General features: G+C 35.6%; 8 protein-coding genes and 3 long non-coding RNA genes across 12 annotated transcripts; 7 read left to right on the plus strand and 4 right to left on the minus strand.

Moving 5' to 3' along the window:
- Nucleotides 1-15,828: 15,828 nt before the first annotated feature.
- Nucleotides 15,829-17,207, plus strand: LOC125192793 (uncharacterized). Its single transcript, XM_048090446.2, has one exon. The coding sequence runs from the start codon at nt 15,889-15,891 to the stop codon at nt 17,029-17,031; it is 1,143 nt and encodes a 380-aa protein (XP_047946403.1). The 5' UTR covers nt 15,829-15,888; the 3' UTR covers nt 17,032-17,207.
- Nucleotides 17,208-22,031: 4,824 nt separating this feature from the next.
- LOC125194878 (uncharacterized) lies at nt 22,032-22,757 on the plus strand. Its single transcript, XM_048093097.2, has 2 exons — nt 22,032-22,307; nt 22,462-22,757. Exon 1 carries the CDS (start codon nt 22,118-22,120, stop codon nt 22,283-22,285), a length of 168 nt encoding a protein of 55 aa, XP_047949054.2. The 5' UTR covers nt 22,032-22,117; the 3' UTR covers nt 22,286-22,307; nt 22,462-22,757.
- Nucleotides 22,758-37,982: 15,225 nt separating this feature from the next.
- On the plus strand, nt 37,983-42,585 carry HSF4 (heat shock factor 4). The gene is made up of 2 exons (XM_048095870.2): nt 37,983-38,518; nt 41,803-42,585. Exons 1-2 carry the CDS (start codon nt 38,315-38,317, stop codon nt 42,421-42,423), a joined length of 825 nt encoding a protein of 274 aa, XP_047951827.1. The 5' UTR covers nt 37,983-38,314; the 3' UTR covers nt 42,424-42,585.
- A 1,872-nt stretch (nt 42,586-44,457) lies between these two features.
- LOC125194376 (Ran-binding protein in the microtubule-organising centre protein) lies at nt 44,458-51,122 on the minus strand. 2 transcript variants are annotated; one of them, XM_048092559.2, is made up of 12 exons: nt 50,694-51,122; nt 50,499-50,600; nt 50,328-50,408; nt 48,281-48,378; nt 47,984-48,119; nt 47,795-47,893; nt 46,679-46,787; nt 46,196-46,599; nt 45,940-46,116; nt 45,661-45,858; nt 44,897-45,223; nt 44,458-44,777 (listed from the first exon to the last, which is right to left on the minus strand). In XM_048092559.2, exons 1-12 carry the CDS (start codon nt 50,961-50,963, stop codon nt 44,685-44,687), a joined length of 2,094 nt encoding a protein of 697 aa, XP_047948516.2. In that variant the 5' UTR covers nt 50,964-51,122; the 3' UTR covers nt 44,458-44,684. The 2 variants fall into 2 exon arrangements, with proteins under 2 accessions (XP_047948516.2, XP_047948515.2); XM_048092558.2 differs by having other exon boundaries at nt 48,269-48,378; nt 50,694-51,121.
- Nucleotides 51,123-57,005: 5,883 nt separating this feature from the next.
- On the plus strand, nt 57,006-57,997 carry LOC125191847 (uncharacterized). The gene is made up of 2 exons (XR_016137639.1): nt 57,006-57,151; nt 57,841-57,997. It is a non-coding gene; the product is annotated as an uncharacterized LOC125191847 (long non-coding RNA).
- An 8,290-nt stretch (nt 57,998-66,287) lies between these two features.
- Nucleotides 66,288-67,596, plus strand: LOC125192614 (uncharacterized). Its single transcript, XR_007171436.2, has 3 exons — nt 66,288-66,508; nt 66,601-66,750; nt 67,440-67,596. It is a non-coding gene; the product is annotated as an uncharacterized LOC125192614 (long non-coding RNA).
- Nucleotides 67,597-70,824: 3,228 nt separating this feature from the next.
- Nucleotides 70,825-71,385, minus strand: LOC125194879 (uncharacterized). The gene has a single exon (XM_048093098.1). It carries the CDS (start codon nt 71,383-71,385, stop codon nt 70,825-70,827), a length of 561 nt encoding a protein of 186 aa, XP_047949055.1.
- Nucleotides 71,386-73,257: 1,872 nt separating this feature from the next.
- On the minus strand, nt 73,258-74,767 carry LOC125194880 (uncharacterized). The gene is made up of 4 exons (XM_089056621.1): nt 74,736-74,767; nt 74,587-74,691; nt 74,395-74,521; nt 73,258-73,728 (listed from the first exon to the last, which is right to left on the minus strand). Exons 1-4 carry the CDS (start codon nt 74,765-74,767, stop codon nt 73,297-73,299), a joined length of 696 nt encoding a protein of 231 aa, XP_088912747.1. The 3' UTR covers nt 73,258-73,296.
- A 44-nt stretch (nt 74,768-74,811) lies between these two features.
- Nucleotides 74,812-77,511, minus strand: LOC148927518 (uncharacterized). The gene is made up of 4 exons (XR_016129105.1): nt 77,079-77,511; nt 76,168-76,231; nt 75,269-75,331; nt 74,812-75,132 (listed from the first exon to the last, which is right to left on the minus strand). It is a non-coding gene; the product is annotated as an uncharacterized LOC148927518 (long non-coding RNA).
- An 8,922-nt stretch (nt 77,512-86,433) lies between these two features.
- Nucleotides 86,434-88,747, plus strand: LOC148927519 (uncharacterized). The gene is made up of 8 exons (XM_089056622.1): nt 86,434-86,586; nt 87,142-87,300; nt 87,391-87,540; nt 87,657-87,829; nt 87,946-87,982; nt 88,089-88,211; nt 88,307-88,450; nt 88,577-88,747. Exons 1-8 carry the CDS (start codon nt 86,434-86,436, stop codon nt 88,745-88,747), a joined length of 1,110 nt encoding a protein of 369 aa, XP_088912748.1.
- A 38,222-nt stretch (nt 88,748-126,969) lies between these two features.
- On the plus strand, nt 126,970-129,986 carry LOC125192708 (putative membrane protein At3g27390). The gene is made up of 9 exons (XM_048090335.2): nt 126,970-127,184; nt 127,262-127,370; nt 127,462-127,657; nt 127,732-127,865; nt 128,163-128,451; nt 128,529-128,635; nt 128,721-128,895; nt 128,960-129,408; nt 129,486-129,986. Exons 1-9 carry the CDS (start codon nt 127,100-127,102, stop codon nt 129,706-129,708), a joined length of 1,767 nt encoding a protein of 588 aa, XP_047946292.1. The 5' UTR covers nt 126,970-127,099; the 3' UTR covers nt 129,709-129,986.
- The last annotated feature ends 14,193 nt before the right edge of the window (nt 129,987-144,179 follow it).

A 144,179-nucleotide genomic window follows, 5' to 3' on the forward strand; every position in this document is an offset into this window, starting at 1 on the left:
AAGACACCAACGTCATCTTATTTCAGTAAGGCTTAGATCCATTCAGTGCTATACCACGCCTACGTTATCTTATTTCAGTAAGGCTTAGAAATAATCGGACTGACATTGCAACCTTTCACGATAGGTAGTCTAAGCCTATCTGGGTTGTGAAATTCTTCTTTTTCTTTTGCAAAGCATTGCATAGAACCGACTGTGTTACCTTAAAGTGGACGTCGCCCACAACCAGTCTAATAAGCAAAAGACTTAGACTTTGTTTGTTTCTTATACATTTAAATGTTTATAAAACATCTTATAAGTGCACAAGCAAACACAATGTAATAATATACTGATTCTATTCTTGCGAAACTACTCAAATAATACTGAATCGGGTTAAAAGTGGATTATAGAGTTTTACGTATACAAGCAAGATTCTATTCGAGAGAAACTTGCTCGGAACATGCTTTTCAGTATACCAAACCTAACAGGTTACACACCTCACGGTGTTATTAACTTATGGGGCAGTTGTACCGCAATTCTCTTCGCGGTCGGCTCTTCACCAACTTCGTTTCAATCGAACGGTGCTTCGAGTTTTAGTTCACTCACTCGCTCGCACCTACTGGATGGCGGCCGCTTGTTGAATATTGGCCCTCCTCGGTGTGCTTTGTGCGCTTCATCCCTAAGCTCATTATCGACTCTATGTGCCACATGTTAATGTGACGAACCACTTAACGTTGAAAATATGAACATTGAATCTGTCGTCGAAAAGTTGAATTTTGTCCAACAACTATGTAGTGATGTCGGACATGTGGGGATTATAGACACTTTGGAATGTGCAAGGGTAGGGAGTTGAAGATCTAAGAGAATCGGGAGTGCCCGCCACAAATGAGGTAGTGTAAGACTGTTGTCATTCGTCTTTGTAGACATAATCTAATTAAGATATACATTTAGAAAGAAAGTTCAAATAAAAAGATAATAGCGAAAGTTCATATAAAAAGAGAATATTTCGCTGTGAATAAAGTATGAAGTGAATGTGGTATTTATAGTATAGAATAGAATCTGTTGAAGGATTAGAAAATGAAAAGAATAGGCAAATTTTGTTGGATGAAAAATATTTTTAAAGGAAAACTCAATTTATTTGAATAAAAAATACTAACGATTACTTTAAAACAGTCCAAAATGAGTTTTATGTGCCTCGCGAGTGGTGCAGATGCATGTTGTGGCTGAGAGCGAAGAGCGCATGGCTGAACAGTATACCACCCTTTATTTCAAATTGTGAAGACCGTCACTGTAACGACCCGCCCTTCTAGGGTGTAATAAATACAGCGATCGCTACCTAGGCGGACTTAAATGCAACAAAGATCATAGGCTAGAGTTTCATTTAAAGGGATTTTACCAAAGTATTTAATGAACAATAAGTAAGAGAAGAATAATGCCTTAGCAATGAAATTCAATGATAAAAGGGCTATCACAATTAATATTCCCAAAATGACAAGGTTTCGAAATAATCCCAACTGTATCATGTCTCAACAATCCAACAAAATAAAATAGTTCAAATTCAACCAAACAATCATAAGTTTCATGTTTCAGCGGAAGCAACCAAGAGAAGGGAGAAGCTATGTATGAAGACACAACTACACTCGAAGTTTCAAACTGATCATATTATTATTATTTCCTTTGCTCAACACCGCCAACCGCTCCTCACCGCTCAACTGCACATAGGGAAAACACATGCAGGGCTGAGTACTATAAACATACTGTAACATCTCGATTTCCCGAACCCTAATTTTAGAGCCCTAGAATTTATTTTGATGACGTGGAGACGTGAAATATTTATGAATGCATTTATTGCATGAGATGCTATGGCCGAGTCGAGTCTAGGGTTTGCATTGGAAGTTTGAAAATTCAAACTTGTTAATTATATGATGTGGCATGTGATTAATTAATTTATGAGACGAATTATTTGTTTAAGGGTGAGTGAGAATATTAGAGAAAATTTCCATAAATACTTGCCACCCAATTCTTGTGATTTTCGACCCCCTTGGCCTTTTGGAGGAGGAATTATAATGTTTCCGGATTTAATTTAATTCTTGGGATATTTATCCAAATTAAATCCAAAACCCAATTATTCCTTTTTTTTTATGGAGAAAAATCGAGCCCCCTTATGTCTTGGTGATTTTCGAAAATCACCTATTGTGGGAAGGAAAGAATTATTTTATTTTAGTTAATCCCTTATTTGATTTCCTTCCATACCTAGAATTTAAATATTCTACCAAATCTTTCCATACCTCAAGAGATTTTGCCTTATCTTATTTTAGTTAATATTCAAAATATATTCCTTATGGGAGAACCCCAAAATACACGCCTACTACCCTATATACTTGGAGGATTTTATTTTTTTTTTGCTCCGTGATATTTTATTCTACTCCGTAAAATATTCAAAACGAAATCTTGGCTAATTAAGAGCCTAATTTTCGAAAATCATGGGATTTTGCCCTAGAGTCTATTTTTGTTAATTCTTCTTCCCTACTTCACAATATTTATTTATTTAATTGTGGAGAATAAGATCTTACCAAATATTCTATTTATTTACCTAGAGATTTTATTGAACTCTATAAATAAGGAGCCAAAAACCTAACCCTAGCCATCACAAATTTTCACCCCCTACCCCCTAATTTTCGCCCCCTCTCTTCTCCCCACACTCTCTCAATTTTCTTCTACTTTACTCCATTAATCCTTCATCCTTTGAGAAGAATTGAAGTTTGACCCAAGAATCTTGAAGAACCGAGTCTAATACTTAATTTCTACCGTTCGTTTTTCTCTTAAGGTATTTTTATATCCATCTTCTTCGTTCTACTCGATTCCTCTTCTTTCTAACCGATTAATCGGTATTCTTGAACCCTCATGCATCTTGTTTGAGTGAAAGTGGGATAAAAGGGATATGTAAATATGTATGTATGTGGTGTGTGTGTGTGGCGTGTGCGCGGTGTGTGTGCGTGTGTGTGTGCGTGTCGTGTGTGTTGTGTTGTGTTGTGTGGTGTGTGCTTGATGGCTAAATACTCTTGTGTAATTTATGTTGGTGTTAGATCTAGAGTTGAGATACGAAAGGAATTTATATGATGATCATGACTTAAGTTTGATTAGTGATAATAAGATGAATCGATGGGAAAAGGGAAAAAGCGTTAGGACATGAATGAATTAGGAGTTTGTTTAGAATCTGATTTGTGATATGTGCCTATGTGATTAAAAAGGTGAAACCTCAGTTGCGAAGCCGGATAACAAAGGAAAGAACATACTTGAAACCTAAGCAGTCGAGGTGGGCTTTACTCTTAAACTCTTTTATGTGCAAATATATGAATGTGGAGAAATAAGGGTGGTTTAACTGTTATGTCATGCCTATGTCTGTTTTGTTTGTGATATTGTGCGCCTGATGCCCAGTTTGAGAGTTCGCTCCATTGGGCTATAGGGCTATGGATATGTTTAACGAATTCGGGTCTAAGTATGGGCCGCAAACCCTACCAGGCTGTGTACACGAGGGGGTCGGGAGCCGTCCTTGCTAGTCGGCCGGTCTCGTGGGCGAAAAGTGTGGCCACACTTTCGTCGCACCATGGAATGATTGTGATTATTGAATTGTTGATGAAAAATGGGGAGTTATTTTGACAGGCCAGTCTATGGAAAATATATTTTGTGATACTCGTGATATTCTCTTATAACTGCTTAAAACTCGAGTTCACTTGGTAAGGGTGGCATAACTTATAAAACGTTTTGGCAATGAGCTCACTGAGTATTTCAAAATACTCAGCCCTGCAGTGTTTTCCTTATGTGCAGGTTGAACGATGACGAGCGATGGCGGGTGTTGAGCATGATAATTAATTAAGATGGTTGTTTTGAACTTCAAGCTTAGTTGTGTCTCCATACATAGCTACTCTTTCTCTTGGTCGCTTTCCGCTGAGTTTTGATACACTTACGATAACTTTGAATATTTTGCACTCTCCTTTCGGTTTAGAGGCCTTAGACTATCTTGTGGTTTTTATCTTGGAAACTATGTCGTACTCTTGAGATTCTTGATCGTAATTTATGATACCTTCCTTTTTCTTAATTAAGCTTCTAGGTTAAGTTGCTGCTTTAATGCTCTGATAGTTCTTTTTATACCTTTGGTCAAAGCTCTTTAAATGAAAACCCTAGCCTTTGTTCATTTCTTGAGTCTGTTTTGGTAGCAGTCGCCGCATTTATTGTACCCTAGGAAAGCGGGCTATTACACATACTCAGTGGACTCATGCCGAAAACAGTTTTATCACAAATATAGTTATCATGTCATTCTCAAGTGTCCATCGGGGTTTTATCTTTAGAAATGCCCGAGGCACCAAAATATTTCCTTTATCCAAAATCACGGTCGCGCAATCATTTTTCTCATCGACGTTTACCATATCCTCATTCTACATGACAAGGAATGCGGCCGCAATCCAGGTCACTAGACTGGCCAACCCGTACGCTGGCACACGGTCTAACATTGGTGTACACTAACCCAAGTAGAGTTTGCGGCTCTACAAGGAAAGCTAGTTGCGAATGGTCCTTTCGGCTCAAAGCATCTGCCACCACATTTGCTTTGCCGGGGTGGTAATTGATACCACAATCGTAGTCCTTCACTAGTTCGAGCCACCTTCATTGTCTCATGTTCAAGTCCTTCTGCTCGAAGAAATATTTCAAGCTCTTGTGGTCCGTAAAGATTTCACATCGAACTCCGTAGAGATGATGCCTCCAAATCTTTAGGGCATGTACCACTGCTGCTAACTCCAAATCGTGTGTTGGGTAATTCAACTCGTGTGGTCTCAACTGTCGTGACGCGTAGGCGATCACCTTATTGTTTTGCATCAACACGCATCCTAGTCCAACCTTCGAAGCATCGGTGTAGACTACGTAATTCACTCCAGTCTCTGGCACAGCTAGAACTGGCGCGGTAGTCAACTACTCCTTCAAGAGTTGAAAGCTTGCTTCACACTCTGGGGTCCAATTCACCTTGACTCCCTTCTTAAGTTGTTGCGTCATTGGTCTCGCTATCTTGGAGAACCCTTCTATAAACCTTCGGTAGTATCCTGCCAAGCCTAGGAAACTCCGAATCTCGTTTGGGGTTGATGGTGACTTCCATTGTTGTACCGCTTCAACTTTGGCGGGGTCCACTCTGATTCCTTCTGCCGATACAATGTGGCGTATAACTTGCTGAATTTGGCGTAAAACTTCTCGTTTCTCAAAGTCTCTAAAGCGATCCGTAGATGCTCAACGTGCTCCTTTTCGTTCCTCGAGTAGACTAAAACGTCATCGATAAATACTAAGATGAATTTATCCAAGTACGGGTGGAAAACCCGGTTCATCAAATCCATAAATACCGTTGGGGCATTCGTTAATCCAAATGGCATCACCACAAACTCGTAGTGGCCATATCTTGTGCGAAATGCAGCCTTCGGTATATCCTCCCTTCGAACTCGTAGCTGGTGATATCCGGACCTCAAGTCCATCTTCGAAAACACTCCGGCTCCTTGAAGCTGATCGAACAAGTCATCTATCCTTGGCAGTGGATACTTGTTCTTAAGAGTCAACTTGTTTAGCTCCCTATAGTCGATGCACATCCTCATCGATCCATCCTTCTTCTTTACGAAAAGTACTGGTGCGCCCCATGGCGAAACACTAGGTCTAACGAAACCTAGGTCCATGAGCTCTTGGAGTTGTATCTTGAGTTCTTCCAACTCCTTAGGCGCCATTCGATATGGTGCTTTGGATACGGGTGCAGCTCCCGGCTCGAGATCGATCGTGAACTCCAATTGTCGATCCGGCGGCGGTCCAGGTAACACTTCGGGAAAAACATCTGGAAATTCCCGCACAACAGCGACGTCTTCCACTCTTCTTTCATCATTCTCATCGCCGTGAAGATAGACGAGATAGGCAGGTCGCCCCTTTCTCATCATCGCGGTAGCTTGCAGTGCAGAGATTATCGCGGTTCGTCGGTTCCTCGAGATTCCATGATACACGATAGGTTCCTTTCCCGGAGCTTGTAGGGATATTTGCCTCTCCTTACAACGAATCGTTGCGTAATTCGCGGCCAACCAGTCCATTCCTAGGATCACGTCGGTATCTTTCATCGCCATAACTTGTAAATCGTGAGCGACTATCTTAAGTTCTCCTAGCACGATTTCTATGTTCGAGCACGTTCGAGATATTTCTATCGTTCCTCCTACTGGTGAGGACACCATAATCCTATGTTCAGATTCGCTAGCAGGCAACCCCAAAGTGTGCACACATAACTAAGATATAAACGAGTGCGACGCGCCCGTGTCAAACAACACAACAACAGGGGTGTTGAGAATTTCGCCCATACCTGTCCAGTTTCCTTTCTCGCGTTCATCTTGTTCTTTCTTCGGCTTCTTTTGCTCTAACGCGAACGCTCTAGCTTGTGGAGGAAGTCTTGGGCGGTGAGGTTGTTGCTGCCGCGACGATGGGTCGCGATTTCCTCTTGCTTCATTTTGCGGTGCCCTCAATTGTTGACGGGATCCTTGATCGTTCTGCCTTGATCCCGATCCTATCTTGTTATTCGCACACTCCCTAGAGTAGTGGCCGTTTCCTCCGCAGGTGTAGCACTTGACGACGTTCTGATATCGGCATTCTCCGAAATGGTACTTAGAGCACACATTGCACTGCGGTGCCTTGGGTCGATACTCTCCTCTCTGGCTAGACGTATGGTGCCCCCCTCCGTGCTGGGATCGATGCTGATTCGATTGATGTCGCTTCCCATCGTAGAAATTCCTAGAATCCTCCCACTTTCTCTTCTCTCGGGAGTGATGTGATGGGGGCAGGGACGGTGTAGAGTTCTCCTTTGATCTCTCTCTAGGCATTGCTGCCTCAATATCCAACGCGAGTGCCAAAGCTTTAGCGTAAGTGAGCCTCCCTCGACTGACCAAAGACATCTTTATCTCGGATCTCAGTCCCTCACGGAACTTGTCGGACAGCTTCTCGTCAGTGTCGACTTGATCGGGGGCGTATCGGGTCATGCTGTTGAGCGCTCGATCATACTCGGTCACGGTCATGCGTCCTTGAGTCGGATTATGGAACTCGGATGCCTTCGCTTTCCGGTAGCTCTTAGGCACATACTTGTTGTACAATTCAGTCTTGAAATCTTCCCACGTCATTGCTTCCACTTGATCTCGCGTCAAGGTCTTCGTTCTAGTATCCCACCAAAAGTCGGCTGCTTCGATTAGTTGGTGAGTAACACAACTCATCCGTTCCCTATCATTGCATCCCAAGATTGCGAAGATACGCTCTATCGCGCGGATCCATGCTTCGGCCTTGGCCGGTTCTCCAAGTCCATCGAAAACAGGTGGTTTCTGTTCCAAGAACAGCTTCACTATTTCCCGATCAACCGGGGGTGGGGGAGGCGGCGGTGTCTGAATTGACTGCGTCACACTTTCCTCGCTCGAAGGCGGAGGTGTCAGTTGACGGTTATGGCGTCTCGGCGGCATTCTGATTTATCAATACACGGATTATTCTCAAAATTCTATCAACATTTGCGTGGTATACAAGGTGCATAGGACAATTGTTTTGGTGTATATGGCCAAGCAAAAGTTCATCACATAGGTGGATTTCACAAGTAGTGCCAAAGCATCACAAAATCGGTTACACCATAGGGTATCAAAAGAATCATTGGTTCTTATCAACAAGGTAACTGTAATCAAGAGGCACTTATGCAATTCAAGTGGCAAGTATAAGGCGCAATAAGATAATCAAAGATAGCGGTGTAATGATATGACGGCATGATAACATAGTGATAGAAAATTTCCTCAATGGCATGGAAACAATATGGAAATCCATTGCATCATAAGGTAGCGAGATCGGAATGAAAAATAAAAATTCTCCCCATAGCATATTAATCAAAAACATTGCCTCAATGAGGTCTTAGTATCAGCGGAATTCAAAAGAGCAAAAGTAAAAAGGTACGGCAAAAGTTTAGCAAAAATATTCCAAAAATATGGGGGAAGCAAAACAATGTTTTCCACGACTATTACTCCTAGTCGATATCGTTCATGTCCTCTTCGGGGTCCTCATCCTCATCGACATTTCCCATGTCCAAGTCGTGCCCTTCCTCGTAAGGTTCCTCGTCTTCGCTTGATCCACCAACATCCGGGGGCGGAGGGGTTATCGCACGCATGTCCTCCACGTTCCCATTTATGACCAACGGGTTAGACGTACGAGTCCTAAGCCTTGGTTTAGTAGGGACACGATCAACGTGCGGCTCCTTATCACGACGATATCTCCATCGATGAGCCTGGCCCGGCAGGTACTTGTGTGCTGGGGGACTAAGCGGCGGTCCATCCCTTGCAGCTGCCATGGCTGGGAGTAGCACTCCAATCAAGCCGATTATGTCGCCTCGAGGCTTGTACTCGGGCGGACTGAACCACGTAAACGGTATCGCAGCTTGAGCAGTCCATTCGCTCCATGGAGAAGGCAGGCTGTGGATCAACCTCGAGATCCCCGCGTGATGGGTAACTCCTCCATACGCGTATGCATCCATCCAGCGATCGTAGAATTCAATGACGTAGGTTAGGAGAAAGGACTTTCCATCCCACTCAAACTCCTGGTAGGTTTCGACAGGGAAAACGTTGTTCTTCGCATAACGGTCGCGCATCGGTGCGTAATACTGATTAGGCATCTACAAAAGAAATCTCAGCATCAGAACAAGGATCGAAGAAAATATCAATAGTGTATTTCGAATGATGCTGAGAGTATACGAGGGATATATATATAGATATAGGTCGAACGATAGAGGTGTGAAGATAATATTATATCAAGAATAAACGGAATTTCATTTCCGAGACAAAGGCTCGTATATATATATATATATATTTTTCGCGTTTCGATAGTTCGCAATTTTGTTCTCGCAAGTTCGTTCGCCTTGCATTCGGCGTTTTTATGCCTCCAAGTTCGATATCGTCATACAAATTTTCCAATCACAACACGATTTTCAACTAAGTATAGCAATGCCCAAGTTCAACTCATAACGCTGTTCATCGAACAATCACGTAATCACAAATCATATAGAATTTCATTTATTCAATTCATAGCGATCTTGGTCGCAAATCACTTGCATAACAGCATTCATCTTTTTTTTTCTTTTTTTTTTTTTGCATAATCACAGTTAGCAATTTCAATTGCATGCATAATCATCATTTTATATTCCAACACAAATTTCCATATATCACAACAACTTCCATTCGTTTCAACCTCCAACATTTCATAATTCAAATCAATATTCAAAGATACGGGTTACCTCTTTCTTCGTGGTTGAGCGGAGACGAGTCGTGGTGTTGAGTCTTCAACAATTATTATTTAATCAATTCCCACAAATTTCAGATTTTAAGACAACAAGACTCTTGGGTCCAGAGCGGAAAGAACTGAGGCTCTGATACCAACTTTAACAGCCCGGCATTTCTAGGGTATAATAAATGCGGCGACTGCTACTTAGGCGAACTTAAATGCTACAAGAACAGAGACTAGGGTTTCAATTAAAGAGATTTACCGAATATTTAATGAAGATCAAGGCAACAAGTCAACGGCTAACTTACGAGAATCAGGACTTAATAGATTAGGCTCAAAAGTCAAAGGTTTAGCATAATTCTAATAAAACGCAATAATTCCCCTCATTCCAAAACAAAGAATTTAAGTTCACCACAACCAAAGATAATAAGTTTTTTAAAAAATTCAGCGGAAGCATTTCAAGAGAAAGCGGAGCCATGTATGAAGACACGACTACACTTATTGTTCCAAACATCCATTTTATTCGATTCAATCTTCTCAACACCACCGACCGCCCATCGCCGCTCAACCTGCAAATAGGGAAAACACATGCAGGGCTGAGTATTTTAAACATACTCAGTGGACTCATGCCAAAACATTTTATAGTTATGCCACCCTTACCATAGTGAACTCGAGGTTTTGCATTTATTTAAAGATAAGCATCGAGTATCACAAAAATATATCATGGACTGGCCAGTCAAACAATACCTCCATTTTCTCATCATTTCCACAATCACAATCACAATCATTTCATAGTGCGACGAAAGTGTGGCCACACTATTCGCCCACGAGACCGGCCGACTAGCAAGGACGGCTCCCGATCCCACCGTGTACACAGCCTGGTAGGGTTTGCGGCCCATACTCAGACCCGAATTCGTTTAATCATAGCCACTGTAGCCTAATGGAGCGTACTCACAATCTAGGCATCAGGCACACACAATATCCAAAATAATTTATAGGCATGGCATAACAGTTTAATCCACCCTTATTTCTCCAACATCATATATTTGCATATAGAAGAGAGTTTAGAATAAAGCCCACCTCGATTTCTTTCGAGTTCAACAAAAATGCACTTCTTCTTGATATCCCACCGGGAACGCGAACTATCACCTTTAGTTCATATTTTTCAAATAAGTCTCAAATCGTGGATTAAAATTATGCATGATCTCACGTTTCCCTTTTCCCTTCGATTATTTCCAAAATCAACAATCAGAATCAAAGTACGATTATCATATCGTTTTTATCACACAACAACTCCAGATTTATCATCAAATCGTGTCACGCATGAGTGCTTTTCTCCACACAACACACGCACACACACCACACACATGTGCACGCCTACCGAGGCATGCACATACACACACACACTCTCGGCCACACACACACACACACACACATGCTTCCAATTTCACCGATTAATTTTCCCCTTCACTCGTTCTAAATGCATGTGGACTCAAGAACACCGATTGATCGGTAGAGGAAGAAAAGATTAATAATAGAAGTACCTTTTCTTGCAAAAACAAACGGTAGAAACAAGTAGAATCTTGTTTCTTCAATGAATTCTTGAATTGCAGCTTCAATTCTTCTCCAAAAGATGAAGAATTAATGGAGAAAGTAGAAGAAAAATTTGAGAGAGTGGGAGAAAGAGAGATGTCGAGATTTTTGGGAGTGGGGGCGGTTTTCTGTAGTGCTAGGGTTAGGTTTCTCACATGTATTTATAGAGTGCCAAAATAATATCCAATAATTAAATAAATTAAGATTTGGAAGATTTGGTGAGATTTGATAGTAGAGAATGGCGTTGATTTAGTTGAGAAGTAAGGGGATTTTCGAAAATTATAGGTTATTTTAATAGCCCATAATTAATTCAAATATTTCACGAAGTAGAATAATATATCACGGAGCAAGAAAATAAATAATTAAATCCCCTCCAAATAAAAGGAAATAGGCGATTTTTGCCTCTTCTCACAAGGAATAAAAATCAAATCCTAATTTAATTAGGATATAGCAAGATCTTCTTAGATTTGGCAAGATATGCTAGGATATTTGAATTTAATTATGGAAGAGAGTCAATAAGGGATCTAATAATATAATAAAAATAATCCATTCTCCCATAATAAGGGAATTTCGAAAATCCCTCTAGACCAATCATAGGTTTCGAAATTTTCATCAATTAAATAGGAATAATCGGACTTTGGATTTAATTTGGATAATTATCCCAAGCAATAATTAAATCCAAGAAAATAGGATTTCTTCTTCAATAAATAGGAGGGTCGAAAATTCCACATGATTAAATAATGCTCCTATTAAATTCTCACTCATCCCTTAGGATAATAATTCACCACAAATATTATTTCCTCCCACGTCAAAATATCCACATTTTTCGAAATTCACCTCCACTTCACATTTTCAAACGACTTTGACCATTCCACGGCCATGTCATATTTTCCACAATGTTGACTATTCAATAGCCACGTCACATATTCAACAAGTTGACTATTCAACTCAATCTCAACTCAAAATCGCAATTAGGTCACATAGAATATTGCAATAAATCACTTATCATTTAATTCCACATATCATAGCATTAAAAGCATTTAATGCAAAAATTTCCACGTCACAAAAATTAGGGTTCGAAAAAGCGGGAAGTTACAATAGTAGTACTCCCTTCGTCCCTCATTAGGAGTCACACTTCCGTTTCTGCACCCGTTTTATAAATTTCTCCACATTATTCTCTCTCTTACTTTACCATTTCTCCACTTTAACTATTTATTATCATTTTTATAAAACGAGTGTAAAAACGGAAGTGTGAATCTTAATGGGGACGGAGGGAGTATTTCTTAAATTTAAGGGACCAAGGGATATTATAGGATTTCTTAAATTTAAGGGACGAAGGAAGTATATTGTTGAAATAGATGAAATTTACTGACAAAACAAACTGTTCATATACATTTCTTTCGTCATCTAAATTCATTGGGATTCTAAATACTTTATCACAAAAATATTAGCAAAAATTAATAAATTGAATGAAATATAGTTCCATTACCATACTCGTGCTCATCAGCCACTTGTATATTACTCACCTATCTCGGCTAAGTTTGATTCAAATTTTAAATTTTTTTTGCACAAAAGTTAAAAAATAGGGAGCATTAAATAAATTAAATAAAGGTAAATAAAAAAAGTAAGAAGGATATATTAATATGTAAATTAATTTTAAAGTGCTAATATACATCCAATCTCATGTTGTCACGTGGCATGAAACATACAATATTGCAAATACTAAAATGCAATATATATTTGTAGAAGTAATAGATGGATTTCAGCAAATTGTATTTTAGTTATAGGCAGACTGCATTTTTATTGTTGAGTTTTACATTTTAAATATAAAATGTTTAATTTGTAAATTTTAATACATAATTAGTAAAAGTTATATTAGTAAAAGTTAAAGAGAGAGAGAAAGTAATCAAATATATTTAGAACTCTAATACATAGTAAGTTAATTTCATTAATAGAAGAACTAACTTTGATTGGAAAGATCAAAATTAACTTTGATTGGTAAAATCAAAATTAAAAATATGATTATTTTTAGGTGTTGTAAAGAGTATTAATTTCTTAAACAATGATCTCAAAACAATATAGGTATGTCAAGATAATAATTATCTATGCTAATATATACTTCCATCGTTTCATGTTATTCGCAATTTTCATTTTAGATAAAAAATTAAGGTTTTTTTTTAGTGTAGTTAAATTAGTATTTTAAATTTTGTGAGTAATAAAAGTACAATATATAGAATATTCTTTTAGGTTTGAATTTAGTGTAAATGGTTATTAAAATCGCGATTTGACATGACATTTATATTAAAATGAGTTTGACTTCGGTGTAAATTGTTGTAGATGATCTCAAAAACAAAAAAGAGAAATGATTTTGGAGTATCATTAGAGCTAATTACCTACTCCATTTTAGATTTTAGAGTATCATTAGATATGGTCTCAGAGTAACTCCAAAGAGAGAAGGTAAATGAAAATGGTATATCATGTTTATACCTTCTCAAAAAGTGTAATATACCTTCTCAAAAAGCAATCAACTCCAAGGATGAAATGTATATTGAAAAGGTAAATAGGTAAAGTTGTTATTTTTTCAAATGTTAGTTGCTAGAGTGAATGCATCGGTACTATTCTAAATTCTATATTATACTACTATGCATCAAAGGAACTAGAATTCTCCAACGGTACTATTTTAACTAAAATGGGTATTTAAGAGTATATGGCAGCAACAAGATGAGTTAATGGATAATTCATTCTCTGCTCAAATGTTTCCTTTTTCAAATATTTTAGATTATATGAATAATAATTCGGATGATGAATTTGACGCCATTATAACGGCCGCGCAAGAGGAAGAGATGAGTCGTCGGCGGATGAGAGGCCATCGCGGCTCCATTTTGGGACATCGAGTGATTCATCGTGGTAGGCAAGAAGGTCATGAAAGCTTGTATTATAATGCATAATGAGAGGCGGATGAGAGGCCATCGTGGTAGAGACACTATCAAATATCATGAAAGCTTGTATTATAATGCATGATATGATAATTGAGGATAAAGGAGGGTCAGGTGATACTGACTTTGATGAAATCAACATAAACTCTCAAATACAAATCTCTTTCTCCTATCTACTTTTCTAGATTTATACCTTTGATTTTCTTTTGCCTGATATTGAAAAGGGATTTCTAGATTTGTACCTTCGATTTTCTTTTGCCTGATATTGAAAAGGGATTGCTTGGCTTTGGGAGTAGAAGTGAATGAGGTGAATGTCTATTCTTGATGTCTTTTTATTTCAAAAATTAGGGTTAGAATTTAATGGTTTTTTGTTGGTGGAATTAATATTGTTGAGATTTTGCTACTTCTATCTCCCGCCAGCATTTTATTGTTGAGATTTTGCCGCTTCTCTCTCCCGCTAATCTCAAAATCAGTTTTTTCTATTTTACCTTCTCTTCTATGGAGAGGTAAAGATACCTCCTCAATATGGGAAAAGGTATTTTACCTTCTCATTTACCTCCTCCCTTGGAGAGTGTTTTTCCATAAAAAGAAGGTAAATTTGGCGGTTATCATTATTTACCTTTTCATTTACCTCCTCCTTTGGAGTTGCTCTTACTAAAGTATACTTCACATGTAAATAAAAAATAGTTATATCTTTTCATTTAGTTTCAATTACAAAAAAATTTCATTAACCAATCACTTTTTTAATTTGAATCAAATAAGATTACACATTTCTACGTGAAATGATAAAGTAACTTTTTCTCTACAATTAATATATCAACTATTTTTTCTTTCTCCAATTAAAATATTCAAATTTATTTCTTTATTCATTTAATACTTACATTCACGTTTTGTCCTTCCAGTTAAATACATTAACCAACAACTCCTAAAATAACGTGTAAATTATAATCTATGTGGGATAAAGGAAGTACTTTATTTTCTCTTATTTAGTCTATGTTATTCTCTCTTCACTTAAATTAGAAAACATATACTCATTTAATCCAAACTTAATTTAGTCATATTTATATTTAGGTTATTCCAACTTAGTTAAGTGAGAAATTCACACAAAAAAGAGATAATTTGCAGAGGCATTTATGCTAGCGCTCAGTAGATCAATTCTAATACTTCATCGATTCCGTAGTAGTTGAGTTATTTCATTTTTTGTACTCGTTTTAAAAAAAATGATACTCTCTCCGTCCCCAAAGAGTATGGACTATTTCCTTTTTCGTCCGTCCCTATAGAGTATGAACTTTCTAAATTAGTAAAAGTCAAACAACATACTACGCATACCCATCATTTTATTTACAATTTATATCATTACCATTAACAACTTATATCATTATAATAATATGAACCTCATTCTCTACTAACATTATTTTCACTATCTTTTCTCTCTCTCTTACTATTCTACTTATTTATTAAAACTCGTGTTGAACTCATTGTTCATACTATTTGGAAGAAAAATTAAAGTACTCCCGCCGTCCCTGAAAATTTGTCATCTATTTCCTTTTTCGTCCGTCCCTAACAATTTGTCATCTTTCACTTTTACTATTTTTGACAGTGAACCACAATACTAACTCATTCTCACTCACATTTTATTATAAAATTAATATTTAAAAGTAGGACCCACGTACCACTAACTTTTTCAATCCACATTTTATTATATTTTTTAAAATCCGTGTCGGATCAAATGGTGACAAATTATGAGGGATGGATTGAATAATTATTTTCTTTTATTTTATTTTGTTTCTCTATTTTAATTATTTAAATATTATATTTTTTTAAAAATAAGTGCATAAAATGAAATTACTCATGGAATAAAAGGGTGGGAATAACATATAAACGTAATTAACAAGATTTATACGCGGGCAAGCCATGAATACTAAATCCCACTTTCCTTGGAAAAAGAAACCCCTCAAATTTAATAATCCCACGAAAATCCAGTTGTGGGCCCTTCCCTCCATCCTATAAATCCCTCCACCATCTCCTTCCCCACATTTCCACTTCTACTCTTCACTCCATTTAATCCCCAATTCCATTAACAATGGTCGACGTCGACTGTCGCATGTCCGGCCTCAACCCGGCCCATCTCGCCGGCCTTCGCCGCCTCTCCGCCCGCGCCTCCTCCTCCGCCCCCTCCACCCCCCTCCCCCCTCGCCACAGCCTCTTCTCCTTCCGCTCCCTCGCCGACAAGCTCATCTCCCACCTCAAATCCTCCGGCGTCCCCGTCCTCCCTGGCCTCACCGCCGCCGAATTCGCCGTCGCCGAGGCCGAATTCGGCTTCTCCTTCCCGCCCGACCTCAGAGCCGTCCTCTCCGCCGGCCTCCCCATCGCCCCCGGCTTCCCCGACTGGCGCTCCCCCTCCGCCCGCCCCAGCCTCCGCGCCTCCATCGACCTCCCCACCGCCTCCGCCTCCTTCCACGTCGCACGCAATTCCCTCTGGTCCAAATCGTGGGGCCCGCGCCCGCCCTCCCCCGAGAAGGCGCTCAAATTAGCCCGAGCCGCTCTCAAGCGGGCCCCGCTGCTCATCCCGATCTTCAACCGCTGCTACATCCCCTGCACTCCTTCCCTCGCCGGAAACCCCATCTTCTACGTCGACGAGAATCGGATCTTCTGCTGCGGATTCGACCTCTCCGATTTCTTCGATCGCGAATCCAGTTTATTTCGCGATCAAATCTCAATTAACCAATCCGTAGAGATCGAGAAATCGGCTGTGTTTTTGAATTTAAACAATCGGAGGAGCCTCGACGCCGGTGGTAGGACGGCGCGGTGGGTGGAGTTCTGGAGCGATGCGGCGGCGGATCGGCGGCGGAGGAGCTCGAATTCGTCGACTTCCTCGCCGGAGAGATCGAGATCGGAGGAGCCGGAGTGGGTGGGGGATTACGTGGCGCAGATCGGGGCGGTGCTGAGGGAGGGTGGGTGGGGGGAAGCGGAGGTGGCGGAGATCGTGGAAGTGTCGGCGGCGGGGTTCTTCGAGGAGGGGATGGTGATGCTGGACAATCAGGCGGTGCTGGATGCGTTGCTGGTGAAAGCGGATCGGTTCTCGGATACGCTCCGGAGAGCCGGATGGAGCTCCGAAGAGGTCTCCGATGCGTTGGGGTTTGATTTTAGGGCGGAGAAGGAGCCGAAGCCGCCGGTGAAGCTGTCGCCTGAGCTGGCCCACAAGATTGAGAAGTTGGTTGGGTGATTTCAGATTTTGGTTTAGGAAATCGGTTTCTTTTTTGTTTTATTTTTAAAATTAGTATATACTCATAAATACTTATTCAAATGGAGCGATGATATGATAGTACTCCCCTTTGTGAATTCTTATTATTTGTACGATTATTCATTTTTTTGGAGGTAAACATATCAATTCCACTCTAATTTCGCAATAAACCGACGAAAATTTCAAACTTTTGTCTTGATTATACAAGAATGTAAAAGGTTTGATTTAAATGGTCCTACTTCTAAAGGAGAAATTTTAATTTAGAGATTGCTAACTTTTAAATTATTCCTCGCCATTATTCTTAAATTAATTAAAGAACAAGTTTTGTAAAGGTGATGAATAATTATGGTGTGAAAGCATAATTGCTACGCTCTACATGTCTCTAAAAAATTTTATTTGGCATTCAGCTAATTTATGTTTAGTGTGCCTAATAAGTAAATTAATGCATAGATTTTCATTGCATATTGTATTCAAAGAATTTGAGAGCTGCAAGTTGTAGTGGTGTGTAATAATTACTTTGTAGTATATCAATGCTGTAACGTTTCTAAAACATAAAAAAAAAAAAAAAACATTATTTGACGGGTGACACAGCAATCGAGCCAGGGAGCGCACACGTGTGCGTACTTTGTGTGGGTCCCAATGCACCGTTGGAGGTGGGCCACTTTCACACTCACTGCCTATGGGGAAGTGATGGGAACGGCTTTTACGACGTCGTACTGGGCTGTGTCGCTATGCTTATGCGTAGAGACTTTAGATTGCAAGGAAAGATGTGGTGTTTTTGGGTAAAATACTATAAATGCTTTATTCCATATAAAAAAGAGAGGGATAGGATATTAGGATTAGAAGTTGTTTGTTGCTATCTAATGGATTCTTGGTATTTGGAAAAATCTGACACTCCAACCCCAAAGTTTATTCAAGCTAAGCTTTTTAGAGACAAAACAACTTGGTGCTCTCACTCGACTTTTTCCACTATTCAATTTGTGTTTGAAAGCGATTTTTCGTCTCTCTCTCTCAAATTATCCAATATTTTTATATTCTTATTTAAAAAAATAATTTTAAAACCCCACCTCCGAGGATTTCCACGTTCCGACTTAAAAGTACTATAGAGTATTAAATGAGGGACTGCCTACTAAGGGAGAAGGCTATTAACCCACTGTCCTATCAGAAGTCCACCCCCAAAGTCTCACACTGAGAGATGTTGCAACTACATGATAATAGTGAGAATTGATGCTTGCTCATTCTAGCAGCTTTGTCCTCCGAAATCAACTACGCTACATTTGCGAACTTCCAATATTTTTATATTGATTGAGAATGTTGTGGTTAAGTGTTTTATTAGCATCTTATTTTAATCATGAGGTCTTATATTTATTTTTGATTTAGAGTTTTATATTTAAAGTTAATTACTTATAAAAGTATGAATTTGGTTCAAATTCTAGTTCAATTATATTTTTCAAAATTTGAATGATAAATTAAGAAATTTTAGGAAATTTTAATTGTGTTAGGTGATTTTAAAGGAAATTTGATTCTAAATCAATTCACACGTGTACGATTTTGATTTTATCAATGAATAATGATGTAAATGTCATTAATGTGATTGACATGAATACATTGCTTCGAGCATAAGAAATTATAAATGTAAAATAAAATAAAATAAATTTGATCAAATGAGATGATTGAATTTTTTAAAACTTAGTGATTTCTTAATCAAACTTGACGTAAATAAGAATTTTGTCAAACTTTATGATTTTACAGAAAACTAGCCCTTTAATTTATTTGTTTAATTACTCTATGTATGCTTCTATAGCTGGACAAAAATAAATCCTGCAACTGAATTTCACTATTAAATACATTTGCTTTCATATATATGTATTCCAGAATATTACTACTAGGATTCTCCTATGTGATGCAGCCAATACCTTGTCTTCATTTTGCTATTTTACAAGCAAATTCTTAGTGTTCCTTTTTTGAGGTAAAATGAGTACATACTAGATTTTATAGAGGACGGGGATCCTCTGCTGTGCTATTTAGTATAGCAGCTCCTGTTGTTGCACACATGATAATAAAAAATTCAAGTAAATAATATAAAATAAATTAAGTATTTATACATTATTTTAATGTTGTATTAAAAACAGCAGGGGCTGCTGTGCTAAATAGCACGGCAGAGGATCCCACCCCTTTTATAGAACGGAAAAATAAGAGCACCTGAATAACGACAAATAAGTCACATAATTTAGAACACATACATTTCGATAATTAACTAATGTTCTAGTTGAGCGAATAATAACTTAAAATAGTACTTACAAAATAATATAAAATAAATTAAGTATTTATACATTATTTTAATATTGTATTAAGAACAGCAGGGGCTGCTGTGCTAAATAGCACAGCAGAAGATCCCACCCCTTTTATAGAACGGAAAAATAAGAGCACCTGAATAACGACAAATAAGTCACATAATTTAGAACACATACATTTCGATAATTAACTAATGTTCTAGTTGAGCAAATAATAACTTAAAATAGTACTTACAAAATTAAAATGCTTTAATCATAAAACGAACTTAAAATTAGAAGTCTCTTGGTATGGTAAAACTTGGAAATTAAGTATTATTGGCATAGATATAATCCAAAATGTAGTGGTAGCCTGGTAGGAATCTAATGTCCTTCTATTGTACTCCCTCCGTCCCGGAGTATTAGACTCACTTCTTTTGGGCACATGATTTAAGGAATTAATATTTAAATAGTTAAAGTGGAGAGAGTAAAGTATGAGAGAGTGAAAAGTAGAGGAGAGAAGAGAGAAAAAAGTAGGTGGAGAATAAAATAAGATAGATGCTTTTTGCTAAAAAAGGAAACGAGTCTAATATGTTGGGACATCCCAAAAAGGAAAGTTGGTCTAATACCTTGGGACGGAGGGAGTAGTATTTAAACAATCAAATTTATTTATTTTTTATAATTAATTTTTATCAATATAAACAATCAAAGATTCCATCGTCTTATGGTAGAACAACATTTTCTTGAAATTGAAGCCAGACGATTGCATCGGCTCCTCTTAATAGTAATCATTATTTCAATACACATTTTGAACTAAGTTTCTACTTTTGACTCATCATACTTTTTCTCTGCTACCAACTTACTTGTTTGATAACTTGAAATTTCAAGCCAAATTTTATTGACCCTCGATCCCAGTTTTCCAGCTTTTTTCATTGGCAATAGTAATTTTCCCCTAGTAAAGATTATAGTGATGTATGTAGTACTATCTGCTTATAACGATTAAATCTAATATTTATACATTACAATCAATGTCTGGTAATTTAAAAATTAAATTATTTGTAAAATCTATAATATGAAAATTGAGAATAGGGGTTTTAAGGAATGATTTTTTACTTTTTTTTGTTTAATGACGTGGAGTCCATGATATTATTTTAAAATATACATAATCCCACGTAAATTACATGTAGCATCAGACGAATCATGTCAACATTATGGGATAGTTCTTGATTTTAATAAATATTAGGGATAGTTTATGGTGTTTTACATAAAATGAAAATTTGTTTGTGATTTGGTGAAAAGTCGTACTGGAGAGGCTGATAATTGATATGGACGGTGGAATCGGCTGGTGCAACGTCTCGACATGGGACTGTGATAAACACGGATTTTACGAGTTTTTAGGGTTTATATTTGGCTCGTTTTAAATGTCAATAATGCAAACTATATTAAAAATTGTGAAATATGACATCAGAAAAATGAGACATCTTTTATGGGACGAAGATAGTAATAAAATATGAACGAATAAAACATTAAATTTACTTACTAGGAGTACAATAAAAATGAAATAAAATAAATAATGATGAATGAAAAAAGGAAACAAGTAGTAATGACTTCGATTCAACAACTTTTCACAGAGTACTTAACATCCTTTCCTTTCAAAGTAGTAAAGAAGTCTGTCAAAAAAATTTCTTTGAAAACATCAACATAATAATCTGTTCACTAAAAAACGATATCAAACATAATTTTATTTTTAACGCGGCTATAATTTTAAACTAAATTTTTGACCGAAAATTTAAGTGCATCACAAATTTACAATTAAAATTTTAAATTTAGCATAAAATTCTCAACCCAAATATTTAAAGCCCAAATATACAATTCTGGCCCATCAAACTATAAAATTAACCCAGCCCAAATAAATAATTCTGGCCCATCGAACTATAAATCAACCTAAGCATTCATACAAAGATTATTTATGCTCCTTTGAAAATTTTTGACAAATATATTACTCCAATTTGTCTCCTAAAAATAGAAATTCTTTTAAGTTTTAGTTCATCCCTTTAAAATAAAAAATTTCTATTTGATATAAGTTCTTTCTCTCTAGTTAGGTGGGATCTCTTTTCCACTAACACACTGTTTTTTCTATCTCTCTCTTACTTTACCAATTTTGGATTAACACCTGTGACGCTTCAAAAATTTTCTATTTTTGGAGGACGAAGGGAACAGCTTTAGCCTTTATGAACCACACTTTTACGAATATTACTTTAATTATTTTTTCTATTTGTTTAATTATATTCATTGTTATATATTAATACTCATGTTGCCCAATCACTATATAGATTATTGACGGTGGACGGAGGAATACAGTAAAGTATACTGCCTCCATACCATAAAATGGTAACTATTTCTATTTTGGTATGTCTCTTAAAAATAAAAATTTTATAAATCTTTTATTTTAAGAAATTTTTGAATTACAAGTTACCCGTAAGGATTAATATACTTTTAACTTATGTCATTAATAATGTGGACTTCATAATCAATTAACGCTGCGTTCAATAATTTTTTTTTTCTCTCATTTATTTTACATATTTCCTCAGTCTCATTCTAAGCAAATTAATTTTTTTTTTTTGGACGAGATTTTATGCAATATTATTTTATGAGTTAAATGGAGATAATAAAGTAAGAGATTAGGAAAAAATAGAAAAAAGTGATAGCTCCTATGTGAATATTTAATTCCGTGTTGCGTAAGGGGTTCGTCCATCCTCTAGAAGAAATCAAGAGAGAGGGAAAAAAAGGGAAGTGGAATGATCAAGAGCAGCTTGTCATTCATAATGGGCACAGCCTGTGGAATTTACATAGCCCAGAATTACAACCTTCCTAATCTTCGCAGCCTCTTCAACGCCGCCATTAACAAAGCTAAGCAAATCGAGCACAATTACCGCAAGCCCAAGCCACGCGATGACGATAAATAAATATGCCTACCAACTGTTTGTGGTATTGCCTTTCTACTCTATTTCCTTTTTTGTTTTGACTTGAATGATTTTATCACAAGTTAGTTACTCCTACTCCTTCGATGTTTCATGTTTATTTAGGAAAACTATAAATTGCTTATTTTATATTTTCTCTATGGCATTTCTTTATGGTTTAGGAGGAAATGAATGGGGAGGACGAAACGAGTAGGCAGCTGAGGCGAGGCACGGTGCTATAGAAACATGATTAGCCGTCTAAGAATTGATCACAGATAACACTTTATATCTTTCAATTCATTTGTTTTTCAGCATGTAAAGTATAAAGCATTTCATGTTTATATGATTTATGCCTAAGATATAGTAGGTATCAATTTGGGCTATTAAGGGAACAATGAAGATATATAGTATAATTGTACTAATACTTTTGAGTTTGAGTTTGAGTTTGAGTTTGAGTGTTACTCTTCTTTTATGAGAATGAGCTAGGGTGGGTGAAAACGCTCGTCTTTGTAACTTACTCCATATGAGAGGGCATTTTAGATGCAGGCATTCTTTTTTCATTGAGAATGTGAGGCGTAAAGGAAAACTCGTGGTTCTTCAACAAGGGAAGAGTCTCACCTGAGGTGACGACGTCGGTATAGTTATCGACACTTGTGGGAAGTTTGGATGTGATTCGCTCCTAAACCTTCCCTGATTGGCTGATTCTTCCTTCCGGGATGTGGCATTCAAAATTGCAAAACAGAGGCTATGTAGTTAAGCATGGCCTGTGAATGGCAAGCAACAGATATATTTGGTGGACAAAGTCTGATGACCCAAAATAGGATATTGATATTGATGTGGCTAATATTTAAGTGTCAATTATATATTTGGACAATTGGTTGCTAATATCACAAACTTTGGTATAATTTCTAATTTTCCCAAAAAATTTTAAACGTGATCGTAACTATCACGAACTTTGATGTTGTTATCAATTTTATTGTTTCAAAAAATAGAAATGTACCATATTATTTCAGACAAACAAAAAAGGAAAATGTGTCATACTAGCTGGGACGGAGGGAGTACATTAGAGGCGGATTGAGCGGGACTAATCCGCTACTAATAATTAGCAGATGATTAATTATGTTGCTAAAGTTTTAGATCCCTTTTCGATGTCAACAATTTAGGGGCGGATTGGGTGTGCTACTAATCTTCCACTTACATTTAGTAAATGACTAAGTTTATTGCTTAAGTTTTTTTTATCCATTTTCTATGCCAATAATTATCCGAGGACTCAATCCGTTGCTAATCTGTCACTAAACTATCAGTAGCGTAATTTATTATGTTGCTAAAGTTTAGCACCAAACAATTTCACAAAGGTGTAAATCTGTTGCTAATCCATTGTCAACTTAATTATTTTTACTAGCGGAATTATCTGTTGCCAATTGGTGGTACACATCGAAAGAAAAAAGTTCACTACTATTTTTGGTGAATTAATTTAGAGCTATTTTATAGATATGAATACTACTCCCTTCGTTCCGCAGTAGTGGAAGCGTTTCTTTTCGGCACGTGATTTAAGAAAAATCATGCTAAGTTGGTTAAGTAAAGGAAAAATAAAGTAGGAAATGAAAAAAGGAAGAGAGATGAAGAAAGAATGAAGTGAGAGAGAAGAAAGTAAATGAGAAGAAATGTGCAGACTTTTACTAAAAAGAGAAATGACTCACTACTATTGGATGTATCAAAATGACAAAATGACTCTACTACTATGGAATAGAGGTCCATAGAGGGAGTAGTAGAATTTACTATTGTGCATAGAAAATAGTGTTACTTAAACTATTAAAAAATATTTTAATATTGTTTAACATTTTCATTTGATTATATTCTTCTGCATATAAAATTTGGTGATTCTTAGTTAGAAACTAAAAATGGCTTGTAAGCATCATCTATTCTGGATAACAATTTTTACACTACACTTTGATTAGCAACGAACCTAGAAATGTACTCCATCCAATCCAATATATGTGATTGATATTTGTTGTCTCATTACAAGTAATAATTTCATTTTTAGCAAAAAACAGTAAATTCAATGGCGGATCCGGAATAAAAAATCGTGGAGTCGAACGAGATACTCCCTCCGTCCGTCATTAAGAGTCTCATTTCTTAGCGGCACAAGTTTTAAGAAAAATAAAAAAAAAATAGTGGAATAAGGGTCCCACTTGTATATAAATTTTAAATGAAATGTGAGTGAAATGAGTTAGTGGGAGTGTGAGAGGATGGGCGATACGATATATCGTATCGAAAAAGTTGTATCGTGTATTGTATCGAAATATCGATATGAAAGAATTCCATATCGTTATCGTATCGAAAGTTTCGATATATCGAACTTTCGATATGAATAATATCAATATCATTATCGTATCGATATTTCGATATATCGTTAAGAGCGATATATCAAAGATCGATACGATATATCGAAATATTGTTATCGTATCGAATACCTGTGTATCGAATAATATAATTTCAAAACTAAAAAATAACACAAAAATTTAATAAAACTTCAACACAATAAAATAAATAGTGTTCTGAGATATAATCATAATACAACACAACCAAGTACAAAAAAAACACAATAAAGTTAGAACAAACTCCATCACAATAATTAGCAAAATCTAGTAGTCTTGATCTTGATTCTTAAACACCAAACCCTTCTTCTTGTCGCCGGAGATGGACCGTGGAGGCATGGACGACATGAGAGTTAGAGTGAGACTGAGTGTAACGCCCTGATTTTCGAACCCTAAAATTTTGCATTAAATGCTTTTAAATGCTGTGAAGTCTGTGGATTAAAGGACGAGCGAAATTATTAAATGATTCTATTTGGTGACCTAAGTTTTATTTGGAGTTGTTGACTGAGTCAATATCATTGAATATGTGACGTGGCTGTTGAATAGTCAATATTGTTGAATATGTGATGTGGCTGCTGAATAGTCAATATCGTTGAATATGTGACGTGGTTGTTGAATAGTCAATTCCTTTGAATTGCTAACGTGATTGTTCGAATAATTGGTGCGAGGTGAAATTAATGGTGGTGATTTAATTTCCTAAGGGTGAGTGAGATTTAATAGGTCCATCAATAACTATGTTACCCATTTTTCTTTGGAAATTTCGACCATTATTATTATTTGGAGAAGAATTCTATTTTCTTGGATTTAATTAATTGCTTGGGATGATTATCCAAATTAAATCCAAACCCGATTATTTCTATTGAAAAATTCGACCCCTATGTTTGTTTCTAGGAGATTTTGAAAATCTCCTATTAATTTGGAGGAGGAATTATTTTGTAATTTTAATTGATTTCGTGTTCACTCCCTTCCGTGAAATTAAATTCAAATAATCCTAGCAAATCTTACCATATCTAGGTAAATCTTGCCATATCCTATTTAAATTAGGATTTAAAATTTAAATCCTTGGGGGAGAAGCATAGAAATCACCTACTTCCTATTTTAATAGTGGGGTTTATTATTTTATTACACTCCGTGATATTTTATTCTATTCCGTGATATTCCAAGTAAATTCCATATGCTGATTAATCAGCATAGAATTCGAAATCCCCTTATTTCTCCCCAGAATTTACGCCAACTCCTCCCCCATATCTTCAAAAATCTCTTATTTATTTAATTGTGGGATTTAATTCTTGATCTCTATAAATACAAGAGAGAAAACAAACCTTAGCCCCACTACTACACGTTTTCTCCCTCTCTCCCACTCGCCTACTTCCTCTTCTACTCTCCTTCAACTTGTTTTCTATTGATATTCAAGATCTCTTCATTCTATTTCATAGAATTGAAGTTGAAACTCAAGAATTGTTGAAGAATCAAAAGCTAATACTTTGTTCTACCATTTACTTGAGATCCATATTTTCTTATCTAACCGAGTAATCGGTATTCTTGAAACCCTCATGCATATAGATCGAGCGAAAAGGGAATTTGATTGGTGGAAAGCATGTGGATATGTGTGTGTGCGCGCGCGCATCAGTGTGTGTGGGTGTGTGGGTGTGTGTTGTGTGTTGTGTGATAATACTTGTGCGTAACTATGTTTTGATTATAGATCTGAAGTTCGAAGTATGACTAAAATTAATATGATGCGCATGCCTTGGTGGTGAGTGTTAAAATAAAACAAATAAGTGGTGAAAGGAATGCTTGGGGCATGCATGATTTTGGGTTAGTTGATTGAGACTGATTGATAATACATATTATCTAAAGGTGATAACTCGCACGCGAAGCGCGATCCAAAGGGGAAGAAAGTACTTGAGAATTAAGCAGTCAAGGTGAGCTTCCTTTTAAATAAGGACGAAGTCCTAAATATTTTATCGATGGAAGTGAAACTGTATTTATTATGCTATGATTTGGATTTTAACGTGCCTATCTGATGTGGCTTTTGCCATTATTATTTAAATCGATTTCGGGTCCTCGTAGGGCCGCAAACCCTACTTGGATTAGTGTACACCTATGGTAGACCGTGTGCTAGCGTACGGGTTGGCCGGTCTAGTGGCTTGGTTTGTGGCCACATTCCAAGTCATGTATGAGCATATATGGTAAACGTCTATGGGAAAAAGACTGATCAGTCGACTTTTGAAATGGAAACTATTTTGAGTATCTCGGGCCTTTCTAAAGTTAAACCCCGATGATTACAGGTTGATGGCATGAAAAATACTATTTTGAATAACTTGTTTTCGGCATAAGTCCACTGGGTATTTCAAAATACTCAGCCCTGCATGTGCTTTCACTATGTGCAGGTTGAGCGGCGACGAGCAGTTGGTGGTGTTGAGCAGTTTAATTAATGTCTGACATGGTTGTCTTGAACTTCGAGTGTCGTGTCTTCACACATGACGTCACTCTTTCTCTTGAACGTTTTCCGCTGGAATATTGTTTTTACTTGTTACTTGTTTGACTCTAAACCTATTTCCTTATTTGATTTAAGACCTTGGTGTATTTTGGGATGATGCTAAACCGTTGTCGTTTTCAAATATTAAATATTGGTCAAACTCTTCTATGAAACCCTAGATCTGGTCTTCATTTGCATATAAGTGATGGAACTGGTAGCAGAAGCGATCGTTAATTTAATCGAACAAATAAATCACATAATAATCAGATCTATTTAGCAGATTATTTAGACAAATTCTATTCGCATAATTCTCACATGTATCATGCTCATAACTTGAATTGATCATGCTTTAAGTATTAATTGAAACCTAAAACATGCTTTTCTACGGAGCAGAAATAATAAAGAATTGACGATAGCTAGCGACTTCTCCACGTGACGCTTTGATACTAAACCACGGATCTTCTCTCTGGTTCCCGAACTGTACTCCAATATCAGTGTGGGCTGATCTCACCATAATAGTAGGACTTAAATAAAAGAGACAGAAATTCAACTCTACGGAAGAGAGGAAAAATTCGACCAACACAGGGGAGGGCGAAATCTTTTAGGAAAACTAATAATTGTTGTTCTTTTTTCTGTCTCCTTTATTCTCCTATTTATATTAAGTTCCCTTTGGGCCCAAACAAGGATCTATGGAAGGTTTTGGATATGAGCTCAACCAATTTACTTTTTACTAATTAAATTGAACCCACAATTTAATACTCCCTCTGTCCCACGTTACCTGAGTCATTTCTTTTTTTTGCACACGTTTTGAAAAAATAATAATAAATAGTTAAAGTGAAGAGAAAGAAAAGTAAGATAGAGAGTGATGTAGAGAAGATTCTTAACTTAGTATTCTCTTTTTTACTTTATTTTTTCTCCACTTTAACTATTTATTATTATTTTTTCAAAACGAGTGCGAAAAAGAAGTGACTCAAATAACGTGGGACAGAGGGAGTATAAGCTTTAATTGGAATATTACGAGCAGCCACTACAGAAGTAATATTGAACTCTCCCCATCCAAATCTGAAAGTATAAGTAATCCGGGTTTCTGTTTTAACTTTCATTTCCCGCGCTTAAGATAAAAATATCCATTAATTAATTAATGTCTGATATGGACTTAATTAATTAACTTCTTATTAATTCCAAGAGTGGACTTAGCATGAAACGCTTATTTATTATTCTTAGAGTAATCAAACTCCAACTAGCTAGGTTCCGAATAATAAAACATTCTTTCGCGCTCCTCTTGAGGACATTATCAAACGAGACTCACCTCGCGCACGATTCAATATAATAGCAATCCTAGCACCGCTAGATATTAATCACCACTACCCAATATATCAGGATTATTGGGCTACGAAAAACCCGCACCATTTGATAAGTCAAAGTTATGCATAATTAATACCGTATGCTCAATGCTAACCTACATTGATTAAGAAACAAATATTTATCAAGACCTCGTCTTTCAATAGATAGCACAAAGACACGTCTTGCTGTTAGATCCGTTCAGTGCTTTACCACACCAATGTCATCTTATTTCAGTAAGGCTTAGAAATATGCGGGCTGACATTGCAACCTTTCACGATGGATAGTCTAATTCCATCTAGGTCGTGAAATTCTTCTTTTTCTTTGTTTAGGACTGACGTGTTACCTTAAAGTGGACGTTGCCCACAATCGGTCTACTAAAACAAAGACTTAGACTTTGTTAAGTTAACTTATACATTTAAATATGCAATTAACATCCATTAAATGTAAAACATAACAACATTATGAAAAAAATAATCTTTTTTATTCCTTGGAAAATAAAATAAGAGTTTTACAGTATTCAATCACTCGAAACGTGATTTCTAGTATACAAACTCTAACAATCTCCCACTTATACTCAAAACACTTTCGAATATACACAAAAAAATGTGCTAACGTCTAATTCTCCCACTTATACTGAAATCGGATTGAGGTCTTGTATTAGTCGAACTCCCATTCCTTCAACATGGCTCTCAAACGGCTTGACCGTTAATGCCTTCGTGAAAGGATCTGTCTGGTTGTTTTCTGACTCAATCTTGACCACTTGTATGTCTCTTCTCTGCATTATATCTCTAATGATATGATACTTACTCTCTATGTGTTTGCTCACTTTATGAGCCCGTGGTTCCCTTGAATTTGCCACAGCACAAGAATTGTCACAATAAATGGTGATGCTATTGGGAATATTCGTAACCACACCTAAGTCCAGAAGGAAGTTCTTAAGCCATACAACCTCTTTTGCAGCCTCTAAAGCGACCACATATTCGGCTTCCATGGTAGAGTCTGCAATGCATTTCTGCTTTACACTCTTCCAAATTACAGCTCCACCTCCTAAGGTAAACACATATCCGGAAGTAGATTTTATCGAATCTACATCAACTTGAAAATTTGAATCTGTATATCCTAAAGGACAGAGCTCGGCTGTATTGTAAACTAGAATCCGATTAAGGTACTTGAGTATGTTCTTTACGGTAGTCCAATGTCCTTGGCCCGGATTTGATTGATATCTTGCTACCATGCCAACATCAAAGCAAATATCGGGTCTAGTACAAAGCATAACATACATGAGACTACCAACAGCCGAGGCATATGGTATCCTTCTCATCTTTGCTATCTCAGATGATGTCTTAGGACACATCTCTTGAGAAAAATGGATGACATGTCTAAAAGGTAAGAAATCTTTCTTGTCATCTTGCATGCTAATGCGTCTAAGTACTGTATCGATGTAAGATTCTTGGGATAAGCACAATGTTCTCTTTGCTCGGTCACAAAGGACCTTGATACCGAGAATGTGTCCCGCATCACCCATATCTTTCATCTCGAACTGGCTTGACAATCAAGTTCATACTGATGACAACATCTTTTTATTGTTTCCAATTAGAAGAATGTCATCTACATATAAAACTAAGAACACAACATTTACTTTTTCAACCTTCTTATATACGCAACTTTCATTAGGGCATTTTTCGAATCCAAACTTTTGAACAGTTTGATCAAAACACTGGTTCCATGATCTAGATGCTTGCTTGAGGCTATAAATGGTCTTCTTAAGCTTCCAAACCATGTGTTCCTTGCCCTTTACCACATAGCCTTCGGGTTGTTCCATGTAGATGGTCTCCTCAAGACTCCCGTTTAAAAATGCAGGCTTAACGTCCATTTGCCATACTTCCCAATCCATGTAAGCTGCTATAGAAAAAAGGATACTGATCGATTTGAGCATGGCTACTGGGGAGAAGGTCTCATCGTAATCAATGCCTTCCCGTTGGGTATACCCCTTAGCCACTAGTGTTGCCTTAAAGACTTTAACTCGTCCATTGGGTCCACGTTTATGTTTGTATATCCACTAGCTCCCAATGGCAGTACAGCCTTCGGGTAGGATAGAAAAATCATAGACGTCTTTGTCTACTATTGATTGTAGTTCCGAATCTATTGCTACGCAATGATCGACATCTGACTGCGCCTCTGCAAGATTCCAGGGATCAAGTACATTGATGTCTGAGGAGTGATCCATACACTCTCCCAAACCAATGTATCTTTCGGGCTCATGTGAGACCCTCCCACTGCGATGCGGCACTACAACATTCGGAGTAATAATTGAAGTTTCTGGAATTGTTGTTACATTAGGTACTTGTTCTTGGTTAATGGAACTTGTGATTGAAGTTAGCTCTTCAAGAGCTACCTCACTGTTGGACTTATGATTCATTACAAAGTCTTCCTCTAAGAATGTGGCATGAGTGCTCACAATGACTTTCTTATCTCGTAGACTATAGAATTCATAAGCTTTCGATCCTCTAGGGTAACCTATAAACACACATATCCGTCCTAGATTCCAGCGTAGTTGGATCCTTTTCCAATATATGAGCCGGACACCCCCACACTCTGAGATGTTCCAGATTGGGCTTACGCCCAATCCACAACTCATATGGGGTAGTAGGAATCGATATATGACTTGCAGATAGCAAGGCATATTCCCAAAATGAAATTGGTAACCGTGCATAACTCATCATCGATCGAACCATGTTTAACAAGGTCCTATTCCTTCTTTCAGCTATGCAAATGCTGGGGTGTGCCCGGCGCAGTCAGTTGGATTGAATTCCAGACACTAATAAGTAGTCCAAAAACTCGGCACTTAGGTATTCGCCTCCTCAATCAGATCACAGGCATTTGATACTCTTGCCATGATGCGTTTCTATATAAGCCTTAAACTCCTTGAACTTGTCAAAAGTTTCAGACTTGTAGCGCATCAAATAGACGTATCCAATTTTCGAGAAGTCATCAATGAAGGTGATGAAGTATCGAAAACCGCCCCTTGACTCGGTTGACATTGGTCCACACACATCAGTATGAACGAGCTCAAGTACTTCCTTGGCCCTATTACCCTTTGACCTAAAAGGTCTCTTAGTCATCTTGCCTTCTAAACAGGATTCACATTTTGAAAACGGTTGCTTCTCAAGACCTTTAATAAGATCTTGGTCAACCATAGCATGGATCCTTCTTTCGTTGGCATGACCAAGTCTAAGGTGCCATAAGTACGTTTCGTTCATTGAAATTGAAGGTTCTTTTCTTTTCTTTGAAACTTTCGATATAGCATTGAGTTCTGATTTACATTGATTAAACTGTGTAGAAGTGATTGTGTACAGATTGTTTTCCATGATACCACGACAAATATAAGAACCATCTTTCTTAATAACGCAATTGTCATTAAAAGAAATCGAATATCCATCAAAAGACAATTTAGAAACTGAAATTAAATTTCTTCTAAAAGAATGTATCAACAAAACATTCTTCAAAATAAAAAATCTATCACTACTAAAACGTAAATAAACGTCTCTCACTGCAACGGCCGCCACTTTTGTAGCGTCGCCCAACTGGACTTCGATCTCACGATCATGTAACCATCTTGTCACCTACATTAAGTCAGGATAAAAACATATATGATCAGTAGCTCCAGTGACTCGACTACTAGACCATGGTGCATACCTGTAGCCTTGCCCTTTTTAGGACAATCTGGCTTTCAATGACCTTTCTCTCCACACTTGAAGAATTTTCAAGTAGGCTTCTTGTCGGCCTTCCTCTTCTTCTTTCCCTTAGCACTCTTAGCTGCAACTGGTTTGGCGCCTTCTTCTCTCCTGCGCGAGGCCTAGGGCTAGAGGAATTAGGTGCCAAACTCAGCATAGCTACCTTAGCCTGAACCATGAGGTCCTCCGCCGACTGAAGCACAGTCAGCAGCTCTGCCAAAGTGTAATCCCGCTTGTTCATCTCAAAGTTGAGCTTGAACTGCTGGAAGCTAGGGAGAAGGCTCTGAAGGATTATAGTAATCTGAGACTAGGGATCAATCGTCCCTCCCAAAACCTCAATCTGGTTGAGGTGGCTCATCATCTCGAGGACATGTTGCCTCACAGATGTGTCTTCCTTCATCGTCTTCGTCATGATACTCCGAAAAGCTTGAGACTTAGCCGTTCGATTCTAAGTACCAAAAAGATTTGCAAGATTTTGCATAATCTCGGCGGCAGTCGCCATGGTTGAATGCTGATTCTTGAGTACTAAAGACGTAGATGCCAACATGTAGCACTTAGCCATCTCATTCGCCTTATGCCACCGCTTATGCGCATTCTGAACTCCCACCGCTGCATTAGCTGCGGGAACTGGAGGCTGTGGAGTAGTGAGCACAAACTTGTACTCTTCTGCTGTGAGAACGATATCCAAATTTTGTGAGCACAAACTTGCACTTTTTATTAGCACTAAATATAGTTGCAAGTATACGGGGTAGATCTAGTATAGCTAAAGGTCAGTACCGGGTTGTCGAACACGGGGAATATAATTTACAGAATGTCTACCACATACTCAGTCTCATATACTATTTGGACACACAGTTGAGATTTAATTAATCTAAGAAAAACAGAAAATAAAAGCAAGTAAAGAAAGCAATTAAATGAAAACAGTGAAACAGTTTCGCAGTTTGCAGTTAACTTGGTTTGAGAAAGCAGATGAGACAAGGGAATCCTAGGGTAGTGATTTCATCAACTCATTAGTAATTCTAATTATTTAGTTCTATGTTCATCCGACTCAAGCTCTACTAGGAGTTATTCCTATCGTGTATCAACACTCATGTCACAAGTATTGCATTGACACATAAAATATAAACCACTCAAAGTCATCACCGATAAGAGATTACCAATCATCAAAGTAACAACCAAGCAGTTAAATATAAACCAAGGAATAATTAAAGTAAAACGAGTTCTGAACATTAAACAAAATAAAAAGAACTACATAGAGTCAATTACTTTCACCCCCTAAGATTCTATAAATTTAGCTATCCATAGACAGATAATCTAAATAAATATAAGCAAAATAAGACATGTTCAATCTAACAAAAATTAGATAAAACCCGGAAGAATTAATCTTGCTCTTGCTTGATCTCCCTTGAATTCTATGCTCCTTGTAGAAGATGGAGGAATTTATGTGTAAGGTAGGGGATGGAATTAAGGCTCTAAGATTGGTGAATAATATGAATTAGGTTACAGGGTATTTATAGGCATGTACAAGGTTTGGAGAAGGTAAATTTCGTTACCTATAGTGTAAGGAAAAGATTTGTCTTCAAGGTAATATCTTCTTTCCTTCCCTGAATTTTCGACTAAATTCCCGCCAGCATTTTGACAACTTTGCACGACTTTGGTAGAACGGCCATAACTCTCTCCACAGAACTCCGATTGAGGTGATTCTTGCACTGTCTTCAATTTCTTTTCAAGATGACGAGAATGGTGTGCAGAACGCCCTGATCAGACTTCAGGATCGCCGACAAATCAAGTTTGAAGACAGTTGTCGTGTGCCGCGTTTTCCCAGCGGTCGCTGGCAAGGTCCCAGTGACCGCTGGAGAGAGTCAGAGCCTTCTGGACTCTTTGCAGTGATCGATGCACATGTTGCAGCGGCCCGGGCGTCCTTCAGCTCCTGCTTCCGGAAATTCATCTTTTTATGCCCTTTTTTTGCTCTATTTTGCACATATCTCACAAAACACGTCAAAATACCAAAATGGATAAAATATGCGAATAATGGACATATAATGCAACTTTGACACTCAAAAAACAGACCAAATAATGGCCTTAAAACCGTGCAAAATCCGAGCATATCATAGACCACGGATCTTCTCTCTGGTTCCCGAACTGTACTCCAATATCAGTGTGGGCTGATCCACTGGAATACTAGGACTTAAATAAAAGAGACAGAAATTCGACTCCACGGAGGAGAGGAAAAATTCGACCAACACGGGGGGGGGGGGGGCAAAAATTTTTAGGGAAAATAATAATTGTTGTTATTTTTTCTGTCTCTTTTATTCTCCTATTTATAATAAGTTCCTTTTGGGCCCAGACACGGATCTATGGAAGGTTTTGGATATGGGCTCATCCAATTTACTTTTTACTAATTAAATTGAACCCACAATTTAATATAAGCTTTAATTGGAATATTACGAGCAGCCACTACAGAAGTAATATTGAACTCTCCCCGTCCAAATCCGAAATTATAAGTAATCCGGGTTTCCGTTTTAACTTTCATTTCCCGCACTTAAGATAAAAATGTCTATTAATTAATGTCTGCTATGGACTTAATTAATTAACTTCTTATTAATTCCAAGATGGACTTACAATGAAACGCTTATTTATTATTCTTAGAGTAATCAAACTCCAACTAGCTAGGTTCCGAATAATAAAACCTTGTTTCGCGCTCCTCTTGAGGACATTATCAAACGAGACTCACCTCGCGCATGATTCAATAAATAGTTTTATTCATTGGAAGATAAAATAAGAGTTTTATAGTATTCAATCACTCGAAACAGTTATTTTCTATTATCCAAACTCTAACAATAAGTCCTTTTAAATCGCGATCACCCGCATTTATTTACCCTAGAAGGGCGGTCCTGATACTGAGAGAGAGAGACAGCGTGAGGGGAGCGATAGGGTTCCAAATCCTCTTCCCCTTATTTTTAACGGAAGTCTAATCATATAAGTAGAGAACAAGGCCCAAGCCCAACTTTAGTCTTCTTCCCCAATTATCCCCATCTCATTCACGTATCACAGATTTACAGAGTCAAGGGCAAAATTCCGAACATTGTAGGGTCGGGAAACGATAAGAGGAATTTTCTGGCTATTCTCTAGGGACGATGGTGGGGTCGGCCGAGCCCACTCAACCCTACCTCCATCCGCCGCTGAGTACATTTATTTTTCATATTTTATTTTTTATTATTATTTTTCTATTTTATTCTCTCACCTACTTTATTTTTCTCCACTTAACTCAATAAATATCATTTTTTAAAATTGTTTTCATAAAGAAATCCATCACGTGCATGTATTTAAGCAGAGCAAAGGCAATAACATTTAAAATATGATCCCACTAATATACAACACTACATTCTATATTTGTATAATTATTCTCGTACATTACATCTATTTATAATCATTTGAAATTTATTCATTTAATATAATTTGATTTATCGCGTTTTAACAATTTCATATCAAAATTTTAAAAGTTATTAACGTCATTTTAATTTTTTTCCCTTGTCACCTAATAACACGTAGTATCAATTTTTTTGACCAACTAAAGTTGATATATATTATAGACAAAATTACATCATGAATGTTAATTTCAGTGTCACATCTAGGCAGAATATGTTAATTTGGGATGTGATCCAAAATTATCAAAACATTTGGTGTAATTCACCAATAGATTCACATTATAGATCATGAAAATATTCGAAACTGGTAAAAAAAAATTACTCCTACTTTGCAATTTTCACAAACCTTATTGCGTTCGTATCTATTTCGTCACATTTTGACATTGAGCAAAGGTAGTGATAGATTTTAAGTAAGTGAATGCATGTCATCCCATGATTTGAATATCCTTCACTAGGAAACTCTCCACTAAATTTCCATTTAAATTGCACCAATCTCTATATGCCATGTTTATAAAGTGCGGAAAAAAATCATCTAGGTCAATTATTTTTTTTCTAGTGTGGAAATTATTCCTCAGTGCAGGTGTTCAAAAAGTGCATTAAATTTCAACTTCATTTACCAAAATACTACTCCCTCCGTCCTATAAAAGATAAATACTACTCCCTCCGTCCTATAAAAGATGTCACGCTTGTGTGACGATACATGATTTTAGAAGGTTTTGTTTTGTGTATTAAATGAACAGAGAAAATATAATTTTTATATTAATGTGAAAGAGAATTTTTTCCAAAAATGGTAATATAACATTTTTTATGGGACAAACTAAAAGGGAAGTGTAATATTATTATAAGACGAATGGAGTATTTTAATTAAAATGGCATTGTTTAGTGTGGAGTTGGTTCAGCAATAAAGTGATAATGCATGTAATCAAAGATTTCAAATTTGAGTTGATTTTTAAATTTTTTATTCATTTATCCATAATAATAGAATGGCATTATTCAATTCTTGTGATGAAAATTTGAAATGAGATTCTTCAACTAGAAAATTAAATTGTTATGGATGCATAACCAAATTAATCAAGGGACAAACACAATACATGTGTGCTCTACCAGACACGATTCCATTTCTTGTCCATACACTTGACCAAACTTGTAGTATTAAAGAATGTATATTTAAAAGGTTATGTCATCTTTATCCATAAGACCATAACTTATCAACTCAGTTAACATAATTGCATAAGCTGACACTTACAATAAACACCAAACAACTCACAAAATTGCATGTGATATTTCGTGATTTTCAGTCTTTAGAAAATAACCGGGAGTTAGTGAAATTTGTGTCTCACTTATATATTTTAGTTTTGTAATAAAATATAAATAAAATAAGTTGATCGTATGTGAAACCAATTTTCTATTTATGATTAAAGTAAAATAAAACTCTTATTACGAGACTTAGGGAGTACAAAATAAATTGAATGCTTGCGGCGCAGTAGTAAAATTATAGAGGTGATCTATATTAAGTTAAAGATGAGTCCACTTTATTACTATTAACTAAAAAAATAGGAATATTGCTTCCTAATATCATGAAATTTTTTAAAATTTATTTTTTGCACAACTTTAAAGTTCCCATATAATATTACTAATTTTAACCGTTGTTAATTTTTTTTTTAAAGCGATAAAATCCAGCTACATTTCATTTGTTTTTATATCACATTAAATATGGTTACTACTTAAAAAAAATATACTAGTGATGTGATTACAAAGTCCCTAAAAGCGAAATGATTATCCATTTCATTTTAATTTAGTTGGATTTTGTAACCGATAGAAAAATTAAACAATTTAAGTTGTCATAGAAGTAATCAATTTTACATTTTGAGTTATTCCACCACAAGTGATCAATTTTCTTTTTTAGCTAAAAACAAAGCTTCAATCATTTCTTACGTTATTATCACTTTATCTCTTTTACTTTTTGATGCTTTACTCTCTCAATTTTAACCAATGTATATTATTTTTTTAATTCTCGTGTCCAAAAGATATCTATCACTTGTAATGGGCAGAGAGAGTACGCCATGTTTAAAATTCATTAAAATAAATAAATATTCAAAAAGTTTCATAATATTACTATATGTCAGTATCATCTTCATGAAAGTTTCTGTAGATGCAAGAAGCTATCTCATTATCTAAGAAAAGTATTTAGTCAAAACATCTAAAAATCACCGGCGACACACAGCGGGCCCCACGTTTCTAACACTTTCTAGAACTCTTCCTCACTTTCTATACCCCACCCCACCCCCACTAGTGTATCTATCTATATATATAATATATATATATATATATATATATGCGCCATGTTTTCTTTGCCTCCCACTATTTATTGATTTAAATTCCCCCAAGAAAATCCCCAAAATCGAATACAGTAATATTTACACGGCAGAGTGAAGGCATGATTATGAATGATCCATCTCCAATATGACTATCCAAATGGAATCGGCTGACGACGTCGTTCATTCTCGCGTTTTCCTCTTCGGATTCTACTGCTGGGGCTGGGAATTCCTCACCGCCTTGTTGCTCTTTAGTTGCTGATCTCATTCAATTTCTCTTCCCTTTCAATTCCAATTGTTATCAGTCCACCAGATTTAGATTTTGTTTTTCCAATTATTCTTTTCAATTTGGGGGAAATGGCGCAGCGGTCAGTTCCGGCGCCGTTTCTGACGAAGACGTATCATTTGGTGGACGATCCGGCGAGCGACGACGTCGTCTCGTGGAACGAAGCGGGGACGGCCTTCGTCGTCTGGAAAACTGCGGAATTCGCTAAGGATTTGTTGCCTAATTATTTCAAACACAACAATTTCTCCAGCTTCGTTCGGCAGCTTAACACCTATGTGAGTTTGTTTACCTTCTCAACTCTTCAATTGATTTTATTTTACATCAAATTAGATGCTCTGCATTTCTTTTTGGTGCGATTGAAGTTTTTAGGTGTTTTCAAAATTGTTGGAATTCAATTAGTTTAATAAGTCCAACTTCAGAGCATCGGGATTTCTAGGAATGGATTCTGTTTATTTTAGGAAAAAATATGGAGATGGAAGTGAGGGTTAAGCTTTTTAGGTGGAAAAGTAGGCTGAATATCAATCTCCAACGTGTTTCAACATGTTACGTTACCCAAAATTTCCCCCAATTTATTCACAATAACTTGTTGCTATAATCAAGCAATAGCAATAGTCTCCCTCAGTACTAATTAAATTGAGTCAAAAATTTTGGCACTAAGATTAAGAAATTTTGTTGAAAAATAGGAGATATGAATAAAGTTAGTAGGAAATATAATAGAAGAGTAAATTAGATGATCGAAATAAATTAAGAGTAATTGATATTTTTTTTTCTAATAAAATGAAATCACTCAACTTAAATAGGAGATATGAATAGAGTTAGTAGGAAATATAAAAACTTAAATAGGAGATATGAATAGAGTTAGTAGGAAATATAAAAGGAGAGTAAATTAGATGATCCAAATAAATTAAGAGTAATTGATATATTTTTTTTCTAATAAAATGAAATCACTCAACTTAATTTAGATAATTTAGATGGAAGGAATATTATTTTATTATTTTTGGATTCAACAATATTATTGCTTTAGTAAAGAGATCTACATGAGTTCAAATGGGTTGGTGGGATATCTAAAGTCTAAACGTGTTGCTCGAATTGTCCAACGAATTCTTCTGCTAATTAAAAAATATCAAGCAATTATTAAATACTCAATCTAAAGTCGGATCTGTTTATTTAGGCGGTTCGAATTCTTCTGCTAATTAAAAAATATCAAGCAATTATTAAATACTCAATCTAAAGTCGGATCTGTTTATTTAGGCGGTTGTCAAATTTTCTACCATAATTAAAGTCGTCAAAAGGGGTTGTTAAAAATTAAAATAGTGCAAGAGTCTTCAATTTATGCTAGGACTAGATAATCTCCACGGCGGGCTAGAATAATCTTGTAGTAGTTGTATTGAATAGATAAGTACTTTTTGTTCTGTAAAATAGACATATTTTGGTACTATTATAGTAGTACTGCATAATTGCATAATTGGTAAAGTGAAAAACAATTATAAAAAAATTAATTGGAGTATTAATAGCTTGTACAATTGATAAAGCAAGAAATAGATAGAAAGAAAAATAATTAAAATATTGTTAGCCGGGAATAAGATTCTTAAAAAAATTACTAAAAATAAAAGTGGATTATTAATATGGAACATACTGTAAGTAATGTATATTTTTACGAGGAAGTGGGAGCATTAAGTTTTAATCTATATTAGGTATTAAAGATTTTGCCTCCAAATGTATGTAAGTTGAATTTAGATGAATTAATGCCACCTTGAATAGCAAAAGTGGTGTAGACTATATTATTCTGTAATTTGTTTTTTAAGACATGTAGTATATATTTGAGATGTCCGCCTCACCATTAATTTGGAGCGGTTAATAATCTGCAAAAAATAGAATAAATTGAAAGTGTACACATAATGATTGGTTCATGTAGAAGAGCTGTATATTGATACAATCACGACCAATTATCTAAAACGCCTTATGATTGGTAATGAGAAACTAATTTAAATTGGAGGCTGCTAGTAATTTAGTGTTTGATTTTAAAATTATGTTGTGTTGATAATAAATAATGAAAAACGGGTCAATGGAAAATATGAGAAGATAAGAAGAAGAAAAACGGGTCAAATAGAATATTACTTGGCATAATTTTTTGATATTATTATTTGGCATAAAGTTGGTGTGGTCAAGTCTTGATACGATTAAGATAGCACAATCTATGACATGGTGATAGTATTCTAAAAACATTAATAGAAGCACATGCATGACTAGTTCTTGTTGTGATGGAAGTAGATGCTTTTCTAGAATTTGCATTTATTCCTTGGGTTGTTTTTGAAAAACGTTAAACCTAATGTTTATGAGGTTGTATGACCTAAACAAAAGTGGAATTTATTTGAATATTGAAAATACCAGTTATTGGATATTTTTCCAACTAGCATAATCTCATCAATGGTCATTCATATTTTGGAAATGATCATGTTTAATGGTTTTAGACAATGTTTTAAAAATCGGACCGGCCGGCGAACCGGCGTCGTTACTAGTTCACTGGTTCAACCGGTTCACTGGTCGAACCATTGGTTGAACCGGAATATATAATAAACACATATATAAATATTGTTAAGAAATTTAATATTTTTATGTATTAAAATAGATGATGTTTATTAATTTAAGAAAATTTATTTCGTAAAATAATATTAGAATTAAATACGAATTAGGTATTAAGTTTAGATAAAAATATTCATTGATGTCAATAGCTAGGGTATATAAATTAAGTATGTAATATAAAAAATTTATTTATAGTAAATAATGAATCTTATATGGTACTAATAATAATATAGATGGTAAGTAGAGCATCATTAAAATATAGAGGATGATAATTATTTATATTATAATTAACAATTATATTAAAGAATATAAAATTAAAATGAATTATTAGTTTTTGTAGATAAAAATTTAATGGTTAATGTATAAAAATATTTGATGTTCAAATTGTTCAATGAGCTCATGTGGTGGAGTGGTAGAGGTCTTCTTATGTAGAAGAGAGGTCATGAGTTCAACTCCTACCAACAACAAATTTTAAAAAATTTTAAACAAAACAATACTAAACCGGTTTCCGGTTCACGGTCCGACCGGCCGGTTCTGCCGGTTCAAAGCGGTTCAATGCATTGGTGGTTTAAAGGAGTGAACCGGACCGGACTACCTACCGGTTCGCGGTCCGACCGGTTGAACCGGCCGGTCCGGTCCGGTTTTTAAAACATTGGTTTTAGACTTTAGTTGTCATTGTCAAATTAAAAGTTTTTATGTAAAGAAAACTAAGTGGAATTTGAGCCAAATGAGCTGACTAATTGGTATCCTAAAGTGACGTTCGATTTCTTAGATAAAATAGTAAGTAGTAATATCTAAGATTAAGTTGTGAGATTATTTTAGTTGAAGGAGGCTGGCTATGACTAATAATCATATAATTATCCATCTTAAATTGAGTTATGAGATTCCATCTCATGAACCAAACACACTACGTATTTAATCCCGAGATACAATCTTGCAAACCGAATCGCCCCTAACTAGACGTGCATATGTTCAGGGTTTCCGAAAATCAGTTCCTGACAAATGGGAATTTGTCAACGAAAACTTCAAACGAGGGAAGAAGGAGCTCCTTGTCCAAATCCGCCGCCGGAAAACCGCTATCATCCAGAATCCGGCCAACGGGAAAGGTGCGGCCAGCGACAATCTGGCTTCCCCAGAATCCTCGGGCGAAGACCTAGGGTCTAGCTCAACCTCATCCCCGAACTCCAAGAACCTGGAGACTCAGGTGGCGACGGCCCAGCTCTCGGACTTATCTGGTGAGAACGAGAAGCTGCGGAAAGATAACCAATTGCTCAGCTCCGAACTCGCGCAGACCAAGAAACAATGCGACGAGCTGATCGCCTTCTTGAAGCAGAGCGTGAAGGTGGCGCCTGACCAGATCAACCGCATTATGAACCTCGGGGAAGATACCACTGGGGATGGGAACACTGAGTCTGATGATGACGACGACGATGATGATAATGATGATGATGATGATGAAAATGAGAATTGCCTGAAATTGTTCGGAGTTGTGGTGAAGGAGAAGAAGAAGCGGGGATGCGGCGGTAGCGCTGATTTGTGTGTGCCCCATAAGAAGCAGATGAGGCCATGGATGGAGAGCAATAAGGTGTGTAACTGATGTTGAGATCAAAATAAGAGGAGTTTTCAACAGAGCTACTCTTTTTTCATTGTTTGTTGTTAGTTAGATCAAAGGAAAATGGGGTTTCCTTAACATATAGTTTATGGTTGTGTAAATCTATTGTTGAAGACATGAACAATATCATGTATTCTTTCTGCTTAAGCTCTCGAATCGGTAGACTGCATATATGTTTTTGTACCATATATAATGTTGATAGAAATAAAAAACTAAAAAAGTTGGTACTGGTTTAAAAAATAATAAATATTAAAATAAGTAATTATTAGTATAGTTAAATTTGAAAAAAGACATGAGTGGAATTAGGTGAGCACTTAAGCAACTGTGTTTCCATTATTTAGATTTTGCAATTAACTAAATAATTAATGGCCTAAGCCCAATAAAATAGGAGTAACTGATATACTTTTTTATTCTAAGATATGATTATAAAATACTCTCTCTCATTAAATATGAAGCATTTTTCTCAGTACAAGATTTTATATAGTTTATTTTATGAGAAAATCAAATAAGAAAATACTACATACCCTTGGTTGTTTCGGGGTTAATTCATAAATTAAGTTGTTGGGCTGTTTTTTCCATGCTATATACCCTTTGTTTAGTCTATCTACAAATTTAACCTCTATTGAAGTTGGGGAACTATATTTAAAAAATTCTCAAAGTTAGATCTTATATGATGATTATTGAAAATTCATAAGTTAATTAACGAATTTTATATGTAATCTATAATGTAATCTCATAGACAGTAGATCAGATAAATAGACCCTAGGGCATACTCCTACGAATAAAGAATAATCTTTTATGTTGTTTTTTTTATGGACGATGGTCTGCTATTCTCGTCACCCCAAATTGATTCAACCTTAAATCTTCTTGTCAATTATCCAAACTCAAAAGTTTGAATATTGCATGAGCAATAACTCAAACTTCTAAACTCAAGGTAGAGAAAATATCACAAGAGAAAGAAGAAGAGAATTTCGAAAATTTCATTATTAAGGTTATGAAATTTTTTAAAATCTCAAGCACCGGGAATAGTCGCTTATGATTGAGTCTCCTCTCATTTTTATAGAGCATTTGTTGGACTTGGTTAGGGATTAGCCCTTAACATAATAGACTTCTATTTAATTAAATCAACCTAATTTAATTAAAGTTTTTAAGAAATTTAGTGTTATCATGATTACTATAGACTTACCATTCAAATTAAGATTGCATAATCATGACACCTTTATAATTAATTTCATATTTCGTATTTAATATATTCTGTAATTATTAATCCAGCGAAGTTACTGCTAGCTCAATTTAATGCTAAGAGTTTTGAAATAACCTTATCTATAGCTAGTTTCTATAAAATATAAACTTGATCAGAACATCTATTGTGGACAACACCCATCCGGCGTAGTTGAGACATGGTTTTAGAAAGTAACAATGTCAGTCATCATTTTATGTTGATCATTGCTATTAAAGATGACATAGTTATTGTATGGTGAAAAACTCGCACAATGATAAGCAAAGTTGCATATTGACCAACACTTTATGTTCGATGTTACTTAGTTCAGTGTGATTCATTAAATATGCCACACTCTAATATCATCAACCATCCAAAGAAAAGAAGTAAATATAGATCAACATAATACTGTCTGAAACAGATTTTCCACATCTATTTAAATTGCGAATGTCAATAACTTACTTCTCCAAGATATCGAATGAAAGATCTTCCATAACCACGAGTGTACCAATCAGTCTACAATGTAGAATAATGACAATTTCTTCAATTATTTACTTATTTTCTAAAAATATAATCAATAAAGAATAATAAATGAAAAACTTTAAATTACTTCACGATATACCAATGTTACTTGTCATTTCTTATTTTATAATCATATCTTAGGGATTAGAACATACTATAATACTTTAATAAACTAAAGCAAAAAAGAAATATATTTCATCTTAAATAAGAGAGTAAATACTTCTAATAGTGGTCTTCACAGAACTGGCAACATCTGTAGCCAAATACGTGATGCAGAGTACAGAATACCTGTTTATTCCCATAAATAAATAAATTAAATCCCAGAGGATAAACCAACATACAATTCTCCAACAACTCCAAGTCTATTTACAATATCAAACCAGGCACTTTCCCTATGTGTAGTTGCATAATTACACAATTGAGGTGCGATGAAATAGGTATAGAAATAGTCCAATTAAATAACAATGGACTATTTTCAGTTGTTAACATACATTTTTTTTTTACACTAAGCAAATATTTGTTGGATCACTGTTTCTGCATTTCCGTTATACTGGGCAAGTAGATGAATTGCGTCTCCTCGCGGCAGAGCAAGAAATTCCTGAAACAGTAACAGCATGTGTTAATAACTGTTTGAAACTGTATCACAAGTTCGCCTGATCTATCATGGATTTAAATCGTGGGTGAGGCCGTGCGTTGCATATGAAGGCGAGAACTCACCATCACTTTCAGTATTGCATTTTCATCACATCCAATATCGCTAGATGAGATCTGATTAGAACTACTACCATCTTCCTGCATCCTCGTGTTACTGGAGGATATTGTAGCTGGAGAGGAGCCTTGAGTGCACGTATCAATAGTCGACTTAGAAGCAGAATCTCCTAACAAAGGACCACCGTTTTCTTTAAGCGAATTGATCCACAAGAGCCCCTCAAATTGGTCTTTACACATTTGAAGCTTGAACCATTCATTGTGAGTGTGGAGGCTGGCCCTTATGATCTTCATAAGCTGGGGTTCTTCGATCCCAAACCTCTTGCCAATCGCAACCTTCACTCGAGGTGATTAAGTGTAAGTTTCACAAATAAGACAAGGCAACATAAGCCAAGGTATAAAGATATTTTCATACTAAAACAACAATTGTCCAATAATGCTCGATTACCTGATACAATCTGGGTGTAGTTCGAGAATAATAAAGAAGAATGAGATAGGAAAAACTATTATCTTGATGATTTCGTTTTATCGGTCCAGGGTTCTTTTTCCAACGGAGGGGAATGCTCAACCAAGAAACCAATCCAAATAGGTCATACAAATCTAACAAATAAGTACGCATCTTCCAGATCGTGATTCAATACAAAAGGCATGGACAGTATAGCGATGGCCAAGAAGAAAGGTGCAACAAGATATAACCACGAGTTGTACAGAAAATGGATGTAAAAAAACAAGAAACACACACGAGGGAATCCCATACTAAAAGCACACAATACCTGAAGGGAAGTTGCGAGAGCATCTAAGGGCAAATGTTTGCCGCTAGGTTCTTCACTTGACCGGAGCAAAGTGAACAAAGTTTCTTTCAGGGGCTTAAGCAAGGCTGAATAATTAGCAGCCAAAGGGCCCAAATGAGATGAGGCAACCTTCAATGCAGCGGAATGATCACCCGCTCGGACAAGCTTAAGGAATTCAATCTGCAACCAAGCACAGGCATGTAAACACCTCCCACTACATCTGATGTACCAAGTACCCAAAAACTGCACACAGGCACAAACCTGCTTCAGTTGGAAAAGCTGTGTTGGGTTCTGAGGGAAAAATTCTGGATCGAGAGCATTTATTTCTTCAACAACCTCTGCAGCCATTCCCTCACTAGCTAAATCCTTCATACCCAAAATAATCTCGTACTTGTCAGCCATGCTGCTTACATTTTTTATAATGGACTTTTCGAGATCCTGCACAATAACAGCAGTGACAAGAAGTTCCGACATAGTAATTTTTAATAGAAGCAGAAACCTAATCATGAGATCTTACCAGGTTAGTGCAACCTGGTAAGGCAGTAGCACCACCAACACCATATTTGCAGCAGCTTCCAGTGAAAGCTTCAGAAGCAACTTCAAAAGTTTCATCTCTCCCCCTCCATCTTTTACGTTTGCCCCTATCCACAGTTCCAGTGCTTCTGTTTCTTTGAAAAGCTCTGTTGTCTTCCAGCTGGCGTACTCTAGTGGTACTACAATCTTCACTAAGACTGTTTGGTTCACAGGGATATCGCACATCCATATCAGAATATTGTGAGCTCACTGGATCATTTTTAGTATGAGAACCTTCCATTTGAGCACTGCTCACCGACTTACTGTCGGTAATAATGGAACATTCAGATAAACTGCTGCCAGCTTCCCATTTATCCGCAGTTTCCATTTCAGTTGCAACATGCAATCCTGTTGTTGACAATGAAATTATTAAAACAGTTGCTAAAAGAATATTCAATATATTACTTCCAACTTCAAAGAAACTTACTTTCACCCAGGTTTGTTGGATCAGGGTCCACGATACCCCTATAAATGCAATATTCGTGAACAAGTTCATCAAGCACCGAGATGTCTACTTTCATCCGGCATAATTCATTCTGTGATAAACAACAAAATGTACATAAGCCTCAAATGCAATATTACAACAATAAAGAGTTATGAACTCAAAGCAAGAAAAATACTTCATTTCACATTGAGCATCCACTTTACATCGAGCAATTTAAAAACTGGAAAGATGTAAGATAACCTGGTAACCCACTGTGAGAGATACTATAAGCGAAGCACTTCTTTTGGGCACGAGATTTAAGGAATTGATATTTAAATAGTTAACGTAGAGAGAGTAAAGTATGAGAGTGGGAAAAGTAGAGAAATAAAGATGGAATAAAGTAGGTGGAGAATAAAGTAAGAGGGGATTTTTTGCTAAAAAGGGAAATGACTCACTTATAGTGGGACATCCCAAAAAGAAATATGCCTCGCTTATCTTGGGACGGAGGGAGTATCTCATATTCACTTACTAAGTGGAGGGATTTAGAAAAATAATTTAACATGTAATTTTTCATTTAAAACCAGGCGTTAAGACTTCACCATAAACTACTTCCGTGAATCGGGATAAAAAGGGTTGCACAACAAAATGGAAAAGCCACTTTTACTTGCAGATTTGCAATCATGAACTTCTAAAATTATCATTTGACAGCAATGAACTTCAGAAGTTCTCCATTTCATCTAATATCAGGCCCTTGACGCTGACAGGGGGGTCTGGGGAGGGGGGAGTTGGGGGGAAGATAGAGGCCTTCAATTATTTCCTCACTTCATTAATACTGACGCACACAAGAAGGAACACCCAAACACAGTGGTAAATCACATGGTTAAAAATCCTGTTCAAAAGTAACTGATAGCATCCATTTTATTTGTCACCACCATCAACTTGAGATAGTACTTTTTAATGTAAAGACTAAGGACGTATATCACAATATGTTTTATGCACAACAGGGTTTTCCCACAAAGAAAGTAGCTTTTCTTTTACTCAGACCTCAGGCCCTAAGCTAACCAAGCACTTTATAATAAAATAATCCATTAAACAGTACGTGGCTTAAATGACACTGACCTGAAATGCCTTGTATAGATCACCCTTGGCAAACCTCATGCTATCAATGGCACCCTGTCTGGTTAGCTCTACTGCATGAGCAAGGGCTTGAATGTCCACCTGGTGGGTAAACCAAATATAAGTAAATCCAAAACAATGTGGTACTTTGATTTTGGATTACTAAACCAAACTATCTCAGTGCAACAATACCTCATCAAATGGAGGCGCCTCAAACAAACTTTCTTGTGGAGTGGCAGGGGGGTCACGCTCCTCAAGGAGCAGCCTCTCTGTAAGATTGGCTACGGGTGATGAAACTCCTTGATGAAGGCAAAATCCTTTGTGTATACTGCATATCACCAAACATTCAACAAAGTGAAATTAATCTCAAAATAAGATGAGCAAGTACGAATTTGTGCAGTACACAACCAATTACAATATGTGTAATTAAGTCAAACTCCCTACATTACTATATAAACAAAAGACTAAAGGGCATACCTTATCAAATACCTCAATGTCATGGTAAATATAGGATCATATGCTTGTAAATGAGCCCGTAATATAGAAGATAAAAGCCCTGCAATCTCAAACCTTCTTCTCTCAGACCACTGAAACAATTACAAAAATCACATAAGCATTTATACAGAATATATTAATGTAATATATTTGCTCAATAAATAATACAGATAACTCTTATCTTTGGAATTTACTCAGGTTTAAAATCATGATCCAAACATCACTGGCTTTCCAAACAGCAACATCAGATGCTTGTGACAAAAGTGATTGTTTAACAAGCACGTGATATGACCTACACATGCTAACTAAGTACGATATGACCTACATATTACAACGTTTATCATCCAAATTCAATTTGGAGGCAATACATGAACATTGTTTGGATGCTTTTGCAGATATCATGTATTCAATTTCAAGCATCTAAGATGTATAATATGTAGGAACTTTGAACATATACAATATTATTGAGTTTAATACGCAATGAGGAACTTTACATTCAAAATTATTATTTAGATAAAAAAAGGTTTAAAGCTCATAAAACATATTGGATCATTCAAATTAGAATCTGTTTTGGACTTGAAACCACAATGAAAGTATATCAACTAGATATGCCAGGGTCAGGGTGTAGCAAGGACTAATTCTCTAACACTGAGCAGACAGAAACTAGTTTATAACTTATCAAAGTGCTGCTTAGGTAATGAATAATACTACTAATCAGAAAGTGAACTTCAAATAATGGATTTTTCTCAAGAGAATTGTTTATAAATTTTCTTATCAATTGCCTGACTTTCATCCAGCTACTTGTCTTTAGCTATAAGATCATCATAACAGAAATGAAATATGCAACCGAAAAGCAATATAAACACTCCCTCCGTCCCAAGGTAGTTGAGTCGTTTATTTTTTGCACTCATTTTGAAAAAATGATACTCCTCCGTTCCACAAGAATATGCATTCTTTCCTTTTTAGTCCGTCCGACAAGAATATGCACTTTCTAATTTTGGAAACTCTTCTCTCTCTAATGAGGTGGGACCCATTCCCCACTAACAATACTTTAATTACTCTTTCTCTCTACCTCTCTCTTACTTTACCAATTTTGCATTAAAATTCATGCCAAATCCAAAGGGCATATTCTTTTGGGACAGAGAGAGTAATAAATAGTTAAAGTGGAATAAGAGTAATGTAAGAGAGAGAATAATGTAGAGAAGAATCTTTTCTATATTATAATATTATCTCTCTTACTTTACTCTCTTTCCACTTTAACTATATATTATCATTTTTTCAAAACAGGTGCAAAAAAGAAACGACTCAACTACCTTGGGACGTAGGGAGTATTACTTTATTCAAGAAATTTTCCTAACTTCAGACCAATGATAACAAGGGAGCAGAAAACTCTATACTGCAATTATAACAAGGCTAGGCCACCTGAACAGCATTCTGCAATACTGTCTACATTTTCTTTTCTTTTTCATGGCTGAAAAAGTACTCCTAATCATTCTCCACACTTTTTAGAAGCCTAGTACACCAAGCATACATCTAAGTACATGTAGTATTCTTCCGTGTAATCCATTTTTTCACATTTTACACTGATTATCTTACTGATTAAATAAAATATGCAATCCAACGTAAGAGACATGCCACAAGCTCATAATATCTCATACAATTACACACCTTTTAATTCAAAAAAAAAAGAAAGTATGTCCCAAAATAAGATTGCTCTGGCTTCAGCCAATCAATAAAAACAAGTTTTAGAGCAACACTGTCTCGGTCATTAAATTTGAATCAAAATTCTAATGGGAGCCTAGCCCACCTTGCCCGCCTAGGCAGCTTGCCACATTTTAAGGCCGACTGGGCCATATTTGCTGAGGCTGAGGCTGCCTGGCCACATTCTGGAACACTGATTATGCAGAGTACTTGAAGATTTATACATAAAAACTCTTTAAATCAATCTGTCCTCCAACAACTATGAACATAAACTAAATAAATAGCATGTTCTGTCACATGAGAGGATGCAGTATTATCATAACGAAATATTTCAGGTTACCTCATTTGCCACAGGAGACATCTGATCATCTTTGTCATAAATAAAGGCGAGAAGAGCATGTTTAAATTCCTCATATGCTTCCTTCAATTAGAAACAAAATTGAATCAGCAACCGACTAACTCCTCACTACTCAACTTATTAGTATTCACTAGCACGGATAACCAAAGGTACCGGATAGGCATCCAATGCACACGGCGCGAGAGATTTCCGCGCACAGTCGATCGCAGAATCACGGTCACCGGAAGTTCCCTTCCTCAACAGCTCAATGAATTTCTAATTCCAAAATTTAAAAAAAAAAACCGAATTACAAAACGTAACAGCAAGCAAAAAGTCCGAAGTGAAGCGAAAGTGAGAGCGAGCGCGTGCCTGTTTCTGCATACGGAAGAGGAGGCGGTGATCGTCGAGCACGGTGGGGGCGTAGCTCCGGAGGAGGTCGATAGCGGAGTCGATGTCGCCGGACTCGACGGAGCGCCTGATCTGGAAAATCAGGAGGCGCCAGCGGTAGGAGGAGGAGGAGGACGAGATAGAAGACGGCGAGGGCGGCGGCGGCGGCGAGTCGTCGATCAATCGCTCCGATTTAGCGAAGTCGATGACGAGAGCATCGAGCGCTTCCCAATTTACAGGCGTGGAATCCATCGCATCTAGTAGAATTGAATTGAGTGTGTGTGCGGTATCATTGCCCTCTCTCTCTTTCTCTGGTGTGTGTGACTATTGAGAAAGGCGTGATCTTTATGTTGAATATAGATAGATAGAAATGAAATCTGCAAATAGGTTTTGGGATTTGGATTTGGGGGAAATTGGAAATTGGCTTCAGTGAGGCGGCGCCGACCGATGGATAAATTTGGCGATTGTTGTGCCACGTCGGCATTCAATAAAATGAATTAACCCACTCACAAATTACTACTTACGGAGTATTACATTTCGTCCTTTTTATTGTTAGTTTTCTTAGTGATAAATTACAAAATAGGACATTATAGGTATTTTATTTTGGGATAAATTTATAATGATTCATGAATTTATTACATTACATATTTACCTTTACATGACCATTTAGCCAAATATTAAGTTTCCAAACTGAATATGAACAAATTTAGGAAAAGATTAATTATATATTTATCATTGGAATGGTGTAAGCATTTTTCACTTTAAGTATAAACGGCCTTTGTTTTTATTAATTCATTATTCGATAATCTCATTTCTTATTGTTATATTTTATAAAACAAAACAAATATGTAATACACTAATAAAAAAAATTAACTATTTTATTATCAAATAATTATTATTTTTCACTTTAAGTATAAACGGCCTTTGTTTTTATTAATTCATTATTCGATAATCTCATTTCTTATTGTTATATTTTATAAAACAAAAACAAATATGTAATACAATAATAAAAAAATTAACTATTTTATTATCAAATAATTATTATGAGTATGAATTGTAAAAATACTACATGCATATATATATTTTTCTAAGTGCTATCCCAAGTGATTAATTATAATCATTAAATCAATTTACTTATATATTATATATATCTATTCAATCGTTTGAAACCAAACTAAACAGAGTGTATGTAATATTTTAAAGGGATATTGGCGACTAATATTGTGGAACTTTCAAAAAGTTAGGTTTTTTCCACGAATTTTAAAATTGGCAAATAATATCACGAATTTTATCCCGAGTTAGTTATTTTCCACCAATGAAAAAATTCCGGCAATTAATATATCATGATAATGATTTTTCTCGTGATTTCTCGACAACTAGTTTTTCTTGAAACACACCCTCCAAATTTGTTATTCAAACTATTAATATAGCCGGAATTTTTTCACTGATGGAAAATAACAAACCCAAAGGAAAAATTCATGATATTATTTGCCAATATCAAAGTTAATGAGAAAAATCCAACTTTTGAAAGTTCCATCGTATAAGGGGCCAATATTCCTATTTTAAAATGTGTTAAAATGAATAGTTATGCATGTCTAATTATTTTATTTTTAAATAAAATTTCAGATTGTAAATTATAAAAACGTATACATGTATGTATAGTATCACCTAATTAATCGATGATCATTAAGTCAATTTCATTGTATAAACTACATCTTCACATAATCATGAAACAAAACTAAACATGAAATAAAAATAGAGAAAAATAAATTAAATTGATAATAATCATTCGTGTCCAATTATTTTATTTTTAAGTAAATCTTAAGATTGTAAATTATAAAAATTACTATATATATGTATATTTAATTTCTCTGTAGGTATCACTCAACTAATTGATGATCATATTCGATTTCATCGTATACTCTACATCTTCTTCTTCACACGAAAACCATGAAACGAACTTAAATATGATATACTCCATTATAATGAAAAAAAACTAATTAAATTTATAATAGTAATCCGGATCCAATTATTTTATTTTTAAATAAATCTTAAAGTTGTAAATTATAAAAAAAATAACTACTTGTATATATACTTAATTTTCCATTGCTAGTATTCCCTCCGTCAGCCATTAGGAGTCTCGGTCACTTTTGCGCATTTGCTTTGTAAAAGTGATAATAAATAGTTAAAGTGAAGAAATGGTAAAGTAAGAGAGATAATAACCTAGATAAGACTCTTCTCAACATTATTCTCTCTCTTACTTTACCGTTTCTCCACTTTAACTATTTATTATCATTTTTACAAAGCGAGTGCGTAAAAGTGACCGGGACTCCTAATCACAGACGGAGGGAGTATCATCCAACCAATAGATGATTATTAAGTCGATTTCTTCGTATACTTTACATCTTTACGCAAAAATAATGAAACGAAATTAGATTTATATAGAGTAGTACTTAATTTCTCAGTGCCAATTCAATTGAGTAGATTGATGATCCAATCAATTGATTATCATTAAATCTATTTCATTTCATACTCATGCCAAAAACATGAAAAAAATTTTTAGATATGATAATATAATAGATAAAAACAAATTAAATTCATAATATTCATGCACGTGTAATTATTTTATTGTTAATTAGTAATTTTTAAGATTGTAAATTATAAAAACAATTACTCCTTCCGTCCCGACTAAGATGACACATTGCTTAGTCGGCACAAGATTTTAGGAGTTATTGGTTAAGGTATTTAATTGGAAAGAGAGAATGTGGGTGTATGTATTAAAGTAGAGAGATAAAAAAGATATTTTAATAGGAGTGAGAAAAAGTGGTTGAGTGTATTAATTGGAGAGAGAAAGTTACCAAAAAAAGAAATGTGTCATCTTAGTTGGAACAAATTAAAAAGGAAAACGTGTTATCTTAAGTGGGACGGGGGAAGTACATGTGTATAGTACTATTAAGGGTGCTTAAACGGTTCTCCGGTTCTCGGGTAACCGGAATCGGAACCGAAACCGGCCGGTTAATTAAGGAACGGTACAGGTTCCTACTTTTTAAATAAAACCGGTCCGGTTCCGTACCGGGAACCGGATTATAATTCAATTATTTTTAATAATTTAATATACTAATAATCTAATTCATTGAATTAATTTTGAATTAAAGTAAAATAATTTGAAACATTTAGTGATTTTTAAATTTAAACATTGTTAGATTTGCGAGCTCTATTTTCTGATGTATTTAAAATGTTTAAACCGTGATACTTTGAATCTACAATTATTTCCCTAATCCATTTTTTATAAACTAACTGCAATGAATATGACATCATAAGTTTGTTTTAAATTTTCAAAAGAACTTATACAAATACAAATTCATTTCATATGATAGAAATTTAACTTTATAACAAATTTATGTAACAATTCATTTAACATACGATTTTAACCTATTTGTGAATAATTTATTAACTGTTTCATTATAAACCAAAAAGTCACAACAAGATCAATTAGTATCAGAAATTCCAATGAATATTTGTTTAGCCAGAAAAGGGAAAATGAAATTCTCACTTTTAAAATTTTTTGCTAAAGTTTAGAACTCTTATTTTTGTATTAAAAAATTGCTAACATAAACTAATCCGACCTACTATACATCACCCTTATCCATATATGAAATTATTGTGTTGTTGGTTTGTATTTGTTGTGTATTTATTTAAATTTTTAGGTATTATTTGTTATATTTCTAGATGTTAGATTGTTATTTATTAAGTATTAAACTATTTAAAATTATAAATTAATTCGAATTAAAATTACACATCGGTTCCGGTTCGAAACCGGAATCGACCGGTTCTTAACCGCCTGGTTCCAAACCGGAACCGATCGGTTCCGGTTCCGGTTCTAGGATTTATGAATATTTAAAACCGGTTAACCGGTCAACCGGTCCTATTAAAACCGAAACCGGCCGAATAAGCAGGCCTATGTACTATCACTTAAATAATTTATGATTATTAAGTCAATTTCCATGTTTACTATACATCTTCACGCATAAATCTAAAAATAAATTAGATATGATGTATAATAAAATAAATTAAATTAAAATTAAAATTTTAATTCACATCCAATTATTTTATTTTAAATCATTATTAATTATAAATTAAATGACTATATAGATATATACTTACCTTCTTAAAATTAGATCAATTAACTGATTTCCTAGTATACTATACATTTCCATGTAAAAATCTTGAAACGAAATTATATATGATGTATAATATTAAAAAATAAATTAATTGATAATAGTTATTCTTGTTCAAATATTTTATTATTAAATAATTTTTATAAATATAAATTATAAAAACGACTACATGTATATATATTTAATTTTTCAATGTTATCAACCAACTAACTATTGATCATTACGTTGATTTTCTTGTATACTCTACAACTTTACACAAAATTCCTAAAAAGAAATTAGCTATGACATACAATAGTTATTTGAGTCCAATTTTGTCACGACCGCACCTTGCTAAGGATAGCATTGCTCGGTAAATCATGACCAGGGGAGGGAATTAAGAAGAGGGGATAGAAAGGGGACGAAAGAATTTACAATAAGACATGCAAGTACTTCTTCATAAGATAAAAGAGGTTCACAAGACAACGAAAGATCATGAGGATTTAAAAGAGTATTTAACATAGGTCACTCGTTACTAATCATTGTTCCTATGACCCATTAGTACAAAATACTACAACATAAGCACAGCGGAAGGAGTTGTAACCATATGGTCATGTGTATGAAGACACATGCCACGAAAATCCTACAAAAGAGATGAGACGACCACCAACTCCACTCAGCCACCAGTTCATCACTTGCTCAACCTGCACATTTAGAAATACATGCAGGGCTGAGTACGGGGTACTCAGTGAACACATTGCCGAAAGATACACATATAAGAAAAAGTTATTATCATGCCATCACAGTAACACGCGGGGGTTTTTCTTAAAGGCCCGAGCTTACTAAGTTCATTTTCATAAAGTTCGCTTGATCAAGCAAAGTTCATTCCATCAATCCGCCATATCTGATAGTTCATTGTGTGTCGGGAAGGTGGCCACCTTCCACGATCACATTGACCGGCCAACCCTTACGATGACTCACGGTCCATTCCTTTGTGTACACTAACTCGAATAGGATCTTGGTCCTATTGGAGCCGAATTCGTTTCATTCATTCATTCATTTGGCATCGCCAAGCGGATAGGCATCATAAAACAAATAATTTATGGCACGATAACATTTGAAAAAAAAGTAAGTGCGATTTTATCAAACAAAAATCATTTCATATATTTGATAATTTTATCCACACTTAATGTGTTGGATATAAAGCCCACCTCAAAGCTTCCAAGTAAAACTCTACAAAAGCTCGACCTTGGGTAATCAAACTCCGCGAACACGCCCTTCTTGAAAGAGTATAATGATTTAAATTAGTTTTTATGAACATACATAAGGTGCATGACATGAAATGATCCTACATGGAGTATGCGTCCTACGTTCGGGGTTCGATCAATATAACTTCATTCCACTTAAAAAGTGGATCTCTATTTCATAAGAGACCTTAAAATTTATTACTTGGGAGATGGTTCATTTAGCTTCTACATTCTTAACTTCAAGAAATTAATTAAGTAAGGAGGGTAAGATATTAATTAATCATAAGATTAATTATTTAAAAGCTTCAAACATTTCAAGAAATATTAATCCAAAATTAAGAGATAAGGTTCATTTTATTACTTATGCTTCAAAGCCCAAAATTCTCATTTCCTCTAAATTCTCGGCCCATAATAGAATAAATAAGAGACCATCTTGCTAAATTAATTACTTGGCCCAAAGGGGAGGCCCAAAAACTTGAATCAAATAAACCCTAAAACTCAAGATCAGATTTTGAACAAAAGGGGCGCCTCTTTCCTCCCCCCCTTCCCTTACGTTCTCACTCTCTCTCCCTACTGTCCAGCCGCCCACGGCGTCGCCGGCGAGCGACGCCGGCCGCCGCCTCGTCCCTCCATCTCTCTGCCTCAACACCTCTCGACTCTCTTTCTCTCTCTCGGTCTCTCTCTCCCCCTCGGCCACGAACCACCACCTCCGCCGGGCCGCTGCTGCCGTCGCTGGTGGGCCGCTGCCGCCGTCGCCGCTGGGTACACGGCGGTCTCATCGCCGTCGACCGAGAGAGGTAGGAATTCCCCCATTTCTCCTTCTTTCTCTTCTTCTTTATTTTCTTAAATTGAAGGCTTAGGACTAACAATTAAGTCTTGAAATGTGAAGATTTGGATAGATCGTGAAAAGGTGGTCAAAAGAGATTAATTTCGTCACGAATCGCCGGACAGCCGCCGGAATGCTGCCGGAAAGTCGCCGGACTACTGTCGCCGCTGCCGGGTAGAATCTCCGGAATCCGGCAGCTTCTTCACTCACGAGGTAAGCTTTCCAAGATCGCTATTATTGTACGATGTGGTTGTCTAAGAACTTGGACATTTCCTTAAATGATTTCATGTCTTGGCTTTCATTAGTTGATGCAAAAATCTATTCTAAAAAGATCATATGCATGATTGCTATGGAGAACCATTAAGGGGAAAAGCATACAAAAATAATATGGTGTTAATATGTAAATTTCCTAATGTTCATGCTTGGATGATTATGAAAATGGCTATGTAGCAAGAATAGTTATTAGTAGAATTACCTTGAGAAAAGGAAGAGAAGAATGATAGTGAGTAGGAAAATGGACTCCTCTTCTTCAAACACTTATATGCATCCTCATTTTGATAGAATTTTGTTTAGAGAATTTTTATGGTTGAACAAAAGGATCAAGAGGGGAGATGGAGTGGTATTTATAGAGAAAATGGGTGCATGGGAATGCTTGGTCATAAACTTGATTCAAGGAGGAAATGTATTGTCCAAAGGGTAGGGACTTTTTGCCAAATGAGGCAAGTTGTCTTGTCAAACATCTCTTTTTCCTAAAATGGCAAGAATATTATGTCTCGTCACTTAAAAAGACGTGAGCCGTCAATTGGAAAACGTGAGCCGCCGTTTGATTTGCGTGTTTGATGTGATTTGATTTCGTCGATCGTCTCGTCTTGATTTAACACGCTTCTTATCCATTCGTGTAGGTATCGGGATTCAAGACGTGACTATTGAGCAAGATCCGAAGGGCATGGAGAGTATTTTATTTTTAATTAATCTTTACTTAAACGTTGAACTCGTGTACGGACTTTTATTTGAAACTCGGTCTTCACAAACGGACTTTTATTAGAGCAAACATTTATATTGAATATTACAATTTTTGTTCACTACTCAAAATATACTTCACAACGATTAATCATAACAAGAAGTAATAAAAAAAAAATTTAGTCGCGAAACTTATATATATATATATATATATATATATATATATATATATAGGGGTGCACTAGGGTGCCACCATAGATAGGATAACATCATACCATCAATATAGTCCGTTAGATCTCATCTATGGACGCCTAGGATTAAGTTTCGTGAAAAAACACGGGTTTGCAGTCTACTGTATTAGATATTGCATTCGTGGTAAACTGCAATATTGTTGTAGTAAGACTGCAATATTCAATGAACAACACTGCAATCTGGTAACGTAAAATTAAAAATTTCCTATTTTACCCCTCCGTATTTTTACACGTGGCAGCATGACAAGCACACGATATATATATATATATATATATATATATATATATATATATATATATAGATTGTTGTTCTAAGCCTTAGGGTAAAAAGTCGGGGTGTTACATTCCTTCCCCTTTACAAAAAATTTCGTCCCGAAATTTGTAAGGGTCTATTCAAACAGTTCCGGGTATTTTTCTTTGATCTCGTCTTCCAGCTCCCATGTAGCTTCTTCGTATCCATGATGCTTCCACAAGACCTTCACCGAAGTGATAGATTTTGTCCTTAGTTGTTGCACCTTCCGGTCTAAGATTGCTTCTGGCTTCTCCTCGTAACTCAAGTCCGGGTTTAACATCATCTCTTCATGGTGGATCACATGTTTCGGGTCGTACACATATTTCCGCAGCTGCGAAACATGGAAGACGTTGTGCACGCTTCCGAAACTTGGTGGCAGCGCCAAACGATATGCGACGGGTCCAATTTCCTCCAGGATTTCGTAGGGGCCAATGAAACGAGGCCTAAGCTTCCCCTTCACCCCAAAACGTATTATCCATTTAGAAGGGGACACCTTCAAGAAGATTTTGTCTCCTACCTTGAACTGCAGGTCAGTCCGATGAGTATCTGCATATGACTTCTGTCTATCTTGTGCTTCCTTGATTCTACCTTTGATCTGGCGCACAATTTCGACCATCTCATCGACCACTTCAGGGCCCAACATCTTTCTTTCACCGACCTCATCCCAGTATAGGGGCGATCTGCACTTCCTCCCATATAGCGCCTCGTAAGGTGCCATATTAATGGTTGCCTGATAGCTGTTGTTGTAGGCAAATTCTATCAGGGGTAGGATTGTCTCCCAACTTCCTCCTCTATCAAGTATGACGGCTCGGAGCATATCTTCCAGCGTTTGAATTGTCCTTTCCGATTGCCCATCAGACTGTGGGTGGAACGCGGTACTGAAATTTAATTTCGTACCAAGTTCTGCTTGCAGGCTCTTCCAGAAATTTGAAGTGAATTTTGCATCTCGATCTGAAGTGATTGAGGCTGGGATACCATGTAAGCGTACGATTTCTCGCACATAAAGTTGAGACAGCTTTTCAGATCCATAAGTGATTGGAATTGGCAGGAAGTGGGCACTTTTAGTGAGGCGATCCACGATCACCCAGATGGCAGTGTTTCCTCGCTTGGTCTTTGGCAAGCCCGTCACAAAATCCATGGTTATGTGTTTCCATTTCCATTCAGGAATTTCTAAGGGTTGCAATTTTCTGTACGGTCGCTGATGTAGAGCCTTGACTTGTTGACAAGCCAAACATTTTTCCACGAATGATACTATACTTCTTTTCATGCCATTCCACCAAAATTTCCGCTTTAAGTCTTGATACATCTTGGTACTTCCAGGGTGTGCGGTGTAAGGTGTGTCATGAGCTTCGCTCAAGATCTCATCTCTCAGTTTCTCATCCTGGGGCACACACAGCCTCCCTCCGAAAGTGAGGGCGTTGTCCGCCTCCTCGTGATAGGTCTCATGTCCGTCAGTCCTCACCTTTGCTCGTATCTTTTCCAGACCTTCGTCCTGTCTCTGTGCAGCGATGATACGCTCCCTCAAATCTGGCTCCACCACTAGAGTAGCTATCCTTGCTTCTACCGTTTCTGGGGCACTTATCATTTCCATGTTGAGCTTGCCAAATTCTCGTAGTAGTTTCTCCTCGTGGGTGAACATGGCTGTCAAGCGCTGAGTCTTTCGGCTTAGAGCATCGGCCACCACATTGGCCTTGCCGGGATGGTAGTTGATGCCGCAATCATAATCTTTCACTAGCTCCAACCATCTCCTCTGTCTCATGTTCAAGTCCTTTTGTTCGAAGAAATACTTGAGGCATTTATGGTCCGTGAAAATCTCACACCGAACTCCGTAGAGATGGTGCCTCCAAATCTTTAGTGCGTGCACTACTACGGCTAACTCCAAATCATGGGTAGGATAATTAAGCTCGTGCGGTCTCAGCTGTCGTGATGCATAAGCTATCACCCTGCCATTTTGCATGAGGACGCAGCCCAAACCACTTTTTGATGCGTCAGTGTACACCACATAGTCTACCGTTGGATCTGGGACGGCCAGAACTGGCGCGGTGGTCAATTTCTTCTTTAGTAACTCAAAACTTTCTGCACATTCTGGGGTCCACGAAACTTTGGTGCCCTTCTTGAGTTGTTGCGTCATCGGTCTTGCAATCTTTGAGAAGCCCTCGATGAATCTCCTATAATAACCTGCCAATCCCAGGAAGCTTCGTATCTCGTTGGGTGTTCCAGGAGGTTTCCAATTTTGCACGGCCTCCACCTTTGCTGGATCTACTTGAATTCCTTCGGCAGTCACCACATGACCGAGGAAATTCACCTCGTTGAGCCAAAATTCACACTTGCTGAATTTGGCATATAGCTTCTCGGCCCTTAGCGTTTCCAGAGTGATCCGCATGTGTTCCTCGTGTTCCTTCTTGTCCTTTGAGTAGATGAGCACGTCGTCTATAAATACCAACACGAACTTGTCAAGATAGGGGTGGAAGACTCGATTCATGAGATCCATGAAAACCGCAGGTGCATTTGTCAAGCCGAAGGGCATCACTACAAACTCGTAGTGGCCATACCGCGTTCGAAAAGCCGTCTTTGGAATGTCATCTTGTCGAATCTTCAGTTGGTGGTAGCCTGACTTTAAATCCATCTTTGAGAAGACACTAGCTCCTCGGAGCTGGTCGAACAAGTCATCAATTCTTGGCAACGGATATTTGTTCCTTAAGGTCAATTGTTCGACTCTCAATAGTCAAGTCACATTATTAGTAACCCATGTTTCTTCTTCACCAAAAGTACTGGTGTTCCACATGGTGAGACGCTCGGTCTAGTGAAACCTAGATTCGTAAGTTCTTGAAGTTGCAGCTTTAGGTTCCTCCAATTCCTTAGAAGCCATCCGATACGGAGCTTTCGACACTGGTGCAGGTCCGGGATCAAGATCGATGGCGAACTCCAAAGACTAATCTAGGGCTAAGCCAAGTAGATTGGCGGGAAACACATCTGGAAACATACACTCCACTCATTTATCTTACGGTTTTTTTTTTTTTTTTTTTTTTGTGTTTAGGTAAACAGGGTAGCCCAAGTGAACTTATCCGCACGACTGTCGCGGTTATTAGGGATATTTGCTTATCCCTGGTGATTCCATGGGAGCGTGCTGGTTCTTTTCCTGGGATTTGGAAAGAAATTGGTCGTGGTTGCATAGTATAGCAGCGTAGTCCTCGGTTAGTCAAATCATGCACAGGATCATGTCGGTGCTCCACATTCACATGACACTCATGTTGTTGGTCATGATCTAAAGCTCTCCCATAAGACTTCTACACTCGGGCAAACACGTTTAATTTCTACAATTCCTCTTATTGGCAACGACATTCAAATTTTATGTTTAGCTTGCTTCATTTGGATGTTTAAAGTCTCTATGCAGGGTGCTGATACGAAAAAGTGGAATGCACCCGTACAAATAAGAGAATAATGGATACATCGAGGAGTATGGTCATTCTTGCTTCCATTGGCCCCATTTTGGCTTCTTTTGTTCTCATACCATGTGCGTGAGCCTTTAAGGGTAGTATCGGTCATCGGGGTTGTTGTTGCTGCGACAGTTAAGGTAGTTGCGGGGGAGGCTGCTAAGGTTGCATCTCCATTACTTGTGGTTGTGAGCATTGTGCCGGTTGTTTCGACCTTGTCGATTTCTTCCATTTGAACTTTATTTTGACATGATTTACATCCACATATCGATAAATTAACTACTTATGCATGTAGGGATCTACGAGATGTAAGGATCTATGAGGACTTTTACATTTTTTTTAAAGCGTACTATAACGTGCTTTCGCTCTTCTAGAGGGTCATCGAAAGTGGTACTTAATTATAAATCTTCATCTATCTATTGCAGGTCAAGGGCTCCTTGCCTCTCCTCTTCTTCAAACTCCGATTCAAAATTTTCATAAAGGAATCTTAGATTAAGGATAGAACAAGATCCGTTTTGCATCATATCTAAGGGATTCCTCGGTTCGGGCCGACGAAACAACTCGATCATTATCAAATGGACTAAATCAATTTTCTGTCCGTGAAGATCCCACCAGAGTGCCTTTTACTTCTAATAGGCCATGAATTGGAATATATATAAAACTTGATGTCCTACTTATGTCGATCCTTCTGGTCGGTGCATCACATTTGTGCATGTCTGCCTAAGGGAACTTCCTTCTTTTATGAATCTTAAAAGATTTAAAGCATTGTTTTTCGTGCATTCCTCATGTAGGAAACTCAGGGATTTACCAGTCTTAACTTGGATAAAGTGAATTGATACTGAAAGGGGATTGGAATTTTGAAATAATTTCAAGGTTATCTAGAAGAATAAAATGACTGTCACTAGTCTGATCAAGCGATCATGGGTTTTCGTAACAACCTCTTACATGTAGCTTGCAACTACTGATTTTCAATAACAGAGCAAAAACTAGGTTCAATTGGGCTCATCACATCTATTCAGCAAAGACAAATACTTTCACAAGGTCTAAGCTATATCCGTAAAGCTTAGTAGAAAATTCTTCTGGAAGATTGGTAGATGAAATAAGTTATGAAGGACTTCTCAAAGTTGACTGTCAATTCAGTTGACCAAACAGGTTTGAAAGAGTTGAGAGAACATTGGAGGATGTATCTATCAGAGTAAGCCCCGACATAACCAATTAATGGAAGAATTTGAAAAAAAAAAGACAATTGTTGTGAAGTTGTATCGACTATTGATTCTTCACATCATAATATGGAATAATGAAAATAAATTTGATGGCTTTCCAAGTCTTTCATAGGTAATCAAATCAACTCTCTTAGGGAGAAAGTAAAATTCAAAATTTAAACTTGGAGTTGCAGAAAAATTTGAACATGAGACGATACGTGTAAGAGTCTTGTGGAAAAAGTATGTCTTAAATTTGTAAGAAAAGTATTTAGGAATCATATATTGAGAAATAGTACGATCAATGAGATATTCAAGGGTAATAAGCTATTTTTGAAAGTTAATTGCCTGAGAAGCATAATTGTTTCAGAGATGATATTTGTTGGTAAAACTCATGAAAGTCACTACTCTTACAAGGAACGAGTCAAAGAATATTGACATCAATCAATGGTGTTTGAAAAGATGAGGGCAAGACTCAAACTTATGCTTACTAAAAGATGAACCACCACTTGGTGCATATAGAAATGAACAAAATGGTACAATACTCTCGAAATACGAGTCAATCAAATTCTTTGTCAGAAAGAGGAAAAAATTGGGGCTCCAAGTAAGTACTGGTGGTTAAAATCATCATCATGATCCATAAGACGATACTCCTCATTCGTCTACTCATGAGTGGGATGAATCTGGGTAAATCTTAGACTCCAAATTGAGATCTGGTAACTTTGGTTGATGATCACATATTCGTAGTAGTTTTGGTAGGCCACAACAGTCATTTCCGTGAAAAAAAATTGGAAGCCGGAATGTAGAAAAGATCTTTGGGATAGCGCGATGCTATTATCACAAATTCCAAGGAGTTTCGTATAGCTTATTCTCGTCGGTCTATCTTTACTGAGTATATAGACTCACCTCATTCTGATGACGTTCCTGCTGGAGATTTTATTATTATTATTTGTTTAAAACGACTTCCTACATCACTCTTAGACTCGTGGGCGCGATAGACCTGCCTCAAACTCGTTCTTGTCCGTCATCGTTCGACATTTGGTTTCTCATGACATTGTACATATAATTTGGATTCTAAGAGGACTTAGATCTAGAACAACTTTAGCTTAGTGTTGGCACCTCGTCGAGGCTGGTTTTATGATGATATTTCTAGTGAACTTATGTCACGGTCTAGCATTGGGAAAGAAGTTTAACAGATAATGGGTATCAGTTGGTTTCACTCACTCTCGAGAATTAAGACATTAGTCGACTCAAATGTCCTCAAGGTTTAGAACAATTGAGAGATAAGATCAGTCCATGCTTTTAAGTAATAACAACATTCTTCTTTAATCTCGTTCGTTTCTTCTGTGTACTAAAAGACTCCTTGTTACGTCATTCACTTTGTTTTCGTTGCTTAGGAAAGCAATGATAAAATCATACATATCATTCTAAATTCGAACTAAGTTCCCAAGGGACAGTTCTTTTAAAGCATTCTATGTTTTTTGATGATAAAATCCTAAAGGCCAACTTAACGAGTTATTCCTTCCCTGCAACCTCTTAAACTTTTCACATAAAAACTCACACTTTAAACTTTTTTTTAAAAAAAAAAAAGACGAAAGTTACCTTTTTCGTTGAGTGTGATGAATTGGTGCTGAGCTTTGGTCGAATCGATACATAGTTTAGTGAAACAAGTCCAGACCATTTAAGAAGGAAAACTCATGGGTTCAGAGCGGAAAGGAAACCTAGGCTTTGATACCACTCTGTCACGACCGCACCTTGCTAAGGATAGCATTGCTCGGTAAATCATGACCAGGGGAGGGAATTAAGAAGAGGGGATAGAAAGGGGACGAAAGAATTTACAATAAGACATGCAAGTACTTCTTCATAAGATAAAAGAGGTTCACAAGACAACGAAAGATCATGAGGATTTAAAAGAGTGTTTAACATAGGTCACTCGTTACTAATCATTGTTCCTATGACCCATTAGTACAAAATACTACAACATAAGCACAGCAGAAGGAGTTGTAACCATATGGTCATGTGTATGAAGACACATGCCACGAAAATCCTACAAAAGAGATGAGACGACCACCAACTCCACTCAGCCACCAGTTCATCACTTGCTCAACCTGCACATTTAAATATACATGCAGGGCTGAGTACGGGGTATTCAGTGAACACATTGCCGAAAGATACACATATAAGAAAAAGTTATTATCATGCCATCACAGTAACACGCGGGGGTTTTTCTTAAAGGCCCGAGCTTACTAAGTTCATTTTCATAAAGTTCGCTTGATCAAGTTAAGTTCATTCCATCAATCCGCCATATCTGATAGTTCATTGTGTGTCGGGAAGGTGGCCACCTTCCACGATCACATTGACCGGCCAACCCTTACGATGACTCACGGTTCATTCCTTTGTGTACACTAACTCGAATAGGATCTTGGTCCTATTGGAGCCGAATTCGTTTCATTCATTCATTCATTTGGCATCGCCAAGCAGATAGGCATCATAAAACAAATAATTTATGGCACGATAACATTTGAAAAAAAAGTAAGTGCGATTTTATCAAACAAAAATCATTTCATATATTTGATAATTTTATCCACACTTAATGTGTTGGATATAAAGCCCACCTCAAAGCTTCCAAGTAAAACTCTACAAAAGCTCGACCTTGGGTAATCAAACTCCGCGAACACGCCCTTCTTGAAAGAGTATAATGATTTAAATTAGTTTTTATGAACATACATAAGGTGCATGACATGAAATGATCCTACATGGAGTATGCGTCCTACGTTCGGGGTTCGATCAATATAACTTCATTCCACTTAAAAAGTGGATCTCTATTTCATAAGAGACCTTAAAATTTATTACTTGGGAGATGGTTCATTTAGCTTCTACATTCTTAACTTCAAGAAATTAATTAAGTAAGGAGGGTAAGATATTAATTAATCATAAGATTAATTATTTAAAAGCTTCAAACATTTCAAGAAATATTAATCCAAAATTAAGAGATAAGGTTCATTTTATTACTTATGCTTCAAAGCCCAAAATTCTCATTTCCTCTAAATTCTCGGCCCATAATAGAATAAATAAGAGACCATCTTGCTAAATTAATTACTTGGCCCAAAGGGGAGGCCCAAAAACTTGAATCAAATAAACCCTAAAACTCAAGATCAGATTTTGAACAAAAGGGGCGCCTCTTTCCTCCCCCCCTTCCCTTACGTTCTCACTCTCTCTCCCTACTGTCCAGCCGCCCACGGCGTCGCCGGCGAGCGACGCCGGCCGCCGCCTCGTCCCTCCATCTCTCTGCCTCAACACCTCTCGACTCTCTTTCTCTCTCTCGGTCTCTCTCTCTCCCTCGGCCACGAACCACCACCTCCGCCGTCGCTGGTGGGGCGCTGCCGCCGTCGCCGCTGGGTACACGGCGGTCTCATCGCCGTCGACCGAGAGAGGTAGGAATTCCCCCATTTCTCCTTCTTTCTCTTCTTCTTTATTTTCTTAAATTGAAGGCTTAGGACTAACAATTAAGTCTTGAAATGTGAAGATTTGGATAGATCGTGAAAAGATGGTCAAAAGAGATTAATTTCGTCACGAATCGCCGGACAGCCGCCGGAATGCTGCCGGAAAGTCGCCGGACTACTGTCGCCGCTGCCGGGTAGAATCTCCGGAATCCGGCAGCTTCTTCACTCACGAGGTAAGCTTTCCAAGATCGCTATTATTGTACGATGTGGTTGTCTAAGAACTTGGACATTTCCTTAAATGAGTTCATGTCTTGGCTTTCATTAGTTGATGCAAAAATCTATTCTAAAAAGATCATATGCATGATTGCTATGGAGAACCATTAAGGGGAAAAGCATACAAAAATAATATGGTGTTAATATGTAAATTTCCTAATGTTCATGCTTGGATGATTATGAAAATGGCTATGTAGCAAGAATAGTTATTAGTAGAATTACCTTGAGAAAAGGAAGAGAAGAATGATAGTGAGTAGGAAAATGGACTCCTCTTCTTCAAACACTTATATGCATCCTCATTTTGATAGAATTTTGTTTAGAGAATTTTTATGGTTGAACAAAAGGATCAAGAGGGGAGATGGAGTGGTATTTATAGAGAAAATGGGTGCATGGGAATGCTTGGTCATAAACTTGATTCAAGGAGGAAATGTATTGTCCAAAGGGTAGGGACTTTTTGCCAAATGAGGTAAGTTGTCTTGTCAAACATCTCTTTTTCCTAAAATGGCAAGAATATTATGTCTCGTCACTTAAAAAGACGTGAGCCGTCAATTGGAAAACATGAGCCGCCGTTTGATTTGCGTGTTTGATGTGATTTGATTTTGTTGATCGTCTCGTCTTGATTTAACACGCTTCTTATCCATTCGTGTAGGTATCAGGATTCAAGGCGTGACTATTGAGCAAGATCCGAAGGGAATGGAGAGTATTTTATTTTTAATTAATCTTTACTTAAACGTTGAACTCGTGTATGGACTTTTATTTGAAACTCGGTCTTCACAAACGGACTTTTATTAGAGCAAACATTTATATTGAATATTACTATTTTTGTTCACTACTCAAAATATACTTCACAACGATTAATCATAACAAGAAGTAAAAAAAAAAAAAAATTAGTCGCGAAACTTATATATATATATATATATAGATAGATAGATAGATCGATCGATGTTCTAAGCCTTAGGGTAAAAAGTCGGGGTGTTACAAATTTATTTAATTACTATTAAATCATTTTTGAGAGAGTAAATTATAAAAATTACTACATGTACATAAAATTAAATTTTCTTAGTGATATCACCCAATTAATTAATGATTATTAAGTTGATTTTCTTATATTCTACATCTCCATGCAAAAATACAAAACATAATTAGATATATGATAGTAATAAAATTATTAAAATGATTATAGTACGCCTACAACTATTTTATTTAAATAATTCTCAAATTTTAAATTAGAAAAATGACTACATGTATAGTATTACTACTTATTTTTAAGTGTTATCACCTATCCAATTGATGATAATTATTAAGTTGATTTCCTTGTATTTCTATATCATCACGCAAAAATCTTAAACTAGATTATTATTAGTGTAGAATAATTTATTGATGATTGTAAATCGATTTTCTTCTATATGCTAGTATATTTTCTCACGTAAATAATGAAATAAAATATGATATGCTATTACATAACTAAAAAAGCTAATTAAAATGATAATAGTTAAAATTTTTAGAAATTTAATGATATTACTTCCATATTTAAATGATAATATTAGTTAGAAAGAAATTTTAGAAGTCAAAATTAATGGAACTTTTTTATTGCTATATTAAAAAATTTAGTTTATGAAATTTGCTATATTAATGGAACGTTTTAATTGCATGATAGTTTGTAATTTCATACTATATTTCTTGTAATTTAGTAGTGATTTGACTTACAAAGTTATAATATAAGTAAGAAAAGGGTAATTCAGTACATAACTAATAGTTAATGACAAAATAAATTTGAACAAAATTGGTTTTAAAATTTGAGGGTATTTTGTATACACAAATTTTATTAATTTATCTTTTCTCTTTTAATAAAGAACTCTATATTTACTAATTTAATTTACTCATATTTATTATAAAAATAATAAACAAGAATCATATGTCACTAACTTAGTCTACCAGCTCTTTTATATAATTTCCTAATTTGTGCCAAATCCAAGTGTTTATATAAATTCCTAACTTGTGCCAAATCCAAGTGGGGTTTATTCATGAAAGAAAGGAATATTTCTTTTTCAATATCAGGTTTATTAATTTTTTAGTATGTTAAATAGATATAATAAAATATAAGAAAGAATAAAACACAAATTGATTGTTTTCATTTCTATAAAAGTGAACAAATTTGGTCTTTGGAAAATGAGTTTGTACATTTTAGGTCCCTGAATTTTAAAAAAAATATCACCACGAGTCTCTGAAAAGTTATTAATCACATTTTATATCCTTCTCCGCTTATTTTCTCCATTTTACCCTTAAATTCCATATAATGCTCAATTTATTGTAGTGTAAAAACAGGATAACAATTTAATACTAGAATGTTACTTTAATAGACTAAAAGTTGATGTATTTATTGGTTATTAACCAAAAAAATCTACGTACAATACTATTATTATATTTATTTATATGTTCAATTACTAATAAAATAATAGTAATAAACTTATAGTAGTTATGTATATACATTAAATATATTAGCATAACTAACAGTTATAATAACATTATTATTATTATTATTATATTATTATTATTATTATTATTATTAATATATTGTTATTATTTTTCGTGAATGTGATGTGTGTATATATAGTATTAATATTTACAATTATAGGAATAATATTTATTTTTTAAAGTTATTAATCTATATATATACATAAATTACTTATACTCCATAAATTTGAAAATTAAAAAGAAATATGTAATGTTAAATTTGGATTCCTAAAATATTAATGAATTTAGATTAAGTATGCTATCAAGGGGTTTACGGGTAAATGAGAAAAAAAATAAGTAGAGAAGGACCTGGAATGTGATTAATGGTTTTCCACATTCGAGGTTAGGGACCTAAAATGTGTGATCCTCATAAAACTAATATATATAAAAGTAGAACTCATATTGCACTAACGTTTTCAACCCATTTTTCATTATATTTCTGAAAAACCCGCATCGGGTCAAAGTGTTACATCTAAAGGCGGACCAAGGGTATACTAAAAGATTGCCTAAGGAAAATTGTATCTACATGAAATTAGAATGTCATTACCTGCAAGTGATTGTGTAAACATTAGATAGATCGCTAGCACATATGAATCATAATAACTTTTCAATTTACTAAATCAAAATATCTGATAGATATAGCACATATGAATCATCACAATTTTATAATTTACAAATTCATCTCTATTTCTAATTTCGACATCGCCTCACTCTCTCAGACTAAATGAAAAAGAAACATTAATTAAATTGAAATCTACAACCACGATTTCACCTTATAAGAATAGAGGGCTTAAGCCACTAACAAATAAATATTTTTCTCATTTTCTTTCCTTTAATTTTATGGAAAATTTCTGAGATCTTCTTTGCTTTTAACTAAATTGACATAAATGAAGAGCAATTGTTTAATTAGAAGGGACTGAAATTAAAGAAAGAAATGAAGAAAAAAACGCAATAAAATGATTGGAGAAAAAAAGAAGAAAATGTTTAAAAATGAGGAGTATTTCGTAAAAGAAAATGCCAAAAATATATAATTGAACTATTGTACTAGTCTTAATCTAATAATAATAATTATAGTAATAAATATAATTGTTATATGATATATACCTACCTACCTATTTATTTAACTATAAAGTAACCTCAATGAAACTCATATCAACATTTTTTGGTCCGCTAATGTATCTTTTTCTTTGTTTAATTTGTTTCAACTTTCTATGTACTACTAATGTAGAGTACATGGATTAACCGATGATATATGTTTTATCTTAAATCAAATGTTTACATAATTTAAATTCAGATGCTTATCATTTAAGAAATTAAAAAAGTAGAAAATTAAAATTTTGACTAATTAATGAGATACAAGTTAGACTTGGATCTACGTAATGATGAAAGACAAAATAAAATATTTGTAGTTTATTCTATTAATTTCAAAACATCTTAACTTTAGTTACGACAAGTAAAGTACTAAACGCAAGAATATATAGAAATGTTAATTGAAGCACAAGAAATGATGAAGTAAGTCATCACAATTTCAGAGACAAATCCAAGCCTGATTCATCGTACTGGTTTCTCGGAACATTCCTCGTATTAGGGTAGCCGGGCTGGATGAGGTATTCTGCGAAGCCTTGGGGTGGGGCCTGATTAAATACGGGCCTGAAGGCACTCAATGGTCCAGGCCCAAAGTTCTGGGCGTGGGCCATGGGATTGGGGCGGACATGGAAAGGAGGGAGGCATGGGGCCACAGCCAACATTCCAGAGGGACGGTGGTTGTAAGCGAAGAGGGACCTTTGCAGGAGATCGTTGCGGTGGTGGTAGGAACTGAAGAAAGGGGTGGGCACAGTCATCTGGGATCCCGGGCCCTCATCATAGTAGTTGTTGTCCAGCATTTTCTTCTCCAATGCCCGCTCCACTTTGTGCGCATTTTGGTGGCCACCCAGTGCCTGCTTGTTGCTGAATTTCTTGTGGCAGTACCAGCATCCGTACTCCCGATCTATATCGTCCACCGCCGCCTGATCTGCAACGGCCATCTTGCTCTGCTCCTCTGAGGGGCTGCCTTGCTCCTGCTTGTTGCCATCGGATTCCATTGCGACTTGCTAGAGAGAAGGTTGTGGTTGTGGTTGTGGAACATACATAAAAATGGTGGGGTTTTATAGTTGGGAGAAATGAGAAAGAAGAGTTTGAATGAGACTGAGATTGCATGCACAATGCCGAAGTGGAAAATATTTAAGATAACCTAAGCCAGAGTTGAAGCACTATAAAGAGAATGTGTTTAATATTATGCCTAATTTGGAAGTTTACAACTGGGCATATGTGAGAAAATAGTTGACTCTAAAATTGTTGGGATGATGAAGAAGAAGTAATAAAGCTAGATTGCTAGTACACACTAATATATTCTCATCTCTTTACTTCAATTCTGCTTAATCACTTACTTTTCAATATCGCATTAATTATTTGATTCCACTTCAACTACAGATTAAACCTATCATATCTGCAAATCTTACTAATATCTCTCAATTATCACACAAATACAAATGAATGATTCTAAGTTGAGTGTGGCATAAATTAATAATGACATTAATGAGATTTTTTCAATTTATGCGCACACAATTTTTCAAGATGTTCTTAATCACACTCATTCTACATATGCAATCTTTTCATATGATTTTGTTTTAGACTAGTACATTGGTTTGATTTTATATTCCTAATATTTTATAAATATTTGTTTCTAGATCACATAGTGAACGAATTTTGAGCAATTATTTATTATTTACGTACATGTTCCCACATATTTAGGATCACATTTGGTCGGGTAGTAAATAAGACAAAACATGATAAGAACCGTACATATTTATGAGTCAACTAAATTCTTTGAAAATATTTTGTGTGGCTCTAATTAACATTATGGTTATATATAGTTATTATAAAAGCTAAAGATATCAAGTACAAGCTTATATGTGTAATTTATTTTGTTTTCAAGTATATTTTTCCTTTTTCTTTTACGGCTAAAACATTTACTAGTATGAATCTTTATAAGAATGAGAACTGAGTGTTTAAAACCTTCACCCACTCCTCAATCGATATGTCAATTTTCTAAGTTCTAATACTGGAAATCAAGTACCACTATATTAACAATAACTGTAAAATGATTGAAATATTAAACAATATCTTCTTTATATTTTTATTTAGCATTTGAGTAATAATGTTGTTCTAACAACCGTAAAAATTAATGTAATCTCAAATGTATTTAAATACCACGTATAGGAAATTGAAATTAGTAATCAATCTTGTGATAAGTGAATTAAATTACATATCTAATATCGATGTTTCAATTTTGATTTCTACTATTATTTCATACATCCAAAAATAAGAGTCAAGATACTTTAATAATATTGCAATTTTACTTTTCTTGTGAAATGGATGATTTAATCTATGCATCCTTATTTTCATTCTGTTAATATTTCACAATTTGATTTCCCTGTACAAACCAAGGGAAAAACTCTGCAAATGACAATAGTCATAATCAAATATACCATGTACACTATAATCCTACTATCACTACAAAAAAAGCGCTCATTTGTGAGCACAATAGTGCTAGCAAAAACTGTATTAAAGTGCTCGCAAACATAAGTTTTGCTAGCAGATTGCGAGCACCAACTCTGCTAGCTATAGCGCTTGTAGCAAATTTGTGAGTAGTTTTGCAAGCAGAAGTTCATTTGCGACCACCTTTTTGCTCGCTAATGGTGGATGTCGACCAAACTATGTATGTGCTCGCAATATTCCTAGCACCTCCATTTTGCTAGCACCTCTTGTGCTCATTATCGACAGCTCTTTCTGCTACCAACATTGTGCTAGCAGAAGTGCTAGTAGAAAGAACAAAATTTTAATATTTTTTTACTAATAATCTGGATAATTCATAAAGAACAAAATTGAAATTGACAATTAATAAAGAACAAAATTCAAAACTTACATAAAATTAATAAGATTGTTTTACACTTTCAGTTTTTACTAATTCGGTTAACCTTTTTAGTAAGATCCAACAATAGTTCTAACATCCTCTCATTTTCTTTCTCAAATTCGGCGCGTAACTCAATTTTTTGATGCGCTAAAGCAGCATCGCGCTCTGCACTTTGACTATCCAACTCCGCTTTCAACGCTGCATTTTGCATCTCCAGCTCCACATATCGCTGCCCCTGCTCCGCGCGCATCTCAATAGTGATTTGCTCTCGCATTGCTTGTAACTCTTCCGTGCTAACGCCTGAGCCCCCAGTGGACGAACTGCTAGCATCAGGGAAATAAATGCCTGTGGCCTGTCCAGCTCCGGGTTTGCTTTCTCTTTTCTTCACAAAAAGGTCAAGGAAAATGCGATCAAAATCTGGATCTACTTCCCCTGCAGCCCGCAACTCATCGGCTCTTGCCTTAACTTGCTCCTATAAACATGCATAATAAGACTTCAAACCAATGCAGTAACTAAAAGATAACAGTAAGCAAGTAAGCATTAGAACTAAAAGAAGAAAACAGTAAGCATCGATGCCCCTTGTTTGCAGAACTAAAAGATAACAGTAAGCAAGTAAGCATCAGAACTAAAAGAAGAAAACAGTAAGCATCGATGCCCCTTGTTTGCAGAACTAAAAGATACAGATATTAATCAATCAAGATATGGTCTACTCCAACCAATGCATGCACATGCTATATACGGTCTATTCCAACCTGTGTATGACCCTAAAACTCGATAGAAAGCAATAAATTGCTGCCAAATTCAATCTGAAATGCTCTCATAAATCAAAAGAGCCAAGAAAACAGTTTAATACATGAAATGAGAAGATGGTGAGGTTTCCAAACTACAACACCTCTTATTTCAAGAGTAATCAAGAATCAGATTTGTATAGCACACTCACATATATGCTCATCACCATCAGTTCACTCCTTCATAACTAACCCTTTTATTTCAACAGTAATGATATCAGCAAATGGTAAACTCAAATGTTAATAAAGAAAAGAATTAAGTTAGATCAAGAAATTCTAAGCTACAATTAGAAGATCAAGTAAAACATTGACCATTCTTTACTCTAATGGATTATAGTTTATACAATTACCTTAAATTCTTGCCAATAGGATTCAATGCATGAATCATCAAGAGTTGCTTGTGAGAATGCAGTTGGGTGCACTATATTTTGGAAAACATCTTTCAATATGTTCGCCACAGCTCTGGAAGGGTACAATCTGCATATCAATATATAGTTATAAACTTTATAAAAAAAAATGTATAAAATTATCTATCCACTTACAATCCATCATTCCTGAGATGAATGAATATATGGCCTTCTTGATCATATGTAGGATGGTCCTTCACTGTACCATTTCCTCCACTTCTTTCTCTTCTAAATGAATTTCTTCCTCATGAGCATTTTCTTCATCATCATCGAGAAGAGCAAACCTGCGTCCTCGTCTTGTAAATCCTCCTCGCATTTTTCTGTCCAACCTACTACCGATGATAAGAATAATAGTAAGTATTATCCAATTTGCGAGCCTATTGCTGCATGTCAAGCCTAAAAATACAATTTCCTCAGATTTCTATTCAGAGTATCATACTATAGAATATTGTAAGGAGGCAATGCTATAGGAGCAGATTGAATGAGCAAATTTTTGGTTTACAGAAACTATGCGTGCATACAGTCAAAATGTGCTCTAAATGAAACTGTTCAGTATCAACAAATTTAAAATAGAGCCGCAAAACACCTCTCTATTTCAGCATAACTACATCAGATTATAGGTAGCAGAATTAAATTATTTACCTCTGAAACTCTTAGGTAGCAGAAAACCTTGAACGAACTCTAAAGACCCACATGTAACCAAACATAGAAAGATTTAAGTGCATAAGCTATATGTTAATGCATACCATTTTAAACAATATTCTATGAACTTATCAGTAACATCATGCTAGATTAATATAAACTAAGCTATACTCACCAATAAGATGAAGCTTCAGTTAGGCCTTTCAGTCTAGGGTTAGTAGCAGCAGATCAACATAAACTACAAAAGAATAACCAGATTAATAGAATGTCAGGCAGTTTAGTTCAACCTTCATTTCACACAGCCACTAAATGAGGTTAATTAATTAGGTACTGAGAGAAAAACGATGTTATCAAATTCTGAGGTCCCCCATTTGAATTTAGTCAATTTAATAACACATACACATAGATAATGTGCATTATTGGTGCCAGATGTACCATATAAACATAGAAAAATTTCATATCTTATTCTGAAAGGATGTTATTGTCTACTTTTGAAAATAAAGCATATAAAGTAGGGCAACAGAACCATCAACAAATAGAGCAGCCAATGTAGAATTTTCTTTTTTTATTATTACAAGATGGGTGCAAAACATCAAGCTAGAGCATAAGACACTGTACGTTTCACTGTAGAGGAATATATGTTTGTTAGTAACTTAGCATGGTAATCTCATTTAGTTAACCTTTATTCAGTTCAACCTTCATTTCAATCAACATGATTAATTAGACACTGTACGTTTCACTCTAGAACATGATTTAGTCATGAATTTCATCTTTACTTAAATAGTCACGGTTTGTTTTCAAGAGGCTTTTCGAAATTCCAATCTTCTGGAAGACTAAGGACGGAACTTAATCTAATAAGACTGTACTAGAGATCAAAAGTACATTGAATAACCTGAAATTAAACAACAAGAATGAATCCACTCTACTAAATATCAGTAACTAGATAGCATATACGCAATCCATCAGAAGTAAACCACTGTTGCCTATAATAAATACAAAATCATTAACACTATTTGCCTAGAATAAATACAAAATCAGGCAAATTGATTCATTAATTTGAAAGAGATATTATACCTCCAGCAGCTCCCTTCAATTTAGCAGCCATGGTATCTAGATACTCTGAAATCTCTTCCAAGACCTTTGCCCATACGAGCACAAGATGCAAATTCACCAGATAAAATAGCAAAAGACAGAGAAGAGGAAGATGAGGTTAGTCATTACAATGTTTCTATTGAATCCTCACTCAAATTGCTCAACTCAAACACACATTGAATTAACTCCATATAAAAAACTTGAAGAAACACAAACATTAGAACAAAACTCTGATGATAACCACAATGGCTTCATCAACAAACAAAGGCAGACTTTGGAGGGATACACCTGCTAAAACTAGAAACAAGTTGGCAGCTCTTTCTACAAATGCAATTACTCATAGTAAAGAAAACTACTGAGGAACATGACACTATCAATCAACTAAACTATTTATAAAATTCCTTCTTTATTAAAAAACACACACTCACACTCACATACACATACCTATAGATCCCTTCATATTATAGTTATCATAACGAAAGGCAGCCAGAGCAATGAATTCTCCCTGCCTGAACAGCCCCCCTCTTGTGCAAAACAGTAGTAAGTACAATAATAATTTTTGACATGCAATTCAGAATAAATTTCCAGCTGCATTTTAGTTTTTTATTTATAGGCTAATGGCTTTCAAGCTAAATCGGTAGCCTAACTAAAAATATCACACAGAACTATGAATGTTTGATTAAGATATGTAAAATCAAATTTAGCAACTATTATGTATTGGTGAGGATCAGTGAATCCGTGAGAGAATCAATAACCTCTTTCAAGTTAAACAGTTGCAAATAGAAAATAAGCAAGCAAATGCCGACCAACACTTTTCCGAAAATTGTAACAATTAAAGCAGAAAAATGAGGAGAATTCCGTAAGCAAGCCGTGAAAAGGAAGAGAGGAATCACCTATTGCAGATGATCGAGCATGCAAACGAAGTCAGAGAGAGGAAAAATTGCTGGAAATTTAGTCTTCTGCTGGAAAAACCACATCGTCGTCGAGCATAGAGGAATCGCCTATTGCAGACGATCGAGCAGGGAAACGAGGTCAGTGAAATCTGCAGGAAAATATCCTGGTAAATTGTAGAGAATCGGTGAGAATTGGGGGAGGCGGTGAGAATTGGGGGAGGAGAATCGGTGAGAATTATATCGAGAGATTTATGAGAATACAACTTCAAGGAATTTAAGTCTTTTTCATTTCCAATACAATTAAAATTGTGAAATTGGACGGCAAATTGTAACTCCATACAATTATGAAACTGATTAACAAGGAATTTATGAAAGAATTTAACTCTAATCCATTTTCAATACATTGGACTTCACAATTGCATTTTCGATATATTCGACTTCACAATTGCTTTCTCCCAATACAATTAAGTCTATATTTTATATTTTATAATATTATTAACATTAATTAAAGTTTGCTATCACTTATGTCTGCTCACTAATTTGCTAGCAGCTATTATTGCTCACTAATTTGCGAGCACATGTATATTTTGTGAGAAATTGGTAAGAATATAATTTCGAGCACACTCACGTGCTCACAAAACGGAAGAAATTCGACTTAGTTGTCACGTTGCAAGCACCCTTTGCTCGCAAACTTTCGAGCACTATAGGTGTGCTCGCAAAATCCCTCATTTTATTCATCCTGGCAAGATATGGGTGCAAATGCTCGTTATTCTGCTCGCAAATTTGCGAGCACCGACGTGTGCTTGCAAAATAGTGGTCACAAACAGGCGCTTTTTTTTAGTGTATGTCTAACAAATTAAATTAACTTTCATACCAATTTATATGATTTGAAATCCAATAGAATGAGTTTATTAGGCATCTCATTCAAAGAAAAATACTTATACATCAATCATTAAAGCATTTTATGATTATTCATTTTGGGATATCCACCATTAATGTCTCATTTCACTTTAACTATTTTTAATAAAAATAGTGATAAACTAAAAAAAATTGTATATACAAAATAGGACATTATAGGCATTTTACATTGGCATAAATTTATAATGATTCATGATTTATTACATTACCAATTCACCCTTACATGACCATTTAGCAAAATATTAACTTTCCAAACTGAATATGAACAAATTTAGAAAAAGATTAATTATATCTTCTCATTGTCTCTATGGATTAATATAATTATTTAATCTATATGAATGGTGTAGGCATTTTTCACTATAAACGGCCTTTTTAATTTTTATTAATTCATTATTCGATAATTTCATTTTTTTATTGTTATATTCCCTCGTCCTAAAAGTTGGTTTGACACGAGTTCTAATGCAAAATTGGTAAAGTAAGAGAGAGATAGAGAGAAAAAATAAATAAGTATTGTTAGTGGGAATGGTTGTCACCTCATTAAAGAGAAGAGATTTTTCAAAATTGGAAAGTACATATTTTTGTGGGACGGACTAAAAAGGAAAGAATGCATATTCTTGTGGGACGGATAGAGTATTTTATAAAACAAAAATAAATACGTAACACATTAATAAAAAAAGTAACTATTTTATTATCAAATAATTATTATGATTATGATTTATAAAAATGAATATATATATATAGGGGCATGTTAGGGTGCCACCACCCCTTAAAATAACACCATACCACCATTCCTAGCCAATCATTTGTACATGTGGACGAATAATAAGCTGACACGTGGCAAAAAAAAAAACGGCAAAAAAGACGGGCAGCAATATGCTGGCCTTTAAACAGCAATTTTTCTTGAACAGCAATATCCAACACGTTAGACAGCAATCTATAAATTGCTGTCTAACGTGTTGGATATTGCTGTGTAACGTTTATAATATTGCTGTATAAGCGTTGTCACGTTGTCATTTTAAGAGGAGTTGTCATTTTAACACAAACCTATATATATATATATATATATATATGATTGTGATCAAATGAGATTATTTTGCCTAATTGAGAAATGAGATGCAATCTGAGCCACTCATTTTTATTAAATGAGTGGTCCAGATTTTGCCACACAATAAATATTATTAGATTAATTAATTATGAGAGGACACAATGGTAATTTTCCAATCAGCAATAGCGAAGCGTTTCTAGCTCAGAATTTGCAGAGACATCGCCACCACTCTGCAATCCTGCCGCCGGAAAAGATCCGCCGCCGCTCGAAGAAGAAGAAACGATACATCCCCAGCCGCCTCCGCCTCAGCACTTCCTCCGCCGACAGCGGCTGGTTCAGCACCGAGGAAATCGAAACCCTCTAGTTCCCTCATCTCCGCGATCCTCCTCCCCAATCGGAGAATTGCACGCCGCGAACCCTAGAAATCTCCACTGTCGGAGCAGGAGATCATCTCGATTATTGAATCTAGCGGCGGTGGAGGGGAATTCGCCTTCTCCAGCGTGAATTGCGAGCGTAAGCGAGGTCAGATCTGTGATCATCATGGAGTTGCTGATTCTTTGCTATATGAAAATAAGTTTAGAATTTTGTAGCGGGTTGCTGTAACCGACTTCGCCCATTTCTGATTTTTCAGATTTTTTTTATGGTGGTGTTGGTATATAAATCAATTCTCAATTTCTGTTATGCTTTGTGTTTCTGGAAAGTGTATTTGGTGTTAATTGTGATAAATGCATTATATATTGCATCAAATTGTGTTTGCTTATTCAGTTATTTGCTTGTTTGAGGTTGGATTTGTTCCTATTTCTGCAAACTTGAACTTAGGTAGTTGAATCTCCAAAAAAACTTCATATCAACTATATGTACAATCATGTCAACTACATATACAATTCATGTCAACTACACATATAATGTCAACTACATATACAATTCATATCAACTATACACATATAATGTCAACTATAAGTTGTTGACATTTGATATTCTCGGTATTGATATGTGAATTGTAAGTGTTATTTTTTAGTTGTTGACATTTTAATACGAGTTGTTGACATTCGATATTCCCAGTATTGATATGTGAATTGTAAGTGTTATTTGTTAGTTGTTGACATTTTAATACGAGTTGTTGACATTCGATATTCTCGATATTGATATGTGAATTATAAGTATTATTTGTTAGTTGTTGACATTTTAATACGAGTTGTTGACATTCGATATTCTCGGTATTGATATGTGAATTGTAAGTGTTATTTGTTAGTTGTTGACATTTTAATACGAGTTGTTGACATTCGATATTCTCGGTATTGATATGTGAATTATAAATGTTATTTGTTAGTTGTTGACATTTTAATACGAGTTGTTGACATTCGATATTCTCGATATTGATATGTGAATAGTAAGTATTATTTGTTAGTTGTTGACATTTTAATATGAGTCGTTGACATTCGATATTCTCGGTATTGATATGTGAATTGTAAGTGTTATTTGTCAGTTGTTGACATTTTTATACGAGTTGTTGACATTCAATATTCTCGGTATTGATATGTGAATTGTAAGTGTTATTTTTTAGTTGTTGACATTTTAATACGAGTTGTTGACATTCGATATTATCGGTATTGATATGTGAATTGTAAGTGTTATTTTTTTAGTTGTTGACATTTTAATACGAGTTGTTGACATTCGATATTCTCGGTATTGATATGTGAATTATAAGTGTTATTTTTTATTTATTGACATTTTAATAAGTGTTATTTTATTGAATGTTGAAGATTTGAAGATTTGAAGATATGAATGTTGAAGATTTAAATATTGAAGATTTGAAGATTTGAATGTTGAAGAGATTTGAAGATTTGAATGTTGAAAATTTGAAGATTTGAATGTTGAAGATTTGAAGATTTGAAGACTTTGCAGCTAGAGTTTTAGAGAGGATTTTAGAAAATGATTTCAAATACAATTTAATGAAAAGACAATTATACCCCCGTATTGACATATATATATATATATATATATATATATATATATATACCTATATAGGAGGATGATCAAAATAAGAATGCATTTAAATCCAGAAATGCAGCCAAAATCTTTGCCCTAGGATTAGATGATCTAATGGTCAATATTTAACCAAAAACACGGAAGGTCATAATTAAGTAGTTTTAGGTCATATTATAAGATTTTGATCTTATATATATATATATAGGTAGGGTTTTGATCTATAAAGACCAGATTTAAATACAGAAACGCAGAACAAAGTCATAAGTAGGGCATTTGTAGGTCATAGTTAGTTTATTTTTAGGTCATGCTAACAAAACATGACCTAAAATGATCTTAACATGACATAAACCAAAATCTTATAATATGACCTAAAACTACTTAATTATGACCTTCCGTGTTTTTGGTTAAATATTGACCATTAGGTCATCTAATCCTAGGGCCAAGATTTGGGCTGCATTTCATATATATATATAGGGTTTTAATCTACCAAAGTAAGCCCCTAAGTAAAGAAATAAAGACCATATATGGTCCGTTAGATCTGGAGATGAATCGCCACGAGCTGGATTGGTTTTTTAATTTTCGTGGGTCATAATAGGATCGTTCTGTATCATGCAAGGGTAAAATAGGAACTAGAAATATAATGAAACGCCCTTCCGTTTTTTAAGAGCTGATTTATTGGGATAATAATTACTCCCCACAATATTAAGTTGATCATTCGGTTCCCGCGCCATTCAATTCCCTCTCTCTCTCTCCCAAAATCACCACAAAAACCCAAAAACCCCAACAATTCCCCACGATTCATCACCTAAATCGAGTCGGAATCAAAATCACCTAACCATACAAAACATTATCGGCGAAGAGGGTCACGGCTGGGCATCGAAATCGACTTCAAATCTCAACTTGTGAAGCACGATTTGTGTACCGTCTTCTCCAACCATGGTGGAAACAAGATCTTCAGGAAACTCACCTCATGACGGAAAAGGTTTGTATGTTTTTTTACAATATGAGCGAAACTCGACTCAAATCTGACCAAAAATCAAATTCATTATTTTGATGTAACCTAGTCTATAAACGGAATACTGGGAAGCAGAAGGCATCCCCATAACCTAAGGAACGGAAAGGTATGACGAATTCCTTTTTTACTGGATTATTATTTGAAGGAATGAAGTTTTAATTCTTTTTGATGGAAAATCAAGCTACCTGTACTAACTATTTGAATACTGGTGTATCAGTAGTACATAATTTGTAATGGTGCAATGACGATGTGGGACTAGAGATGCCCACGGTTCGTAAACCGGCGGTTCCGGTTTCGCGAAATGTGGAACCGGAACTGAACCGTGAGGCTTTTTGACGGTTCCGGTTCCGGTTCGAAAACCGGCGGTTACGGTTCCGGTTCCGAACCACCGGTTTTTGTACGGTTCCTCACGGTTCCGGTTCGGTTTGGCGGTTCTGGCGGTTTTTTTTTTTTGCTATATAATTTGGAATTTTGGATTTATACAATAAATTGGAACAAGGCAATGGATAATTTAAATTGAAATAAGACGAATAAGGTGAAAATCATATTAGTTTTATTGAATTTGAGTTGTAACTTGTAACGGACAACAATACATTACAATAATACAATTGTCAATACATTACAATAATACAACAATGTGATATAATTTACAAGTGTCGTCGGAACATAAATAAAAAAAACCATGAAATGGGGGGAAAAGGGAAAAAAATTGAAAAGGGCTTGAGCTCAACTTAAACTTTCGAAGTTAAACTTTTCAAATTTAAGTTGAGTTGCCTACGTATCCACAATTTTATTGAGGAATCAAAGCCCACGTAGTTCTCTTACCTTGCTTACCTTTTTGGCCGGCCGTGCTCGCCGTTCACCGCCCCCCCTTCATTGATATTGTTGAGCGCCTTCGCTTCCGACCTCGTCATCGGTGGAAAACTCTTCACCATCACTCTCTACACGGAAGTCGAAATCTGGCTCTTGTGCTCTCATGTCCGCCTTTGCCCAATCATCAAGTAACATAGTGGCTTCCATGTTTTTGGCGGAGAGATTGCTCCTTTTGTCGTCTAGGACACAACCGCCGACACTAAAAGCTTGCTCCACGGCGACGGTGGAAGCGGGAACGGCGAAAATCTCCTTAGCCATTATCGAGAGTATCGGAAACTCTTTGTCATGTGTTCCCCACCAATCAAGGACGTCAATTTGTTGAGTAGGGGGACCTGCATCTTGAAAAATAGAGCGCGATTCCAAATATATATCTAACTCACTAGTAGCTCTAGTCCTATTGGTTGTAGCACCGTATAGATCTTGCAATTGTGATACTACGTCGGGATCAATCATGACATTGCTATAATTCCCGCCACCAAAATCAAATGTCGAAGGACTAGGAGGAGCACGTACCTGGTGAATGGTGTTATATCTCATTTCATATTCCCCGTAGAGAGCACGAAGTGCACTATCTAACCTTAGTTTGATTTCTTCAACATTCAGAAGATTTAGTTCGAAGCCTTCTCCTCTTGTCAAGCCCATTTCGCGAAGTTGAGAAAAATCCAAATCGTGCAAACAACCATAGTACATGTCTAAAATTTTATGCACATCATGCAACTTCCACTTTGGATCCAAACATTTTGCAATCAAAAACACATTTGGAATACGCGCAAAATATTTCAACCATTTTTCAACCATATAAAACAAAATAGCCTTCAATTCAATGAATTGAGTATTTTTCGCACATGTCTTAAAACCAATTGCCACATACATGCAATGCTCCAAAACGCGGACAGAAGTAGGATAATAAACACCGGGTAACTCAACAGTGGCATTTTTGAAAGCTTGGAATAATCGAAACAAATCCATGCTGTGGTCCCAACAAGAGGGTATCAAAAGCAAATCAGAAGGAAGATGCGGACAAGTTCTAAAAAAATCACATAAATACTCAATGTGGTTCAAAGTCGACTCCAACATATCGTACGTCAAGTTCCAACGAGTTGAAACATCCAAACGAAAATTGGTGTACCTGCACTGCTTGCTATGACAATATTTCTTCCAAGCTCTACTAATAGGAGCTTTGTTATGAATCAATTTAACAGCAGTTCTAATAGGATCAACATACTTTTGCCACAAATCGATCGCATCTTGAACACACAAATTCAAAATATGAGCAATACATCGCACATGAAAATATTTGCCATCAATAACAGGAGAACATGCACTGATGAGATCATCTATACTAGCACTTGCATTATCAAAACCAACAGAAAAATTTTTATTGATCAATTGAAATTCATTCAAAACTTGAATGATCAATTGAGCAATTGCTTGTGCAGTGTGTGGTGTGGGAAATTCCCGAAATGCAATCAAATGTTTGTTCAAAGTCCAACTGTGATCAACGAAATGCATAGTAATGCCCATATATGAATTTTTGCAAAAACAATCAGTCCACACATCAGAGCAAATCGAAACTTTATGACCCAAGTTAACAATAAATGTACCTAATTGCACCTTCTTTTCCATGCATTGTCTAACAACAGCTCGAGTCATAGAAGTTCGACTCAGTTTTCTTGCAGCGGCATTATAAACTTGTCGCATACTCGACTCAAAAGCATCGTTATCAAAAGCATTGAATGGAAAATGTTTCATCACAACAAATCTAGACATCACATTAAGAGCATTTTTATGATTATATTTTAAAAGAGTATTGCTACACATACCTGATGTTTGGGATGAACCCGTCCCACTCCCGGTCCCGCCTCCATGTTGAAAGTTGAGTTGAGTTTGGGTTGGAGAGATACCAAACTCGACCGGATGCGCTTTCTCCATGTGACGGGTAAATGTACCATATCCTCCACTCTTTTCGTAATGTGTATACGTTTTCACAATAGTTGCAATACACATTAAAAGTGTTCGGATCGGTACTATCTCGTACCTTCTTGAAATGTTTGACCATGATATCTGAGGTTAAAGTCCTTTCAACTGGTTTAGGAGGTTGAGGAGGGTGTCCACGACCACGACGACTCCTTGGTGGTGGTGGGGGTGGCATTTCTTGTTGTTGTTCCTCTTCCGCCTCCTCCTCCTCCTCTTCCTCCTCGTCATCATCATCATCGTCGTCATCAAGATTCACCGGGGTTGGAATTTGTTGAGAATAGGCACCGGGACCGGGAGAACCACTACCACTACCAACATAAGCATCGCCACCATATCCACGTCCGCCTTGGGATTGAGAGCGGGAGAGAGCAATAGCATTGACCATATCTTGCTCTTCTCGATTCTACAAAATAATATTTGTAGTGTAAATATCAAATAACATTATGAACAATAATGTAATTCATAATTAATAATATTAGTAGATAATAAATATTAACTTGCCACATATCCACGTTCCTTTGAGAAATCTCATCAATAACGGATTTTCGACTTGGCCTCTTGGACTTTCCTTTTCTCTTATCAATACGACCTTCTCGGGATGAAGACATCTTGATAGTTTATGGAATTATAGTAGAAATATGGATTTATAATTTTTTTTTTTGTTTTAGCAATTGAGAAAGACAACTTATAGAACTATAGATCAAGTATAACAATGCGTAATATAAGAGTAGCACTTGAATAATTCAAATGTAAGCACAAATAGCACAATGAGAAATGGGAGACAAAGAGAGAGAATTGGGAGATTGAAGAGAAAAACTCTTATTAACACAAGAGTGGGGGATAGAGGGGGGTATTTATAGATAAAAATTGGGGGGAAATCTGAAATTGAATTCAAAATTCAAATTTTAAAAAAAAATAATAATTTGAAAAATGGTCAAAAACCGCCGGAAACCACCGGTTTTACACCCGAAACCGCCGGTTTGGTCAACAAACCGTCTGACCACCTGCACTCAACCATCCCATCGAAGCTGCAACGTGTCAGCCTTGTGTTCCGCACCAAAACCGAAAACCGCCGGTTTTCACGGTTAACCGCCGGTTTTGGTCAAAAACCGCCTTAAAAAGCCGACCCATGCCTGCCAAAAGCTGACCGCCTCAAAAACCTCACCGAAACTAACCGGCGGTTCGGTGACGGTTTCGGTTCATTAAATTTGGAACCGGAACCGGCCCGCGGTTCAAATTATGACGGTTCCGGTTCAAGATTTTTGTCACGGTTCCGGTTCTGAACTGGAACCGGCGGTTCCGGTTTCACGGTTAAACCGAAAATCTTGGGCATCTCTATGTGGGACCCACGAACCGCTTGCTATGACCAACTAATCACTTATTTTTCCATGACTCGGATATGCGTTTAGCATGACCCAAACTCAGATATGCGTTTAGTATGATGTTTTTGGATATTGTTAATGTATTCTTCGGGCGTAGTAATTTTTTGTACCCATGACAAGCTTATCTGATATATGTGAACTTGCTCTTTTAGTCTGATGGATGATACTCTTTTCCAAAGAATTCTGTTACACAAACATAGTGAATCGCAGGGTGGTATCGCCAGAAGAATCGCCATGAAAGAAAGAAACAGAACTAACATAAATGAATTACAGAGTTGTTTTGGTACACCATATATTGGAGTCAACAAGGTATATCTTGTATAATAATTCTTTACGTTTATTGATTATTAATGATCTAAATAGGGTTCTACAATGGCTTCATTGTACGATATCTAGATTACATTTGTTTGCATATGAATGTCATACTTAAACCTTCATTAATATTATTGTTTTATTTAGTCTGTTTCACAGATCAGTAGTTTCATGGCTACAGGAAGAAATCAATGCTCGGACACAGAAAAATCTGTTATGAGTGTTGGTTCCGGAGCAGCACGTTTATGTGCATCGAAGGTAAATGATTATGTTATAATGTAATTCAAAAACTATATGTACTGAAATGTTTGTTGAGTTAGTGTATAGTACTTATTATCTATGACTGTTGCAGAGTGAGTATCAGGAGCGCAACCCAAATACTGGTACATCATTACATAGTGGTGGCAGTGCATCACATACGACAGGTTCAGAAAATGTACATTACGCGTTGATAAATATCGTTGTTTGCATCTATTATGACCCAAAGGATCATACAGATTGACGTTAGCCAAATATATTTTCACAGCTTATTCTGAACTGTCTTATAAATAGGGAGGATCTATGAATGTGGATGAGATTATAAAATCAGCCATGGCTGACTACATGGAAGACGGTGGTAATGATGCTGCAAACGAATTTTTCTTGGAAGCGTCAGGAACAGAATTAATAACAAATTTGGATAATAAGCTTGGTAGCATTGATGAAACTAAGGTATGTGTGTATCCTTAGTTACATTATTAAAGAAATACTCCAATGTTGTATGCCCGTCTTTTGTTACATTATGTTAAAATTAACGTGTAGGTTAAGGAACACGATGTTGAAGGAATTATAAAGTCATCAGTGGAAGCGTACATGGAATGTGATGAAGTTGATGAGGATTTTGTCACGCTTTTCTCTAATAAGTCAGAAACAAAAGTGGGCAAAGATTTGGTCATCTATGAAAACGAACAAGTAAGTTTTGTTGTACTGATCTATTTGGTTCCAAGTAGAAGGGGCATATACTGCCTAAACTGAAGTTAGAGAGTATTTATACATCATACCAAATGACCTATAATATCTACTTGTAGTTACATGACAACCATCACAACTTGAAAATGAACGTTCGCTCTAAGGCAGAAATGAGATTTTCTAATGCATTGCGTTCGCCATTTCTTGAGAGAGCAATAACCGTGTCATGCAAGCTTACTCCGGAGGAACGGGTTATGTATTACTGGATGATGACCACTTACCACGGAAATGAGTAAGTATTATGAAATAAACCGACCTAATAAATCTTTGGACTAATAACTAATAACTAATAACTAATTTGTTGGAATGTCAGAGAAAATATTATATATATTGATCGAGTTGTTGAAGTCACACTAAAAGGCTGTTTTTCACAACCTACCCTGCTGTGAGTTCACCTAATCCACCTATATTGACACGAATATCTAGTTATGATGACATGTTTTTATATGATTTAAAGTTATGACCTAACTCAGCTGCTATAACTTGTGCAGCTGTACACGGTTGTGGAAGCAAATGGAAAAACTGATGATGCAGACAAACTAAATGAATTTGCCACAAACATTGACAAAGAGGTCAGCGAAATACCACACTTCAGATGGGGAGACATAGATATGGTATGTTGTTGTTGCATCCATGATACAAATTCAAAATTTGTTAGAGAAAACTCCACTCTTTTTTGGCAGCATGCCTAACATGTTACAAAATATAGGTTTTCTTTGCATTCTGTCTTTCAAAAAGGTACTACACTATGTGCTTCTGTTTCCATCACAAAGCAGTGGTGATAATAGACACTTCTAAAGATAGAGAAGAGCATGACTTCCGGTATACCTACGGTTCTGTTCCAGAGACGTTGGTATGTGTGACACATTAGTCCTCACAGTAATACTTAAATGTTATTTATACTGGCGCATTGCATGTTTTGCAGAGGACGTTCTTCTGTAAGTATTTAACCATGATTGGTTGCCACAATTAATGCAAGACAGTGATCAACACACCTATTCAGAGGTTGAAGATGAGCTGGAGAACGACGGATAATATTGAGGACAGTGGTGTTTATTTGGCCAGACACCTTGAAGTCTACATGGGGAAAGAGAGGGTCGATGGAGTTGTGGACTATCGACTAAAAAAAAAGGTGTGCTTCAGTATCTAAGAGCTAAATACAATCGTGTGTTGTTGTTAGCAAGAAATAACCATAAGCATTACTGAATAAAGAGGCGGCATCCAAACACTATGCGAAGGAGAGCAAGAATACAAAGATCAACGTAGAAAAGATGATAGCAAACTATGGATCATGATCACTAGTTATGTCATAACTAAAAGTAGTGAAAATGATTGTCCATTTCTTTATAGATTACCACTATTTTAATTAAACGATGTTTAGACATTGTGATTCTGGTTTTGAGGACCATGTTATATATATCTCAGCTTGCTGTTATGTACTAGTACTAGTACTCCAGCTGATGTTGCATTGTACCAATTGATTTAAAAACAGAGATACCAACACGTCGTCTGTCCAATTTTGCTGCTGATATTTACAAATTTAAAGAGATTCACCGTATGATGATATGACCCAACAATAACATAACAATGACCCAAACTACACCTACGCCTTTTTTCATCCAATTTTCAGTCGTTTGACTTCAAATTGCACATATAATGACATGAAATTGGACTTCTGTACCCCAAAATTAGTCGGTGAGTAAAACTGTACACCGAAACACCTTGTAATGCTTCCTTCTACGAAATACTGTGTGATAATAAAACACAACACAATGAGTCATAATAAATGAATATATGAGTCATAGTATTTTATGGACAACTAGTGTCATAATAAACCAACATTTGAGTCGTGACATCACATTACTAGTACCCTTATGTCGTATAAAATTTTGATCGAAATGTTCATATCATACAAATTGAAGCAAAATAAACAGTTCTTGTTATTGGGTCATAATAAACGAATATTTGAGTCATGGTAACATATGGATTAATTAGGTAATAATAATCCACTATTCGAGTCATGACATAAAACTATTGAATATCATAATGCCTTATACAAAACAGACTTCAGAATTTCTTCTCGAGTGCCGTTTTTCTTTCTCGAGCTAACATTGAGCTGATGTTACTTCAAAAAAAAATATACATAGTATCAAACTTCAGAATTTCTTCTCGAGCGCCGTTTTTCTTTCTCTTTGTATTTGATGCAATTCCTTAAATCGTTGTGACCCCACTCCTGACATTTCTTGCATTGACGCAAAGGCTTGCTCTTAAGCTTCAAATCCTTATCCACTCTTGAGGGAACTCTACTACCAGATCCCTTCGTGCTGACGACTTCAGGTGGTTGAACATCTACTTCCTGGGGTTCCTCTGCCCCATAAAATTCTTCAATTAGCTTCTTCTTCTGTGTTGTAGATTTTACTATCCGCCGGAGAAAATTTGTTGTCTTGCTTCACGAACTATAGATGTCAGCTCATGAATTTGATCAATACTGACTGATACAACCTGATACAAACCCAACATCTCTCCCAATAAAATTGCTTGGGCCTTTTTCTTGTGATCAACAAAAACATGCGTTGCTACATCTTCGAATTGGACAGCATGCACAACCTTAACTAGAGGAGATTTCAACCATCGACCTCCAATCAGATTCTCCGGAATCAAGCGCATCTTTTTGTTCTTCAACACATGAAAGATGTGGCAGCATACAAGACCGATCCTAGAAAACATCTTACATCCACATTGGAACAAAGAATCCTCCACGGAGAATGTTACATCCCATGTGTTTGAAAAATGATCTAATACCTTGTAAAGCTCGGGACTTGATTCATTTGATATAGATATAAGGCTGCAGTGGTTATACGCCTCAAGTATGTGTTCCTGAATTTCCTTGAATGCATAGTCTGTGAATATTGTTGATGTGTGCTTCTCAACAGACCACACTGTTTTCATCTTTGCGGTAGTATTCGCGTCCATATAATCCAGCTTTGCGGACTGGTTGCGTTGGGCATCAACAGCATTGTTGAAGTTCATTAAAAACATAATAAGGTTAGCCCTGGACTGAGTGTACCTCTTAAAAAATCTGTTCTGAGGTTCAGAAACAAATGTCGTCTTTATCAGAGAACTGTTAGGGAAGTCCCTAAAGTATGCCAGAACCCAGAACTCTCTAGATTCGAACATAGAAACAAACCAGTCAGCGTCTTCAAGTTCATATGTCTCCATGACAGTCTTCCACTTGTCTTCAAACTCGGTAGGTTCAATCAACTCTGACCAAACACATGAATACAAATCCTTTTTGAAATCAGAATTACCAAGTAGTGATTTAGGTACCTTTTCAGCGACTTTAGCCATGCTGTGCCACATGCACCATCTATTACGTATATTTACAAGAACATTTTCAACAGCTACTTTCATTCCCAAGTCTTGATCAGTAATTATCAACTTAGGAGCTAGTCACATGCACTTGACAAACTGTTAGAAAATCCATAAAAAAGAGTCTGCACTCTCACTACAAAGCAAACCAGCTCCAAAGGACACCGCGCGCCCATGGTTGTCCTTCCCAGTGAATGGAGAAAATATCATAGAGTACCTTTATAGCAAAATAACAAAGAATTAAATCATGAACACGTGGATATCGATGTAGTATGCTAATATGTCATAATAAACTCAAAACATAACATAACAGAAAAAGGTAGGATTTTTAAGTGGACAACATTTACCTATTAGTTGAGTACGTAGTGTCAAACAAGACAATGTCACCAAATTGCATGAAATTCTTCTTAGCAATAGGATCGCACCAGAATAAATGCATCAGCCGACTACGAGAATCAACCTTATACTCGTACGTGAAGGCATCACAACTTTTCTTCTTCTTCTTCTTCTTCTTCTTCTTCTTCTTCTTCTTCTTCTTCTTCTTCTTCTTCTTCTTCTTCTTCTTCTTCTTCTTCATATCGTCTATTATTATTTGAGCATCATATCCTTCAGCGTATCTTCTGATATCCCGTGTAATAGCCCGACATTTTAGGGTATAATAAATACATCGACTGCTACCTAGGCGGACTTAAATGCACCAAGAACGTAGGCTAGAGTTTCATTTAAAGAGATTTGACCCGAGTAATTAATGAACTATTAAAGCAATAAGACAACGGCTTAATCAAGAAAAACCAATGATGAATAGATATAATAAATCATGCTCAAAATCCAAGGGTATAATATAATCCAAAACGCATTTTGTCTCAATATTCTAAACAAACGGAAAGAGTTCATGTTTTCAGCGGAAGCAACCAAGAGAAAAGTGAAGTCATGTATGAAGACACAACCCCACTCAATGTTTCAAAACGATCATATTATCATTCAATATATTTGCTCAACACCGCCAACCGCTCGTCGCTGCTCAACCTGCAAATAGGGAAAACACATGCAGGGCTAAGTATTTTAAACATACTCAGTGAACTCAGAACTCATGCCAAAAATATTTTAGTAGATATGCCATCCTTACCATAGTGAACTTGAGTTTGCATTTATAAAAGAATATCATCGAGTATCAATTTCATAGACTGGCCAGTCAAACAATTCTCTCATTTTCTCAACAACCAACAATTCCATAGTGCAACGAAAGTGTGGCCACACTTTTCAGAAAATTAACACGATCAAACCCGTTAACGAAGAAGAGAACATCATAGCCTCAACTTGGTGTAGCCGAAAGAAAAATCACTGTGCTAAAATGAAATTCACTTCTGCAATAAAGAACTGGCGAAATGAAGAGGTGAACAAAAATTCCAAAAAGAATATTATCATTTGAAGAAAACAGGTCTGGAGATGTGATCATACTGAAGGTCATAACTGTAAACAACTTTAGGATCAAAGTTCAATGACGGAAGCTCATAAAATCAAAATATCGTCCTTATGTTGAATCAAAGGAGACTACTCAATCAAGATATCCAAAGTTACCAAGGCAAACACCACTTTCGAGACAAGTGACTCATGACTCGATATAAGAAAAGAAATAATGGGTATTACATGCAAATTGTGAGTCCAACAAGGTCTTAGATAAACAAGGGCTCACTGTTAATCGAGAGGTTCCGAAAAATTTTCTAAGGATCCAAGTAAGTACTGTTGACTAAAAAGAATCGTTCATTCCAGCTACGAAGGTCGCACTCCCTCGCACAGTTTTCCCAAGCCTGAACATAGCAACATCGTTCTATGATACCGTGGATTCGAAGTTGAGATTCATCATATCATCGAAATTAATAACTATTTTTGATGGTCGCATCTTCAAAGTCTTCTTCTTACCATGTCACATAGTCATTTTCGATTGCCATTATACACGTGGTCTTAATGTGTCATAAACGTCGTCGTATTTGTGTCGCGTCGCCACTTTGGCATGGTATGCAAGACTGCATAGTTTTATTAGATCTTAGGAATGATCTCACCATTGTAAGGATACACCAAGTTCAACATATATATATTTTTTTTGTTGGTTCTATCACTCAGGAAAGTGATATTGCGGTTGTCCTCTTATAACTAAGTTCTAGCCTACTTCTTAGGCATTTGATAATTTCAAGCATAGCTTATACTTCAACATATATTCGATCATTACTTAAATGCTATTCAAGCTTCATAGGGCTTCTACGTTCACAACAAAGTTCACAAATTTCACATTTCACTCTCATAGTGATTCTATACGATACCTTGTACTTCATTGGTCATAGATTATCACCACATGAAACTTCATTCATTCATAGCACAATCAAGCATGTTTATCCCCATAAGTCATATGACGTTCCATAGCATAACATCCATCGTATATTAATATATGTAAAGATTAACACTTAGTCAATGCATCATCCACAAAATCGCATTTCCAACTTCATGCAGTTCATGTCCATCTATTTCACAATCACATAATTGCAACTACACATGCGTCATACTTTGCCTTCACATTTTCAAAATCATATAATTTCAACCAAATATGCATTAAAATTTTCGCCTTCCAAGTAATCAACATGTACGTCCTTCAAGTTAAATTTGCAGTTCGAACATGTAATAACAAACCTCAACATCAAGCAACACGTGTTCACAATCATACTTCAATATGTGATACATCATGCCTCATTATTAAACAAAAGCAATTACACATTTGCATAGTGTCTCATGTTTCATAACTTCACCACATTTTCCAAAAGCCATAGTATTTACTTCATATTTCCCATAGGAGTTGCTTCGTAGCAGCCAAGTAATCACAATCATATAGGATTTCATTCATCCAAGCACATAAAGTCTAACACATATTTGCCTATTTTCTTTAACGAGTAAAATACAAGTTCACTTGCACAACATCATTCATCATTCTTGGCATAGTCGCATTTAGCAATTTCATATCCATGCATATTCGTCATTTCATACTCCAAGAAAATCTCAAATGTCACAACAATTTCCATTCATTTCAATTTCCAACATTTCATAATTCAAATCAGTATTCATCAAGATACTTGTTACCTCATTCATCGTGGTTGAGCGGAGACGAGTCGTGGTGTTGAGCCTTCGATGATTATCACTTAATCAATTTACACATTTTTAGACTTTACTTCAAAAAGACTCTTGGGTCCAGAGCGGAAAGAACGTAACAGTCCGACATTTTAGGGTATAATAAATACGGCGACTGCTACCTAGGCGGACTTAAATGCAACAAGAACGTAGGCTAGGGTTTCATTTAAAGAGATTTGACCCGAGTAATTAATGAATTATTAAAGCAATAAGACAACGGCTTAATCAAGAAAAACCAATGATGAATAGATATCATAAATCATGCTCAAAAGCCAAGGGTATAATATAATCCAAAACGCATTTTGTCTCAATATTCTAAACAATAATGAAATAGTTCAATTCAAACAAACGGAAAGAGTTCATGTTTTCAGCGGAAGCAACTAAGTGAAAAGTGAAGTCATGTATGAAGACACAACCCCACTCAATGTTTCAAAACGATCATATTATCATTCAATTTATTTGCTCAACACCGCCAACCGCTCGTCGCTGCTCAACCTGCACATAGGGAAAACACATGCAGGGCTGAGTATTTTAAAAATACTTAGTGAACTCATGCCAAAACATTTTTAGTAGATATTCCATCCTTACCATAGTGAACTCGAGTTTGCATTTATAAAAGAATATCATCGAGTATCACAAAATAATTTCATAGACTGACCAGTCAAACAATTCCTCCCATTTTCTCAACAACCAACAATTCCATAGTGCGACGAAAGTGTGGCCACACTATTCGCCCACGAGACCGGCCGACTAGCACGGACGGCTCCCGGTCCCAACTGTGTACACTAGCCTGATAGGGTTTGCGGCCCTACTCAGACCCGAATTCGTTTTTATAGCCCTATAGCCTAATGGAGCGGACTCACAAACTAGACATCAGACACACAACATAATCAAAACAATCACAGGCATGGCATAACATTTTAATCCACCCTTATAACACCATAATCAATATTTTGGTAATAAAAGAGTTTAGTGAATAAAGCCCACCTCGATTCCTTAGATCACAAGTATGTTCTTCCTCTTGCTATCACACCGAGAGCGCGAATTATCACCTTTAATTTATGTGTATCACAAGTAAGTCTCAATCATCTACTCAAATTCATGCATGTTCCTAACGTTTCCCTTTTTCCCCTCAATTCGTTTTATATTACCACTCGAAAATCAAGATATTATTATCATATCACTTTCTATTCACACCACAACAACTCCATATCTATCAACAAAACGTGCCACACATGAGTGTTTTTCAACACACATCACACGCACACACACAACACACATGCACGCACATCGAGGCATGCACATACACACACACACGATTCACACACACACACATGCATCCCATATTCATCAATTGTTTCCCCTTTCACTCAATCTATATGCATGAGGGTTCAAGAACACCGATTAATCGGTTAGATGAAGAAAGATTAATATATAAAAATACCTTTTTCTTGATAGAACGAACGGTAGAAACAAAGTAATAGCCTTGATTCTTCAAAGATTCTTGAGTTTCGACTTCAATTCTTCTCAAAAGATGAAGAAATATTGGAGAATAGTAGAAGAAAAATTGAGAGAGAGTGGGAGAGAGGGGAGACGTGATTTTGGGGGAGTGGGGCGGTTTTTCTTTGATTTAGGTATAGGGTTTTCACTCTTATTTATAGAGTTCAAGAATATAATCCCACAATTAAATAAATAAAGATTTGGAAAGATGGGGGGGGGGGGGGGATTGGCGTTAATATTGGTGAGAAATAAGGGGATTTCGAATTCTTAGGCTATTTAATTAGCCTATGATTTAATTTAGATATTTCACAGAGTATAATAAAATATCACGAAGCAGAATAAAATAATAAATCTCCCAATAAAAGTAGGAAAGTGGCGTGATTTTTGAATCTCTCCACAAGGATTCAAATTAAAATCCTAATTAAAATAGGATATGGCAAGATCTTCTTAGATATGGTAAGATATGCTAGAATATTTATATTTATTCATGGAAGAGAATAAATAAGGGATCAAATAATATAATAAAATAATTTCTTCTCCCATAAATAGGATATTTTTGAAAATCTCCATATTATAAAGTGGGTTTCGAAAATTTCATAAAGGAAATAAGGAATAATCGGACTTTGGATTTAATTTGGATAAATATCCCAAGAGAATAATCAAATCCACGAAAAATAGAATTCCTCTCCAATAAATCATGAGAGTCGAAAATTCCTATAATATGTGTAGGATATTTATGAAAATCCTATTTAATCTCACTCATCCCTTAGGAAATAATTCGCCACGATATATTCTACCCCGCATCAAAATATTCACATAATCGCATCACAAAATCCACCATTTTTAATTCCACTCCATCTTCACAACACATTGACCTTTCAACGGTCACGTCATATTTTCCACACTATTGACTATTCAATAGCCACGTCATATAATCAACAAGTTTGACTATTCAACACAAACTCAACTCCATATCGCAACTAGGTCACAAAGAATCATGCAATAAATCACTTATCATTTAATCCACATACTTCATAGCATTAAAAGCATTTAATGCAAAAATTTTATGTCTCGAAAATTAGGGTTCGAAAAAGTTGGGTGTTACATTCTACCACTCTTAAAAGAAATTTCGTCCCAAAATTTGGTAGCTTCATGGAAAGAGTTCCGAGTACAGTTCCATCATCTTATCCTCGAGCTCCCACGTGGCTTCCTCGCATTCGTGGTTTCTCCAAAGTACTTTTACGCTGGCAATAGATTTGTTCCTCAATATTTGAACTTTACGGTCCAAGATCATCTGGGGTCGCTCCTCGTAACTCAAATCTGGATTCAAGGCAACTTCCTCGTGGTGAATCACGTGCTTCGGGTCGAACACGTATTTCCGCAACTGCGACACATGAAAGAAGTTGTGCACGTTCCCAAGGCTCGGCAGTAGCGCCAATCGATTAGGCTACGGGTCCTACTTCTTCAAGAATTTCATAAGGTCAGATAAAATGCGGTTTCAACTTTCGTTTAACCCCAAAACGCGTTATCCCTTTCGACGGGGATACCTTGAGAAAAACCTTATCGCCGGCTTGAAATTGTAAGTCGGTCCATTGGACGTCAGCGTAAGACTTTTGTCTGTCCTGGGCTTCCTTCATTCTCACACGAATTCGTCGAACAATTTCAATCATCTCCTCGACTGCATCGGGTCCGAGTACCATTCAGTCGCCAACTTCATCCCAGTAGAGCGGTGATATACACTTTCTTCCATATAGTGCTTCATGCGGCGCCATGTTGATCGTTGCTTGGAAACTGTTATTGTAAGCGAATTCGATTAGCGGTAGTGCGGTCTCTCAACTTTCGCCTCGGTCGAGCACCACGGCTCTTAGCATATCCTCGAGAGTTTGTATCGTCCTCTTGGATTGCCCATCGGACTACGAGTGAAACGTCATGCTAAAGTTCAATCGTGTTCCAAGTTCGCGCTGTAGACTAATCCCAAATTTTGAAGTGAACTTCGGGTCACGATTAGACGTAATCGTCACTGGGACTCCATGCAATCGCGCGATTTCCTTTATGTAAATCCGAGCCAGTCTGTCCGATCCATGGGTTATAGGAATTGGTATGAAGTGCGCACACTTGGTAAGTCGATCTACAGTCACCCAAATGGCAGTGTTTCCTTTTAGGGTCTTTGGCAAGGCCATCACGAAATACTTGGTGATGTGCTCTCATTTCCACTCAGATATCTCTAGTGGTTGTAACATTCCATGTGGTCGTTGATGTAAGGCCTGTTAGGTCGTTGATGTAAGGCCTGTTAGAATCAGTATATTATTACATTGTGTTTGCTTGTGCATTTATAAGATGTTTTATAAACATTTAAATGTATAAGAAGCAAACAAAGTCTAAGTCTTTTGTTTAGTAGACTGGTTGTGGGCGTCGTCCACTTTAAGGTAACACAGTCGGTTCTATGCAATGCTTTGCAAAAGAAAAAGAAGAATTTCACAACCCAGATAGGCTTAGACTACCTATCGTGAAAGGTTGCAATGTCAGTCTGATTATTTCTAAGCCTTACTGAAATAAGATGACGTTGGTGCGGTATAGCACTGAATGGATCTAACAGCAAGACGTGTCTTTATGCTATCTACTGAAAGACTAGGTCTTGATAAATAACTATTTCTTAATCTACATACGTTAGCATTGAGCATACGGTATTGATTATGCACTACTTTGACTTATCAAATGGTGCGGGTTTTTCGCAACCCAATAATCTTGATATATTGGGTAGTGGTGATTAATATCTAGCGGTGCTAGGATTGCTATTATGTTGAAACGTGCACGAGGTGAGTCTCGTTTGATAATGTCCTCAAGAGGAGCTTGGACAAGGTTTTATTATTCAGAAACTGACCAGTTGGAGTTTTATTACTCTATGAATAATAAATAAGTGTTTCTTGCTAAGTCCACTCTTGGAATTAATAAGATGTTAATTAATTAAGTCCATAGCAGACTTCAATTAATTAATGGACATTTATATCTTAAGCACGGAAAATAAATAATATAAATAATGGAAACCCGGATTACTTGTAATTTCGGATTTGGATGGGGAGTCGAAATATTACTTCTGTAGTGGCTGCTCGTAATATTCCAATATAAGCTTGTATTAAATTGTGGGTTCAATTTAATTAGTAAAAAGCTAATTGGGCGAGCCCATATCCAAAACCTTCCATAGATCCCTGTCTGGGCCCAAAAGGAACTTAATATAAATAGGAGAATAAAGGAGACAGAATCATCACAATTTTTATTCTCAAAATTTTCGAAAATTTCGAACTCTCCAGCTGTGGAGGATTTCGAATTCTTCACCTATTCCCAAAAGAATTTCTTCTGTCTTCTTTATTCGAGTCCTAGTATTTTGATAAAATCAGTCCACCCTGATATCGAGATACAGTTCGGGAACCAGTCAGAAGATCCGTGGTCTAGTATTGAAGATCATCACGTGGAGAAGGCGCGAGCAATCGATGATTCTTTGGAGAATCAAATCAGTAACTCTAAACCGTAGTATTCATGTTTATGATTTACTTTCTATAAGCATGAATTATTTGCGTTCTAGCATGCAATTTTCTGTTTAACATGTGAATTGATTAATCGCATAATTGGTCAAATAGATCCGTATCTGATTTATTTGTTTTGTACAAGTCTTCCGCTGTGCAAAGGGGCACAAAACCCCATCAAGGCCTTCACCTGTTGGCAGGCTAAGCAACGCTCCACAAATGCCGCGATATCCCTCTTCATGCCATTCCACCAAAAGGACTTCTTCAAGTGTTGGTACATCTTTGTGCTTCCAAGGTGAGCAGTGTATGGAGTCTCATGAGCTTCACTCATGATCTCGTTCTTGAGTTCCTCGTCATTTGGCACGCACAGTCTTCCTTCAAAGATGAGGGCATTGTCTGACTCCTCACTAAAACTTCCCGATTTGCCAGTTCTCACTTCCATTCGAATATCTTCGAGTTTCACATCCATCCGTTGTGCTACAACGATTCTCATTTTCAGATCTGGTTCAACTACCAAGGTGGCAATTCGTCCTTCCACTGTTTTGGGTGCCCTTACCACTTTCAATCGCAATTTACTAAACTCTCGTATCAAACTTTCCTCTTATGTCAGAAAAGTATCTAGATGCGAATGGTCCCTCCGGCTCAAAACATCTGCCACTATATTTGCTTTGTCGGGGTGGTAATTGATGCCACAATTGTAGTCCTTCACTAGTTCGAGCCATCTTCGTTGTCGTATGTTCAAGTCCTTCTGCTCGAAGAAATATTTCAAGTTCTTGTGGTCCGTAAAGATTTCGCATCGAACTCCGTAGAGATGATGCCTCCAAATCGTTAGGGCATGTACCACTGCCACTAACTCCAAATCGTGTGTTGGGTAGTTCAACTCGTGGGGTCTCAATTGTCGTGATGCGTATGCGATCACCTTGTTGTTTTGCATAAACACGCATCCTAGCCCAACCTTCGAAGCATCGGTGTAGACTACGTAGTTTACTCCAGGCTCTGGCACAGCTAACACTGGTGCGGTGGTCAATTTCTCCTTTAAGAGTTGAAAACTTGCTTCACACTCAGAGGTCCAATTCACTTTGATTCCCTTCTTAAGTTGTTGGTGTTGGGGTTTGTATACTAAAAGATGCTTCGAGCGTACATGCTATTGTACAGTCAGCTTGTGCATGTATACGAGAAACGCCACGTCCACTTGTTTACCTAATTATGAGAATAAATAATATAATATAATGGTTTATTATTGAAATATGATAAACAAGTCTAAGGCTTTTTACTAAGAAGGTCAAGTAGGGAAATTCGATGAATCTCCTCATGAGTTTTCCAGTAGGGGACTTGGCCAGATCTAGTAAGAAGAAAAACGTATTCACAACCTAGATAGGCTTTGGCTACCTATTGGTACGGTTGCGGTGTTTGTGATAATTCTCTCTTACCTAAGAAGAGATTAGTAACACCGGTGTGGTAAAGCACTGAAAGGATCTAATCCGAAATGTATTCTTTATTGCTATCTACTGAAAGAATATATTTCAGAAAATTTAGTATTTTCTAGTCTATGATATTAATATCAATATTGTTTATTCAATCAAACGCCACTTTCACTTATCAATATGTGAGAGTTTGTACGTAACTCAAGTTCATGATATCTTGGGTGGTAGTAATTGAATAACATGAAGGTATTGGAATATTATTTCATAGAATTCGCGTGCCCAGTGTGGTATGATTAAATCCCTAAGGGGTGATCCCCAAGAGGTGTTTGAAAAAGGAATTTATTATTCAGAAAACTGCGCAGTTGGAATTTATTCCACGAATAATAAATAAAGTTTCAAACTAGAAAAACTCTTTGGAGAATTAATTTAATTCTAGTCACATAGCAGACAAAAGAATTAAATTGACGGATCAAGATAATCTTAAACGCGGGAAATATTATAAAATAAAATGGACCCAAGTTATTTGTAATTTGGTGATTTAAGTGGGAGTGCAATATTATTCTTTAGTGGAACAAAATAATATTCCATTGATAATATATTAAATCATGGGTCATTTGATTTAATTAGTAATTTATCTAATGGGTGAGCCCAACACTTAAGTCATTCCATGGATCCCCATCCTAGCCCAACAAGTCCATGCTTATAAATAGTGTAGAGATGGGAAACCCTAGTAAGCACTCCACACATCACAAACCCTAACCCTAGCCGCCATAACCGGCGCTCTCTCTCTCTCCTCTTGCCTCGGTTTTCGTGCCTTTGCACGAGGGAGATTAGGGTTTTGGTTTTTGTTCTTGTTCTATCCTAATTCATAGGATTAGATCAAGACGATTTCGTGTTTGTGTTGGTTTTCCCTAGATCTCATATCACTTTTATTTGGTTCTTCGAGATCCGCCCACACGGATGGAGAATCAAGGACAAGGGAATAGTACGGAAGATTCGTGGTCGATAAACCAAGGATCTCCGGGTGGTGCAGCTAGCAACGTTAATCCAATGATGGATTATGAGGTAACAATCGAATCTACATCGAATATGCATGATTATGTGTTTATTTGATGTTGTATCTATAGATCTATGTTTGTTGCATGAAATTGGAGTCGAATGCATAATCACCTAAACAGATCCGGTCAAGGACCTGTTTGGTTTCCGTGTCTTCCGCTGCGGTAGTCCCAACAACTGGTATCAGAGCCATTTTTTAGGCTCTGATTATGTATTTGACTAATTGAATTTTTCAAAAATTATAGTGTGGAAACTTGGGATTTTCGAAAATAATGCAATATGTGTTGGATTTATGTTTTTCTTGATTTTATTTTTGGATCTATGATATGATATTCTAGATCGATGAAAGAATATTATGAATCTGAATTTTATTCAAGTTTTTCACAAAAATATTCTAGATCTATGATGAACATCATTAGATCTATATATTCTAAGTAATATGTACTAGATTATATGTTTGTTGATTACATATATGTATGTGTTTAAGTGAATATATGTTTTTGAATCAAGAAATAAAGTGGTCCATGATTGAATACTTGGATCGATGAAAGAATATTATGAATCTCGAATTTTATTTGAGTTTTTCACAAGAATATTCTAGATCTAAGCAAGTATTCATTAGATCTATAGTTTTATGTTCTTAATATGCTAGATCTATTTAAATTGCTAAATGCTTGATATTTAAATGTGCATATGTGTTGAACATAAAAGATTGTTACAAACTAAGAAACGATTAATTAAGATTTAAGATCGCGGTCAAGCGAAGCGACCGCGATAAATCAAGTTAATTAGATCGGAAAACGAAAAAGGAATACAAGGGTTAAAAACCCTAGTTGTGTTTGAAACCGGGCTGTGGATCTTGCCTTGTCGGGGATCACCGATCCAGATCCGGCTGGGCGAGGCAGCCACGGTGGCTGAGGAGTCGCCGTCTTCACCGGGCAGCAGCCGTCGTCTTCGGACAAGGGCAGCTTGCTTTCCGGGCAGCCAAGGCAGCGACGAATCGCTGGAAGTGGAGTCTCCAACGCGCAGCAGCAGCAGCGGCGTTGTCTTCGGGCGGCGGCGGGCAGTGGCAGCAGCAGCGCCGTCTTCGGGCGGCAGCGGGCAGCGGCAGCAGCGGCTGCACAGTCCAGTGACAGCAGCGACTCCAGGCAGCAGCAGCAGCAGCTGCGTCGCCTTCTGCCGCCGGCGGAGGAGTTGTCCTCGTCGGACAGCAGCTTCTTCTCCGGGCAGCAGTGACGCTGCAATGGCAGCGGCGTCTGCGACGCCGGATTCTTCTTCGCTGGACTTTGGTGGCTGCTCCAGTGGGAGCGGCAGAGGAGTAGGCGGTCAGAAGCGGCGACGCTGCAGTGGGAGCAGCACCGGCAGCCGCGAGAGGCGGCGGTGGCTAGACGCGGCAGCAGCGGCTGCTGCGTGGCCCGTGGTGGCCCAAACCCTAATTAGGGTTTTGGGTTGCATCGTCTCGTCGTCTCGTCTTTGTTTTTCGTTTTCGTGTTTTCGTTTCTTAAAGCACAAGTTATTTATAATTGTGGTTTAAAATCCTAAACCTAGAATAATTAAAATATCTTGTGGGAATTAGAATGATTTTGCAATTAAGTCAAGATTTTAATTTAAAGAGAATAATTGTCTTCTTTAATTTTGCCAATTGGAATAATTAGTCAAATAATTGATTAAGTTTGTTAATTAGTTGATTTTGGTGGATTATTTCCATCTAGATAATATCATGATAATTAACATAAGGAAATTCAATATTTATTTGATCTAAAATTTTGGCTTTTCCATAATAGAGTGGAATTTTAAAGAATATTCTCACTATATGCTTTCATGTTTTATTTTAAGGTTTAATTGAAATAGTCTTTTTTTTAATTGGTGTGTTATGGAATTATTTCCTAGATATATACCTAAGGAAAAGACATGAGTTTTTCAATTGTTTTAAACCTTCAAAATTTTCGAAAATTACATATATAATAATTGGATGGATTTTAATTGGAATCCTATTCCAAGTTTGAATTTTGTCTTTAATATGATGTAGGTGAATTTTATTTTATCTAGATAACATCGGTTTAATTAAAGAAGTGAAAAATTCATTTGGCATTAACATGCTACTTAAATCCTAAATTATTAAAGTGTTAAATGATTAATTGGATTTTAATTGGAATTCAATTCCTAGTTTAATTTGAATTTTATCTTTAATTTTGATGAAGGTGAATTTGTTTCATCTAGATAACATCAAATGTGATTTAAAGGTATGAAAATTCATAGAGCATTAATTTTGCTATTAAAATCCTTAATTATTTATTAAGTTGAATTTTGTCTTTAATTTTGATGAAGGTGGATTTTATTTCATTTAGAAAACATCATTTTGAATTAAAGATGTAATAAGATTCTTCTTGTCATGTGATTTATTTGAAAGCTATGAGAATTTTAATTCTCGAATTTAATTGGTGTGTTTTAAATGGATTTAGTCTTGATTGGATAAATGCGGATTTATATATCCAAGTGGGCATTTAAAATTAAGACTTAGCTAATCTTTTATGATATACACCTAGACATTAATTTTAGGATAAAGATGAATTAATTCTATCTAAGTACATCCTAATAGTTTTAAAAGGTAATTCTAATAATCAAGATATGTTATTTTAACTAATAATGTATGATTGTTTAAGATTGGACTTAATGTCTAGATAATCTTGTTTATGTGAAGATAGAATTTTAATTCTATCTATTTATTTTAGATGCTTAATTAAATGATCAAGTTTCGTCATTATGTTTATGTGAACCTTTTGTAAATGTGTTTACATGTTTTATTAATGAAAGATGGATATTTAATTTGAGTTATGATTTTATTTGTTAAAATCTAGTTTAACTCGTGCATCGCCTATGTACTTATTGTCTTGCATGCATAGCTAGTACATGTTTAATTAATCTTTGAATGTGGATATCTTCCTTATCTGCTTAAGTGATAATTAAACTATTAAAACCACCAACAAGAAAATATGAAGCGATAATTACAACACATTTGTATATGGCCTCCATAAAATTGGTCTTAGTGCGAAGTAGTGACCGGCCTGTCTTTACGGGAGGAACATTACCAGTTCGTAAGTTTGGACTTCTCTAGATAAAGGTTATTAAAATCGTAAAATTAGTTTTTCAGTAATATCGCGACTGGTCTTTACCGGAGCAATATTGCTGCGAAATTATAAGGATTGTATTTTAATAATGCTTAGGGGGAGCTATAGGAGGAGGTGCTTGTCCGGTTCGACCTTTCTTTAGAGGAGTTCAAGCACAAGTAAAGAATCCTTAGTGCTTAATTTTATGGTTATGCGCTTTAGCATTGTTAGTCAGCCATGCCATTCTTATGGTCTCTGGACTATCTGTCGACATTGTGGCCAGTAAAAATAATGGATTTCTTGCATGAATATGACACGGCTTCCTAGTAGAAGAACGTTTGTGCTTGATTTTTGTGGATGTAAAATTGATGAATTGTTTTGTGGTTATTTGCAATTCTTTGAAATTTTACATGTTTATATTGGTATTTGTTCTCAGCTTGAACGAAAGATTATTGATACTTGGGATATTTACTATGCCATACTTAGTTCAAGGAAGCGTGACTCTGAATTGTTTAAGGAATGGAAAAGTAAGCTTGATGTTGATCGTTTGATCAATGACTTGAGGTTGATTCTCAGCAAGAATCGTCCGCCCACATACCATCTACAAGGAGAGGACAAGGAGTTTCGTGATCAGTGGCATACCGCGGAATGTCATCTCAAGGGCTTCCTTTTAGCCGGTGTTGGCAATGCCCTTGAGAGGTTTGACAAACCCAAGAGGCCGTTGGTCAACAAGCCCACATGGTTTGAAGAAAAGTCCTCCAAGGTAAGAGCTGGTATCGCTGTGAAGCATTTAAGGCATGATGTATTTGAAGAGGGCCAAGACGTGGGGGTATATGCCCTAGTCATGCTTGGCTACTTCAATAAACTTCACTTGTTGGGGGGGAAAGTTGACCCAGAAACCCAACAGATAATGATCCTTGATGGGCTTCCAGATAGCTTTAATGAAGACAGAAATGAAATTTTGTTTAGCGACAAAAAGTTTTCGTTTTTGGAGCTTTATAATAAGCTTGTGATTGCTCAAACAAAGATGAAAAGAAGGGGTGGACTTTCGAGATGACCATGTTCAAGTCAGAAGAGTTTATTTTTGCTTTTATGTTTACATTGTTGAATTTTGAGAGTTTTTGATATTGTTTGGTTTTGATATCATATGGATTATTGATATGGAATTTTATTCCTAGTTTATCAATTGTGTTTTTAGATTATCGATGTCATTTTATAATGCTTGCATTATTAGATAAATGAAGTTTTGATTATCCAATTATTTATGACATCAAATGTAACATGGTTAATATCAAAATGTTTACTTGTGATTAAATTTGTTGATTCAATTATTATGAAGTTTTCTTCTAGAAATATTGATTATTAAGTTTCTTTAATCCTTAAGTCTTTTGAACCATTATTTTGTTGAAGAGTCAATAGAACATTAATGTTCGACATGGATTCAATACAAAATAAAATGATCTTATGATCTTATGATCACAAATTATATAGCATGGATAATACCAAGATTGGTATTGTATAATTAAAGTTTTGGGAATCATATTCGACATGATTAAAACTTTATATATTGCTATAAGTATTCTACTTTAATTAGTAGAAATTCAGAAGGATCAAAATAATGGATTTTGATAGAGGAATATGTATAAGTGCACTTGAGAAAGGCACATAAAATTATTCCACTGGATCAAATGGCCTAGAAATATTTTGATCAAATAATCGTGCTCCTTAGCAAGAATTAAGGTTATAAATTACAAGTATATTTTCGTTTTATGTACTCTAGCAAACTATGTTGGTAGATTCTTTTAAAGAATTATAGTTTTGAGTACATAGTGGCCAAAGCCTGCTTTGAGTATAAGTGGGAGAAAATATGTGTGAATGTGTAGCACAAGGCCAATAAAGCGGTTGGTATACTCGAAAGCATTCTTTGAGTATAAATGGGAGATTGTTGGGGTTTGTATACTAAAAGATGCTTCGAGCGTACATGCCATTGTACAGTCAGCTTGTGCATGTATCCGAGAAACGCCACGTCCACTTGTTTACCTAATTATGAGAATAAATAATATAATATAATGGTTTATTATTGAAATATGATAAACAAGTCTAAGGATTTTTACTAAGAAGGTCAAGTAGGGAAATTCGATGAATCTCCTCATGAGTTTTCCAGTAGGGGACTTGACCAGATCTAGTAAGAAGAAAAACGTATTCACAACCTAGATAGGCTTTGGCTACCTATTGGTACGGTTGCGGTGTTTGTGATAATTCTCTCTTACCTAAGAAGAGATTAGTAACACCGGTGTGGTAAAGCACTGAAAGGATCTAATCCGAAATGTATTCTTTATTGCTATCTACTGAAAAAATATATATTTCAGAAAATTTAGTATTTTCTAGTCTATGATATTAATATCAATATTGTTTATTCAATCAAACGCCACTTTCACTTATCAATATGTGAGAGTTTGTACGTAACTCAAGTTCATGATATCTTGGGTGGTAGGAATTGAATAACATGAAGGTATTGGAATATTATTTCATAGAATTCGCGTGCCCAGTGTGGTATGATTAAATCCCTAAGGGGTGATCCCCAAGAGGTGTTTGAGAAAGGAATTTATTATTCAGAAAACTGCGCAGTTGGAATTTATTCCACGAATAATAAATAAAGTTTCAAACTAGAAAAACTCTTTGGAGAATTAATTTAATTCTAGTCACATAGCAGACAAAAGAATTAAATTGACGGATCAAGATAATCTTAAACGCGGGAAATATTATAAAATAAAATGGACCCAAGTTATTTGTAATTTGGTGATTTAAGTGTGAGTGCAATATTATTCTTTAGTGGAACAAAATAATATTCCATTGATAATATATTAAATCATGGGTCATTTGATTTAATTAGTAATTTATCTAATGGGTGAGCCCAACACTTAAGTCATTCCATGGATCCCCATCCTAGCCCAACAAGTCCATGCTTATAAATAGTGTAGAGATGGGAAACCCTAGTAAGCACTCCACACATCACAAACCCTAACCCTAGCCGCCATAACCGGCGCTCTCTCTCTCCCCTCTTGCCTCGGTTTTCGTGCCTTTGCACGAGGGAGATTAGGGTTTTGGTTTTTGTTCTTGTTCTATCCTAATTCATAGGATTAGATCAAGACGATTTCGTGTTTGTGTTGGTTTTCCCTAGATCTCATATCACTTTTATTTGGTTCTTCGAGATCCGCCCACACGGATGGAGAATCAAGGACAAGGGAATAGTACGGAAGATTCGTGGTCGATAAACCAAGGATCTCCGGGTGGTGCAGCTAGCAACGTCAATCCAATGATGGATTATGAGGTAACAATCGAATCTACATCGAATATGCATGATTATGTGCTAATTTGATGTTGTATCTATAGATCTATGTTTGTTGCATGAAATTGGGGTCGAATGCATAATCACCTAAACAGATCCGGTCAAGGACCTGTTTGGTTTCCGTGTCTTCCGCTGCGGTAGTCCCAACAGTTGGGTCATTGGTCTCGCTATCTTGGAGAACCCTTCTATGAACCTTCGGTAGTATCCTGCCAAACCTAGGAAACTCTGAATCTCGTTTGGTGTCGATGGTGACTTCCATTGTTGCACGGCTTCAACTTTGGCAGGGTCCACTCTGATTCCTTCTGTCGATACAATGTGTCCAAGAAAGTTTACTTCTTTCAGCCAAAATTCACACTTGCTGAATTTGGCGTATAGCTTCTCGGTCCTCAAGGTCTCCAAAGCAATTCGTAGATGCTCCTCGTGCTCCTTTTCGTTCCTCGAGTAGACTAGAACGTCATTAATGAATACTAAGACGGATTTATCCAAGTATGGGTGAAAAACCCGGTTCATCAAGTCCATGAATACCGCTGGGGCATTCGTTAGACCGAACGGCATTACAACGAACTCGTAGTGTTCATATCTCGTGCGGAACGCAGTCTTCGGTATGTCCTCCCTTCGAACTCTTAGTTGGTGATATCCGGACCTCAAGTCTATCTTTGAAAACACGCCGGCTCCTCGAAGTTGATCGAACATGTCATCTATCCTCGGCAGCGGGTACTTGTTCTTGAGGGTCAATTTATTCAACTCTCTATAGTCGATACACATTCTCATCGACTCATCCTTCTTCTTCACGAAAAGTACCGGTGTGCCCCACGGCGAGACACTAGGCCTAACGAAACCTAGGTCCATGAGCTCCTGGAGTTGTATCTTGAGTTCCTCCAACTCTTTAGGCGCCATTCGATATGGTGCTTTGGATACGGGTGAGGCTCCCGGCTCGAGGTCGATCGTGAACTCCAATTATCGATCTGGCGGCGGTCCAGGTAACACTTCGGGAAATACGTCTGGAAATTCCCGCACGATAGCGACGTCTTCCATCTTCTTTTCCTCCTTCTCCTCTCCATGGAGATAGACGTGATATGCGGGACGCCCCTTCCTCATCATCGTGGTAGCCTGGAGCGCGGAGATTATGGTGGTTCGCCGGTTCCTCGAGATTCCATGGTACACGGCGGGTTCCTTTCCCAGAGCTTGTAGGTATATTTGTCTCTCCTTACAACGAATCGTCGCAGAGTTCGCGGTCAACCAATCCATTCCTAGGATTACATCGATATCTCCCATCGCCATTACTTGCAGGTCGTGAGCGACTAATTTAAGATCTCGTAATAGAATTTCTACGTTCGAGCATACTCGAGAGATTTCTATCGTCCCACCCACTGGTGAAGACACCATCATCTTATCGATAACCAATTATCACATTAATAGTCATGCCTTGATCATCAGCTATTCGTACACATATTTCCTTTCTCAAGAGATTATTGTTTAAGTTCGATCTTCTAGCATCTTGTGACAGGTAGTTCGTTGTTGCAGAATATCTAACGTCTCGTTTATTGGTTATGTCGACGCTTTTAGTTGGTGTAAAAATTTCCGCGCGTGATTGGCCATAGGAACTTATTCCTCGTGTGTATCCGAAAGCACAACTCTAACATTTCCTTGAGTCTAGTATCAATAATTCGAAAATTGATCAAACAGTCTTACTTGGATAGAAACTGATTTTAACTCGAAAAAAAACACCACAAAATGTCTTTCATCGGAAGGCTCCAAACTTAATCAAGGAAACAAGAATAATATTTCTAGCTCGACACTTTCAAATCTCATCATTGACAATTGGTTTGAAACAAAGCAAGGACTAAGTTCCATTGAACTTAACTCGTCCATTCTGAGAATTTAAATGGTTTTAGAGGGATCAAGTAAAACCCATAGAGCTTGAGAATTTACTTCTGACGAGAGTTTGAAAGAACATGAGGTAGGTCATGGAAACAGGATGAAACTGCAATAAATCTCAAATTCCATAGCAGACTGCCCGATTCGGACAGCAATGAATGATATCGTTCAAACATGTCAAAGCCTAAAACAATCAGTCGCGGCAGAATTTAGAAACATAGACAAATGTCATGAAGTAGCACTAACAATGGTTCAATGACATCATGTTATTGAAAAATGAAATCACATCAATGGATTCACGGGTTTGTTGAGGGCAACTCAAAGTGATTGGAACCTTTCAGAAAATTAACACGATCAAACCCGTTAACGAAGAAGTGAACATCATAGCCTCAACTTGGTGTAGCCAAAAGAAATATCACTGTGCTAAAATGAATTTCACTTCTGCAATAAAGAACTGGCGAAATGAAGAGGTGAACAAAAATTCCAAGAAGAATATTCCTTCATTTGAAGAAAACAGGTCTGGAGATGTGATCATACTGAAGGTCATAACTGTAAACAACTTTAGGATCAAAGTTCAATGACGGAAGCTCATAAAATCAAAATATCGTCCTTATGTTGAATCAAAGGAGACTACTCAATCAAGATATCCAAAGTTACCAAGGCAAACACCACTTTCGAGACAAGTGACTCATGACTCGATATAAGAAAAGAAATAATGGGTATTACATGCAAATTGTGAGTCCAATAAGGTCTTAGATAAACAAGAGCAATGTGATACACATAAAACAGCAACTACTACAAACTATACTAAACAGAATCAGAATCAGCAGAAATAGAGTATTGCCATGAAATCATAGGTTAATACTCTGCATTACGCTTTATGAAAACGAACATTACTCCTCTATCAATATTGAACAGAAGTAGAAACATACTCTACTAAACAAGTATTCATCGAAAACTACTCTTCAACCAGTATTGAACATAAATAGAAGCATAATTCGTCAAACAAAAGATCAATAATCGTCAAAACAGTAAACAAATTCGTCATCACAATCGTCCAATAATTGACAATTATTTTCCAGCTAAACATGTCGATACTCACCTTCAGGAAAAACATCCAAATCAAAATTGATGATCGAGTCGCTCATAATCTCATGAATTTCAGAAACCTATGAAGAGAGACAACGATTTGGAGATTTCTCGGTTCTCAAATTAGGACTGAAATTGAAGATTCGGAATCCAATTGCAGAAAAGATTGTGGAGAAATTGAATTGCTGAATATGGATCAGAATCAAATTGGATTTAGGATTGAAAAATGATTTCCAGCGTGAAATTGAAAATTGAAAATATGGAGAATTCATCGATCAATTATGGAGAATTCATCGATCAATTCAGCGTAAAATTGAAAATTTCCATTGTCAGATCATAATTCAGCCGTGACATTGTTAAGGAATAGAGAATTCCTATTTTACCCTTCAGAGTTTTTAATGGGTTCAACATAATTAAAATAAGCTGCCACGTGGCAGCTTAATAAGCCTAGGATTTCCAGATCCAAGGGACTAGAATTGTTGTATGATGTCATTATAATAAGTGTTGTCATCTTAACACAACCCTATATATATATATATATATATATATATATATATATATTACTTTTCTGAGTGCTATCCCAAGTGATTAGTTATAATCATTGAATCAATTTACTTATATACTCTATATATCTACTCAAATATTTGAAACAAAACTAAACAGAGTGTTTGTAATATTTTATAATATGTTAAAATGAATACTTATGTATATCTGATTATTTTATTTTTAATTTAATTTTCAGATTGTAAATTATAAAATCGTATACATGTATGTATAGTATCACCTAATTAATTGATGATCATTAAATCTATTTCATTATATACACTACATCTTCACGTAAAAATCATGAAACAAAATTAAACATGAAATAAAAATAGTGAAAAGTAAATTAAATTCATAATAGTTCGTGTCCAATTATTTTATTTTTAAGTAAATCTTAAGATTGTAAATTATAAAAATTACTATATGTATGTATATTTATTTTCTCAGTAGGTATCACTCAACTAATTGATGATAATTAATTCGATTTCATCTCATACTCTACATCTTCTTCACGCAAAAACCATAAAAGAAATTAAATTGATAATAGTAATTCGCGTCCAATTATTTTATTTTTAAATAAATTTTAAGGTTGTAAATTATAAAAATGACTATTGTATATAGGATTGTATTAAAATGACAATCATATTTAAAATGACAACATACCACCAATTAAGACCTTTAGATTTAGAAGCAAATTAAATCTTAGTCTGCCATATATAGAGTTGTTTGCCTGTGTATCATAGATTGATTGCCTATGTATATCAGATTGTTTGTCTAGATTGTCATTTTAAGTCATTTCTTTATATACTCTATATCTTTCCGCAAAAATCATGAAACTGAATTAGATAGATACGGTGTAGTGCTTAATTTCTCAGGGCCAATTCAATTAAGTCATTAATGATCACCCAATTAATTGATTATCATTAAATCTATTCATTCCATACTCATGCCAAAAGCATGAAAAAAAAATTAGATATGATAATATAATAGTTAAAAATAAATTAAATTCATAATATTCATGTACGTATAATTATTTTATTATTAATGAGTAATTCTTAAAATTGTAAATTATAAAAACGGTTACACGTATATAGTACTATCACTCAAACAATTGATGATTATTAATTCGATTTCTTTATATACTCTATACCTTCGCGCATAAGTCTAAAAATAAATTAGAAAAGATGTAAAATAAATAAAATAAATTAAAATTAAAATTTTTATTCACGTCTAATTATTTTATTTTTAAATTATGATTGATTATAAATATAATGACTACATAGATATATACTTACTTCCTTAATATAAGATCATTTAACTAACTAATGATCATTAAGTCAATTTCTAGTATACTATACATTTCCATTTCCATGTAACAATCTTGAAACGATATTATATATGATGTATAATATTAAAAAATAAATGAATTGATAATAGTCATTCTTGTTTAAATATTTTATTATTAAATCATTTTTAAGTTTATAAATTAAAAAAATGACTACATGCATATATACTTTATTTCTCAATGTTATTACCCAACTAACGGTTGATCATTATGTCAATTTTTCTTGTATATACTCTACAACTTTACACAAAATTCGTAAAAAGAAATTAGCTATTATATATATAGTTATTTGAGTCCAATTTATTTAACTATTAAATAATTTTTATGTTATTTAATTATTAAATAATTTTTATATGAATAAATTATAAAAATGACTACATGTATATAAAGTAGATTTTCTTATATTCTACATCTTCATGCAAAAAAGTACGAAACAAAATTAGATACTATGATAACAATAGTACTCCCTCCGTCCCAGAAAGATTGTCCCAGTTTATTTTTTGCACTCATTTTGCAAAAATAATAATAAATAGTTAAAGTAGAGAGAAAATAAAGTAAAAGAGAGAATAATGTAGAGAATAGTCTTACCTACATTATTCTTTCTCTTATTTTACTCTCCTTCAACTTTACCTATTTATTATTATTTTTATAAAACGAGTGTAAAAAATGAACTGGGATAATCTTTTTGGGACGGAGAGAGTAATAAATATATTAAAATGATTATAGTACGCCTACAACTATTTTATTTTAAATGATTCTCAAATTGTAAATTAGAAAAATGACTACATGTACATATAGTACTACTTATTCTTTTAGTGTTATCACTTAATCAATAGATGATAATTAAGTTGATTTTCTTGTATAGAATAATTTATCTTCACGCTAAAATCTTTAAAGGAGATTAGTATTAGTATAGAATAATTTATTGATGATTGTTAAATCGTATTTTCTTCTGTACGCTATATTTTCTCGCGTAAATAATGAAATAAAATTTATATGATATAGTATAAATGAAAAAGTAAATTAAAATGATAGTAGTTAGAAATTTAAGAAATTTAATGATATTACTTCCATTTTTAAATGATAATATTAGTTAGATAGAAATTTTAGAAGTCAAAACATATGGAACGTTTTTATTGCCATATAAAAAATTTAGTTTATGAAACTTGCTATATTAATGTTACGTTTTAATTGCCATGATTGTTTATAATTTCATATTACCATATATATTTCTTGTAATTTAGTAGTGATTTGACTTACAATATAATAATAAAAGGATAATATAGTACATAAATACTACTAATAGTTAATGAAAAAATCAGTTTAGATAAAAACCGATTTAAAATTTGTGGGTATTTTATATACAAAAATTTTGTTAATTTATATTTTCTCTGTCTTAATTATGTTTCATCCGATTGAATAACAGAAAAGAATTAGTGTTTTATTTCAATCTATCTCTGCGATATTGAAGCCAACTTCCATCTAAATTGACTTCAATTCTGTGTTACATGTTATGCTCTGTAAAAAAATATACATTCAAAAAGAATATGTTGACAAAATGTAAATAAAAAGCAAACAAGAAACAAAATTTAAGCACAATGTTGAAAAAATTCCACCAACTTCTTCTCTCTGCTCTCACCATGATAATACACTATACTATACATATGCATTGTGTTGGAATACATTAAAAATAAATTTCAAAATAAGTTTAGCAAAACTAACTACGAATCAAAATTTTAAGTTTAAATACTCTCAAATCAAAACTATGAATCAAAAATTTGAGTTGCAAGTCTCAAATCAAAACTACGAATTGAAATCCCTCTTAAATTTTGTGTGCTGAAACATAATATATTCAAATCCCACCAATATATTTAGACAAAAATCAAAGTTTACCTGTTAATTAGAGAAAAAAGTGATCCAGAATTTTTGGAGCGGCTAAAAGCTAATGGCAGTTCATCTTCTTGAGGTAAAATTCTAGCATTTCTTTTATTACTCTCCTGATATGTTGGATGAATTATTGAATAGTTAAGAAAACTAACGGTGTTAAAGTTATTTAGACTGAATGTATTAATTTGGAAAATTAATGAAATATTTTGTACAGTACGATATATGTGAATTTAATATTTTGTACAGTACGATATATGTGAATTTAATATTTTGTACAGTACGATTGGATAATCAATTGTTAAGACGGATGGTTAGGTTCGATGACCCCCAAGATGAATGACGAGTGTGATCCGAAAAATGGAAATAAAAAGATGGCACGGTCTGGAAAGAAGCTGCACCAGCCCTCCCTAGAAAAGATAAATGGCGAAGAGTTATTCTTGGAATACATGACAGGGATTGGGTTTGAATGGCTCCCGGAATTGGATATGCCACACGTTCTGGTGGAGTTGGCAAAAGAATTTTTCACTTCATTCCGCTTTAAGGGTACGACCGATCTAGAGGAACAGTCAGTAAGCTTCAGAATGTTCACGAGGGAGATGATGATGAGCATTCGAGAGTGGTGTGTGAGGCTTGGCCTATAAACTGCAGATCATGAAGGTGAGTGGTTTGGGAGAGATATTGGTCAACCCAGGATTCGAGCAGCAGGCGGCCTGGAAGTTGCTCGTTCCAAAGCACACTTCAGATTTTCAACCAACAATATCTAGAGCAGACTGCATCCAGGACCCCATTCTCCGCTTGGCCCAGGTATTCTTAGGCTACACTCTATTGCGCCAAGCCAATACCTCCAGCACCGTTACAGAAGCGGAACTGTACTTCATGTGGTGCATGAAGGAACAGAGGAAAGTGCACTTGGGGTATTGGATTGCTCGAACTTGCCATGCAATAGCCATCCGCGCCTCCCGCAACCTGAATATCTGTCATATCCTGGGTTCTCGTCAGAAATTATTTTGAAGTAAAAGTGGAAAAAGGGATATCCAACCTGACTTTCTGCCCGGATCCAGAGCTGTTCAATACAACATTCTTCATTAATATACAGATCCTAAAGCGGAGAAACGGGAAGCTGTGTTTCTACAGAGTAACCAAGCCTAAATTGCAGTTGGCAAATATGGCTGAGTAGAAGAAGGAGAAAGAAGTCCAGACCGAAACTGTAACACCTCACTTTTTCGAACCCTAATTTCAGAGCCAAAAATTTAATTCCCTAATTTATGACTTAGGAGACGAGAATTAATTGAGGAACGAAATTATGACCGAGTCGAGTTTAGGGTTTGCGTTGGAAGTTTGAAAAGTCAAACTTGTTGAGTATATGACGTGGCATGCGAATATTTGAATTTAAGGAATTATGTGATGAATTATGTGCTTATGGGTGAGTGAGATTATTAGGATATTTTTCCATAACCTTATTCTCTTGAATTTTCGAAAATCCCTAGCTCTATTGGAGAAAATCTTATTTTCTGGATTTAATTTAATTCTTGGGATATTTATCCAAATTAAATCCAAAACCCAATTGTTCCTTATTTTAATGGGAGGAAAAAAAAATCGACCCCCCCCCCTCTTATTTCTTGGTGATTTTCGAAAATCACCTATGTTGGGAAGGAGATATTATTTTACTTGTTTAATTGATGCCTTATTGATTTCCTTCCATACCTAAAATCAAATATTCTATCAAATCTTACCTTACCTCAAGAAGATCTTGTCATATTCTATTTTAGTTAATATTCAAAATCCATCCCTTATTTAAACCCTGGACTACACGCCTATTTCTATACCAATGGGGAGAATTTTTATTTTATTTTGCTCCGTGATATTTCATTCTACTCCGTAAAATATACCAAAACAAAATCTTGGCTATTTAAAAGCCATATTTTTCGAAAATTTCATGCTTGAGCCCTAGAGCTTATTTTTGGTATTCCTTCTTCTCTACTCCACAATATTTGTTTTAATAAATTGTGGAGAATAAGATCTTTCCAAATATTCTATTTAATTACCTAAAGATTTTATTGAACCCTATAAATAGGAGAACTCCTAAACCTAACCCTAAAATTTTCGCCCCCCACCCATTATACACGCCCCCTCCCTCTTTTCCCTCACTCTCAAGTTTCTTCTACTTTTCTTCAATATTCCTTCATCCTTTGAGAAGAATTAGAGTTTGAGCCTCAAGATTTTTGAAGAACCAAGTCTCTACTTTGTTTCTACCGTTCGTTTTTCTCCAAAAAGGTATTCTTATATTAATTCTTCTTCATCTAACCGATTAATCTGTATTCTTGAACCCTCATGCATCTTGATCGAGTGGAAGTGGGATAAATGGGATATGGAATATATGTGTGCATGTGTGTGTGTGTGTGCGACGTGTGTGTGTGCTTTGCGTGTGTGTGTGTTCGTGTTGCGTGTGTGTGTGTTGTGTGTGTATGTTGGCAAAATACTCTTGTGTGACATATGTTGATGATAGATCTAGAGTTAAGATGCAAATGAAATTTATATGATGAACATGACTTGATCTTGATTGGTGATATTAAGATAAACCGATGGGAAAAGAGAGAAACGTGAGGCATGCATGATTTAGGAATACATGTTATGTACATGTGTGGTAAAAAGGTGAAACATCGGTTGCAAAGCAGGATAGCAAAGGGAAAGAACATACTTGAAATCTAAGCAGTCGAGGTGGGCTTTACTCTTAAACTCTCTTATTTCTTGCAAAAAAAATATTGATTGGTATTATAAGGGTGGTTTGAAACGTTATGCCATGCCTGTGATTGTTTTTTATGATAATGTGTGCCTGATGCCTAGCTTGTGAGTACGCTCCATTAGGCTATAGTGGCTATGGATATGTATAAACGAATTCGGGTTTGAGTACGGGCCGCAAACCCTACCAGGCTGTGTACACGGTGGGATCGGGAGTCGTCCTTGCTAGTCGGCCGGTCTCCTGGGCGAAAAGTGTGGCCACACTTTCATCGCACCATGGAAAGATTGAGATTGTGATAATTGATGAGAAAAGCGGGAGAGATATTTGACTGGCCAGTCTAAGAAATATTTTTGTGATACTCGTGATATTCTTTTATAACTGCTTAAAACTCGAGTTCACTATGGTAAGGGTGGCATAACTTCTTAAATAAAATGTTTTGGCAACGAGTTCACTGGGTATTTTAAAATACTCAGCCCTGCATGTGTTTTCCTTATGTGCAGGTTGAATGGCGACGAGCGTTGGCGGGTGTTGAGCAAACTTAATTAATAATATGGATATTTTGAACTTCGAGTGTAGTCGTGTCTCCATACATGGCTTCACTTTCTCTTGGATGCTTCCGCTAAATTTTGAAACACATTTTTATTATCACTTGGTCATTTTGAACTTATTTTCTCCTTTGGCTTAGACGATTGAGACATGTCGTGGATTTTGTTGAGCTTATGTCAAACCCTTGTTTTGGAACGTAGTTTATGATATCTTTTCTCCTTTGACTTTCTTGTTAAACCCTTGACTTTGATCGTCATTTATGTTATCCACTCTTCATTGATTTTCTTGATTAAACTGTTGTCTTATTGCTTCAATAGCTCGTTAAATGCCTAGGTCAAATCTCTTTAAATGAAACCCTAACCTTGTTCTTGTTGCATTTATGTGGTCTAGGTAGCGACCGCAGAATTTATTGTACCCTAGGAGGGCGGGTCATTACAGAAACTGCCACGCCTACCACGCATACCGAACCAGTGGAGCAAGTGTATGAATGGAGAGGAAGGATGGAGGGGCTGGTAGAAAGACTAGCCCAAAATGATGATGCTCAGACATGGTTATTGACCGCCCAGACAGAGATGCAAATGAACCAGCAAGGGGAGATGCGGGCGGTTATCATCTCAATCCAGCAGATGGTAGTCCTGATGACCAGGCACCTAAGTGCACCCCCATCCACGGCACAAGGCATTGGCGGCAGAAGGCAGCAGGGAATAGATAAAGCGAGCCCTAGGATCACTGACTCTAGGAAGAGTCAGCCAAAGAAGTGACCACCACCCCTGACCAAGTACTTTTAATTTTCTGTTTTTAATCTCTATCAATATGTGTGTCTGTACATTCTGATAGACAATGATAGTCAAAGTCTGTTTATCTTCATCACACTTAGCCTGGTTCACAGTCTAAGTGTGAGAGGTTTGTCTTTGTTTATATGTTTTCTTTGGTATGTGTTAGTGTCTTCTCCCACTTAGCCCGATATTCAATCTAAGTGTGAGAAGTTTGTGATTGTCAATATGGTTTTGAATGTTTGCAAGTGCATCACTTACTACTCTTTTCCACTTCATCGTGTTAGCTTGAGGGCAAGCTGAGATGAAGTAAGAGGGGAGGAGTAGTGTGGAGTATATGTACAGAAGCATGATAAAAGGTTAGCTTGACTTTATTATGCATGTTGCCTGCTGAACCTGTTGAGCGAGCATTTTTTTTTCTTAATCATCTGGATCAAATTGAACGAAGCATGTCGAATCATAAATTGATCAATTGATAGGTCAGTTGGCAAGATAGTGAAGTCAGTCAAGTGTGTTTATTCAGGTTGTGATAGGAAAACATGAATGAACTGGCAACAATGAAAGACATAGAACCCTTAGCAAGAGTGAATGAAGAGAAAATTGCATGTTGATTTGTGGCCCCTATTTCTAAATAGGTTGAAGTTAGTCTGAATGAAGTGAGAACGATGGAAGAGCCCAAACTTTAAACCAATTGTGAAGCCCTCTAAATGTGAGTTAAAAGCCAGAGTAGAACACTTTCTACTATATAGAGAAATAGAGTGGCTGCCACTTGATGCTAAGAGGGAAATGACATAGGCTAGTGAGGCCTACAGGCAATAGGGATAACCAGTTGAGCCTACTTCTTTCGAACTATATGAACCTGACTCATTGTAAGAGCACCCCATAGTAACCCAATTGAGCCTACACTGAAGTTCCCTTCTTTTGAAACCATGAGCCTTCATACCATGAGAATAGAGGGATAGAATGGAACAACTCACCAATTGGGGTAGAGGGGATAGTATTGAAGAAGTTGAAGCCAAGCAGGCAAGAAAAAGAAAAACATATACATGTATTAGTAAAGGAAAAGAGAAAATCTGGTGAAAAAAGAAGAAGAAAATATAGGGTAAGAGAAAATTGTAACCTAACCCGAGAAAAAAAAAGTATACACTATAGCCTGAGAAAATTGTAGCCTGACCTTGAGAATAAGGTCAAAATGGCCAAGGAATATCTCCAAATTTTGGAAATTTTTGAGTTGTAAATAGGGAGGTTGTTCCAATTTTGTCTCTAAGTTCACTTGTCCTTCATACTTTTACTTAAACTTTTTAACTTAGAACCCCTAGGACCCTCACCTATATACACTATAACCCCCAACCCCATTACAACCTAAAGAAAGACCTTTAGGAACTAGCCTGTGCCAATAGAACTCAAGCATCAGTGGTATGACAAAATGAATGAGTGAATAGTCCCAACATTTCTTGTGAGGAATAAGAAACTGAGTGAATCTAACAATTGGCTAGAGTAGGGGCTATCTTGACAAACTAACAGACTGATCAAACTGAACAAAGAGGAGGGAGGAATCTGAGACTGCAGAATAATTGGAATGACCTTAAGCTTGTGGGGAATGTTGTCATAAATTGAGCCAGTTTCAGACATGAGAATGTGATTATTTGTTTAAATGTGTCTGTGTTTTTGAGTTTCTTCTGTGTTGAGTACTGTAGAGTCATTATAGGTTGTTTTCCTTTGGTGTCGGTCAACGAAACCATGCATGTAACTTGCCCCTCTCTTTTTGTTCTTTCATCCTCGAAGACAAGTATGATTTTCCAATCCCTTGCCAATTTATTGATATTATATAATTTTATAAGATATTAGTTGAAACGGATATGTCTTGAGTATAGGTGTTATGGGATGCAAGGCACAACACAAATGTGGTGCATGAGTTCATTAGTAGAAACTAATACAAACTCTTGTACTTCTGCACAAAACGCATTAGACCAATTGTGACAGGGCTCGTTCCAAGTGGGGATACTTAAGGCACTAATGTTAGAAAAAAAGTGAATATTTAAGTGTGCAGGAGTTGAGAAGCAACAAAGTGGCTAAGTGTTGGGGCGACTTGATCAAGTGGGGATAAAAGTGGAAAAATTGCGCAGCATTGGAGCAAACTGATCAGGAGAAAGCAAACGGAGCGATTGGACTTGGTAGCTACGCGAGTTGATCAAGAGAAGTCGACATCGGGAAGCAGCAAAGGGATGAGTCAGAAGAGAGAGAAAGAAGAGTGCCTTCCTACCCAAGGGCATTAATGACAAATCATGAGGATCTTACCATCCATAGGGATTGGTGCCCCAAGCCGGCCTATAAATAGGAGAAGAAATGTGGAAGAAATCATCACTTTTTCTACCACTCATTGATCATCACTTATCTCACACACCACAGAGGTAGAAGCATGGAGCCAGGAGGTTAGCAACAATTGGAGTTAGAGTTCTACCACTACAACACTCTCTTCTTCCTCGTCTTGGAGGAAGAGAGCTTAGTTTAGAAAAAAACATTGTTTTTTCATGTTTTTCCTAAATTCCGAGGGGTTGATACATTTGTCTACTTAGTTTTTCGTTTATTTTGTGGTGCTCTGTTGAATCCACCGTTACTTTTAAGTTTCCCTTCAATTAGATCGTAACTTTCAAGTTTGTTTGCGCTTTCTTTTGCATCTGAAGTTTGATTGTTGTTTGAGTTGAATTGCTTGAGTTTTTGTTGATTGAATGGAGTTTGTGATGGATGTTGGTTTGGATCTGGAGTTTTTGGAGTTGGATTTTGTTCTGATTATGTTCGATTGTGTTTGATTGTCGTCGATTGCTTAGATCTAGTGTCATAATGTTCTGATTGTTGTTTGTTGTTCTAGATTTAGTCATTTTTAGTTAGATTTACGTCGATCTGAGTTTTGTGTACGTCAGTTGCATGAATTTAGGATAGGTACTGTTGATATGCTTTTATTTCGTTCAAATTGCATGAATCTAGTCCTAATTTATTTTGTTTCCTGTTTTACATTAGATGCTCTGTGCATATCTGTCGTAGTTTCTTAGCTAGCTTATTTTGTTTGTTTGGAGAAGAAGAAGATCGTAGTTAGTTAGAGTAGCAGTCTCTGTCACCTTTTCACGCATTTCAGCTTTACTGTAGTGCGTCGCTCTGAGTCAGTGGTCCTTATTTACTTTGTGCAGTGTACTGTTAGGATGTCGAGTTCAGTTGATCAATTCGAAGTAGGAATGGAGTCGTTAGTCTGAGTCTAATTTTGTTTGAGTTGATCCGTTTAGAAGAGTTCACTTAACCCCCTTTGAAGTGTGGCAGCAGCCAATTCCTAAATATCCCAAATACATTTAAGACACCTTCATCCCTGTGGGATCGACCCTCCCTTGCTTCCCTTTACTAGTTAATAGTATTGTGGGTTAAGGTCTTGAAGGAGAGTTTAGTTTTTTTTTTCACACCCAACGACAGGTAGATTGTCTAGGAGTTGTCTTGATCCGTTAATCAACGTCTCTTGGTCAGTCTATTCTATTTTCACATTTCTGAATTGCGTAAACAACACACAGAACTACCGTGCTTTTCAAATTGAAGAAGTCAAAAAGTAGATCAATCATAAATATAGAGATATTGCTTTTAAGGATACCTCTATGTTCATATATTGCTCTATCCTCTTTGCGTTCCTTTGCTCGTCTGATTCTCCTTCTCTTGAGTATACCTCTTCCCTCTTCTCTACTTTCCTCTATGTTCTGTTCTCCTTCTTCTCTCCTTTTCTTTCTCTTGGATATATCCAGATAATTTGTTGATGAAGCTGAAAAGTAATCATGTCGGTGTATACTCCCTCCATCCCAGAAAAGTATGAACAACTTCCTAATTAGTCCGTTCTTGAAAATTATAAATATTCTAATTTTGGAAAGTCTTTTCTATCTAAAGAGGTGAGACATATTATCCCACCAACAATACTTTAATTACTTTTCCTCTCTATGGGACATATTATCCCACCAACAATACTTTAATTACTTTTCCTCTCTATCTCTCTCTTATTTTACCAATTATGCATTAAAATCCACGTCAAACCAAATGTTTATACTTTTCAAGGTCGGAGGGAGTAAGGTTTTCAATGCATGAAATTAACTTAGGATATATATACATTTATGTTACTGTATAAATTGAATCTGACATACCACGAGCGGTAGATGGCAAGCAAATAAATAGATCCGCAAAGTAATCGAAATAGGTTCCAATGAGGTGATATCTCTATTGCCTCTGAGAGAGGGGATGACTGAGGGAAGACCGTTTTGTGTTACCGATAATTGAATGGAATCAATTTTATAACAAACATTACTACCACTCCTCACATCTCGATGCCCACGTTTCATTGTTAATGTAAGGTGATTCTATTATTATTACACAAATTCCTAATAGGTTAAACAAAGTAAACACATAAGTAATGGTATATAGCCAAAAAAATCCACTAATTTTGGTCAAATTCTGATTTATTCTATAATTTTAAAAAATGGTCGATTAAATCATAACTTTGACAATTTTCTAAATTGTCCTATGGATTTAAATTTGGGAAGAATTGAGAGTGACACGAACGCCGAGAACATATGACATGGACGTCAGGAATGTATGACGTGGAATAAATTACTCTCTCCGTCCCCAAAGAGTATGACCTATTTTCTTTTTCGCCCGTCCCTGAAAAGTATTCCTATGAACTTTCTAGTTTTGGAAAATTCAAACAACATATTACGCATCATTTATTTACACTTATACTATTACCATTAACAACTTATATCACTACAATAGTGTGAACCCCATTCTCCACTAATATTATTTCCACTACCCTTTCTTTCTTTCTCTTACTTTTTCCCTTATTTATTAAAACACGTGCCGAACTCATTTGATAACTTTTGAGCCGGGAGTAAATAACGTACTCTCTCCGTTCTAAGGAAGATGACCTCTTCTTTCAGCGACATGATAATTTATGCAATTTTATTTTGTGAGTGAAGTGGAAAAAATAAAGTAAGAGAGTGAGAATAAAATAGAAAGAAATGAGTTTCCATTTTTAGTAATTAGTTGTCTTGATTGGGCCAAACCATAAAAAAAGATAGATCATTATTAATGATATAAATCATATTAGTTACCAACAAATATTAGTTGACAGCATAAAACATATCAGTTGCATTAGTTGACAGCATAAAACATATTAGTTGGCGCAACTAATATGTTTACGATGCCGACTAATATTTTTTTTATGCCCTCAACCGATAAGTTTTTTTAAGAGAATTTTTAATTGCACCACTCACTATATTTGCAGACAATTTCTTTTATAGGTTATAAATTATTTACATACAATAAAAGAGTAGTGGTCCAACTGTAGAGCAATTTTTATAAATGCCCCTTTTTTAAAAAAATAAAAAACCTTTGAAACATCATGATTTTTAAGACACACTTGGTAAAGTAAGAGAGAGATAAAAAATTCAAAACGTGATTGTAGTATTGTTAGTGAAGAATTAGGCTAACCTCATTAGAGAAAAAAAGTTTTCTAAATAGAATTGATATATTTTTAAAGGACATCCTGAAATGGCGAATGTGGCCAATTTTTAAGGGACGAAGGGTAGAAAATTATACTCCCATTGTCCGTCAATAGATGTTCTATTTTTTACCGGCTTGAGCTTTCAAAAATTGTTTGGTTTTATAAAAGAAAGTGATAGAAAAAATTAGTAGAGTCTTATTTTACACTCCATCCGTCTCTTAAAAATAGACCACATTTGTCATTTAGGATGTGCCTTAAAAATAGACCAAATTTATTTAGGGAAACTTTTTTTCTCTCGAATGAGATGAGTCTCATTATCCACTAACAATACTCCAGTCACTTTTTCTTTCTATTCATCTCTTACTTTACTAATTGTGCATTAAAATTCGTGTGTTAAAAAAATTTTATTTTGAGGAAAGAGAGAGAGTATATGACTAAAATAATTCTTTTAACATTTCGATTGGATATTTGGTTATTATATTCATGGGTTGCGTTAGTGTGCTAACTAATTTACATAATAACTAATAACTTTCAATTCTGTGTATTAAAATTATCAACACAAAGACATAATTACATCAATATAACATGTAAATTTAAATATCAACACAAACACATAAGTTTATCAACATAAGAATATTGATAAATTTATGTCTTTGTGTTAATATTTTTAACATACAAAATTGATATTAATTATTAGTTATTACTATAACTTAGTTAGTATTTGATCACACACCTTACATTTATAGCTTTTTTCCAACTGAATTCTCAATTAAGAACTACTCCTAGTTGAATAACCTGACATTGGCGAGTTCGATTGATGAGTTAAATAATGCACAATTAGTAAAGTAATTATAGTATTATTATTAGTGGAGACAGGACCACCTTATTAAAAAGAAAAAAGTTATCAAAAATAAAAGAAAATATTTTTATGAAACGACTCAAAATAGAAAATGTCATTATTTGTATGGAACAAGGGAGTATGTAATTTTTTCTACACACCCAAGCAATGAAATCATGGAGTACAAGTATTTCTTATTCTACATTCTTTAAACTATGGCATTTTTCAATTGAATTCTGAATGGCAGTTTTCCGATCATCGACGATCCTAATTCCTAAGCTTCTAGCTCGAACAATAAATGTTGCAAATGCATCACCATGATAATCCTACAGTATCTTTTCTTCAGTTGTTAGTTCCTCCTATTCCAACTAGTATAAAATTAGAATAAAAACATTTATTAATTTTTTATACTTCCTCCGTTTTTAAAAAATAAGAACTTTGAAAATGACACAGGTTTTAATGCAAAGTTGATAAAGTAAGAAAGAATAAGAGAAAAAAGAGTAATGTAAGAGAGAAAAGAAGATAAAATACTGAAATAATGTTAGTGTATTGTCGGGTTCATTTCCTTAAAATGAGAAATTTTTATTTTTAGGTAATAGAAAAAAAAAGAAAGAATTTCAAATAAAAATAAAAATAATAAAGAATTTCTTTTTTTTTTTTAAATGGAGCGAGTATGTAATTAAGATGCAATTAGAAATTTGACCTCTTATATTATATTATTAAAAAAACAAAACATTTAAAGTAAATTTAAAAATAAGAAGACAAGTTGGAATTTCGTGAGACATGCCTTCTTGAATAATAGACTGGTTAATTCAATTGTAGAAGAAAAGAGCTAGGTGGTCAAACTTTTACATGATGGTTTCCACGACCACGAGCTTCTCTGTCAATATTTTTGTTAATTGAGCACTTTGATCCATAACAATATAGCTTAAGTCAAATATTTTTGTTAAATAGGGAATAGTAATTATATAACTGCTACTAATCATTGTATGTATACATGAATTTCACTGGGTATTCCAAAAAATAATAAAAAAATTAATGTATCCTTTTTGTACAAGTTCTTCAAATCTTGATGTCGTGTACAACACGGCTACTATCTCGGGTCCCTGAAAATTTGTCACCTATTTCTTTTTTCGTCCGTTCCTAAAAATTTATCATATTTCACTTTTATCATTTTTGGCAGTGGACCTCCTACATTCCACTAACTCATTCCTACTCACATATTATTTTAAAACAAACATATAAAAGTAGGACCCACGTGCCACTAACTTTTTCAACTCACTTTTTATTATTCTCTCCGTCTCCCATTAGGAGTCACACTTCCGTTTCTACACTCGTTTTATAAAAATGATAATAAATAGTTAAAGTGGAGAAATGATAAAGTAAGAGAGAGAATAATGCAGACAAGACTTTTTTTTGCATTATTCTCTCTCTTACTTTACCATTTCTCCACCTTAACTATTTATCATCATAAATTTTATAAAACGTGTGTAGAAACGGAAGTGTGACTCCTAATAAAGGACGGAGGGTAAATGGTGACAAAATTTGAGAGATGGAGGGAGTACTATATATAATATGTCATTCATAATGTAGAAAATGAACACATATATTATATGATTTCTAGGACCCCACCTGTTGAATTTTTCAATATATATATATATATATATATATATATATGCTGCCGTTTTTGACATTTCATTTCTGTCATATCAAAAAACCATCTTTTCTTCCTCCAAAATTAGTTGGCTTAAGTTTTCAAACTTTCTTGGAGAGCTTTCATGTTTTATGCCCACAAAAATTGCTATTCAGTTTTGATCAAGTTAATTTCTCCACCTCAGCATGCCTACTACCCTCCAAGATTGGCTCCAAACCCTCTATGTGCTTCTCACCTTCTCTGCAGTCCTCTGCTTTGGCGCCCTTAAAAGTTTGTTTTCTTTGCCCCAATTCCACAATTCTTTTGTAATTTTCCTAGCTCATGACTTTCTTGATTAACTGCTTCAGGTGTACTGGTGGGCCCTATTGCCGGTTTGCTTCTGATTTTGGGGAATTTAGGGGTGATTTTAGGCCTTTTCCCTGCCCATGTTGCCTGGACTGTTTACACCCTTCTCAAGTAATTTTCAAGTATATTCATTTTTAGTGTCCACTTCTTGATTGCCCATTTGTTGGGACGAATTTAATGTTTTTATTGTTTTTAATAATAGAACACATAAGTTTGATGCCCCCCTCAAAGTTGCAATCTTGTTGGGATTGCCTGCTCTGTTTGGTCTTTGGTTGGGGCTTAGCATAGCTGGTAGTTGCCTTGTGGGAGTAGGGTATGGCTTCTTCACTCCTTGGGTTTCGTCTTTCGAGGCCTTTCGACTCGAGGATGAATCGAAGAAATTCTACCACTGCCTTGTGGTATGCTTATAGCTGAATGATGAATGAATATGATATGTTTTGTCATTGTTTTGATATGGTATTGCATATTTTAGGATGGTACATGGGGAGTTGTCAAGGGAAGTTGCACCGTTGTTCGTGATTTTGCTGACTTGTGTTACTATTCTTACCCGAACTACTTGAAGGAGCTGCGAGAAACTCCTGTTTCTAATGAACTGCAGCCTCTGAGGTAACATACTTTTTCCACTGATTTTGCAATTGAGCTAGCTTCTTTGGTTCGCGTGCTAGGGAGATTCGTGTTAGATGCACATCGTCTAGCTAAGTGAACTTGCTTTTACGAGTTGTCAGTGGCAATTTCTTGCTTCATTGATGATTTGCTACAGAACTCTGCATAGTTAACTATTATGTGAATGTTTTATTATGGAAAGTTACCATGAATTCAATGTATTAGGTTGTTAAGTTCGTTTTCTAGGAAGTTGGATGCTGGTAGTAATCGATGATGTGCTCTTATGAAACTATCGTCCAGGTTCATTCATGTACCCGCATGCATCATTGTTGGCCTAATGGGCCTTATAGTTGAAATCCCTCTTTACACGGCTATTGCCATAGTAAAGAGTCCGTATATGCTGTTCAAGGGGTGGCATCGGCTACTACATGATCTGATCAGCCGGGAAGGCCCTTTTCTTGAAACGGCTTGCATCCCCGTTGCTGGTTTGGCGATCATCATGTGGCCACTCGTTGTTGTAGGGAGCATCTTGCTGGCCATATTCACTAGCTTTTTCGTCGGGTTATATGCATCTGTAGTAGTATACCAGGTTTGTGCTCCACCTTAACAGGATTGTCATCGCTCGTGTTGCATTTTACCAGTGACTCTATGTATATACTGTTGCAGGAAAGGTCGTTCAGACGAGGTGTTGCCTATGTGATTGCTATGGTGGCAGAGTTCGATGAGTACACCAACGACTGGCTTTATCTTCGCGAGGGCTCAATACTTCCAAAGTAATTGATACAGTTCACTTCCTTTTCTTTAGGTTTGTGTGTTTTTAAGTCCATTAGTCGGACTAATAGTGTCGTTAACAACCAGGCCCCGGTATAGGAAGAGGAAGCCATCCAGTGCATCAGAACCTTCTGTTGGGCGTAATCAGTCAATACACGAGAGGTTTAGGTCGATATTCCCTGAAGCTCATGGAGTGCTCGTTCCGACCCTAACTGCATCGAGATCTGTTAGAGAGACGATAAAAGAAGTGAAGATGGTTCAGGTAAGGCTTCTCTGAAACGATATTCTTTCATGTTTGTCGCTAATTCCGTTGTCTATGCTCTTAGATATGGGGAAGCATAATGAAGGCGTGCGAAGTGAGGGGAATGAAACTAGTGGAAGCAGGCGTGATAACACAATCCGACCTCTCAGACTGGTTGAAGGCAAAACACTCAACTGATGGATCGGTCGTGGGGATTGGATTGCCTTGTTTCTCGTTGCTGCACACTCTTCTCGACTCCATTCAATCTGGATCAAATGGGCTGATTCTATTCGATGGCACGGAGGTGAACCATCTGAACCGACCACAGGACCGACTACTTGACTGGTTTTTCCACCCGGTCATGATCCTGAAAGAGCAGATACGAGCGATGCAGTTAGAAGAAGGCGAGATAAGGTACCTCGAGAAAGTGCTGCTCTTCGGTGATAAAATGGGCCGCGCTAAATCCTGGGAAAACGGAAGCTTTGTCCCTCATGATTCCCTCCGAGCTGCACAAATCGAGGGTATCAGTCGCAGGTAACAACTAACAACCATCGTACATGAAAGGCCATTTTTCGTGTGATTGATTCGAGTCCATTGTCGATGAATTACAGGATGATGGGGATGAATAGAAGTGTGGCCAAGTTTCCGACTTATAGAAGGAGATACCGTCATGTTGTGAAGGAACTAATGGCTCATGCCGGTGGGAAAGGGAGCTCGATGATGTCAGTTACCCGTCCTTTAGTGAAAGACGGGTCCATAAACTCGTCTATGGGGAAGGATGGCTCGATGGGATCGATGTCCTCGAGATCAGTTGCTTCCATTGATATTGTTTGAGTGAGAATTATGCCTTCTTGCAATTGATATTGTTTGAGTGAGAATTATGCCTTCTTCTTGCAATTCTGCCTCTCTAGAACCAACTGTGCTGCCTCTGCGGGCAATTAGCATAGTCCTCATTTACATAGGATGCACAGTCTCTTTAGTGTGTATGTATATTATCAGTTGGTTGTTTTACACTGCATTGTTAAATTATGTATATGTAAAAAAGGTAGAGAAGTATAGAAATCTTTTGTATACTTATTCTTTTGAATGTCTATATGACAATATTTATTCTATTCTTTTTGCCCCTTTATTTTAATGTTTATTAAGTTTGGTATGATTTCAATGCATTTTCTTTTCTCTTCTAGCTTTTTCTCCTGGTTTCGTAGACACCTCGTATCACTCACATTTTATCCATTTACCTATTTCTTGTAATTTAAGTTTTAGTTGTCTATATTCTTATTTATTCTAATACGTATAGCACCCTAATCCAAAATTAAGACTAAATCTCCACCCTTGAATTTTAAAATGAGTGGATGAGATTAAAGCTCATAAATCTCAATAAATAGTAGACAAAATATCAACAAAAGGTTAATATCGTCATTATGTTATCATATGATAATTTTCGTGGGTGTTTTTTTATATCAACATTGTGTATTACAAATATCAACAATATGACATTAGAATATCAATACAAGGACAAGAAAATATCAACACATTTTTATTGAGATTGAACATGCATAATATTGAGATTTTGCTTACAATATATTGAGATTTTGTTGCATTTGTTGATAAAAGCTGTTATCAACATGTACGAAAATTGAAATATAATTTATCAAATTTCATCACCCGAACATCGTCGGAACATATGCAATTGAGATCTCGTTGGAATCCTTATTAAATTATCTTTAATTTGATATATTTTTTGCAAAAAAATAATTTAAATTGATAGAGTTACGTAAATTTAAAGATTTGAGATGATTTTGAGGAGAGAGAAAATAGTTAGTTATAATTACTACATATAGGATTTGACATTAATACCCTTTTAATTTAATTAATAATTATTTAAATTTAAAATATATTACACTTGGCATTATATTAACCATAAAATTTTCTAATCTAATGGTTGAAAATTGATCTCAATTTGAGATTGATAATTATTTAGTAATTGATTATATCCCTATTCCTGCTTAATTATGATATCTATTTAGGGCGTAGTATTGCAAGAGATAGTGTGGAATTTAAATTTATAATTATGTTGGTGTAATTTTATGGAATTTACCATGTCTGCTTTAATTTTTTATATAAGGAAAAAATAAGTAAAATGTACTCATGTTTTGTAATAAAATAATAAGGCGTAAGAAAGAAAAATGCCGAGAGTTTGTGTATTTATGTGCAAATAACTCAATGAGAAATGTCTTACTCTCTGTGTTTCCAATTAGGAGTCCATTTTTGGTCAGTCTCATAACAAAAGTCCATTTTCCCTTTTATTATAAATAGTAAGTACACCTCAAATTCCACTAATTTTTATTCACATTTTATTATAAAAATTAATACTTCATTCATCTCGCCATAACTGAGGCGCTTCTTTTGGACACGAAATTTAAAAACTTAATATTTAAGAGTTGGTACATAAAAAATGAAGCACGAGAGAAAACAAGCAGAGGAATGAAGAGATAATAAAAAAAGGTTAGAAAATAAAGTAATGAAGTATATAGGAAATGTATTAGATTTTGCTAAAAAAAGAAAATGACTCATTTATGATGGGACACTCCAAAAAATGAAAATGACTGACCTGCTTACGATGGAACGGAGTAACATATAAAAATGTGACTCGTATTAAATTAATTTTTTCAACTTACTTTCCTTGACGTTTTTTAAAACTCAATTCAAGTGAAATGTGGACTCTTAATGTAAAATGGAGGGAGTATTATTATCTAAGTCGTGTTTTGTCGTTCTAGTTCCCAGGTCTTAGTTTAGTCATAGCCCTAGACTAGGTGCAGTCTAATGTGTAGACAAGAACTAGAGTTTTCATTGATATTTACTATCCATTCCACGTTAAAAACTTTATTCATTTCGTTTTTTTAAAATATGAACTGTTTCCATATTAGTTCATACCTTAAACGTTTTATTTAGGGAAAACTTTTTGTTGAAACTCATTCTTTCTTAAATACTTGGATTATTTTTTTTTCTAGGTTTCTCATACTATATCAATTGTGTATTAAAATTTCTGTCACTTAAAAACTTATATCTTTAAAGGAGGAAAATATATAATGCATATATTTTTATGAGACGGAAAGAATATGCAATATGTATTAGCACTTTCTCATTGTAATGCTTGATTTAACATTGGATTTCCACATATGTTCTACATATTAACAGAAAATTGAATAAACATAACATATGGTATTGGTTTGATGGCTTTGACTTTGAGATGTTGATCAAATGATAGACTTCAAGTTTTAGAGTGTATGTTAACAAAACTAAAATTGACGCATTTTATTTTACTCCATATTTTATCTCCAAGTTATAGCCAATTGCTGATGGAACAAATTACAAAATTATTCTCTGCAATAGATGTGTATTCTTTTCTTTGGATAAAGTCTTTCAATTATAATAATCAAATAGGTAAAAAAAAATTTTTCTGCACCTAATTTAGATGGCAATTTCCAAACCTGGCCATCCCTGATTCGCATAAAAGATACTCCCTCCGTCCCGACTAAGATGACACATTTCTTAGCTGGCACGGGGTTTTAGGAGTTATTGGTTAAAGTATTTAATTGGAGAGAGAGAAGGTGGGTGTAAGTATTAAAGTAGAGAGATAAAGAAAGATGTATATTTTAATAGGAGTGAGAAAAAGTAGTTGAGTGTATTAATTGGAGAGAGAAAGTTACCAAAAAAGGAAATATGTCATCTTAGTTGGGACAAACTAAAAAGGAAAACGTGTCATCTTAAGCGGGACGGAGGGAGTAATAAAAATAATTAGAACTCTTGATTAAAATAAAATAATTAGAGTTGATTTTTGATCGAGCTCAATACATGCATGGTTTTATTAGGTTTATTACACTAACATGGCTAATAATGTGCAAAAAGAGTGACAAATTTGAGTGTGCAGAAGCCAGAGAACAAAGAAATAAAGAGTGCAGGGTCAACCGGATCAACTCTACTCAAGAAAGGAGTGAAAACAGCATGAAAAAGAGCCAAGTTGATCCGTTGAAGTGGTTGAACTGATCCAGTGGAATCATGCATCTGCGATGATGAGTCACATGAGAGAGAAAGAGCAAGGGCCATTCTAGAAGGGGAAGAAATGTCAAAAGCAAAATGGGCTTAATCTAGGGATTTGAGCTCAACATGCGCTCTATAAATATGGAGAGATTGCATGGATTCCACATCGCTCATCACTCACCATCTTCGCTCACTCAAGTTTAGCTTAGTTATGGAGTAAATTAGTAGCTGCTGAGGAGTCACCATTCCACTTTCAAGCTCTCAGCTCTTCTTCCTCACCAAGGGAGACGAGGCCAGATCCGTGAAGAAGTCTTTTGAGGATTTTGAACAATTTACCTTCTTTTATTTTCATCTCTTTCGCAGTTCTAAAGTTTAAACATGTTTTTCTTTTAGTCACTACTTAGTTATTTCAGATCGCTTTTAAATTGCGCAAGAATTTTGTTCCTTTTGTTTTTACCGAAGATCTTGAATGAAATGGAGTTTTTGATGCAAGCTTGGTTAGATCTAGTGTTTTCAGTGTTGATTACTTTTATTTGCTTTGGATATGCTCTTTTACTGCTTTCCCGTAGGTGGATTTACTTTTCTGTTCTTCAGCTTGCATGATTTACCTTCCTTAGCTTAGATCTGCTTTCATTCTGCTCGTTCTCATGTTTTATGTTGATGCTCTGTTTTGATTTACGCTTATACTTTCCATTCAGTAACTTAGATTAGAAGTAGAAGATAGTTAGTTAAAAACCATTGCCGTCGTCACCTTTTTCTTTATTGTCAGCTTTTCCGAGTGCGCGCGCGGATGTGTCAGTGGTCCCGCGTACTTTTTGTTCTTGCCATTTTTAGTTTGGTTGATCCAGTCGCGTCTGCAGTTTTGAAGGTGTTTTCATTTAGTTGATCAGTTCACTCTAGTTAGTCTAAAATCCCAAAATTAAAGCGTGGTCGTAGCCGACCCTTCCAAATGTCTCGTTCTCAACCCCGACCGCATCCATCTCTGAGGGATTCGACACTTGCTTCCCTGTGCTAGCTTAATAGTGTAGTGGGGTTTAGGTTTTGAACACTCTCTTCGTCTTTGTTCACACACAACGATCGTAGTAGTCGCCCAGCTTGAACAGGTCCCAGTCTAACTTGATCAGGTTGTGTGCTTGTGTATTTTGAATTTACTTGTGAACTGAGTGATGCACTTTTTTTTAGCACTAAAAATACCTGCAAGTATACAGGGTAGATCTAGTATAGCTAAAGGTCAGTACCGAGATATCGAACACGGGGAATAAATTTACAAACTGTCTACCACGTACTAAGTCTCAAATACTATTTGGACACACAGTTGAGATTTGATTAAACTAAGAAAAACAGAAAATAAAAGCAAGTAAAGAAAGCAATTAAATGAGAACAGTGAAACAACTTCACAGTTCACAGTTAACTTGGTTTGAGAAGCAGATGAGATAAGGGAATCCTAGGGTAGTGATTTCATCAACTCATTAGTAATTCTAATTATTTAGTTCTATGCTCATCCGACTCAAGCTCTACTAGGAGTTATTCCTATCGTGTATCAACACTCATGTCACAAATATTGCATTGACACATAAAATATAAACCACTCAAAGTCATCACCGATAAGAGATTAACAATCATCAAAGTAACAACCAAGCAGTTAAAGATAAACCAAGGAATAATTAAAGTAAAACGAGTTATGAACATTAAACAAAATAAAAAGAACTACATAGAGTCAATTACTTTCATCCCCTAGGATTCTATAAATTTAGTTATCCATAGACAGATGATCTAAATAAATATAAGCAAAATATCACATGTTCAATCTAACAAAAACTAGATAAAACCCGGTAGATTCGTGCCCTATTGGTTAAGGAAAAGATTTGGTTTCACAAGTTAAATATATTCTTTCCTTCCTTAAATTTCCGCCTAGACTGCAGTTGGCAGCTTTGTGCGACTTTTGTAGAATGGCCATAACTTTCTCCACAGAACTCCGATTGAGGTGATTCTTATACCATCTTGAAGCTCTTTTCAAGAAAAAGAGAATGGTGTGTATAACGCTCCAATCGAACTTCAGGATCATCGTAAAATTAAGTTTGAAGACAGCTGTCGCGCGCCGCGTTTTTGTGGCTGGCCGCCGCACCTTGGCCGGCGGTCGCCGCGCGCAGTCCAGAAGCTTCTGACTCTATGTGGCGGTCGCCACGCACTTCCCGGCAGTCGTCGGAGAAGCTCCAGATTTCCTACATCGCGTTTTTATTCCCTTTTTAGGCTCAAATATACACATTTCTCACAAAACATGTCAAAATACCAAAATGGATAAAATATACAAATAATGGACATGTAATGAAACTTTGACATTAAAAACGGACCACAAAATGGCCTTAAAATAGTGCAAAATGCGAGCGTATCATACCCCCAAACTTGAATATTTGTTTGTCCTCAAATAAAACAAGAAAGAAACATAAAATAGACGCACAGATTGCACAAGGACTAGACGTCGTCATTGTCTCAAAAGATGAAAGAATAGATTAAGCATGTATTAACACAATCAAATCAAGCAAGGCTTATTAGTGCACTTTCATTACTAACTCGTGGAACACCTTGAAATCAAGCACTCACATGTGGCAAACTTCCAAAGATGGGAAGTGTTCTCTCACTCTCAAAGTGTATAAGGGTAATGTGTATATAAGCACTCAAATCATGCATCATGCAAAGTTTACCATAGGCTTGCTCAAAGTCTAATCCCTCCTCTACTAGATGTGATTAAGCATCAAAAGTCTGAAAGGTCTTTATCTTTGGTTGTAATGTAGGCTCTTTGGTAGGTGAGGAATATTTGGCTAAAGAGTGACTAAACCCAATAATAGCAAAAATGATCAATTTCTACCACATCAAACTTAGTACTCAGCGCTTCTTAATTCTTCTCTTAGTCATGACTTAACCCTGCTTACTATCCTTAGGGCATCCGCAGCGCATCTCGCCGCGGTCTCGATCTCGTCTCGGAGAGACGAGACCGCATAGAGACGGCAATGCAGCCTCCATCTCGTCGCTTGGCTCGTCCCGGAGAGGCGTCTCGCGAGACAGCTCGCCACGCGCCTTGGCAACGTTGCCGGTTCGTGCGTGACGCCCACTCGCCGGCCTGCGAGTGGGCGTCGTTTATATGCGTTGAAAATGTTTTTTTTAAATTTTTTTTTAAAAATTCAAGAAAATTCAAAAATAAAAAAAAAAATCCCAAAAATATACTAGCCGTTTATAGCCATTTTTTTCAATTTATTTTATTTTATTTTTAATTGTTTTTAATCCCCCAATCATTTCTATAAATATCAAATCATTCCCACAAATTATCTACCATAAAAAAAACTCTCTATTCTCACTCAAACACTCTAGTATTTTGAATTTCAGTGTGCAATTTTTAATTTCTAATATTTTATATTACGTCTTTTTTATTTTTTTAGGATTTTAAATTGTAATTTTATTTTATTTAATAAAGTGTGGTTTTATTAATTGAATTTTTTGGAAATAAAAATAAAAAATGAAATTGAATGTATAGTTAAGGGATGAGATGGTTAAGAGATCGAGGGATGCAGGTGTTGTCTGTTAGTTAAGAGATGGGGTGAAAAGTACAGTAGGACCCATGAATAGTGAAGAAATGAGATGGATAAGAGACATGGATGTGGATGGCCTTAGTAAGGGCGGTCGTGACACATTCATATCAAGAAACAAAAAATTTTTGGGTTCAGTTTAATCATTGAGCGTGTTAAGAAAGTAGAACTATCCGATACAAACATAACCTGTGTTATATAAGTCTCGTATATCAATTAAAAAGTGAAACAATGAATGGTGCAAATTAATGTGAGAGGTGTGTGGAGAGGGTGTCCATTATATGGTTGTTACGGCCTGATGCGGAAAAATATAAAAATGATGACCTGACTGGGGTTGGCACGGTACGGTATACCGTACCGAAATAGGCATACCGCATACCGTACCGAAAAGTATGGTATGAGAAAATTCGATACCGTACCGTGCCGATTTTTTCTGTATACCGCATTTCGGTATACCAAAAAGTCGGTATATCAAAATATGAAAATCGTTACCTTACCTATTTTTCGGTATACCGTACCGTACCGCGGTATACCGCGAATCATACCAGTTTGATATATAAAATATTGAAAATAAGATTTTATCTATCTAGAAAATGTCTAAAATGATAAAATTCCATTCAAAATTCATATAACTTCCAAAGGGATAATAATGTTGTAATGACATGTTAATATCAATGTTCATACAACTTCCAAATGGTTAACCATAACATAGTTTGGGCAGAGAAAGTGACTGTAGAGCATCAAAGAAGATGCCACCAATTCCATTATGCATCAATCATCAATTCATCACCAACACCTGAGATGAAAAAAAAAATTGAATTTCTGCACATTATGTTCGATATCACAAACAACAAACATGGAAAGCTCATATCAGAAAGATAAATACCAAAGTGTTGATAGAAAACATGAATCATAACAGACTACTCTTCTCAAACTCATTCAAGACCTATCTCTTCACTTCCACAATTATTATCCCTTAGCTTCCAAAGATCATCACACATCTAATTGCAAGCTGATTTCAGATTGTAACAACTCACAAAGGCTGATTTCAAATTTCACAAAAACTGATTTAAGATCATCACAAATTATAATTGCAATCTGATTTCACAAAAACTGATTTAAGGTTTCACAAAAACTGATTTAAGATCATCACAAATTATAATTGCAATCTGATTTCACAAAAACTGATTTAAGGTTTCACAAAAACTGATTTCAGATCATCACATATCATCTTTGCAATTTGATTTCAGTTACTAATCAAAATCATCAGATTTTAGTTGTGATTTAAAATTGCAGAAATATCTTGACAAACCATAAGTGCTTGTGAATTGTGATAGGCAAAGGAATGAAGGATTAGCTCAAGTAGGAGGTATTCCTTGAGAAGCAAACAGTGGACTTAACTTGCACCTATTGACTAAGTGGTTTTTCAAGCCACTAGTACTTCTACAAGCAGCTGGTATTTCAGTTTTGCAGTAATTACATACCCCTATTTGTATCTTGCCGCCCCTCGTATCCTTTGTCCCTTTTTGGCAATGCTCCCGATATGGACTTATGTTTCATTTTGTAGGAGGTAGAGAAGGTTTGTCTTCTACACCTTCTATTGATCATTTTTTACTAGAACCATCATCAATTGTTGAACTATTTAGTGATTCTAAAATAGGCGGACTGATACGCTCGGATTTTGCACTGTTTTAAGGCCATTATTTGGTCTATTTTTAATATCAAAGTTGCATTACGTGTCCATTATTTGCATATTTTATCTATTTTGGTGTTTTGACATGTTTTGTGAGCAATGTGCATATTTGAGCCTAAAAAGGGAGTTAAAACGCGAAGTAGAAAATCTGGAGAGGTGGCGTCCGGCGACCGCCGCAACAATTCCAGCGACCGCCGGCGCTTAGCGGAGACAAAGACACGCCCGACGACCGCCGGCAAGTGCGTGGCGACCGCCAAAAGGAGTTAGAAGCTTCTGGACAACGCGCGGTGACTGCCGACCAAGGTGCGGCTGTTGGAACTACCGCAGCGGAAGACACGGAAACCAAACAGGTCCTAGAACGGATCTATTTAGGTGATTATGCATTCGACTCCAATTTCATGCAATAAACCTAGATCTTTAGATATAACATCAAATAAACACATAATCATGCATATTCGATGTAGATTCGATTGTTACCTCATAATCCATCATTGGATTGACGTTGCTAGCTGCACCACCCGGAGATCCTTGGTTTATCGACCACGAATCTTTCGTACTATTCCCTTGTCCTTGATTCTCCATCCGTGTGGGCGGATCTTAGATAATCAATTAAATAACTTTGAATGGATATAGGGAAAACCAATACAAACACCAAATTGTCTAGATCTAATCCTATGAATTAGGATAGATCAAGAACAATAATCAAAACCCTAATTCTCTCACGTGCTAGGCACGAAAATCGAGACCAAGTGAGAGAGAAGAGGAGGCACCGTTTTCTAGGCTAGGGTTAGGGTTTTGTGTTGTCTTGGATTGTGTGCTAGGGTTTCCCTTTCATTCATTATTTATAGTGGACCTTATTGGGCTAGTAAGGGGATCCATGGAATGACTTAAGTGTTGGGCTCACCCATTAGATAAATTGCTAATTAAATCAAATGACCCATGATTTAATATATTATCAATGGAATATTATTTTATTCCACTAAAGAATAATATTGTACTCCCACTTAAGTCATCAAATTACAAATAACTTGGGTCCATTTTATTTTATAATATTTTCCGCGTTTAAGATTATCTTGATCCATCAATTTAATTCTTTTGTCTGCTATGTGACTAGAATTAAATTAATTCTCCAAAGAGTTTTTCTAGTTTGAAACTTTATTTATTATTCATGGAATAAATTCCAACTGCGCAGATTTCTGAATAATAAATTCCTCTTTCAAACACCTCATTGGGGATCACCCTTTTAGGGATTTAATCATACCACACTGGGCACGCGAATTTTATGAAATAATATTCCAATACCTTCATGCTATTCAATTACTACCACCCAAGATATCATGAACTTGAGTTACGTACAAACTCTCACATATTGATAAGTCAAAGTGGCGTTTGATTGAATAAAGAATATTGATATTAATATCATAGACTAGAAAATACTAAACTTTCTTGAAATATATTCTTTCAGTAGATAGCAATAAAGAATACATTTCGGATTAGATCCTTTCAGTGCTTTACCACACCGGTGTTACTAATCTCATCTTAGGTAAGAGAGAATTATCACAAACACCGCAACCGTTCCAATAGGTAGCCAAAGCCTATCTAGGTTGTGAATACGTTTTTCTTCTTACTAGATCTGGCCAAGTCCCCTACTGGAAAACTCATGAGGAGATTCATCGAATTTCCCTCTTGACCTTCTTAGTAAAAAGCCTTAGACTTGTTTATCATATTTCAATAATAAACCATTTATATTATATTATTTATTCTCATAAATAGGTAAACAAGTGGATGTGGCGTTTCTCGTATACATGCACAAGCTGACTGTACAAAGGCATGTACGCTCGAAGCATCCTTTAGTATACAAACCCCAACAATCTCCCACTTATACTCAAAGGATGCTTTCGAGTATACCAACCGCTTTATTGGCCTTGTGCTACACATTCACACACATTTTCTCCCACTTATACTCAAAGCAGGCTTTGGCCACTATGTACTCAAAACTATAATTCTTTAAAAGAATCTACCAACATAGTTTTCTAGAGTACGTAAAACGAAAATATACTTGTAATTTATAACCTTAATTCTTGCTAAGGAGCACGATTATTTGATCAAAATATTTCTAGGCCCTTTGATCCAGTGGAATAATTTTATGTGCCTTTCTCAAGTGCACTTATACATATTCCTCTATCAAAATCCATTATTTTAATCCTTCTGAATTTCTACTAATTAAAGTAGAATACTTATAGAAAATATAAAGTTTTAATAATGTCGAATATGATTCCCAAAACTTTAATTATATAATACCAACTTAACTTGGTATTAACCTTGCTATATAATTTGTAATGTAAATTTATGTATGAACATAATTATCTCATCACAATGACTAATTGGAAATTAGTCCTTATGACAAAATAAAACCGAATGGTTGCATTCTTTGTTTTATAGTCATAAATTCCAAGAGTTCATTTATTTAACCATTTGTTGTGATCTTTAGAAATACTTTCTTTGGAAATCCAAAAGCAATTCTAATTTTAATAGCTAACTTGGAAATGTCTTTTAATGTTATTAGAGTCTTAGAAAGTGTGCAATTCATCACTTCTTTCATTCTAAGGTGTGAACCCTTTTAACTCTATCAAACATTACCTTAATTCCATTTATGAATATTCTATGAGACAAAATTTAGCTCCCACTTTTAAAAGTAGAAAAATACTAGTCTCAATATTCTTTAAGGCTATTAAAACAATTTAAATAGTGCTTGGAGTTAAATTCATCCTAGTTTAATAAAATGAGCTATGAAGCTCTTATTAAACACTTAGAATTTAATCATTCATTAAGAAAAGCTCCCACTATTTTAATTATCACTTTCACAACAAAATAAATAAAACAATAACTAATCAAATAGTCAACTCTAGGCTTGGAACATTAAAATAAATTTAATGTGCACACTATATTTACTACACAAGAATTTCTAGTATTTATAATAAATACTTATCTTGTCTCTAGTTGAATTTAATTTACTTGTCTTGTAATCAATTATTGTGATTATTTTTTCTTACACCTTTATTTGAACAAACGCGATCATAAGATCATTTTATTTTGTTTGGAATCCATGTCGAACATTAATGTTCTATTGATTCATCAACAAAATAATGGTTCAAAAGACTTAAGGATTAAAGAAACTTAATAATCAATATTTCTAGAAGAAAACTTCATAATAATTGAGTCAACAAATTTAATCACAAGTAAACGTTTTGATATTAACCATGTTACATTTGATGTCATAAATAATTGGATAATCAAAACTTCATTTATCTAATAATGCAAGCATTATAAAATGACATCGATAATCCAAAAACACAATTGATAAACTAGGAATAAAATTCCATATCAATAATCCATATGATATCAAAACCAAACAATATCAAAAACTCTTAAAATTCAACAATGTAAACATAAAAGCAAAAATAAACTCTTCTGACTTGAACATGGTCATCTCGAAAGTCCACCCCTTCTTTTCATCTTTGTTTGAGCAATCACAAGCTTGTTATAAAGCTCCAAAAACGAAAACTTTTTGTCGCTAAACAAAATTTCATTTCTGACTTCATTAAAGCTATCTGGAAGCCCATCAAGGATCATTATCTGTTGGGTTTCTGGGTCAACTTTCCCCCCCGACAAGTGAAGTTTATTGAAGTAGCCAAGCATGACTAGGGCATATACCCCTCTTCAAATACATCATGCCTTAAATGCTTCACAGCGATACCTGCTCTTACCTTAGAGGACTTTTCTTCAAACCACGTTGGCTTGTTGACCAATGGCCTATTGGGTTTGTCAAACCTCTCAAGGGCATTGCCAACACTGGCCAAAACGAAGCCCTTGAGATGACATTCCGCGGTATGCCACTGATCACGAAAATCCTTGTCCTCTCCTTGGAGATGGTATGTGGGCGGACGATTCTTGCTGAGAATCAACCTCAAGTCATTGATCAAACGATCAACATCAAGCTTACTTTTCTATTCCTTAAACAATTCAGAGTCACGCTTCCTTGAACTAAGTATGGCATAATAAATATCCCAAGTGTCAATCATTTTTCGTTCAAGCTGAGAACAAATACCAATAATATAAACATGTAAAATTTCAAGGAATTGCAAATAACCACAAAACAATTCATCAATTTTACATCCACAAAAATCAAGCACAAACGTTCTTCTACTAGGAAGCCGTGTCATATTCATGCAAGAAATTCATTATTTTTACTGGCCACAATGTCGACAGATAGTCCAGAGACCATAAGAATGGCATGGCTGACTAACAATGCTAAAGCGTATAACCATAAAATTAAGCACTAAGGATTCTTTACTTGTGCGTGAACTCCTCTAAATAAAGGTCGAACCGGACAAGCATCTCCTCCTATAGCTCCCTCTAAGCATTATTAAAATACAATCCTTATAATTACGCAGCAATATTGCTCCGGTAAAGACCAGTCGCGATATTACTGAAAAACTAATTTTACGATTTTAATAACCTTTATCTAGAGAAGTCAAAACTTACGAACTGGTAATGTTCCTCCCTTAAAGACAGGCCGGTCATTACTTCGCACTAAGACCAATTTTATGGAGGCCATATACAAACGTGTTGTAATTATCGCTTCATATTTTCTTGTTGGTGGTTTTAATAGTTTAATTATCACTTAAGCAGATAAGGCAGGTATCCACATTCAAAGAATAATTAAACATGTACTAGCTATGCATGCAAGGCAATAAGTACATAGGCGATGCACGAGTTAAACATGTACTAGCTATGCATGCAAGGCAATAAGTACATAGGCGATGCACGAGTTAAACTAGATTTTAACAAATAAAATCATAACTCAAATTAAATATCCATCTTTCATCAATAAAACATGTAAACACATTTACATAAGGTTCACATAAACATAATGACGAAACTTGATCATTTAATTAAGCATCTAAAATAAATAGATAGGATTAAAATTCCATCTTCACATAAACAAGATTATCTAGACATTAAGTCCAATCTTAAACAATCATACATTATTAGTTAAAATAACGTATCTTGATTATTAGAATCACCTTTTAATACTATTAGGATTTACTTAGATAGAATTAATCCATCATTATCCTAAAATTAATGTCTAGGTGTATATCATAAAAGATTAGCTAAGTCTCAATTTAAAATGCCCACTTGGATACATAAATCCGCATTTATCCAATTAAGACTAAATCCATTTAAAACACATCAATTAAATTTGAGAACTAAATTTCTCTTAGCTTTCATAAAATCATATGACAAGAAGAATCTTATTACATCTTTAATTCATTATGATGTTTTCTAGATGAAATAAAATTCACCTTCATCAAAATTAAAGACAAAAATTCAACTTAAATAAATAATTAAGGATTTTAATAGCAAAATTAATGCTCTATGAATTTTCATACCTTTAAATCACATTTGATGTTATCTAGATGAAACAAATTCACTTTCATCAAAATTAAAGATAAAATTCAAATTAAACTAGGAATTGAATTCCAATCAAAATCCAATTAATCATTTAACACTTTAATAATTTAGGATTTAGGTAGCATGTTAATGCCAAATGAATTTTTCACTTCTTTAATTAAACTGATGTTATCTAGATGAAATAAAATTCACCTACATCATATTGAAGACAAAATTCAAACTAGGAATAGGATTCCAATTAAAATCCATCCAATTATTATATATGTAATTTTCGAAAATTTTAAAGGTTTAAAACAATTGAAAAAACTCATGCCTTTTCCTTAGGTATATATCTAGGAAATAATTCCATAACACACCAATTAAAATATAGACAATTTTCAATTAAACCTTAAAATTAAAACATGAAAGCATATTGAGAGAATATTCTTTAAAAATCCATCCTTTTAAGGAAAAACCAAAAATTAGATCAATCAAATATTGAATTCCCTTATGTTAATTATCATGATATTATCTAG

The sequence above is a fragment of the Salvia hispanica genome, chromosome 4, assembly GCF_029641045.1.
Source record: "Salvia hispanica isolate PSC_SH4W2 chromosome 4, Shi_PSC_v1, whole genome shotgun sequence".
NCBI classification, from domain to species: domain Eukaryota; kingdom Viridiplantae; phylum Streptophyta; class Magnoliopsida; order Lamiales; family Lamiaceae; genus Salvia; species Salvia hispanica.

Bases quoted from the DNA above. Each gene is read 5' to 3' on its own strand.
- LOC148927519 (XM_089056622.1), top strand. From the start codon at position 86,434: ATGGATGATACTCTTTTCCAAAGAATTCTGTTACACAAACATAGTGAA. The intron at 86,587-87,141 runs GTATATCTTGTA...TCTTATAAATAG, and splicing joins CATATATTGGAGTCAACAAG to GGAGGATCTATGAATGTGGA. The intron at 87,983-88,088 runs GTGAGTTCACCT...TAACTTGTGCAG, and splicing joins TTTTCACAACCTACCCTGCT to CTGTACACGGTTGTGGAAGC.
- LOC125194376 (XM_048092558.2), bottom strand. From the start codon at position 50,963: ATGGATTCCACGCCTGTAAATTGGGAAGCGCTCGATGCTCTCGTCATC. The intron at 50,409-50,498 runs GTACCTTTGGTT...TTCTAATTGAAG, and splicing joins GTGCATTGGATGCCTATCCG to GAAGCATATGAGGAATTTAA. The intron at 46,788-47,794 runs GTCAGTGTCATT...TGTTTATCACAG, and splicing joins ATCTATACAAGGCATTTCAG to AATGAATTATGCCGGATGAA.
- LOC125194879 (XM_048093098.1), bottom strand. From the start codon at position 71,385: ATGGAATCCGATGGCAACAAGCAGGAGCAAGGCAGCCCCTCAGAGGAG.
- LOC125194878 (XM_048093097.2), top strand. From the start codon at position 22,118: ATGATCAAGAGCAGCTTGTCATTCATAATGGGCACAGCCTGTGGAATT.
- HSF4 (XM_048095870.2), top strand. From the start codon at position 38,315: ATGGCGCAGCGGTCAGTTCCGGCGCCGTTTCTGACGAAGACGTATCAT. The intron at 38,519-41,802 runs GTGAGTTTGTTT...GCATATGTTCAG, and splicing joins TTCGGCAGCTTAACACCTAT to GGTTTCCGAAAATCAGTTCC.
- LOC125192708 (XM_048090335.2), top strand. From the start codon at position 127,100: ATGCCTACTACCCTCCAAGATTGGCTCCAAACCCTCTATGTGCTTCTC. The intron at 127,185-127,261 runs GTTTGTTTTCTT...TAACTGCTTCAG, and splicing joins CTGCTTTGGCGCCCTTAAAA to GTGTACTGGTGGGCCCTATT. The intron at 127,866-128,162 runs GTAACATACTTT...ACTATCGTCCAG, and splicing joins AATGAACTGCAGCCTCTGAG to GTTCATTCATGTACCCGCAT.
- LOC125194880 (XM_089056621.1), bottom strand. From the start codon at position 74,767: ATGCGAGGAGGATTTACAAGACGAGGACGCAG. The intron at 74,692-74,735 runs GTTTGCTCTTCT...CTCATGAGGAAG, and splicing joins TTTACAAGACGAGGACGCAG to AAATTCATTTAGAAGAGAAA. The intron at 74,522-74,586 runs GTAAGTGGATAG...ATTGATATGCAG, and splicing joins CATCTCAGGAATGATGGATT to ATTGTACCCTTCCAGAGCTG.
- LOC125192793 (XM_048090446.2), top strand. From the start codon at position 15,889: ATGGTCGACGTCGACTGTCGCATGTCCGGCCTCAACCCGGCCCATCTC.